Genomic DNA, 114,922 nt, shown 5'->3' on the forward strand with positions numbered 1-114,922 from the left:
CAACCCCACGGGGGCCCTGGTCCTAGCCGGCTTGGGAGTCGCGGCTCGTGGGTTCCAACCGCTGACTGCGGGTCTGTGCCTCAGTTTCCCCTCTGTAGAATGGGGGGTGCGCTATGTGCAGCGCTGGGGGGGCCACAGGGCCACTCTCCCCGCCTCAAGGGACAAGCGGAGCCGTGTTCGGATCGGGACCCCCAGCCCTTCCACCGCCAGGACGTTTCTCCCCAAATTCTGCGCGCGCGCGCTCGCGGGAACAGCGTCCGCGGGGGCCAGGCAGGGGCGGGCCCAAGGGGCAGGGGGCGGGGGAACGGGGGTGCTTGTAGGCAGCGGTGTTGGCCTGGGGCAGTTGGGGCGGGGGGTCAGTTTCAGAATCGATCTCCCCCCGCCCCGCAGCCACCTTCCTTCCCTGCCTCCCTGTCGTAGGAAGATTTATGGGACCCTTGTTATCTGCAGAGCGCGGCCCCGGGGGAGATACCGCGGCAGGTCCCCATCCATCACCCGGGGGGAGGGGGCGTGCTCCTAGCCAGCCTGCCTTGGAAGGGTTAAGTAAATACACTTTATTCCTCCTCTCCGGCTGCGTCCCCCGTCCCCCCCGGCACAGCCTGGAGACCCCGAGCCGAGCCCATCCATCATGGGCCGCCGAGAGCTGGCCGGCCCGGCCGTGTGTAAATAAACCAAGGAAAGGGGCGTGGGGAGTCGAGGAGTGGGGGCGAGGGGAGTGGGACCTAAAACGGAGAATAGAGAGAACCCAGGAGCCCTGGCTCCCCCCCCAGCTCTAACCACTAGCTCCCACTGCCCTCCCAGAGAGAACCCAGGAGTCCTGGCACCCCCCCAGCTCTAACCACTAGCTCCCACTGCCCTCCCAGAGAGAACCCAGGAGTCCTGGCTCCCCCCCCAGCTCTAACCACTAGCTCCCACTGCCCTCCCAGAGAGAACCCAGGAGTCCTGGCTCCCCCCCCAGCTCCACCCACTAGCCCCCACTACCCTCCCGAGCTGGGAACTGCTCTGCCAACTCCCCATTTCACCAGCTCGTTCAATGGTTATAAGCAGAGGTGGAGCCAGGACTCCCGGATTCCCTCCCTGGTTTTGGGAGGGGTGTGGGGCCTAGTGGTGTTAGAGCCCAGAACTCCTGGGATTCCCGAAGAGAGTGGGGACTAGTGGTTAGAGCGGAGGGGGGGGGGAAGTGACCCCGGCAGGGCTCTCCCTGGCTCTGGGAGGGGAGTGGTGTCTACCAGTTAGAGCAGCGGGGCGGGGCAGGGTTGCAAGACTCCTGCGTCCTGCTCCCTCTCCGGCACCGCCTTTCTCTGGCAGGTCCCTTCCCCTTGTGCGCCCTGTGGGGACAACACGCGTGGCCCGTGGGCTTGGCGGTGCCCTGCCCCCCTCGCAACTGCGGGACAGCGGGGGATGGGGAGGTGGGGGGGGGGGGGTAGAAATTGTCCTTGGGGCGAGTTCCAGCCAGAAAGGATTTTTCCATCTGCTCGTTCTCTCCTTCGCCTCCCTGGGCCCGCGGCCAGAGGCTGCACGTACCCGCCGAGCCAGGCCGAGCCGTGCCAGGCCCCGCGCCAGAGTGGGCGGGAGACGTGCCTGCCTGAGGCTGCGGCGACCATACAGACCCTCCCCGCCCCCGCGGCTAAGGAGCCCGGGCCTGGGGCAGCTGGAGGGGGGGGCAGCAGGGGGCGCTCTCCCGCAGGGTCAGCGCTGGCCTCTGCCACCAGGGGGCGCCGTGCTGGGGGCTGGGTGAAGGCTGGGCGCCCCCTGGTATCTGGGGGTGGAGGTTCAGACTTTAACCCCCCACCCTGCGTGGAGGAGACACCCCCCGGAGGAAGGGGCGGGGCTCTTAAGGCATTAAAATGACTGTAAGGAGGCGGCTCAGGTGAAAAGGGGCTGAGGATATAACCCCCCCCCCCAGGACCTTCTGGGATTTGTGGAGGCCTCATTACAGGGAGCTGCAGGCCCAGTTCTCCTCCCCCAGCCCACTGCCCCCCCATCTCTGCCCCCCTCTTTCCTGGGCCGCTCTCCCCTGCTCCCCTGCCCGGGCCTTGGCTGCGGGCTGCTTGCTGGAGCGGCTCGGCGCCGGGAGGAGGTTCCCCGCTTCCCCATTCTTGGGGGGCAGTAATAAGGGCGGGGGGGGGCACGGCTGGGGGCCCGCCAGCGGCTGCTCCAGGGGAGCCGGGGCGGGCTGTTGCCAAGCGAGCCCCCCTCCCGGCATCGAGGCTGGAGCTTCCCCCGCGCCCCCAGTCCGCCTGGCCGGGGAGGAGGGGCTCCCGCGCCGGGCATTTATCTCTCCCCCCCCCCGGGCCCCTCGCCAGCCCCGAGCCGGGCTCCCAGCGCGGCTCCAGGCATTGATCGCGGCCGGGCCCATCCATCACCTGCCCCGGCGGCAGCTCCATTTGTCACCCACCGGCCCCGCGCTAATCAGAGCGGTGCTCGGCTGGGTCTGCGCCCCCCCCCCCCCCGCGCCCGCAGCTCCCAGCGCGGCTCCCCACTGTGCCCCGGCCACACACACCCCTCCCCCAGCTCCAGGAGCCCAGATGCACGGGGATGGGCACGGTACAGATACAGGGGCTGAGCCGCCGTGGGGCCGGCTAGACAGACCGATGGAGGCTGGGGGTGGCACTGGGGCCGAGAGAGGGACGCGGGGGGTGGGGCGGAGAGCTACGAGGGGTGATGGGGAAGGGACGGGTGGATCGAGCTAGAGAGCTACACATGGCGGGGAGTAGACAAGCGGGGAGGAGGTGAGGGTAGGCAGGTGAAGCAAGGGATGGGGCAGTGGGGCGGGAGGGATGCGGTTGAGCGGGGTGACGGAGGGATGGTGCGGTGTGAGGAAGGAGGGGTGTGAGGATGGGGTGTGAGAAAGGAGAGATGGATGGATGGGGTGTGAGGATGGAGGGATGGGGTGTGAGGATGGGGGTGTGAGGATGGGGTGTGAGGAAGGAGAGATGGAGGGATGGGGTGTGAGGATGGGGGTGTGAGGATGGGGTGTGAGGAAGGAGAGATGGAGGGATGGGGTGTGAGGATGGGGGGATGGTGTGTGAGGATGGGGGTGTGAGGATGGAGAGATGGACGGATGGGGTGTGAGGATGGGGGATGGTGTGTGAGGATGGGGGTGTGAGGATGGGGGTGTGAGGAAGGAGAGATGGACGGATGGGGTGTGAGGATGGGGGGATGGGGTGTGAGGATGGGGGTGTGAGGAAGGAGAGATGGACGGATGGGGTGTGAGGATGGGGGGATGGAGTGTGAGGAAGGAGGGGTGTGAGGATGGGGTGTGAGGAAGGAGAGATGGAGGGATGGGGTGTGAGGATGGGGGGATGGGGTATGAGGAAGGAGAGATGGAGGGATGGTGTGTAAGGATGGGGGGATGGGGTGTGAGGATGGCGGGATGGGGTGTGAGGAAGGAGAGATGGAGGGATGGGGTGTGAGGAAGGAGGGGTGTGAGGAAGGAGAGATGGATGGATGGATGGGGTGTGAGGATGGGGGATGGGGTGTGAGGATGGGGTATGAGGAAGGAGAGATGGAGGGATGGTGTGTAAGGATGGGGGGATGGGGTGTGAGGATGGGGGGATGGGGTGTGAGGAAGGAGAGATGGAGGGATGGGGGTGTGAGGATGGGGGTGTGAGGAAGGAGAGATGGATGGATGGATGGATGGATGGGGTGTGAGGATGGGGGGATGGGGTGTGAGGATGGGGTGTGAGGAAGGCAGGGTGGGGCGCTGGGAAGGGGGTGACGCGGGGGGAGGCTGGTGGAAAATGCCATCAGCGAATAGTCTTCGTGGCTGTCTGCGTGGCGCGTGGGCTGGGAGGCCACGGAGCTAGGTCCACCCCAGTCTGTCAGTCTGGCCAAATCCCTTCCCAGCTCCGAGCCTCAGTTTCCCCACTCTGTCTCTCCCCACGCCTAGGCACAGCGGGGGCCCTGTTTGCGTCCCAGCGAGAATTCCCGAGGGCGCATTTCCTAGAACTGGGTCCCGGAGTTGTGGCTGCTCCCTCTCCCCCCCCCCCGAAAAAAATGCAGTTTCAGATTGGCCGAAACAGTTTGCCAAATGGTTTTGCCTGGGGCTGCGGGGCGGGGAGTTTGCAAACAAGCCGGGGGCGGGTCTGGCTGGATGCAGAATGAAACCCGGCTGGTTTTCCTGTTTCCATCCGAGCCCCTCTTCCCGACCCCCCCCCCCCGCTGGGTGACTTAGGGAAACAGGACAAGGGTGAGACCCCCCCCCTCCCCGGAACTAAAAGAAAAGAAGCCAGAACATCAACCCCAGAAAATGAGAGAGGGCAGGGGGGAGGGGGAGGGGAGGAAAGAGACGGGGGAGGGGGAGATGGTTGGGGTCTCATTAAACATTTTGTTTAACTCGCAGTGAAACTTGGGGGGGAGTTTTGTTGGGTCGGGCGAGAAAAAACCCAACGTCCAATGCCGCTGGGGGGGAGGGGCGGTTTGGTTTGGCCTCGGCGCAGGAACTAGTAGCTAGTTCCCGAGAGCTGGATGGACCATGGGTCGGACCCACCGCGGCCCCTCCGCCCCCCTTCCCACCTGCGGGCGGAATACTTGTTCCGTGCACCGGGGCGCGAGCGGGTGGGCACTGCCAGGAGCAGCGCGCGCGGCCGGCTCCTGAACTCGCCCCGGGGGCCGCCCAGGCGCTCAGCTTCCAGGGAAGGCTGGGCCCAGGCGGGGCCTCGCGGGCCTGAGCGACTCCCGGCCCGGATCGGGCCACTCCCCGCCCAAGCACCAGGCCAGAAAACCCTCCGGGGGGGCTCGTCCCCGCTCCCCCCCCCCCCGCAGAGACAAGGCCGCGGGGTCCCATAACTCATGGGCTGCCCCCCCCGCGGCTGGCTCCGCTTTAATTTTCGAGGCTGCCTCCGCTCCCGACTCAAGCGCAAACATTTTTCTTCCCCCTTGTCAGCCCCGGCGGCCGCGCCGCGGTTCGCAGCCCTTTGTTTACGGGCTGGGCCCATTGATCACCGAAATGGCTTTATGCTAACGAAGGCGGCTCCGCGCACATTTGTCTTCGCCCGCCGCTGAGCGCCTCTGACAGGTGCGGCCCGGCCGGGGGGGCCTTAAAGCCGCAGTCGCCTCTGGCGGCTCCGCTGGGGACGCAGGAGTCGCGGCTCTGTCTGCAGTGGGCGCAGCGAGGCCGAGAAGTGCGCAGCGGGGAAGGGGGCTGCCTGGGGCGGGGGCGGGGGATACAGCAGCCTGGGGACGACCGGGGAGAAAGTGGGGGGCAGCCGCTAGCTGGCCCTTGGCTTAGCAACCGCAGGCGGGCGCCCGCCACTAAGCCTCAGAGCCCTTCCCCGGTCCCAGGGTGCGAGGGGCGCCGGGCGCTGCACTGAGATCGGGCCCCCTTCGCGCCAGGCGTAGCACCTAATAGCTGGGCGGTGTACATTTCATAGCTATTAGGTGCATTACGGCAGTGTCAGGCACACCCAGTCACGGCCCAGATGCAAGGCGCTGTACATTTCATAGCTATTAGGTGCATTACGGTAGTGTCAGGCACACCCAGTCACGGCCCAGGTGCTGGGTGCTGTACATTTCATAGCTATTAGGTGCATTACGGCAGTGTCAGGCACACCCAGTCACGGCCCAAGTGCAGGGCGCTGTACATTTCATAGCTATTAGGTGCATTACGGTAGTGTCAGGCACACCCAGTCATGGCCCAGGTGCAGGGCGCTGTACATTTCATAGCTATTAGGTGCATTACGGCAGTGTCAGGCACACCCAGTCACGGCCCAGGTGCAGGGCGCTGTACATTTCATAGCTATTAGGTGCATTACGGCAGTGTCAGGCACACCCAGTCACGGCCCAGGTGCAGGGCGCTGTACATTTCATAGCTATTAGGTGCATTACGGCAGTGTCAGGCACACCCAGTCACGGCCCAGGTGCAGGGCGCTGTACATTTCATAGCTATTAGGTGCATTACGGCAGTGTCAGGAACCCAGGTGCAAAAACACTGCGCAGAAGAGCTGTTAGGTGCCGTCTAGCAAACCTGCCCCCAGCCCGCCCGGGCGCAGCGGGGGCGCTCGGCCCGCCTGGCCCGCGAGCGAGCGGGTCCCGCGCCCCTCGGCCCCGCCCGGTGTGACCAGCCTGACTCCAGCCACGAGCGGTGCTAACGCGGCCGCGGGGTGACCCGAGACCTGGGCGCACGGAGCGCGCGGGGGCGCTCCCGGGGGGCGGGGACGCGCGTCCTGAGCCCCGCGGGGGGTGGTCCCAGGGGGCTGCCTGTGGGTTCGGGCCCCTGCCGGCGGCTGCTGGGCCCCGCCCGGTCCGTGCGCTGCCGACCACCCGCCTTGCTCACCGGGACCCTGCGGCGGACAAAGCCTCATTGAGCAAGGCTGGCGGGCGCGGGGGGGGGCTGCGACCCCACTTTACACCCGTCGCGCCGCGGGCCCAGGCTGGGAAGGGGGCTCGGGTTTCCGGCTGCGTCTCAATGCGGCTGTTTGTCCTGTTCGGCGGGGCTGGTAGGGGGCTGGTAGGGCCGGCCAGGAGCCGGGCCCCCCAGAGCTCGCTCCCATGGCTCCTCGCTTGACCCCCACTTCCTGTGTTTAGGCTGCCCGGCGGGCTCACACCGCAATTACCGCGCTGGCTCCCCGGGGGCCGATGACTTAACCCCCCCGCCCCCCCACTGCCGCAGCGGTAGCCCCCGTCTTCCAGCAGGGTCGCAACGCGATTTGCCCACGTGGGTGCCCTACGGCCAGCACCCGCCCTCTGCCTGGTGAGGCATAACTTCCTCCTTGCGCATAGGGAAACTGAGGCACGGAGAAACAGAACCTGCTCAGGGAGACTGGAACAGGAGCCCGGTACGCTGGTTCCTAGCCCCCTGCTCTAACCACTAAGCCTGCCCTCCCAGAGCTGGCGACAGAACCCAGGAGACCTAGCGCCTAGCCCCCTGGCTCTAACCAGTAGACCCCACTCCCCTCCCAGAGTGAGGGGGCAGAACCCAGGAGTCCTGAGTCCTGTAAGGGGCCATTGTGAGCCAAGCTCGGTGAAACCCGGTAGCGAGGGCGGGGACTTCCTCGCCCATCTGGGGCCCATTAACCCCCCAGCCGCGGAGGTGCGAGGTCAGCCCCTGGTCTGGCAGCAAACTGGGAGGCGCGGCCTTCCCAGCCCCTGGACGGGCCTCCTCCGCGCCCGGCCCGACGTGGCCGATCCCCTGCCCATTGACCTGAGCGGGGAGCGGGGCTGATCCACGGCTCTGCCAGGCCGGGCCGCGTCCGCTCAGCGCTCTGATCCCCAGCTTCCTGGCGGGGAAACTGAGGCACGCGGCGGTCACCGAGCCGGAAAGCCGAACCAATCCAGGGAGACACCCCTCCCCCCCCCGGGCGGGCGGGCGCGCGCCCAGAAGCCGCGACGTGCGGTGCCCCGCCCACACCCCCCGGGTTTGGGGGGCAGCGGGCGGGGATCAGGGGCGGGCGAAAGGTTCACTGGGGGCCGATCTTCCCTGTGCAAACTGGGCGCCGCGGACAGCCGCGCCCAGAGCGACTGGCACCGCCCTGGTGGCGGGGGGTGGTGGGGTGCGAGGGGTTCAGAACAGCCCTGGGGCGGCGCTTACGGACATCGGGCCCCGGTGTGCAGAGGGTGTTTAACGCCAGCTACACACACTTAGACACACTCACACACACACACTCTGTCACACACTCTCACATGCTGTCTCACACACACACACACACTGTCTCTCTCTCACACACACACACACTCTCACACTCTGTGTCTCTCACACACTCACATTCTCACACACACACACTGTCTCTCTCACACACTCACACACTCTCACACTCTGTGTCTCTCACACACTCACACTCTCACACACACACTGTCTCTCTCTCACACACTCACACACACTCTCACACTCTGTCTCTCACACTCTCACACACACACTCTGTCTCTCTCACACACTCACACTGTCTCTCTCACACGCTCACACACACTCTCACACTCTGTGTCTCTCACACACTCACACTCTCACACAAACACACTGTCTCTCTCACACACTCACACACTCTCACACTGTCTCTCACACACACACTCTCACACACACACTCTGTCTCTCTCACACACTCACACTGTCTCTCTCACACACTCACACACACTCTCACACTCTGTCTCTCTCTCACACACACACACACACACACACACACACACACACACACACACACACTCTGTCACACACTCACACACACACACTGTCTCTATCACACACTCACACTCTCACACTCTGTCACACACTCTCACACACTCACACGGTAGCGGATTCACGGGGGCAGCTTTCCCCTCCCCCCATGACAGAGCAGGCCCCGGCCGCCCAGAGAGCCCCGCCCAGAGGCCTGCGGGAGCCCTTTTGGCCACGGGCCATGCCCCGGCCGTGGCCGCAGTCCGCACCCGAAGCCACCAGGGTGTGTGGGGCGCAGGGCTGGAGCCTCCCCCACCCCAAGCTCAGGGATTAAAGGGTTCAGCGTGGGCAGCGGGCTCCCCTTGCCACCCAGCAAAGCCAAGAGCGCTCCGGCCTCTCAGAGGCAGCCCCTCACCGCGGCGTCTGGCTCCCGCGCCCTCTCCCGCTCGGCTTCCAAGGCGCCTTTAGAAGCCGGGACGCAAAGGGCCGCGCTTCCTGCCCGGACCGGGACCGGGGCCGGGACCGGGGCCGTGCCCGCTGCAGGCAGCGCCGCGCGAGGCTCGGGCAGATGAGTTGGGGTTGGGTTGAAATTGGCGTTTGCGCCTGACGCCCCCTTCCCCATTTGTTCCCTGGCCCGACGCCCCACCCCGCGCCCGTGCCGAGCCGGGACAGCCCGGTGAGCTCTGGCCCCTCGGAGCCGGGACCAGGGGGATCAACCCCCTTCACTCCGCGCGCAAAGCTCGCCCGGCTCCCGGCGCAACGGGACCGCCCCCGCGGCCTCGCCCCGCTCCCGAGCCAGCGGGACCCTCCCCTGTCCGCGCTCCCCTTGAAGCTGCTAATCCCCTTCGGAATCGTGTTAGGGGCAGGAAAGGCCAAAGGGCCGAGCGCGGATCCGATGCAACCTCTCCACTCGGTCCCGGGGCGGCTGACGCGTTAGCTGGGGAGCGGACCGGCCGGGGAGCCTCCAACGGGCCGCATCCGGCAGCGGCCACAGTCAGGGAGAGATGCTGGCGAAGGAGGGGGGGTGCCAGGGCGGGGGCGACGGAGCTGAGACGCCCAGGGATGCTCTCACGTGGGCTAGGGGAGCAGCTTGGAGATGGGAACATGAGACGAGCTACGGCGCAAATCGAACGTGGGGGGCAAAAGGGGAGGCTGGGCTAGTGGTTAGAGCAGGAGGCGGCTGGGAGCCGGGATGCCCGGGTTCTAGGCGGGGAGTGGGGGCTAGTGGTTAGAGCAGGAGGCGGCTGGGAGCCGGGATGCCCGGGTTCTAGGCGGGGAATGGGGGCTAGTGGTTAGAGCAGGAGGCGGCTAGGAGCCGGGATGCCCGGGTTCTAGGCGGGGAGTGGGGGCTAGTGGTTAGAGCAGGAGGCGGCTGGGAGCCGGGATGCCCGGGTTCTAGGCGGGGAGTGGGGGCTAGTGGTTAGAGCAGGAGGCGGCTAGGAGCCGGGATGCCCGGGTTCTAGGCGGGGAATGGGGGCTAGTGGTTAGAGCAGCAGGCGGCTAGGAGCCGGGATGCCCGGGTTCTAGGCGGGGAGTGGGGGCTAGTGGTTAGAGCAGGAGGCGGCTGGGAGCCGGGATGCCCGGGTTCTAGGCGGGTGTGACGTAGTGGGGGTACTTGCTGGGCTGTGGTGACCCCTGCTGTCTGGAGCAAGACCCAGCAGGGAAAATCTCGCTAGGCAGAGATAAGGCCAAACTTGTCGAACCAGTGGCCAGACACCCCCCATGGAGAGGAACAAAGGAAGGTGAATGCTGCCCTGGACTGGGGGGCAGGGCTGCAAGGGAATTTAGTTGTTACTGTGGGAGAGCATGGAGGAGACAGCCTAGGGAGAGGAGCTGGAGTTTAGGGGCCCAGTCTCCCCCCAACTCAAGGGGGCCTGAGGCATCCTAGCCCAGTTCTGTGACCAGACTACATCTGTGCTGTGCTGTATCCTGGAGAGGCAATAAACTTCCTCTATTCCACTGGCTGGTGCAGTCTGTTTGTGACATCTCGGGGTGCAGGAGACGGGGAACCCCCAACCCGCCGTCACACTGGTGTCAGAAGTGGGATGCACTGCACCCCGTGGATGGAGCTCCCAGCGGTGAGCGACAAGGCGCTGTAGAAGCAAGAGCCCTGGAGCCAGGCGTGCTGGAGACAGAGCGAAGCGGTTCCTGGGAATCGTGGGGCGCTGCAGCACTAGACTGGTGAGTCTGCACCGAGGGGCCCAGCGGGCAGATGGCCTACGCCCGACTCTTGAAGGCAGAGCTGGTGGGGCTGTGCAGAGAGAGGGGCTTGCCGGTGCGGAAAGCAACCAAGGCCCAGCTGATTACCCAGCTGGAAGAGAATGACCAGCCACGGGGCCAGGATCTTGTCCCCAGGGGAAGCAGCCAGACCCCCCCTGAGAGTGTGTCAGGCTCAGAGAGGGGGAGGAGCGCTGGGACCCACCGGAGAGATGAGACAGCGTCTCCCGGGAGACCTGCAAGCCGTAGCCCATCTAGGGCAGGGGCCAGCCCAGCGGAGCTGCGGCGGCTGGAGATCCAGCTGCGGATGAAGGAATTGGAAGTACAGGACCGAGAGAAGGAGCGCCAGGACCGAGAGAGGCAGCGACAGCATGAGCTGGCCATGGCAGAGCGGAGAACCTGCGGGGCCCCGGCTGCGCCAAGAGTGGATGGGCCCCAGAGTCCCGGGGATGCCAGGCGCTTGGAGAGGCTCATGGTGGCCCAATTGAAGGACGTGGGCGACATAGACGGGTTCCTCAGCTCCTTTGAGAGGGCCTGTGGGCTGCAACAGGTCCCCCCAGCTGACTGGCTGCAGGAGCTCGTCCCCGCACTGAACCAGGAGGCGGCCGGAGTGCTCAGTCAGCTGCAGGACCTACAGCCAGGGGATTACAACCGAGTCAAGGAGGCCCTGCTGCACAAGTTCGGGCTGACCCCCGAGATGTACAGGAAGAAGTTCCGGGGGGTACAGAAAGGGCCACGGGAGACCTATGTGGACCTGGCCTCACGCCTGGCGCAATACTGCCGCAAGTGGGTCTCGGGAGTCGGAGCCCAGACCGCAGAGAAGCTGCTCAAGCTGGTCATGATGGAGCAGTTCTATGAAGCGTGCCCACCCAAACTGAGGCTGTGGCTCAAGGACCGGAGACCAGAGAACCCCCAGGAGGCCGGGAGACTGGCGGATGAGTTCACGGAGAGCCGGTCCGGGGGTGAACGGGAGTCCCGGAGAGAAAGAGAATCGCGCAGAGACCGGTTCTCGGCGGAGCAACGGAGAGAGACACCTCCGAGGCGAGCCCCAGGGACCAGGACCAGTCGTCGATACCCCAGAAAACCAGCCAGGGCCCGGGCAGAGCCGACCCGAATGGGCCCACAGAACCTAACTTGCCATCGCTGTGGGCAACGAGGCCACAAGAGGGCTCAATGCACCAGGCGCAAGAACAGGTCCCATGACCTGGGACGTTCCAGGGTTAACTGGCTGGGGCGGGAGGAAGGGCAGGCTGCCCCAGTGGCAGGGGCTGGCCGGCAAACCTCAGCTCAGAGAGAGGGGAAGGATGCTCAGTGCACCTCCCCTGGGAGGTCTGACCCTCGGGAGACAGATTTATCTGTGCACCGGGTGGGGGCGGGGCGGCCCCTACGGAGGGACTGCCTCGTACCCCTGGAGGTGGACGGCAGGAAGGTGACGGGTTTCTGGGACACGGGGGCGGAGGTGACGCTGGCCCGGCCCGACATAGTGGCCCCAGACCGTATGCTACCCGACACTCAGCTGACACTGAGGGGCATAGGCGGCACCCCCTTTAAGGTACCCGTAGCCAGGGTGCATCTGAAATGGGAGGCCAAGGAGGGCCCCAAGGAAGTGGGGGTGCACCCGCACTTGCCCACCGACGTGCTAATGGGGAGTGACCTAGAGGAGTGGCCAGACGGACCCCACAGGACGCTGGTCACCACCCGTAGCCAGAGCAAGCGAGGGGCTTGCGGCCCGGAACTCGAGGAGGTTCCCCAACAGGGGGCCCAGGGCCCCGTCCCAGCAGACCTAGAGTTGGACTTAGGCAGTGGGGGGAACCACGGCCCTGTCCCAGCCCCAGCCGCTGAATTCCAGGCGGAGGTGCGAGCGGATCTCTCCCTGCAGGCCCTGAGGGACCGGGCTGACCTGGGTGCCACTCAACCCCTAGGAGGAGATTGCCAGGAGAAGTTCCGGTGGGAGAGGGGATTTCTGTACCGGGAATGGCTTTCCCCCGGGACGGTAGGCAAGTGGGGGCTCCAGCGGCAGCTGGTGGTTCCCCAAAGGTATCGCCGCAAGCTGCTACACCTGGCCCATGACATCCCGTTCTCGGGACACCAGGGGATCCGGCGCACGCGGCTGAGGCTGCTCCAAAACTTCTACTGGCCGGGGATGTTTGCAGCTGTCCAGCGGTACTGCCGGTCCTGCGACTCCTGCCAACGAGTGGGGAAGGCCCAAGACAGGAGGAAAGCTGCATTGAGACCCCTGCCCATCATAGAGGAGCCTTTCCAGAAGGTGGCGATGGATATTGTGGGGCCCTTCAGCAGAGCGACCCGGACAGGGAAGAAATACATCCTGGTGGTGGTGGACTTCGCCACCCGCTACCCCGAGGCCGTGGCCCTGCCCTCCATCGAGGCAGACACGGTGGCAGACGCACTGCTGACCATTTTCAGCAGGGTGGGGTTTCCCCAGGAGGTTCTCACGGACCAGGGATCCAACTTCATGTCGGCCCTGCTCCGGTGCTTGTGGGAGAAGAGTGGGGTGCAACACACCTGGGCCTCGGCGTATCACCCCCAGACCAACGGGTTGGTGGAGAGGTTCAATGGGACTCTGAAGCAGATGCTACGGACCTTTATGCACAAACACCCGCAGGACTGGGACAAGTACCTACCCCACCTGCTGTTTGCGTACAGGGAAGTGCCCCAGGAGTCCACGGGGTTCTCGCCGTTCGAGCTGTTATATGGGAGGCGAGTGAGGGGCCCCCTGGACTTATTGAAAGACGAGTGGGAGGGGAAGGTCTCCCCGGAGGGTGAGCCGGTCGTGGAATACGTCCTGACATTCCGGGAAAGACTTGCCGAGCTCATGGGCCTGGCCAGAGAGAACCTGAGCAGGGCCCAGAGGAAGCAGAAGGTCTGGTACGACCGCAATGCACGGGCCCGCGCCTACGCTACCGGGGACCAGGTGATGGTCCTGATCCCCGTGCGGAAGAACAAGCTGCAAGCCGCCTGGGACGGCCCCTTCAAGGTGGTTAAGCAGCTGAACGAGGTGAACTACGTGGTGGAGCTGACGGGCCGGACGCGCGGCCAGCGGGTATATCATGTTAACATGATGAAGCCGTACTGGGACAGGGAGAACTTGGTGCTGGCCGTGTGTAAGCCCTGGGAGGAGCAGGGGGAGGACCCCCTGGTGGGCCTGTTCCCTGGGACCGGAGAGGACTCTTCGCTGGAGTCAATTTCCCTCTCGGACCAGCTCACCCCGGCCCAGCAGGCCGAGATCCGGGAGGTGCTGCGCTCCCACCAGCAGCTGTTCTCCAACAAGCCGGGTCTTACCAACCTGGCTGTCCACCGGGTGCAGACGGGCACTCACCCCCCGGTGCGCTGCTCCCCATTCAGAGTCACAGGGAAAACAGCCCAGGACCTGGAGAGAGAGGTCCAGGACATGTTGGCCCTGGGGGTGATCCAGCCGTCCTCCAGCCCCTGGGCCTCTCCTGTGGTGCTGGTTCCCAAGAAGGACGGGTCGATCCGGTTCTGCGTGGACTACCGGAAGCTCAACGCCATCACGGTGTCCGACGCCTACCCGATGCCAAGGCCCGACGAGCTCCTGGACAAGCTGGGGGGAGCTCGCTACCTCACCACCCTGGACCTCACCAAGGGCTACTGGCAGGTGCCGCTAGACCAGGAGGCCAGACTGAAATCGGCTTTCATCACGCCGCTGGGGCTCTATGAGTTCCTGGTCCTACCCTTTGGCCTCAAAGGGGCGCCGGCCACCTTCCAGCGCCTGGTGGACCAGCTGCTGAGGGGAATGGAGAACTGTGCCCTAGCGTACATCGATGACATCTGCGTCTTCAGCCAGTCCTGGGAGGACCACGTGGCCCAGGTCAGCCAGGTACTGGATCGGCTGAGGGAGGCTGGGCTGACCGTAAAGGCTGGGAAGTGCAAGGTTGGAATGGCCGAAGTGTCCTACCTGGGCCATAAGGTGGGGAGCGGCTGCTTGAAGCCAGAGCCGGCCAAAGTGGAGGCCATCCGGGACTGGCCTGTGCCCCAGACCAAGAAGCAGGTCCAGGCTTTCATTGGGATGGCGGGGTACTACCGGAGGTTTGTGCCCAACTTCAGCTCCATCGCTGCCCCGATCACAGAGCTGTGCAGGAAGGGGAGGCCCGACAGGGTGGTCTGGACAGAGCAGTGCCAGAGGGCTCTCTGTGCACTGAAGGAAGCCCTGGCCAAGGCCCCAGTGCTGGTAAACCCAGACTTCGACAAGCCCTTTATCGTGTTCACTGACGCCTCGGACACTGGGCTGGGGGCAGTGCTGATGCAGGCGGACGAGAAAGGGGAACGTCACCCCATCGTGTACCTGAGCAGGAAGCTGCTGCCCCGGGAGCGGAGCTACGCGACCGTAGAGAGGGAATGCCTGGCCATGGTGTGGGCCCTGCAAAAGCTGCAGCCATACCTGTTTGGCCGGCGTTTCACGGTGTTCACCGACCACTGCCCCTGACCTGGCTACACCAGATGAAAGGGACGAACGCCAAGCTGCTGCGGTGGAGCCTGCTCCTGCAGGACTACGACATGGAAGTGATCCACGTCAAGGGGAGCGCCAACATCATCGCTGACGCGCTGTCCCGTAGCGAGGGGCCCGAACTTCCCCAGGTCACGAGCGGAGTGACCCTGCTCAGTTCGCTCTCGGAGGGGGGAGAACTGTGACGTAGTGGGGGTACTTGCTGGGCTGTGGTGACCCCTGCTGTCTGGAGCAAGACCCAGCAGGGAAAATCTCGCTAGGCAGAGATAAGGCCAAACTTGTCGAACCAGTGGCCAGACACCCCCCATGGAGAGGAACAAAGGAAGGTGAATGCTGCCCTGGACTGGGGGGCAGGGCTGCAAGGGAATTTAGTTGTTACTGTGGGAGAGCATGGAGGAGACAGCCTAGGGAGAGGAGCTGGAGTTTAGGGGCCCAGTCTCCCCCCAACTCAAGGGGGCCTGAGGCATCCTAGCCCAGTTCTGTGACCAGACTACATCTGTGCTGTGCTGTATCCTGGAGAGGCAATAAACTTCCTCTATTCCACTGGCTGGTGCAGTCTGTTTGTGACATCTCGGGGTGCAGGAGACGGGGAACCCCCAACCCGCCGTCACAGCGGGGAATGGGGGCTAGTGGTGCAAATCGGGGACGGGGCTGGAGGCGGGACACCTGGACCTACCCCTGCAGCATTCCGCTCCCCCTCTGCGCCTTGATTTCCCGGTGGGGGGGGGGGGAGCTAATGATACCAACGGCCTTTGGATACGGCGCTGGGATTTGCCGGATTATGGGAGCGCCCCGCGGGGCCCTGCGCACCCAGAGCCGGCGCGCGAGAGACGCCAGGTGCGGCCGGCCACGTGAGCTCGTGCAGGGGGGCGGGGCGGCGCATGCTGCACCGCTAAAGGGGATTTACTGAGGGATTGTACAGAGCTAGCGGAGCGCCCCCTATCGAGCCCCTGCCCCACAGCGCCCCCTAGTGAAACACTGGGGCCAGCCCTCTCCCTTGCTGCGCTCCCTGCCCCACAGCGCCCCCTAGTGAAACACTGGGGCCAGCCCTCTCCCTTGCTGCGCTCCCTGCCCCACAGCGCCCCCTAGTGAAACACTGGGGCCAGCCCTCTCCCTTGCTGCGCTCCCTGCCCCACAGCGCCCCCTAGCGCCGCCCTGGGGTCAGTCCTAACGGGGAGAGGAGAGCGCCCCCTGCTGGGTCCCTCCAGCTTTGACTCTGGCGGTGTGCGACGGGTCTCTTGCCGCAGTAACCGCCCGGCCTCCCAGCGGCTGCAGGGACCGCTCACTATCCCGGCCCCGGCCTTCCTGTTGCAGCTGCGCCACCTGCCGGCAGGAAGAAGAGAACTGGCTGCCCGGTTAGCGAACAGGTTAGCGAACAGCCCCCCCTAGTTATGGGCCGCTGGGACAACGTTGGGGGGGGGGCTCCCCCATAACGTCCCAGGCCTAGAGCTGCAAAGGGCGAGCCATTGGGCAGGGGGCAGGGAGCGGGGAGCCAGGACTCCTGGCTCTGGAGGGCAGCGGGATGAAGTGGTGAGAGCGGGGGCTTGGTTTTCGGTGATGGAGCGGCCTCTAGTGGCCTCCTTTGGTAGCGCCACACTGTGCTTCAGCCTCCCCCCAAAGTCTCTATCTGCCAGTTCCTGGGGCCCTTGGAGGGGGATGGGCACTGGGCTTGGGGTGATCCCGACGGGCAAGGAGGGGCCAGGCGAGCAGGTTAGATGAAAGTGACCAGGGCTGCCCTTGCATGGCTGGAAGGAGTAAAAGCAGCGGACTGAGGCCAGGGGCCCTGATTTTGGGGGGTCAAAGCACAAGTTCTTGCGTCTCTTTCTTTTTTTCTCCAAAATAGATGTATTCATAAAGGCAGCCGTCCGTCCCGGAGGGGGCATGCATGCTTCCCCCCGCGCTTCCTCGGCCCCAGAGACGGTAACAGGCAATACTCAGAGGGGACAGCGACTTGTACAGAAAGAGATCCCGCGGTTCCGAAGGCGACGGACATAATTACTGACAGAGAAGAAAGAGAATAGAAAGGAGGCGCAGGAGACGGCTTCTCTCTCCCCCTGGCCCTGGCTGCCTGGTGCCAGCCTCAACTACAAAATCCATGGTCTGAAAAGTGTCATTGTTGTCCAAAAAGCCGGGATGCGGCGGTAAGAAATCCGGGTTAAACGCCCTGCCTCGCTGCGTGAGGCCCCGGCTCCCCAGCAGCCCAGCCGTGCAGGCATGCTCCACGCCGTGGATCGGAGCGAGGCCTGCTCAGACATTACACAGCGCTTGAAAAGTCCTGGGAATTTTTAAAACGGACACACAGAGAGGCTGGGGGTTTGCATTGGCATCTGGCAGTGGAGCTGCTGGGGGGGGCGATTGTCGTGCGTTTTTCTCCGCAGCGAGAAGGGGAGAAACTTACATTTAAAAAAGACGAACGCCAAGGCTCTGAGCGAAGCCCCCATCCCCTGAGCCAGGGTTTCACAACCCAGCGCCCGTATCAGGAGAGTTGGGGGCAGTGGCTGGCGGTGCCCCCTTCCCCCAGCCATTTTTTGCTCCTGGACTCTGCGAATATTTCATATCAATATTACAAATCGAGGCTGCTGCGAGGAGCTGCCGAAACAATTGCACACCCTGGCCAAAGCCCGGGACGGCGAGGGGGCCACACTTGGGGCTTAAATGTCTCCAACCGGCTCTTCGAGAGAAATTGGGGCTTCCAGCTCACCCAGACTCGGCTGCCTCCTGGCCAAAATGTCCAGATTTGGTTCAACCACCCCCTCCCCAAAACAAAGTTTTCAACCCGAACTGAAAACATTTGCAGTCTGAAACTCCGCCCGGGAGTTGTAGTTCGAGTGACTTTGGGTCCCATGCACTCCTATGGGGGGGGCTCCTGGTGGACTTCGTTTCCCTTGGTGCACTGCAGCCAAGCAGGAAGTGAGGCTTCATGGGAGGTGTAGTCCAGTCCAGCAACCCAGTTCATGGAGGGGCTGGGGTCAGGGCAGAGCAGATGTTACACATCGCAGTTTGCAGCCAAGATATGACAGACGTAGGCGGTTTTCACCCGGAACTCGGCATTCAGGGTGGAAACCGCCTCGGTTCTTGGGCCCTCTGTGATTTGAAGGTATACGGCTTCCACGCAGCCCCCACCAGCGCCTCCGCTGCCCCTCCCGCTGGAAATTGCCAAGTGGCTCTTCCTCACCTGAGCCTTCGCCTTCTTGCCAAGCTCCGGCAGGCAGCCAGCGCCGGGCGCGGGTGCCCTGTGAGCACAGCTGCTCTGCCTTGCCCTGGACGCGGCTGCATCTCAGCGCCAGGCCAAAGAGCCTGGTATAAAAAACCATCTCCCCGCCCCCCCGCCCGCCAGAGCCAATTGGCCTCACACACCAGGGATTGGACCCTGTGTTCCCATTTGCAAAGAGCTCCCATCAATGGCCCAGGCCAGGTTTTTTTTGGGGGGGGGCATCCCTGGGGCCAGACCCCTGGGGTTTGGGGTTAATGCAGTTTGGGACTTTGCTCTTCCCTCTACTCCGCATGGTGAGCGACAAGCTATGTGGCTGGATCATATGCCAGGTGCTGCAAGAAATGACTTCCCCCTACTCCCCCCACCCAGGGGGCCACTCCTGCCCCACACCCAGAAGGACGACACACCATGGCCAAAAGGGATGTGCTGTGGGTGGTGCTGTGAGCCAGGCAGGGCCAGATGCATGACGAGGGGCATGTGGAATGGTGTGTGTGTGTGTGTGTAGTGTTACGTGCAAGTGTGTTCTTGCAGAGTGTATAGTGTGTGTGTGTGTGCAAATGTGAATGGGGTTATGGGGGATGTACAGCATGCATATGAATGTTAGTGCAGTGTGTGCATGTCAGTGTGTGTGCGTGGTATGTGGATCACGGGGTGTGTGCAGTGTACGTGTGAATTTTTGTGCAATGAGCATGTGTACTTGCAGAGTGTGTGTGTGCAGTGTGTGTCTGTGCAGTGTGTCTGCATGCACACGCAGTGTATGTCTATGCAGTGTGTGTCTGTGTACACACGCAATGTGTGTCTGTGTGCATGTGCCGTGTGAGTCTGGGTGCATGTGCAGTGTGTTTCTGGGTGTACATGCAGTGTATGTCTGTGCAGTGTGTGTCGTGTGTCTGTGTGCATGTGGCGTGTGGGTCTGTGTGCAATGTGTGTCTGTGTGCATGTGGCGTGTGGGTCTGTGTGCAATGTGTGTCTGTGTGCATGTGGCGTGTGGGTCTGTGTGCAATGTGTGTCTGTGTGCATGTGGCGTGTGGGTCTGTGTGCAGTGTGTGTCTAGGTGCAGTGTGCATGTGTTGTGTGCGCACCAGGGAGTCACACCAGGCTGAGGAGCAGGGCAGCCGGAGGCGTCAGGCCGTTCGGGGGTGAAACCAGCGTACATCAGGCACACACCACTAGGCTGGCTGACTGACTCCTGCAGCCCCACAGGGGGGCACGGATCTTCCACTGCAGGCCCTGTCCAGCTGCCTGTTCTCACAGAGCTTGGGGGGGGTAGCTCTGCCCCGCCCTACCCCAGATCACCTCCTGCCGACCACCCAGCCCATCCCCAGACCCACGGAGAAGAGCACAACAGAGAACAAAACAGGCTAAATGAAAACGCCATGGGGAGGAAAGTCATGGCAGCCCCCGGCTCCGCCTTCTCAACCTGACTGCCCCGCCCCAATCGCCCCAAAACCTCACTGTCCCAATCCCCCAATCTCACTGTCCCGACCCCCCAAACCTCCCTCCCCGATCCCCCAACCTCATTATCCCAACCCCCCACCTCACCGCCCCATTCCCCCCAGACCTCCCTGCCCCGATCCCCCCAACATCATTCCCCCATTCCCCACCTCACCACCCCAAACCTCCCTGCCCCCGATCCCCAAACCTCTGCAACCCAAAGGGATTGCACTTGCTTCCAAGCACTCCCGATAAGTCGAGGGGGGATGTGCCAAATCCGTTGCTTACAGGGGCCAGCAATGTCAATGGGGTGCTAAGGTCCCCCTCTAATGGCTGCACCCGTGCGAGCGGGGGAGGGCGGCCCCGGTTGCACACAGCCCCGCCCGGGCCCCCGGCGGGATCAGGGCTGGCCCGGCGCCCGGCGGCGTCCGCGGGGGCTCAGAAGCCCCGGATGTGGCAGTAGGCCTCCAGGCTGGAGAAGAGGATGTAGAGGAGCCAGAGGCCCAGGAAGAGGCCGGCGGTGAGGAGTTTGGCCGGCCGGGGCCCGCCCAGCTCGCCCCCGATGTGCGGGCGGCGGCGGTAGAGCAGCACGCTGATGCAGACGAAGGCGAAGATGGTGAAGAGGGTGACGGAGAAGGCCAGGGTGCCCGTCTGCACCTGGAAGGCCTTGCCCTGCGCGGCCCAGTAGATGGCTGCCACCGACCAGGCCACGCCCAGCCCCAGGAAGACGTTTACCGCGTTGCTGCCCGTCACGTTGCCGATGGAGGCGTCGGCGCATTGGTCCTGCAGGGCAGCCACCTTGCTGGCGAAGGTGTCTGGGGGGGGCACAGGGCGTCAGCTCGCAGCGGCCACGCCGTCCCCCCCCCGGCCTGGCGCCACCCAGTGCCCAACGCTGGGCTCCCTGGCCCCACATCCCTGCCAGCCCAGCTCCGTCGCAGGCCCAGCCTGCCGGTGCCCCTCACTCCCCACCCGCAGCCCCGCCCACCCTGGGACCCCCCAGCCCTGCCGGTGCCCCTCACTCCCCACCAGCAGCCCTGCCCACCCTGGGACCCCCCAGCCCTGCCGGTGCCCCTCACTCCCCACTAGCAGCCCCTGCCCACCCTGGGACCCCCCAGCCCTGCCGGTGCCCCTCACTCCCCACTAGCAGCCCCTGCAAACCCTGGGACCCCCCAGCCCTGCCGGTGCCACTCACTCCCCACCCGCAGCCCCTGCAAACCCTGGGACCCCCTAACCCTGCCGGTGCCCCTCACTCCCCACCCGCAGCCCCTGCCAACCCTGGGACTCCCCAAGCCCTGCCGGTGCCCCTCCCCACCCACAGCCCCTGCCAGCCCTGGGACTCCCCAAGCCCTGCCGGTGCCCCTCACTCCCCACCCGCAGCCCTGCCCACCCTGGGACCTCCCAGCCCTGCCGGTGCCCCTCACTCCCCACCCGCAGCCCTGCCCACCCTGGGACCCCCCAGCCCTGCCGGTGCCCCGAACTCCCCACCCGCAGCCTCGCCCACCCTGGGACCCCCCAGCCCTGCCGGTGCCCCTCACTCCCCACCCCCAACCCCTGCCCACCCTGGAACCCCCCAGCCCTGCCGGTGCCCCTCACTCCCCACCTGCAGCCCCAGTGAACCTAGCCCTGGGCTCCCCCCCGCCAGCACTGCTGGTCCTCCAGTTCCTGTGAAATGGCCCATGGCATTTTTAAAGGTGCTGAAGAATGGGACGAAAAAGCCACGTTCCCCTAGCACTGACCTGAGACCAGCCCTGCCTGGGGGGGGGGGGCGCCCCCTGCTGAGCCCCCTGGGTCTATGGGACCAGCCCTGCCTGGGGGGTGTCGCCCCCTGCTGAGCCCCCTGGGTCTATGGGACCAGCCCTGCCTGGGGGGGGCGCCCCCTGCTGAGCCCCCTGGGTCTATGGGACCAGCCCTGCCTGGGGGGGGCGCCCCCTGCTGAGCCCCCTGGGTCTATGGGACCAGCCCTGCCTGGGGGGGGGGTCGCCCCCTGCTGAGCCCCCTGGGTCTATGGGACCAGCCCTGCCTGGGGGGGGGTCGCCCCCTGCTGAGCCCCCTGGGTCTATGGGACCAGCCCTGCTGGGGGGGGGGGTAGCCCCCTGCTGAGCCCCCTGGGTCTATGGGACCAGCCCTGCCTGGGGGGGTGTCGCCCCCTGCTGAGCCCCCTGGGTCCATGGGACCAGCCCTGCCTGGGGGGGGTGCCCCCTGCTGAGCCCCCTGGGTCCATGGGACCAGCCCTGCCTGGGGGGGGTGCCCCCTGCTGAGCCCCCTGGGTCTATGGGACCAGCCCTGCCTGGGGGGGTGTCGCCCCCTGCTGAGCCCCCTGGGTCCATGGGACCAGCCCTGCCTGGGGGGGGCGCCCCCTGCTGAGCCCCCTGGGTCTATGGGACCAGCCCTGCCTGGGGGGGGGGCGCCCCCTGCTGAGCCCCCTGGGTCTATGGGACCAGCCCTGCCTGGGGGGGGTCGCCCCCTGCTGAGCCCCCTGGGTCTATGGGACCAGCCCTGCCTGGGGGGGGGGCGCCCCCTGCTGAGCCCCCTGGGTCTATGGGACCAGCCCTGCCTGGGGGGGGGGGTCACCCCCTGCTGAGCCCCCTGGGTCTATGGGACCAGCCCTGCCTGGGGGGTGTCGCCCCCTGCTGAGCCCCCTGGGTCTATGGGACCAGCCCTGCCTGGGGGGGGGGGTCACCCCCTGCTGAGCCCCCTGGGTCTATGGGACCAGCCCTGCCTGCGGGGGGGGTCGCCCCCTGCTGAGCCCCCTGGGTCTATGGGACCAGCCCTGCCTGGGGGGGGCGCCCCCTGCTGAGCCCCCTGGGTCTATGGGACCAGCCCTGCCTGGGGGGGGGGTCGCCCCCTGCTGAGCCCCCTGGGTCTATGGGACCAGCCCTGCCTGGGGGGGGGTCGCCCCCTGCTGAGCCCCCTGGGTCTATGGGACCAGCCCTGCTGGGGGGGGGTAGCCCCCTGCTGAGCCCCCTGGGTCTATGGGACCAGCCCTGCCTGGGGGGGTGTCGCCCCCTGCTGAGCCCCCTGGGTCCATGGGACCAGCCCTGCCTGGGGGGGGTGCCCCCTGCTGAGCCCCCTGGGTCCATGGGACCAGCCCTGCCTGGGGGGGGCGCCCCCTGCTGAGCCCCCTGGGTCTATGGGACCAGCCCTGCCTGGGGGGGTGTCGCCCCCTGCTGAGCCCCCTGGGTCCATGGGACCAGCCCTGCCTGGGGGGGGCGCCCCCTGCTGAGCCCCCTGGGTCTATGGGACCAGCCCTGCCTGGGGGGGGGGCGCCCCCTGCTGAGCCCCCTGGGTCTATGGGACCAGCCCTGCCTGGGGGGGGTCGCCCCCTGCTGAGCCCCCTGGGTCTATGGGACCAGCCCTGCCTGGGGGGGGGGCGCCCCCTGCTGAGCCCCCTGGGTCTATGGGACCAGCCCTGCCTGGGGGGGGGGGTCACCCCCTGCTGAGCCCTCTGAGTCTATTGGACCAGCCCTGCCTGGGGGGGGGGGTCACCCCCTGCTGAGCCCCCTGGGTCTATGGGACCAGCCCTGCCTGGGGGGGGGGGTCACCCCCTGCTGAGCCCCCTGGGTCTATGGGACCAGCCCTGCCTGCGGGGGGGGTCGCCCCCTGCTGAGCCCCCTGGGTCTATGGGACCAACCCTGCCTGGGGGGGGGTCGCCCCCTGCTGAGCCCCCTGGGTCCATGGGACCAGCCCTGCCTGGGGGGGGCGCCCCCTGCTGAGCCCCCTGGGTCTATGGGACCAGCCCTGCCTGGGGGGGGCGCCCCCTGCTGAGCCCCCTGGGTCTATGGGACCAGCCCTGCCTGGGGGGGGGGGTCGCCCCCTGCTGAGCCCCCTTGGTCTATGGGACCAGCCCTGCCTGGGGGGGGGGGTCGCCCCCTGCTGAGCCCCCTGGGTCTATGGGACCAGCCCTGCTGGGGGGGGGTCGCCCCCTGCTGAGCCCCCTGGGTCTATGGGACCAACCCTGCCTGGGGGGGGGTCGCCCCCTGCTGAGCCCCCTGGGTCCATGGGACCAGCCCTGCTGGGGGGGGGGGTCGCCCCCTGCTGAGCCCCCTGGGTCTATGGGACCAGCCCTGCCTGGGGGGGGCGCCCCCTGCTGAGCCCCCTGGGTCCATGGGACCAGCCCTGCCTGGGGGGGGCGCCCCCTGCTGAGCCCCCTGGGTCTATGGGACCAGCCCTGCCTGGGGGGGGGCGCCCCCTGCTGAGCCCCCTGGGTCTATGGGACCAGCCCTGCTGGGGGGGGGTGTTGCCCCCTGCTGAGCCCCCTTGGTCTATGGGACCAGCCCTGCCTGGGGGGGTGTCGCCCCCTGCTGAGCCCCCTGGGTCTATGGGACCAGCCCTGCCTGGGGGGGGGCGCCCCCTGCTGAGCCCCCTGGGTCCATGGGACCAGCCCTGCCTGGGGGGAGGGGTCGCCCCCTGCTGAGCCCCCTGGGTCCATGGGACCAGCCCTGCCTGGGGGGGTGTCGCCCCCTGCTGAGCCCCCTGGGTCTATGGGACCAGCCCTGCCTGGGGGGGGGTCGCCCCCTGCTGAGCCCCCTGGGTCTATGGGACCAGCCCTGCCTGGGGGGGGGTCGCCCCCTGCTGAGCCCCCTGGGTCCATGGGACCAGCCCTGCCTGGGGGGGTGTCGCCCCCTGCTGAGCCCCCTGGGTCTATGGGACCAGCCCTGCCTGGGGGGGGGGTGTCGCCCCCTGCTGAGCCCCCTGGGTCCATGTGACCAGCCCTGCCTGGGGGGGTCACCCCCTGCTGAGCCCCCTGGGTCTATGGGACCAGCCCTGCTTGGGGGGTGTCGCCCCCTGCTGAGCCCCCTGGGTCCATGGGACCAGCCCTGCCTGGGGGGGGCGCCCCCTGCTGAGCCCCCTGGGTCTATGGGACCAGCCCTGCCTGGGGGGGTGTCGCCCCCTGCTGAGCCCCCTGGGTCTATGGGACCAGCCCTGCCTGGGGGGGGTGTCGCCCCCTGCTGAGCCCCCTGGGTCTATGGGACCAGCCCTGCCTGGGGGGGGTGTCGCCCCCTGCTGAGCCCCCTGGGTCTATGGGACCAGCCCTGCCTGGGGGGGGCGCCCCTTGCTGAGCCCCCTGGGTCCATGGGACCAGCCCTGCCTGGGGGGGGCGCCCCCTGCTGAGCCCCCTGGGTCTATGGGACCAGCCCTGCCTGGGGGGGTGTCGCCCCCTGCTGAGCCCCCTGGGTCTATGGGACCAGCCCTGCCTGGGGGGGTGTCGCCCCCTGCTGAGCCCCCTGGGTCCATGGGACCAGCCCTGCCTGGGGGGGGCGCCCCTCGCTGAGCCCCCTGGGTCTATGGGACCAGCCCTGCCTGGGGGGGGCGCCCCTTGCTGAGCCCCCTGGGTCCATGGGACCAGCCCTGCCTGGGGGGGGCGCCCCTCGCCCCGCCCCTTGCAGCCCAGCCCTCAGGCCCCCGGCCCCGCCACGCACCCGGAATGGAGGTGCCCAAGGCCACGAAGACCACGGCGTTGACGGAGTCCTTGAGGCCCACGGTGCAGCCGAAGTGGGAGGCCAGGTCCCCGATGAGGGCGGTGAGGAGGCCGATCACCATGATGCAGACGCTGAAGCAGGCCCAGCCGTTCCAGTACTCGGTGGGCGGCACGCAGGCGAAGAGAACCTTCCAGAACACCGTCAGGAAGTGCATGACGTAGTCGAAGCAGGACGGCAGCTTCTCCTCCCGCCCGTCCTCCTCCTCCTCCTCGTCGCCTGGCGGGGAGGGGCAGTGTCAGCCAGCGCGTCGCCCCCTCCCCCACTGAGATGCAGCCACCTCTGGGGTGGGACGGGGGCTGTTCATACATGGATCCTCACCCAGCACTAAAATACAGCCAGGTCTAGGGTGGGGCCCGGGGCTGGTTACACAAAGATCTCTGGCCCAGAGCGGAGATGCAGCCACCTCTGGGGTGGGACAGGGGCTGGTTACACAAAGATCTCTGGCCCAGAGCGGAGATGCAGCCACCTCTGGGGTGGGACAGGGGCTGGTTACACAAAGATCTCTGGCCCAGAGCGGAGATGCAGCCAGGTCTAGGGAGGGGCCCGGGGCTGGTTACACAAAGATCTCTGGCCCAGAGCGGAGATGCAGCCAGGTCTAGGGTGGGACAGGGGCTGGTTACACAAAGATCTCTGGCCCAGAGTGGAGATGCAGCCAGGTCTAGGGTGGGGCCCGGGGCTGGTTACACAAAGATCTCTGGCCCAGAGCGGAGATGCAGCCACCTCTGGGGTGGGACAGGGCCTGGTTACACAAAGATCTCTGGCCCAGAGCGGAGATGCAGCCAGCTCTGGGGTGCAGCTGGCTATGCCCGGGGCAGATCTGGCACCCACCTGCACTGACGGTGATAGCGTCCAGGAACTGCTCCCTCCAGGAATGGGTACCGATCACCAGGGCCAGGTTGGTTTTCTTGATCAGCTTGTCCACGGTGTTCTGTCGGGGGTGGGTGCGGTCAGTTTCCAGCGGTAAGGGTGGTACCGAATCGGGGGCGGGGGAGGTGGGGACTGGCCAGGTCTACTCAGTGGCCCCCCCATGTGAGATGAGTTTGTCAGGTCTCAGCTCCATTCCCAGCCTCCTGGCTGGAACGGGCCATGAAGAGTGACTCCCCCTTCCCGGCAGCAGGTCCCTTCGAGGGAACCCCCCAACCCCCACTGCTGCGCCTCCTGAACCCTGCAGCTTGGCTGCCCCAGCCTCCCTCGTGCGCATGCTGGGTGGGCATTGCAGGGAGGGACCCGGGGGCAAAAGTGCCCCAAGTCCCCAGGGAGTGGGTGAAAGAAAGAAGGAAGGAGGAGTCACCACATTGGCACCCAGGCACTCCACAGGCTCAGTTGCTATCCCATACTAGGGTGAGGTCAGTTCTACCCCCTCCTTCTCTGCTCGCCTCTCCTCTGCCATTTGATGCAGCCCTGGGCAGGCAGGAAGGGCTAGGGACGTGCCAGCTCCCATCTGTTCCCTGCAGCCCCCGGACAGGCGTGCCCTGCGCCGGGGGGCTGCTGCAGGGAGCTCTGCTCCCCTTGTGCGCTGGCCGTGTGAACACCTCTGGCTGAGATGGTCTCGGGGGGGAGGATTGTCAGCGTCACGGATTCCTAGGCTGGATCTCGCTGCAGTGACGCCCGCCCTCTGCCTGCCGCACACTCCATTGTTGGGGCTTCGCTTGCAAACGCGCTTGGCAGAAGCAGGCTGGCATTCTAGCCTGGCCGTCGAGCAGGGCGGGCTTCCTACCGTCGGCACCTGGAAGAGGCGGGTGCTCGAGCACGGACATGAAGAGGGGGTGCGTATTTGCACACCAGAATCGCAGGGTGTTCTGGGCTGGCGAGGTAGGACGGGGTGGTGTGCGCGTGGGGCAGTGCCAGTGGCATTGGCATTCTAGCCTGGCAATCTAGACCAGCTTGGCGAGCTAGCTCAGTGATCCAGAATGACCTAGAGCAGTGGTCAATGACCCAGAGCAGTGGCAATCTAACGTGTGCTAAGCAGCGTGGCTCAGCAGTCTGCCATGACAGGGCTGGAGCTATACAGCAGGCAGATCTAGAATGGGCCGGTGTCCGAAGCAGAGGATGGAGATGGGGTTGGTGTTCCAGGGTGGAAATGGCTGGCGTTCTAGAGCAGATGGCCTGGAATGAAGTGGCTGTTGTATATAGTGTGCTACTCAGAATGGGCTGGTGTCCTGGAGGGCTGTTGTTCTAGAACTGTGAGCTCTGGAGGGCCATTCTGGAACTAGCTTGTCTTCTCCAGTAGTGTTCTAGTGTGTTCTAGACTTGGCCGGTGTTCTGGGTGCTACCTCCAGAGCTGGCCAGTGTTCTAGAGTGCTCATTAAACAGTCTAGGCTGGTCTAGACCGGTTTGGGGACTGGCTGGCACTCTGGAATCGACCCGTGTCCCTGGGTTTGTCTGGTGCTCTAGAATCGCCAGGCATTTTAGAGTCTGGAATGGGCTGGTGCTCTAGCATGGTGTTCTCGAAGTGGCTGTGCATCTGGATAAAGGATCCAGGTTTCTCTGGTCATCTAGCACAGGCTAGAAGTCTGGGGGTGATCTGGAATGTGCTGCCAACCTCTGGGTCGATCTAGAACAGCTGCCGCCCTGAGGGCCAGGGGAGTAGGACGCAGCAGAGCACCGAGTGGGAGAGCAGCCCTGCTGCCTGGAGAGTGGGAGGCTAAAGCCTTGGGGGACCCCCGGGGCCGGCAGCGAGGACGCCTGGGGTCTTGGCCCAGCTGGGCCAGGGCTGGCTCGCCCTGGGTTCAGGCACGGGGGGATGGGCGGTCAGGACGCCTGGGTTCTGTGCTGTCCGATGGGAAGGAAGCGTGGCCCAGGAGTTAGAGAACTGGGGCGCAGGACCCCCTTGTTCTGCTGTAACCACTAGACGCTCTCAGGAGTCCCGACTTCCAGCCCCCTACTCCCCGCCGCTCAGCTCACTAGAGCCCAGAGAGTCCTGGCCCCCAGCCCCCTTCTACCTACCACACCCCCTAGCCTAAAATGGAGCTCGCCCCCACTCTAACCACTAGTCCCCCTGCCCCTCCCAGGCTGGGAGCAGCCTGGCTGCGTGGGCTGAGCGGGTGGCTGCGCAGCGGGCGCGGGAGAGCGGAGCCCTTGCCTTGAAGTCATAGGACTCCTCGATGATGACTTCCAGCCGGCAGTTCTCACCCAGCACCGGCTTGCCCATCTCGGCGATGCGCCAGGCCTCCTCCTCCTCGGCCGACAGCTTCCTGTCCCCCTCGGCTGGCGAGAGAGAGTCCGTGAGCCCCGGCTCGCCCCGCGGGAATCGCTGCCCCCTTGAATCTGTCCGGCCCCCTTCAGTGCTCTAACCGCTAGACCCCACCCAGGAGCCCTGGCTCCCTTTAACCCCCCTCTAACCACTGGACCCCACTTCCTTCCCGGAGACCCCTCCTAGAGACCCTGCCACGGCTGCCGGAAAGGGGCGAGCAAACGCCGGGCATTGCCAGCCCCCCGCGCCGCAGGCACCGCGCCACACGCATCCACGTGGCCTTTCACCTTCCCTCTAACCGCGCTCGCCCACACGCGTGGGCCTGTGTCTCTTGCGTGTCTACGAGCTCGGCGTGTGCGTGTCTGTGGGGCCGCGGGCGGACACGGCTGTGCACACGTCGCTGGAGGCGGGCTTTGTGCTGGCGGGTGTGTGTCCATGTGCATCGGGGGGCAGGGCCTGGCCTGCCTACGAGAGCAGGGAGAAGCTGTTCAGTAAGGACCCACTCAAAGAGGGGCTGGAGTCCCCGGGAAGACACAGCCCCGTGCAGGCCCCCGGCTGAGAGGACAAGGCCTCGGGAAGGGCTGGGAAGCCCCGCGACAGCGGAGAGGGAATTGGGGCTGCGTGGAGCCGGGCTTGGCACCGCCAGCAAGGCGGCTGGTTCCACCCACACGCAGCACCGGGCGTTCCCGGGACCGCCGTGCCCAAAGCCCTGGCACCCACTGCGCCCTCCCCTCGTGGCAGAGCCCCATGCTTGGGTTAACCGACCGCGTCGCACCCTTTGTATGTGTGTTACTGTGTGCGTGTGAGTGCACATGTGTGTGCACACGGGGGGGTGTATGTGCATGTGAGTGCACATGTGTGTGCACACGGGGGGTGTATGTGCGTGTGAGTGCACATGTGTGTGCACACGGGGGCGTGTATGTGCATGTGAGTGCACATGTGTGTGCACACGGGGGGGTGTGTATGTGCGTGTGACTGCACATGTGTGTGCACACGGGGGCGTGTATGTGCGTGTGAGTGCACGTGTGTGTGCACACGGGGGGGTGAATGTGTGTGTGAGTGCACATGTGTGTGCACACGGGGGGGTGTATGTGCGTGTGAGTGCACATGTGTGTGCACACGGGGGGGTGTATGTGCGTGTGAGTGCACATGTGTGTGCACACGGGGGGGTGTATGTGCGTGTGAGTGCACATGTGTGCATGTGCGCGCCCTGCACCTGCGCTGCAGAACCAGGAAAACCCATCTGGACAGTTCCCAGGAAGGCAATTAACATCCAGCCATGCGTGGCCTTCGCCACGGGAGACCCCGACAATCTGGTCCCATCTCTAAGCCCAGCTCGGTGGGAACTGGCCCCTCCCGGTAGCCATCGAAGGGGGATACAGTCAAGGACATTTCAGGTCGCTGCTCCCCGCCCCCCTCGGCCAGGCCACGCCCCCTCTCAGCAGGCCCCGCCCCTCTAAACTGGCCCCGACCCTCTCAGCCAGCAGCTCTTCCTTTCCTTTGTCTCTTTGGTGCCATTTCCAAAGACTTGGCTCCTCCCGACACCGCCCAGCCCTGCGCTTATTTGCTAACCCAGGAAGCTGGGGCAGGAGACCAGGGTCCCCCGACCCCATGGCGGCCCCAGGTCTCCACCCTGGAGAAGAGCAGCCGGGGCGTCTTGGCGGGGGGCTGGCTGCTCTGAGGATGTTCTGGCGCTTTGGGACTCCAGGCGGCCTCATGCCCCTTCCCTGCGCCCTGCGTCCCGTTCCCATGACAGCAGCATCTTCCCTGCAGGTCCCCTGTCGTCCGCTTTGCCATCTTCCGGCCGGGCCTCACGCCAGGCCCGTGCGGGGACGCGCTGCCCGCCAGGCCCCCTGCTCAGCTCCCGGAGGGGCCGTGCCGAGCGTCTGGTGTTTGTCAAGTGTCAGCAGCGGGGACCCGGCGGGGAGCACAACCGCCCCCGTAACCTTCCGCCTCGGAGCAGCCGGACTAGGCCGGATTGTGGGCATCTCGCCATGGGCTCCGGCCCTGCACAGAGCCCCACGCATCTCCATCACCCCCCACACAATAACTCACCCTCACAATCCATACACACGCACAATAACTCCTCCCCACGTTACACACACACGCACAATAACTCCTCCCCACGTTACACACACACACGCACACACACACACACACGCACAATAACTCCTCCCCACGTTACACACACACGCACACACACACACACACACACGCACAATAACTCCTCCCCACGTTACACACACACACGCACACACACACACACGCACACGCACAATAACTCCTCCCCACGTTACACACACACGCACAATAACTCCTCCCCACGTTACACACACACGCACAATAACTCCTCCCCACATTATACACACACAAACACACACACAACTCATCCTCACAATCCACACACACACACGTCCCCACCATCCTCACACTCCCATGCTCCTTCCCACACACACACACTCCACCCACTTGCAGTCCAGCTCCCCCCATGGCACCCCGGTTTCAGTCTGGAAAAGAGCAGACTGTGAGTGACAGCAGCTTTCCTGTATCTAACAGGGTGTCACAAGGAGGAGGGAAAATTGTTCCTCTTGGCCTCTGAGGACGGGACAAGCAGCAAGGGGCTGAAACTGCAGCCGGGGGGTTTAGGGTGGACACGAGGGCAAAGGTCCCGCCTGTCCGGGTGGTGAGACACTGGGATAAGTTGCCGAGGGGGGTTGTGGAGGCTCCGTCCCTGGGGATGTTGCAGAGCAGGTTGTGCAGACGCTGCCAGGGATGGTCCGGCTGGTGCTGGGTCCGGCCGGGGGGGCCGGGCTCGCTTCTCGAGGTCCCGTCCAGTCGGAGGGTTCCACACTGCGAGCTCTCCTGGGCAGCCCTCTCCCCTTCCCCCGGGTGTGTTACGGCAGCCAGGCCCCGGTGCCCTCGGGAGCCGGGTTTGGATCTCCGGGGCCGTCGCCTGTCACCTGCCTGCTCAGCCAGTGGGCGCCTCCCGGTGACCTGGGCACACGTGGGAATCGCCCAGCGGCGGCAAAGGCGGGCGTCCGAAGGGCAGCGCGGGAACGCCCCTGCCGACGCACGGAGCCTTTCCAGCTGACCACGGGGTGTTTTGCAGCTCGGGGCCCCTTGGGGGGGAGGGAATTTTGGCCACGTAGGTCACAGCATTTGCAGTTTGCGACTGACGACGTTTGGGCATCTCCTGGGCTGACCACTGGGCAGTTTGGGGACTGGAAGGGGGGCTGAGCCCACTGAAAAGGGTCAGTGGCGGCTGTCGGGGGATCTCCTACGTTCTGCAGGCTTGGCAGGGTGGGCACCCCTGTCTCCGGCACCCGGGAACGTCCGCCCAGGTCTCAGCGGAGGTGCAGGCAGGCTCCCACCTCCCCAGGGCCTGCAAGGGTCCACGCAAGGGTGCACAGGCCCCCCGCCAGGCAGCCGCGGCCACACAAGCGCTGCCATTATCTGGGTTTGGGGCAAGGATTCCTGGGGCGCCTCCCTCCTGGGATTGCTTCACAGTGTGTCCTGGGAGAGCTTGGCAAGTCTCCCCAGGCCCCTTTCCTGGGCCCCTTCTGGGCCCGTCCGGCATGTAGCTGCCCTCAGGGTTCACTTCTAGCTGGTCCAGCTTGTGCCAAACCACGGGGAACATGCGGTAAGTCATGGAGAACATGGTAAGTCATGGAGAACACACATGGTAAGTCATGGAGAACATGGTAAGTCATGGAGGACATGCAGTAAGTCATTGAGAACACACATGGTAAGTCATGGAGAATACACATGGTAAGTCATGCATATGTAGTAAGCCATGGAGAACACACGGTGAGTCTGAACACACGTGTTAAGCCATGGAGGAGACACGGTGAGTCTGAACACACGTGTTAAGCCATGGAGAACACACGGTGAGTCTGAACACACGTGTTAAGCCATGGAGGAGACACGGTGAGTCTGAACACACGTGTTAAGCCATGGAGAACACACGGTGAGTCTGAACACACGTGTTAAGCCATGGAGAACACACGGTGAGTCTGAACACACGTGTTAAGCCATGGAGAACACACGGTGAGTCTGAACACACGTGTTAAGCCATGGAGGACACACGGTGAGTCTGAACACACGTGTTAAGCCATGGAGGACACATGTGAAGCCTTCATTCCAGACAACTGCCCAAGTTGCCCCCTTGCTGTTTCCAAAGGGCCTAAATATCCAGAGTCAATGACAGCTCCTTAGGCTGCCTCACCCGCCGCGCTCCCGCGAAGGCCTGTGGCCAGGAAATGACCCCGCTTCTCCCATGGGCGGCCTGTCCGGCTCGGGAGGCCCCTGCACCCCAGCCCTGGGGACAGACGCCCACCCAGGGCAGGCGGAATGGAGGCAGGGGGCAGAGAACGGCTCTTACCTTGAGTCAGCAGGAGGGCTGCGGAGAGAGGGGAGAGCAGGCAGTGAGGCTGGGGAGAGGCTGAGCGCCACGCCGAGGGGAAGCAGAGGAGAGGGCCGGGAGGGGGCAGGAAGCCCGGCCGGCCGTGGGGGTGGGGGGCAATCAGTCCCGAGCTGGGTTTCCCCGCGGGGCTCCTGCCCACATGGCCCAGGGCCGAGCAATGGCTGACTCGCCCGTTGGCAGGGGGGTTCTCCGGCCCTGCACTGGGAAACGGGGCCCAAGCCACTGGATTCACCAGGGGACAAAGCACAGGGGCAAAGCCTCCAGATTTGGGGGGGGAGTGCGGGCTGCTCCCCGACTGACTGCCCCCCTCGATGGCTCTCACTGCCAGCCGCACCCAGAGGCCTGGCTCATGCTACCCCCGATCTGGACACCGGACCCAATTCCCCGCCCAGGGCCAGGAATACACAGAACCCAGGAGTCCTGGCACCCAGCCCGCTAACCCCTAGGCACCGCTCCCCTCCCAAAGCCGTGGATAGAACCCAGAAGTCCAGGCACTAACCCACCAGACCCACTTCCTCTGCCACAGCCAGGAATGCACAAGCTCTGCCTCCCAGCACCCGCTGCTCTAACCACTAGGCCCCCGCCCCCCCGGAGCTGGGGATGGACCCTAGGAGTCCTGGCTCAAAGTCCCCCACCCCCCTGCTCCACCCACTAGACCCACATTTGCTCCCAGAGCTCGGGATAGACCCGAGTCCTGGCACCCAGCCCTGCATTCTAACCACTAGACCCCACTCCCCTCCCTGCACCAAAGCAGACACCCCGAGCCCTGGCTGCAAAGGCCCACGCTGCCTCTTCCTCCACAGGCCCCGGGAGCCGATGCAGACGGAGCCATCGCGGCTGGAGCCCAGGAGCACGCCGGGCCGGGGAGTGGGGCGAGGAAGGCAGGCGCCCGCCTTACCCGAGATGCCCCGTTTCAGCCAGCGCGGCTGCCCCAGCTCGATGAAGAAGTTGTCCTTCTTCTCGTACTCTTCGTCGTCCACAATCTTCACCTGCAGGCTCTTCCTGCCGAGACACGGAGCAAGAGGCATCGTAGAGCCACAGAACCCTAAAACGGGCCGGGGCCCCCTGCCCTCCCGGCCGGACCCAGCACCGGCTACAGCATCCCTGACAGGTGTGCGTCCAACCTGCTCTTAAACGTCTCCTGTGATGGACACGCCACGGCCTCCCCAGGCAACTCATCCCAGGGTTTCACCTCCCTGACGGGCAGGAAGTTTTTCCTCATGTCCAACCTCAACCTCCCTGGCTGCAGCTTCAGCCCGTTGCTTCTTGTCCTGTCCTCAGAGGCCGAGGGGAGCAAGAGTTCTCCCTCCTGCTTGTGACCCCCTTTTAGATACTTGAACACGGCTCTCATGCCCCCTCCGTCTTCTCTTTTCTAAACTGAACAAGCCCCGTTCCTTCAGCTCATGTTCTCTCCTTTCAGCATTCTCGTTGCTCTTCTCTGGACCCTCTCCAGTTTCTCCACATCTTTCCTGAAGACCTGGACCCAACCCTCCAGCTGAGGCCCAATCATAGACTCCGAGCAGCCACATCCCACCCGCCAGCGCCAGGCTCACCGGCCCCTAGGAGCCTGGTCCAGAGAAGCCAGCCCGCCTGGCGGGAAGCTGCCGGCAATAGCCAGTAGCAGATGCCAAGGGGAGGGGTTTGTCCTAAGCCCCGCCCTGCACCGGGAGTTCTTGGCCATGCTACTGTGGTGGCAGAGCCGCCACCTACTGTGTGGAATCAGAACTGCTCAGCCACATGTCAGGGCCCCTACACTGCCCGGGCGATTCTCCTTGTGCTCCAGCTGGAGCAGGGCAGCCAGGAGGTGGGCTTGATACTGGTCTCCCAAAGCCCCGAACATTGCGTCCCCTGCTCCCCATGGTTCCCTAGCAACCAGGAGAGAGAACAGCCTTGGGAACAGCGAGGGCACCTTGGCAGGCGGCTGGGGTCTGAGGTTGGGGGCCAGGGCAGATGTTCACACAGAGGCTCCTCCTGTGCCCCACTGGGTGCAGTGAGTCAGGCCCGTGCTGTGGGGTGCAGCCAATGGACTCAGCTGGTTTTGCCCACCAATTGGATTACGGGCAGGCGCCTCTCCAGGCAGGGGAGTCTGCGGGCGGAGCGGAGGAGGGAGCCAATTTGCGGAGAAGTAATTTAGTCTGCGGCTCTGAGGGGAGAGTTTTCGGGTTGTTTGTTTTTCCTCCCCAGAAGCCAAAGGTGGCAGGGGAGACCCTCCCCAGGCAAAGCCCTTTCAGCCCCCCCGGAACACCCAGGGCAGGGCAGCTGCAGGGGCAGGGCAGCCGGGGTGGGCTGGTGTGTCCCAGGAGAGCAGGCATCACACAAAGGAGGGGAGAAAACAGACCTGGTTCCGCCGCTGGCCCGGATCGTGACCCCCCCAACCTCCCACGGTGACTCTGCAGAGGAACGAGCCCCCGACACCCTGCCCCCACCTCCGCACACAGCCTGCGGGGGGGCAGATCGGGGCCGTGGCCGGAGCTGTCTGAGCTGTGACTCTGCCCCCCAGGGTCCACAGGGCGGTGGATGGAGAATGGGGGCTGCTCTGATTTACACCGTGGGCACTGCAAGGGCGCCGGAGGCATCTGGCTCCCACCCGCCCTGCGTCTGCCCCGGATGGGGCAGGGACTCAGCCCCCTCTTGCGACCCAGGTTAAAGCTGGTGCCCTCCTAGTTCCCCTCCACACAGGTACCTCAGCGACCCCCGACCAACCCGTGTCCCGGTCACCGTGCGGCCAGCCCTGGCTGTGAGGGGAGCATGGCCCCTACCCCTGCAGCCCTGCACCCCCACAGCCAGCAGCAAGGGGAACACAAAGGCAACGCGACGGCGTTCCTTCCTGGGGCAGGCTAGCGGGTCAGACACCGGGCAGGGACTCCACCTGGCACAAAGCAGAGTCCTTAATCGGAACAGAGTCACTTTTATTCTAGGAGAGTGTCCATGAGGTGTGTGTGTGCAGGGGGTGGTGTGGTGTGTGTGCGGGGGGGGTGTGGTGTGTGTGCAGGGTGTGTGTGTGTATGTGTGTGTGTGTGGTATATGTGTGTGGGAGGTGCAGGGTGTGTGTGTGTATGTGGTGTGTCTGTATGTGTGTGCATGCACTGTGTGTGTGGTGTGTGTGCACAGAATGTATGGGGGGTGTGTGTGTGTGTGCAGGGTGTGTGCGGTGCATGTGTGTGTGTGGTATGTATGTGTGTGTGCAGGGTGTGTGCGGTGCTTGTGCGTGGTGTGTGTGTATGTGTGTGTGGTACGTGTGTGGGTGGATGCAGGGTGTATGTGGTGTATGTATATGTGTGCAGGGTGTGTTCAGTGTACGTGTGTGTGTGCAGGCTGTGTGCGGTGCATGTGCATGGTGTGTGTGTGTCTGTGTGTGTGGTGTGTGATGTGTGTGCGTACAGTGTGCAGGTGTGTACAGGGTGTACGGGTGTGTCTGTGTGTGTGTGTGGTGTGTGTGTGCAGTGTGCGGGTGGGTGCAGGATGTACGAGTGTGTCTGTGTGTGTGTGTGTGGGTGTGTGTGTGTGTGTGTGTGCGCAGTGTGCGAGTGGGTGCAGGAGGTACGGGTGTGTCTGTGTGTGTGTGGTGTGTGTGTGCAGTGTGTGGGTGGGTGGGTGCAGAGCGTACGGGTGTGTCTGTGTGTGTGTGCAGTGTGCGGCTGGGTGCAGGGTGTACAGGTGTGTCTGTGTCTGTGTGTGTGTGTAGTGTGTGGTGTGTGTGCGGGTGGGTGCAGGGTGTATGGGTGTTTGTGTGTGTGTGTGTGGTGTGTGTGCGGGTGGGTGCAGGGTGTCCGGGTGTGTCTGTGTCTGTGTGTGGTGTGTGTGCAGGTGGGTGCAGGGTGTATGGGTGTGTCTGTGTGTGTGTGGTGTGTGTGCAGGCGGGTGCAGGGTGTAAGGGTGTGTCTGTGTGTGTGTGGTGTGTGTGCAGGTGGGTGCAGGGTGTACGGTGTGTCTGTGTGGTGTGTGGTGTGTGTGTGCAGGTGGGTGCACGGTGTACAGTGTGTCTGTGTGTGTGTGTGTGGTGTGTGTGTGCAGGTGGGTGCAGGGTGTACGGTGTGTCTGTGTGGTGTGTGGTGTGTGGTGTGTGTGTGCAGGTGGGTGCAGGGTGTACAGTGTGTCTGTGTGGTGTGTGGTGTGTGTGTGTGTGCAGGTGGGTGCAGGGTGTACGGTGTGTCTGTGTGGTGTGTGTGTGCAGGAGGGTGCAGGGTGTACGGTGTGTCTGTGTGTGTGTGTGCAGGAGGGTGCAGGGTGTACGGTGTGTCTGTGCGGTGTGTGGTGTGTGGTGTGTGGTGTGGGTGCAGGGTGTACGGTGTGTCTGTGTGGTGTGTGTGTGCAGGTGGGTGCAGGGTGTACGGTGTGTCTGTGTGGTGTGTGTGTGCAGGTGGGTGCAGGGTATACGGTGTGTCTGTGTGGTGTGTGGTGTGTGTGTGCAGGTGGGTGCAGGGTGTACGGTGTGTCTGTGTGGTGTGTGTGCAGGTGGGTGCAGGGTGTACGGTGTGTCTGTGTGGTGTGTGTGCGGGTGGTGCAGTGTGTACGGTGTGTCTGTGTGGTGTGTGGTGTGTGGTGTGTGGTGTGTGCGTGCAGGTGGTGCAGGGTGTACGGTGTGTCTGTGTGCTGTGTGTGCAGGTGGGTGCAGGGTGTATGGTGTGTCTGTGTGTGTATGGTGGGTGTGCAGGTGGGTGCAGGGTGTACGGTGTGTCTGTGTGTGTGTGGTGTGTGTGCGGGTGGTGCAGGGTGTACGGTGTGTCAGTGTGTGTGTGGTGTGTGTGCGGGTGGTGCAGGGTGTACGGTGTGTCTGTGTGTGTGTGTGTGTGTGGTGTGTGTGCAGATGGGTGCAAGGTGTACGGTGTGTCTGTGTGTGTGTGGTGTGTGTGCAGGTGGGTGCAGGGTGTACGGTGTGTCTGTGTGTGTGTGGTGTGTGGTGTGTGTGCAGATGGGTGTACGGTGTGTCTGTGTGTGTGTGCAGGTGGTGCAGGGTGTACGGTGTGTCTGTGTGTGTGTGGTGTGTGTGCAGGTGGGTGCAGGGTGTACGGTGTGTCTGTGTGTGTGCAGGTGGGCGCAGGGTGTACGGTGTGTCTGTGTGTGTGTGCGGGTGGTGCAGGGTGTACGGTGTGTCGATGTGTGTGTGCGGGTGGTGCAGGGTGTACGGTGTGTCTGTGTGGTGTGTGTGCGGGTGGTGCAGGGTGTACGGTGTGTCTGTGTGGTGTGTGTGCGGGTGGTGCAGGGTGTACGGTGTGTCTGTGTGTGTGTGCGGGTGGTGCAGGGTGTACGGTGTGTCTGTGTGTGTGTGTGCCGGTGGTGCAGGGTGTACGGTGTGTCTGTGTGGTGTGTGGGTGTACGGGTGTACGGTGTGTCTGTGTGGTGTGTGTGCGGGTGGTGCAGGGTGTACGGTGTGTCTGTGTGGTGTGTGTGCGGGTGGTGCAGGGTGTACGGTGTGTCTGTGTGTGTGTGCAGGTGGTGCAGGGTGTACGGTGTGTCTGTGTGTGTGTGCGGGTGGTGCAGGGTGTACGGTGTGTCTGTGTGTGTGTGCAGGTGGGTGCAGGGTGTACGGTGTGTCTGTGTGGTGTGTGTGCGGGTGGTGCAGGGTGTACGGTGTGTCTGTGTGTGTGTGCAGGTGGTGCAGGGTGTACGGTGTGTCTGTGTGTGTGTGCAGGTGGTGCAGGGTGTACGGTGTGTCTGTGTGTGTGCAGGTGGTGCAGTGTGTACGGTGTGTCTGTGTTTGTGTGCAGGTGGTGCAGGGTGTACGGTGTGTCTGTGTGTGTGCAGGTGGTGCAGGGTGTACGGTGTGTCTGTGTGTGTGCAGGTGGTGCAGGGTGTACGGTGTGTCTGTGTGTGTGTGCGGGTGGTGCAAGGTGTACGGTGTGTCTGTGTGTGTGTGCAGGTGGTGCAGGGTGTACGGTGTGTCTGTGTGTGTGTGCAGGTGGTGCAGGGTGTACGGTGTGTCTGTGTGTGTGTGCGGGTGGTGCAGGGTGTACGGTGTGTCTGTGTGTGTGTGCGGGTGGTGCAGGGTGTACGGTGTGTCTGTGGGGTGTGCGGGTGGTGCAGGGTGTACGGTGTGTCTGTGTGGTGTGCGGGTGGTGCAGGGTGTACGGTGTGTCTGTGTGTGTGTGTGCGGGTGGTGCAGGGTGTACGGTGTGTCTGTGTGTGTGTGCAGGTGGTGCAGGGTGTACGGTGTGTCTGTGTGTGTGCAGGTGGTGCAGGGTGTACGGTGTGTCTGTGTGTGTGCAGGTGGTGCAGGGTGTACGGTGTGTCTGTGTGTGTGTGCGGGTGGTGCAAGGTGTACGGTGTGTCTGTGTGTGTGCAGGTGGTGCAGGGTGTACGGTGTGTCTGTGTGTGTGTGTGTGACGTAGTGGGGGTACCTGGCTGGTTTCTATGCTGCTGGCTCTGGGGGAACCCCCACTGGCTGCTGTGGGTACCACGACCCAGCAAAACAGGATGAGTCACTATGCAAACCAGTGGCCAGACACCCCCCATGGAGAGGAACAAAGGAAGGTGGAATGCTGCCTTGGCTGGGGGGCAGGGCTGGAAGTTAGGGGGTTGGTTGCTGGCTGTCGGAGGGCATGGATGGGACAGCCTAGGGAGAGGAGCTGGAGTTTAGGGGCCCAGTCTCCCCCATCTCAAGGGGGCCTGAGGCATCCTAGCCCAGTTCCTGTGACCAGATTACATCTGTGCTGCGCTGTGCTGGAGGAGCAATAAACCACCCTCAATTCCACTGGCTGGTGCAGTCTGTTTGTGCCATTTCGGGGTGCAGGAGATGGGGAACCCCCAACGTGCCGTCACACTGGTGTCAGGGGTGGGATGCACTGCACCCCGTGGATGAAGCTCCCAGCGGCAAGCGACAAGGCGCAGTAGAAGCAAGAGCCCTGGAGCCAGGCGTGCTGGAGACAGAGCGAAGCGGTTCCTGGGAATCGTGGGGCGCTGCAGCACTAGACCGGTGAGTCTGCACCGAGGGGCCCAGCGGGCAGATGGCCTACGCCCGACTCTTGAAGGCAGAGCTGGTGGGGCTGTGCAGAGAGAGGGGCTTGCCTGTGCGGAAAGCAACCAAGGCCCAGCTGATTACCCAGCTGGAAGAGAATGACCAGCCACAGGGCCAGGATCTTGTCCCCAGGGGAAGCAGCCAGACCCCCCCTGAGAGTGTGTCAGGCTCAGAGAGGGGGAGGAGCGCTGGAACCCAACGGAGAGATGAGACAGCGTCTCCCGGGAGGCCTGCAAGCCGTAGCCCATCTAGGGCAGGGGCCAGCCCAGCGGAGCTGCGGCGGCTGGAGATCCAGCTGCGGATCAGGGAATTGGAAGTAGAGGACCGAGAGAAGGACCGCCAGGACCGAGAGAGGGAGCGCCAAGATCGAGAGAGGCAGCGACAGCATGAGCTGGCCATGGCAGAGCGGAGAACCGGCGGGGCACCGGCTGCGCCAAGTGCGGATGGGCCCCAAGGTCCCAGGGCTGCCAGCCACTTGGAGAGGCTCGTGGTGGCCCAATTGAAGGACATGGGTGACATAGACGGGTTCCTCAGCTCCTTTGAGAGGGCCTGTGGACTGCAACGGGTTCCCCCAGCTGACTGGCTGCAGGAGCTCATCCCCGCACTGAGCCAGGAGGCGGCCGGAGTGCTCAGTCAGCTGGAGGACCTACAGCCAGGGGATTACAACCGAGTCAAGGAGGCCCTGCTGCACAAGTTGGGGCTGACCCCCGAGATGTACAGGAAGAAGTTCCGGGGGGTACAGAAAGGGCCACGGGAGACCTATGTGGACCTGGCCTCCCGCCTGGCGCAATACTGCCGCAAGTGGGTGTCTGGAGTTGGAGCCCAGACCGCAGAGGAGCTGCTCAAGCTGGTCATGATGGAGCAGTTCTATGAAGCGTGCCCACCCAAACTGAGGCTGGGCTCATGGCCCTGGCCCGAGAGACCCCGGCCAGAGATCAAGGCCAGCGGAAGGGTGGGTGTGACCCCCGAGGACAGGCCTGTGCCAGTCACCCTGGAGCGGGGCGGCGAGTGGACAGAGGGAAGCCAATTCATGTGGGGCCTCGCCACGGCCGGCCCGAGTCAAGGGGAGCACCCATGTCCCCAGGGCGGGTTCCCACGCAGAGGACCCGAACTTCCCTAGGTCACGAGCGGAGTGACCCTGCTCAGTTCGCTCTCGGAGGGGGGAGAACTGTGACGTAGTGGGGGTACCTGGCTGGTTTCTATGCTGCTGGCTCTGGGGGAACCCCCACTGGCTGCTGTGGGTACCACGACCCAGCAAAACAGGATGAGTCACTATGCAAACCAGTGGCCAGACACCCCCCATGGAGAGGAACAAAGGAAGGTGGAATGCTGCCTTGGCTGGGGGGCAGGGCTGGAAGTTAGGGGGTTGGTTGCTGGCTGTCGGAGGGCATGGATGGGACAGCCTAGGGAGAGGAGCTGGAGTTTAGGGGCCCAGTCTCCCCCATCTCAAGGGGGCCTGAGGCATCCTAGCCCAGTTCCTGTGACCAGATTACATCTGTGCTGCGCTGTGCTGGAGGAGCAATAAACCACCCTCAATTCCACTGGCTGGTGCAGTCTGTTTGTGCCATTTCGGGGTGCAGGAGATGGGGAACCCCCAACGTGCCGTCACAGTGTGCGGGTGGTGCAGGGTGTACGGTGTGTCTGTGTGTGTGTGCAGGTGGTGCAGGGTGTACGGTGTGTCTGTGTGGTGTGTGTGCGGGTGGTGCAGGGTGTACGGTGTGTCTGTGTGTGTGTGCGGGTGGTGCAGGGTGTACGGTGTGTCTGTGTGTGTGTGCAGGTGGTGCAGGGTGTACGGTGTGTCTGTGTGTGTGTGCAGGTGGTGCAGGGTGTACGGTGTGTCTGTGTGTGTGTGCAGGTGGTGCAGGGTGTACGGTGTGTCTGTGTGTGTGTGCGGGTGGTGCAGGGTGTACGGTGTATCTGTGTGTGTGTGCGGGTGGTGCAGGGTGTACGGTGTGTCTGTGTGTGTGTGCAGGTGGGTGTACGGGTGTACGGTGTGTCTGTGTGATGTGTGTGCGGGTGGTGCAGGGTGTACGGTGTGTCTGTGTGGTGTGTGTGCGGGTGGTGCAGGGTGTACGGTGTGTCTGTGTGGTGTGTGTGCGGGTGGTGCAGGGTGTACGGTGTGTCTGTGTGTGTGTGCAGGTGGTGCAGGGTGTACGGTGTGTCTGTGTGTGTGTGCAGGTGGTGCAGGGTGTACGGTGTGTCTGTGTGTGTGTGCAGGTGGTGCAGGGTGTACGGTGTGTCTGTGTGGTGTGTGTGCGGGTGGTGCAGGGTGTACGGTGTGTCTGTGTGTGTGTGCAGGTGGTGCAGGGTGTACGGTGTGTCTGTGTGTGTGTGCAGGTGGTGCAGGGTGTACGGTGTGTCTGTGTGGTGTGTGTGCGGGTGGTGCAGGGTGTACGGTGTGTCTGTGTGTGTGTGCGGGTGGTGCAGGGTGTACGGTGTGTCTGTGTGGTGTGTGTGCGGGTGGTGCAGGGTGTACGGTGTGTCTGTGTGGTGTGTGTGCAGGTGGTGCAGGGTGTACGGTGTGTCTGTGTGTGTGTGCAGGTGGTGCAGGGTGTACGGTGTGTCTGTGTGTGTGTGCAGGTGGTGCAGGGTGTACGGTGTGTCTGTGTGTGTGTGCAGGTGGTGCAGGGTGTACGGTGTGTCTGTGTGTGTGTGCGGGTGGTGCAGGGTGTACGGTGTGTCTGTGTGGTGTGCGGGTGGTGCAGGGTGTACGGTGTGTCTGTGTGTGTGTGCGGGTGGTGCAGGGTGTACGGTGTGTCTGTGTGTGGGTCTGTGTGCTCTGAACTCGTCCTTTCTCTCAGCCCATCAAGCCCTTAGTGCTGGATTTACCCAGGGCCCAAAGTGCACGGGTGCTGCCGCGCAGGAGCAGGCTGATCCCTCCTTTCCCCCGTCCCCCGTGGCCATTTCCCTCCCTCCCCCAGCCCCTGACTCACCCGCTCGGCGGCTCGGCGGGGCTGCGCGGCGCGGTAATTGCTCACCACTTCCCTCCCACTGCTTGTTATTACAAAAATCCACATCCTCTCCACATCCCTGAGTCATGGGAGCCGGCCTCCTCGCCCCGCTGCCCACCCTTCCCGGAGTGGATGGGGGGGCTAGCAGGAAGGCCAACAGGCTCGGGGTCAGGAGGCCTGGGTTCGACCCTGGTCTGAGACGTTCCCTGTGCGGTGCCTCAGTTTCCCCAACTTTGGACTAGACCGTGAGCTGAGCGTGCCAACCGCCACTGGCCAGCGTTCCATCTCCAGCCTGGCTGGAGTGGGTCAATAACCCCCAGAATGCACCAATGGCGTGTCCTTTCCCTCCGGACCCCTGCGGGAGACGGGCAGCAGGCAGGAGGTTTGGGGCCAGGGAGCGGAAGGGGCGCCTGGGCGCTGGGTGCACACCTGAGAATTCTCCGATTCGTTCCGCCGGCGCCAGGAGCTTGCACGTCTGCATCGCCGGGTTCCAGCTCAGACGCGTGATGCTGACACAGCTCCCGTGCTGGGCTCGGGGGGCGGGGAATTGCTCCCGCGCCCCGGAGACGCCCCGTCCCTTCCCCGTCTGTCTCCCCCGACGCTTCCTGAGCCGCCTCCTCTCCCCAGTTCAGCCGGTCCAAGCCCCGTGTTCTCACTACTGCATATATTACCCAGACCCCGGCCGAGCTCAGGGCCCGTCGGGCCAGGCGCTGCCCAGACCCCAGCCGAGATCAGGGCCCCATTGGACCGGGCGCCCCCAGACCCCGGCCGAGCTCAGGGCCCGTCGGGCCAGGCGCTGCCCAGACCCCAGCCGAGATCAGGGCCCCATTGGACCGGGCGCCCCCAGACCCCGGCCGAGCTCAGGGCCCGTCGGGCCAGGCGCTGCCCAGACCCCAGCCGAGATCAGGGCCCCATCGGACCGGGAGCCCCCAGACCCTGGCCGAGATTAGGGCCCGTCAGGCCGGGCGCCCCCAGACCCCGGCCAAGATCAGGGCCCGTCAGGCCGGGCGCCCCCAGACACTGGCCGAGATCAGGGCCCGTCAGGCCGGGCGCCCCCAGACCCCGGCTGAGATCAGGGCCCGTCAGGCCAGGCGCCCCCAGACTCCGGCCGAGATCAGGGCCCGTCAGGCCGGGCGCCCCCAGACTCCGGCCGAGATCAGGGCCCGTCGGGCCGGGCGCCCCCAGACCCTGGCCGAGATCAGGGCCCATCGGGCCGGGCGCCCCCAGACCCTGGCCGAGATCAGGGCCCATCGGGCCGGGCGCCCCCAGACCCCGGCCGAGATCAGGGCCCGTCAGGCCGGGTGCCCCCAGACTCCGGCCGAGATCAGGGCCCAGCGGGCCAGGCGCCCCCAGACCCTGGCCGAGATCAGGGCCCGTCGGGCCGGGCGCCCCCAGACCCTGGCCGAGATCAGGGCCCGTCAGGCCGGGTGCCCCCAGACCCCAACTGAGGGTCAGTCTCTTATGCGAAGAGCTCACTGGCAGACAAAAGGCAGGAGGGGAAACCGAGGGGACGTGACTTACTCAGGGACTCTCAGGCATCTGGAGCCAGGAAAAGAATCCAGGTCTCTTGACTTGACCCCGGTGCCCACCTTCCCAAAAGGACCCCACAGGCCTGATCCCGCGAGGTGCCGAGCATCTTTATGAACTGGGCGTGTTTGTGTCCACTAGGCCTCTGCTGTCTATGAGGTGGAATCAGAATTGTCCTGTTGGGCGTCATAAGCCCTATACTGCTCGTGGGGATTCTCCTTGCACTCAAGGAGCTGGGGGCTCTTGGAGCAGGTGGATGTAAGTGCTGCCGCTGCTGAGAAGTTCCACCACCTGCCTCCTCCACGGCCTGTGCATCCCTCCACGCCTCCGACACACGAGACGCCCTGCGCTGCTGTGAGTGCGCGAGCGAGCCGGGCTTTTAAGCCACTTGACCCAGACAGTCACTTACAGGGAATCAACAGCCCCTGAGACGCCCGGTGCCTTGAAACTGGAGTCTCCATCAGCCGGGAGCAGTTGCCATGGCAACCTGCATCCCTCCTGGCTGACATTCCCCGCAGATAAATCAAGGGCTGACAGTGGGAGGGGCAGGGTGGGGGCAGGCAATCAAGGCTGTGGGGGGAGGGTGCGGAGCTGAAGGCTGAGGGGGTGGCGAGAGACAGACAGACAGACGGACAGACTGACGGGGTGAATGATTCACCCGGCTGATTCCCCACCCTGAGCTAAGGTGCTGGCATCCCGCAGCCACCTCCCTCTGCTTCCCACGCCCTGCCGCCAGCCTGCCACCCCACACGGCCGGCCCGCTTGAGCGGCTGGGAGTCCGGGCTTCCAGGGGTCCCCGCTTTCAGCAGAAGCCCCCAGCGCGCCCCCCAGCAGCGGAATCCCAGCAGTGCACGAGGCAGCGGCGCAAACGAGACTTTGATACAGGGGCACAGTGGCTCCATTCTTTTTGGGGAGAGCCATGTGGCCACACCCCTTCGGAGGGGGGCTAATTAGCCCCACCCCCTATGGGAGGAGTCAGACAACTCCCCTCTCTTATGTGTCAAAAACCGCTTTGGAGGTGGAGTCATGGAGCTCCACCCCTTTTGCCTTTGGGGGCGGGGCGAGGAGACCCCACTCTTTTATAGGAGCCGCTTGGCCCCACCCCCTTTGTGGGCGTGGCTACACGACCCCGCCCCTGTACTGGCAGCAATAACCACAGACTTTAGGGAGGGTCTTTGGTCCAGGTTGCTTATTATTAGATGCAGTCGTCCGCATCTCAGCTGGGCGCTGGCCACCAGCCAGGGTGGAGGGAGCAGCCGCGGGGGGGCAAGGGGGCCCCTCACGCTGACTGGCTCCCTCGCCCACAAAGACTCCCTTGGCCGGAGGCCAGAGGAACCCATCGAAGGGCTAAACCCACAGCATGTCCCGCTTCCTGCCTGGCTAATTGTGGGGCCCACTGCTTGTCACTCACATGGGGGGGGGTTGTCCCCCGTGGCATCACGGGCTGGGCTCAGCCAAGAGCTTCCCTGCTCCAGGTACCAAAGCGTGCGGGCTGGGGCGTGTCTACCCAGGTGCAGTGTGGACACCCCCTTCTCCACCGCTGGACCCCCAATCAAATCACAGCGTTGCAGGACTGGAAGGGACCTCGGGAGGCCTCAAGACCATCCCTGGCAGGCGTCTGTCCAGCCTGCTCTTCGAGATCTCCAGCGATGGAGATTCCACAATTTGTCCCAGTGTTTCACCCCCCGAACAGGCAGGATGTTTCTCCTCGTGCCCAGCCGAAACCTCCCTGGCTGCAGTTCCAGCCGCTTGCCGCTTGCCTAGCCTCAGAGCTGTTAAGCCAGAAGAGAAGAGCCACGCGGACAGGTCTCTTCAAGTTACAAGGAAGTTTGTTTCCTGCCTCCTCCTTGTAACAACCCTTCACGAACCTGAGAGCGGCTTTCGCGTCCCCTCAGTCTGCTCTTCTCCAGGCCAAACAGGCTCATTTGGTTCCCTCTCCCCAGAGGTTGTTTCCTCGCCCTCTGCTACTCTCTGGGCCGTCTGTCATTTGCCTGACTCTCCTGAACCGGGGGGCCCTGAGCTGGGCCCAAGACCCCGGCGGAGGCCTAAGCAGCTCAGGGCGGCAGAACGGCTGCTTGTGTCTTGCTCAGCGCACTCCTGTGAGCGCAGCCCAGAATCACATTTGCGCTCTGCAACAGGGTCACGCTGCCGACTCCTGTTCAGCCCAAGCGCCGCTCGGACCCCAGCTCCCTTCGTGCAGGAGCCACCGGAGACGTGCAGCGCTACCGACCCGACGTCCCCACGGCCGGCTCCGCTTCGATTTTCGCTCGTTGGCTCTACAGCGAAGGGGGGAATCAATCCACCCACCCTGAGCTGTTTATACTGTTGAATTAGCGAGCTGACAGCCTCCCCACTAGCTGGCATTCTCCGCTCTTCCCTGGCTAATTTTCCAAATCTAAAAACGCCATGTGCAGGCGGGTGTGCTCGCTGGCGCCGTTTGCGTGCAGCTAATCTCTCTCTCCTGCTTTGAGCTTGTCAGCCCGTCTAACTGGCATCGCAGTGCAGTTTTCTCCCCCTCTCGGAAGCTGTGCCGCCATTAATTCCAGTGTGCAGGAAGGCGAGCCCGATGGAACATTATTGCTGGGTTATTTGCTCTGCCACTGAATGGGACCCAAGAGGAGTGGCATGCGGCTGTTGCTGGAAGCGTCCCTAGCATGGGGCAGTGTATGTGAGAGACAGAGAGACCCCGAGGAAAAGAATTGGACATCCAAGTCCCTCTGGAAGTCCAGGAGTTAACAACGGAGCCGTCGGGCGGTAGCCTGGAATTGGGGAAGCATGAGTTCAAATCCTCCCCGTTATGTTGGGAATGTTACTTTTCCTTTGGGGGCGCAGCTGTGAACTAGCTGGATTTGCATATCATGGTGCCTCATGGGAGTTGTAGTTCAGGCCCCCATTCACATCTATGGAATGACCCCCCCAGCTGAACTACACCTCCCATGATGTCTTTGCCTCCTCTCACCATGGGGGGAGTGATGCATCATGGGAGATGTAGTCCTGACATACGGAGAAGCCGAGGTGTATGAGGGACACTAACTACAATGCCCGCGAGGGACCTCCAGCCCTTTCACATCAAAATGTTTTGGTTTGAGACACTGACCAGCAATGTGCCCTCTCAGGTTTTTGCATGTGGTGTGGAATAAATTTTGTCACGTGCACCAAGGCATGTGCAGATGTGCACCACCCATGGAAACACCTGCTGCTGGCTGTGGGCGCTCTGCCAATCAGCTGGGTGGCATTTGAACCAATCCTGGATGGCCGCCCCAGTACTCTGCTCCCAGGGAGCCCTGCTGAGCAGATGTCAGAGGGGCTGAGAGACTGGAGCCACGTGGGGAAACTGAGGCCCTCCAGGAAAGCAGGAACAGAATCCAGGGCCCCCCAAATCCCAGGGCTAACCACACCACCCACCCGAGGGGCCGCTCGGAGCCCACAAGCACCCTTAGCCTGTCGGCGTGGCGCGGTGTCCCACGGAACGAGCCGAACACGCGGTGTCCTCACCAGCCGGCCGGGTTCTGCGGGAAGAGGCGAAGGGGCTTTTCCCGGCACGCCCCAGTCAAGAGAGTTCTTGGCTCGTTCAAGCTGGGGGGGAGCTGGGAATCTCCCCCCCCCCCCCCACTCCCAGATGGTAATTCCCGTTGTCCGGCCAGACAGCTGCTGTCCATGGTGCTGAAGCAGAAACCCAGTTCCCCTCCCTTCTCCACTGCCAAGGGCACCTGCCAGGCCTTCGCCCACACGGCTGGCCACAGACCCGGCCACGGCACCGCTGGGCCTTGGACACGCTGGCCCCAAGGGCCCTGGAGTTGCCAAGGAACAGTGGCTCTGCCTCGCGATGGAGAAAAACACAAAGCTAGTGGGTAAGAGCCGGGAGCCGGGAGGGCAGGACTCCCAGGTTCTGTACTTGGCTCCAGGAGGGCAGTGGGCGCTAGTGGATAGAGCTGGCAGGGGTGGGAGCCAGGACTCCTGGGTTCTCTCCCCATCTCTGAGAGGGCAGTAGGGGCTAGTGGTTAGAGTAGGGGGCTGGGAGCCAAGATGCCTGGATTCTCTCCCCAGCTCAGTGAGAGCAGTAGGAGCTAGTGGTTAGAGCTGGGCTCCAGGACACCTGGGCTCAGGGAGGAGAGGTTCCAACCCAGAAGGAGGCAGAGTGCCTGGGCTCTAGGCTCCAGGCTGGGAAGGAGGGGACCGTGTTCTTAGAGGAGTGTGACCTGGGTATGACCTGGGGTGCAGTGGCAGGGCTCCCCAGAGGGCAGCGACAGAACAAGTCCATGGAGGTGGTGACAACAAGGGAAGTCTTGTTGAGGGGACCCCAACATCCATCCCCGGCCAGGGCTCAGAGGCCCCGCTCCCCGGGCCGTGGCTGACCCGTGGCCACCTGTGAGCACGAGAGCAGCAGGAAGATTCCCCAGGGCTCCGGGCCGGGAATGAGGCCGACGTCTGACGTGCGGCTGCATCAGAAACAAGACGCCAGATGCTGGGATCGAATTGCTGATCCCGCTGCCACTGCCGGCCCCACGTGCAGCCCGTTTGCTGGCGCTGCGGGGGCCGGACACGCAGCTACGCGCAGGCCAGGCTGGGCATACGGTGCTGGGCCTGTTCCCTGACCAAGGTCCATCCAGCCAGTGCCGGGTGTCCCAGAGGGAGGAACAGAACCAGGAATCCTCACCTGATCCCTCCCCTGTCGCCCATTCCCAGACACACAGAGGCCAGGGACACCCTCCCTGCCCAGCCTGGCCGATAGCCATTGATGGAGCCTTAATCGTCTGCACTCTCAGAAGCAGCAATTTCCTGTGGCAAGGAATTCCCCTGCCAATTACACCCCAGAGCCAATTGGAACCTGCCTCCTTGGTCTCCCCTCACAGTGTGTTGTGGGAAAGGGGCGTTCCTCTTCCCCTTCTCTAGCCCCATCATCATTCGCTGGATGGACCCTGCTCTCCCGGCGTTGGGATGTACACGCGTCCCCGGCTTTAATTCACTGGCAACCTTCTCCCGTGCCGGCACCGCCCTCCTTTAGGGTATGTCTGCACTGCAGGTTTTCAGCCATTTTTCCAAAAAAAATGTCACTTCCACACTGCAATCGCCTTCTTTTGGAAAACATGGAAAGGACAGAGGGGTTGTTCTGACGTCGGTAATCCGCCTTCGAAAAGGAAGGAGACTTTTTCCAAAAGAGCTTTCACAACAAGGCGTGTGGATGGGGAGGAGGGAGTTCTTTCAGAAGAAGAGGAAAGAGGAAAACGCGCAGGGGCCCACAGCAGTCGCAGCTGGCATGCGAGGGAGCGTCCATTCGGTGTAGACGCTCTGTGCAAAAGGCAGATGGCTTTCTCCATGTGCTCTGGCGTGTGGATGCTCTCTGTCGGAAGAGGGTTTTCAGAAGATCTCTTCTGGAAAAGCTTCTTCTGAAAGAAGCCTGAAGTCTAGATGTAGCCTTAGAAACCCGCCAGGGCCGGCAAGGCGGCGTCGTTTTAATTTCAAGTTTTATTCCACCTAGTAACAGAGCTTTGAGTCCCCTCTGGTTCCCAGGCCCGTTGTGGTAACTTCGCACAAGGGCCTTCTGCCCGTCCGCCCTCCTTGCAGCGGATTCTGTCCAAGCACCCGCGAGGGGCTGTGACGTAGTGGGGGGTACCTGCTGGGCTGTGGTGACCTCTGCTGTCTGGAGCAAGACCCAGCAGGGAAAACCTCACTATGCAAAGGTGACTCCATACCGGTTGAACCAGCCACCCCCCATGGGGAGAAACAAAGGGAGGTAGATGCTGCCCTGGCTGGGGGCAGGGCTGGAGGAGGGTTAGTTAGTTCCTGTCTGGGAGCATGGAGGAAGCAGCCTCAGCTACAGGCTGGGGGGTTTAGAAGCCGAGACCCCCTTCCATATCTAGGGGGGCTGAGGCATCCTAGGCCTGCCATGTAGCCTGGTGATATCAGTGCTGTATCCAGAAGAAGCAATAAACCACCTCTATTCTACCGGCTGGTGGAGTCTGTTCATGCCATTATGGGGGTGCAGGAGGCGGGGGACCCCAACGCGTCGTCACAGGGGCCCTTTGCAATTGCTTAATTGGATCCCAGCCTCACCAGGGCCCTGGACTTGGAGCAGCGCGAAGAGGTTGGGGGCTCCCCCCAGAACCTTTGCCAAGGCTTGCAGCAGGGAGGTTTCTCTCCCAAAGATGCAGGGAGCATGGCGGGAAAACCAAGACCAGCCTCTTTCCCCAGGTCTTGACTTGTCCTTAGTGACGTCCCGAGACCGAGGGCTGCGGAAGCAGCGACAGTTTCAAACCTCATGTAGCCCATGTGGGAGGCGGAGAGAGCAGGGGTTTAACTGAAACAATAAAATACAACAGGGCCTGCCCAGGCCACACGGGCAGAAAGGGAGTCTGGAGAGAGCCCCATGTTTGGGGGGCATGTGTGACGCGGTGGGGGGCTGTCTGCTTCAGTGGCCCTAGGCCCTCTCTGGTTGGGGACAGGGTAACCGGGAATCAGACACTTGGTTCTAAGTAGGGTCCGACCGCGGCCAGGCACTTAGCAGGCTGCAGGAAATGGCTGGACGTTTACATGGAGGAGGAGAACACCCCACGACAGAACAGGAGATAGTCAGATAGTCAGACGTCAGCGAAAGGCCAAACACCCTCATGCTCCACGGCAGGAGACGAGCTCCCACAATCAAGGGTCAGGAAGGAACATGCCCCGGCCACGTGTTATCCCGTCACTGCCAATAGGGGGCGCCTTGCTCCCACGCAGGTGGTGCAGACCACGAGGGAGCTGGGCTACTTAGTTAGAGGGACTGGTCTGACCCACTATTGTGATGGCTACTTTCTGCCAGCATCTTCCACCAGGAATAAATTCCCCCCCCCCCCCCGAACTAACCTAAAACCAGTGGCTAACCAGTGGTGCCACTACAATGCCCAAGCTGGTTTCCACTGAGTTTGGAAACGCCCGTTCCTGGCATTTCCCGACATGCCTCTCCCCAGGTGTGGAGCGGAACCAGGACTGTGTGGAACCAGCAAGCCCCGACCTTGGACTCAGCACGGTACGGCTCAGGGGACGTCTGCGCTGCACACGGATTTCAAAGGAAGCTGTTCCGGAACTGGTTTCTGAAATAGCTTGTTTCGAAATAGCGCGTCTACGCTGCCGGGAAGCCTCCCAGTGCGTTGGAGGCAGCTCCCCAGTGTGGCCGACCACCTCGGCTCAGAGCCCAGCAGGCCCTGGGGAGGCGCTGTTTCGAAATAGCGGCAGTGGAGCGGCCACACTCCCGCCATTGTGGAAGGGGCGCTAGCCCTCGGGGACTGAGGTTCGCAGAAGTCGGAAGAAGCCGCCCGTGATTTCGAAAGAACGGAATCGCTGTGCAGACGCTCGCACTGTTATTTCGGAATCACGGCCGCTGTTCCGAGAGAACGCTGCCGTGTAGACGCCCCCGCGGGGAGCTGTCCCAGACTGGCCGCACCTCCCCCCTTACTCCGGATTAACCACCCCATGTAAACAAACCCGAGCGCACAAGGATCTCTTGTCTCCCCACATCCCAGCCCCGGGTTCTGCTGGGAGGGAGGCAAAGACTCGAAGTGGGCCTGAAGCTGCTGACTAGCCCCCCGCCCTGGGGTGCTCTCCGGCGCTGCTCTGCCCCCGGGAGGGAGCTGCACTTTGCCAGGATGCGGCGCCACAAAGCCCAGTGCTCAGCGCTTCCCGGGGGGTGGGCGTGTCAGGCAGTGGATATGTGCTGGGGGGGTGGGTGTGTCAGGCAGTGGATATGTGCTGGGGGGGTGGGTGTGTCAGGCAGTGGATATGCCTGGGGGGTGGGGGGGTCAGGCAGTGGATATGTGCTGGGGGGTGGGTGTGTCAGGCAGTGGATATGTGCTGGGGGGTGGGTGTGTCAGGCAGTGGATATGTGCTGGGGGGGTGGGTGTGTCAGGCAGTGGATATGTGCTGGGGGGTGGGTGTGTCAGGCAGTGGATATGTGCTGGGGGGTGGGTGTGTCAGGCAGTGGATATGTGCTGGGGGGTGGGTGTGTCAGGCAGTGGATATGTGCTGGGGGGTGGGTGTGTCAGGCAGTGGATATGTGCTGGGGGGGTGGGTGTGTCAGGCAGTGGATATGTGCTGGGGGGGTGGGCGTGTCAGGCAGTGGATATGGGCTGGGGGGTATGTGTGTCAGGCAGTGGATATGGGCTGGGGGGTGGGTGTGTCAGGCAGTGGATATGCCTGGGGGGGCGGGTGTGTCAGGCAGTGGATATGCCTGGGGGGTGGGCGTGTCAGGCAGTGGATATGGGCTGGGGGGCGGGTGTGTCAGGCAGTGGATATGGGCTGGGGGGTGGGTGTGTCAGGCAGTGGATATGTGCTGGGGGGGTGGGCGTGTCAGGCAGTGGATATGGGCTGGGGGGTGGGTGTGTCAGGCAGTGGATATGCCTGGGGGGGCGGGTGTGTCAGGCAGTGGATATGCCTGGGGGGGTGGGTGTGTCAGGCAGTGGATATGTGCTGGGGGGGTGGGCGTGTCAGGCAGTGGATATGGGCTGGGGGGCGGGTGTGTCAGGCAGTGGATATGGGCTGGGGGGTGGGTGTGTCAGGCAGTGGATATGCGCTGGGGGGGCGGGTGTGTCAGGCAGTGGATATGGGCTGGGGGGTATGTGTGTCAGGCAGTGGATATGGGCTGGGGGGTGGGCGTGTCAGGCAGTGGATATGCCTGGGGGGGCGGGTGTGTCAGGCAGTGGATATGGGCTGGGGGGTGGGTGTGTCAGGCAGTGGATATGCCTGGGGGGGCGGGTGTGTCAGGCAGTGGATATGCCTGGGGGGGCGGGTGTGTCAGGCAGTGGATATGCCTGGGGGGGGCAGGCGCGTGATGAGATCCCCTGGGACAGGGCAGGATCCCGGAGGGCTGGGGGGGTCCCAGACCCCCTCCCCGGTGGGTTTTGCTGGAGGAGGAACGGCGCTGGGAGCCAGGCCGGGGCCGTGCCGAGGGGAAGCGCCTGACCAGGCTGAAACGCGGAGCCACGCGAGCCCCCTCGGTGACCAAACGAGTCCCAGCCTGGCCCCGCGGTGGGAGACGGCGCTGCCCCCGCCCCAGAAGGGAGGGGTCGTCCCGCGTCTGGGAGCAGCCGCCGAGCCTGCCAACCCGCCAGCAAGCTGAGCCCGGGCTGCCCACGCACCATCTGGCCCTTTCCTGCTTCACGCATCCACCGGCCAACACCACATTTCCCAGCCTTCTGGGCAGGGCCCATTGGCAGCCAGCCCCCAGCCCGCTCGCTGGGCGCCGGGGTCTGGTGTTCACAGAGACCCCCCTCCCGCTACCCGGGGGGGCAGCCCCTTCGGGCGTCTTCCGTCGGCCCCCCAGGACTACCAGGGGCTTTGGAAACGCAGACTCCTGTGGGCGTGGCGAGCCTCAGCGTCTCCACTTCCACGCCGGTGGGTAAGCCGGCTGCGAGGAGGCGGGCAGCTCCGTGCGACTGACTAGTTCTGAGGTCTACAACGTGTGTTGATTATCAAGGGAAGTTAATTTAGCTGCCAATTCTCCAGCTCACATGGCGTCTAAAAATTATTAATGTTGTTTCTATTCCTGTAGTGCTCACAGACCCCGGCCGAGATCAGGGCCCGTCGGGCCGGGCGACCCCCAGACCCCGGCCGAGATCAGGGCCCCGTCGGGCCGGGCGCCCCCAGACCTCGGCCGAGATCAGGGCCCATCGGGCCGGGCGCCCCCAGACACCAGCCGAGATCAGGGCCCGTCGGGCCGGGCGCCCCCAGACACCAGCCGAGATCAGGGCCCGTCGGGCCGGGCGCCCCCAGACACCAGCCGAGATCAGGGCCCGTCGGGCCGGGCGCCCCCAGACACCAGCCGAGATCAGGGCCCGTCGGGCCGGGCGCCCCCAGACACCAGCCGAGATCAGGGCCCGTCGGGCCGGGCGCCCCCAGACCCCGGCCGAGATCAGGGCCCCGTCGGGCCGGGCGCCCCCAGACACCAGCCGAGATCAGGGCCCGTCGGGCCGGGCGCCCCCAGACACCAGCCGAGATCAGGGCCCGTCGGGCCGGGCGCCCCCAGACCCCGGACGAGATCAGGGCCCCGTCGGGCCGGGCACCCCCAGACACCAGCCGAGATCAGGGCCCGTCGGGCCGGGCGCCCCCAGACACCAGCCGAGATCAGGGCCCGTCGGGCCGGGCGCCCCCAGACACCAGCCGAGATCAGGGCCCGTCAGGCCGGCACCCCCCAGACACCAGCCGAGATCAGGGCCCGTCGGGCCAGCACCCCCCAGACACCAGCTGAGATCAGGGCCCGTCGGACCGGCACCCCCCAGACACCAGCTGAGATCAGGGCCCGTCGGACCGGCACCCCCCAGACACCAGCTGAGATCAGGGCCCGTCGGACCGGCACCCCCCAGACACCAGCTGAGATCAGGGCCCGTCGGACCGGCACCCCCCAGACACCAGCTGAGATCAGGGCCCGTCGGACTGGCACCCCCCAGACACCAGCCGAGATCAGGGCCCATCGGGCCGGGCGTCCCCAGACTCCAGCCGAGATCAGGGCCCGTCGGGCCGGGCGCCCCCCAGACACCAGCCGAGATCAGGGCCCGTCGGGCCGGGCGCCCCCAGACACCAGCCGAGATCAGGGCCCGTCGGGCCGGCAGCCCCCAGACTCCAGCCGAGATCAGGGCCCGTCGGGCCGGGCGCCCCCAGACACCAGCCGAGATCAGGGCCCGTCGGGCCGGGCGCCCCCAGACACCAGCCGAGATCAGGGCCCGTCAGGCCGGCACCCCCCAGACACCAGCCGAGATCAGGGCCCGTCGGGCCGGCACCCCCCAGACTCCAGCCGAGATCAGGGCCCGTCGGGCCGGCACCCCCCAGACTCCAGCCGAGATCAGGGCCCGTCGGGCCGGCACCCCCCAGACTCCAGCCGAGATCAGGGCCCGTCGGGCCGGGCGTCCCCAGACACCGGCCGGGATCTCAGAATAAATTCCCCAACTCAGAACACATCCCCAAACTCACCTCCAGCTCAGACTGACCCCCCAGCCCTTCGTCCCTCATTCCCTCCCAACCTCCAGACCTTGGCACCGGATCTCAGCTCCGCCCCCAGCCTTCTTGCATCCCAACCCTCGGCTCCGGCCGTCGGAAACGCCTCCCCAGGACTGTCCCAAGGCCGATGCCTGGGCTTTGCGCCCTGCTGCTCGCAGCTCGCCGGCCAGGCCGAGGGGACCCTGGCTGCCCAGCGGCTGGGGGGGCCAGACGGGTTTGGCACCACATTCCTAGTGCGCATGCTTCAGGCCCCTCTCCCCGCCACCCCCTCCTTCCCCGTGCACACCCGGCCGGGCAGACACGCCAGCCCCTGGCCACCCGGCCGGTGCCAAAGGCTGCCTGGCAACCGGCACAGGGGGCTGCGTCACCGTCCATCACAGAGCCAGGCCTGGGGCAGGAGGGGGGACTCTCTCCCGGGATTCAGTAGCCCACGGGCCGGGGGTGGAGCGAAGTGGGAAGGAGCCGTCCAGCCCTGGAGGGCAATTTCTGTACGAGGCTGCAGGGGAGGGAGAGAGGGTGGGCGGGGGGGAGAGGGCAGAAGAGGGAGAGAGGGAAGGGGAAGGAGAGAGGCCGGGAGAGAGAGAGGACAGGTGGGGGGGAAGAGAGGGCGGGGGGGAGAGGGGGCGGGAGGGGGAGAGGGCAGGGGAGAGATAGGGCAGGGGAGGGAGAGAGGGCGGGGGGGAGAAAGGACAGGTGGGGGGGAAGAGAGGGCGGGGGGGAGGGGGCAGCGGAGGGAGAGAGGGTGGGGGAAGAGAGGGCGGGGGGGAGAGGGCGGGGGGGAGAGGGTGGGGGGAGAGAGGGCGGGGGGGGAGAGGGTGGGGGGGAGAGGGCGGGGGGAGAGGACGGGGGAGAGAGAGGACAGGTGGGGGGGAAGAGAGGGCGGGGGGGAGAGGGCGGGGGAGAGAGAGGACAGGTGGGGGAAGAGAGGGTGGGGGGAGAGAGGGCGGGGAGAGAGAGAGGACAGGTGGGGGGGAAGAGAGGGTGGGGGGAGAGAGGGCGGGGGAAGAGAGGACAGGTGGGGGGGAAGAGAGGGTGGGGGGAGAGAGGGCGGGGGAGAGAGAGGACAGGTGGGGGGAAGAGAGGGGGGGGGAAGAGAGGGCGGGGGAGAGAGAGGACAGGTGGGGGGGGAAGAGAGGGTGGGGGGGAGAGAGGGGGGGGGAAGAGAGGGCAGTGGAGGGAGAGAGGGTGGGGGGAAGAGAGGGCGGGGGGGAGAGGGCGGGGGAAGAGAGGGCGGGGGGGAGAGAGGACGGGGGGAAGAGAGGGCGGGGGGGAGAGAGGACGGGGGGAAGAGAGGGCGGGGGGGAGAGAGGACAGGTGGGGGGAGAGAGGGTGGGGGAAGAGAGGGCGGGGGAGAGAGGGACAGGTGGGGGGGAAGAGAGGGCGGGGGGGAGAGGGCGGGGGAAGAGAGGGCGGGGGGAGAGCGGACGGGGGGAAGAGAGGGCGGGGGGAGAGAGGACGGGGGGAAGAGAGAGAGGGGGAGAGAGCGGGGGGAAGAGAGGGGGGGGGGAGAGGGGTGGGGGGAAGAGAGGGCGGGGGGGAGAGCGGACGGGGGGAAGAGAGGGCGGGGGGGAGAGAGGACGGGGGGAAGAGAGGGCGGGGGGGAGAGAGGACGGGGGGAAGAGAGGGCGGGGGGGAGAGAGGGTGGGGGGAAGAGAGGGCGGGGGGGAGAGCGGACGGGGGGAAGAGAGGGCGGGGGGGAGAGAGGACGGGGGGAAGAGAGGGCGGGGGGGAGAGAGGACGGGGGGGGAAGAGAGGGCGGGGGGGGGAGAGAGGACAGGTGGGGGAAGAGAGGGTGGGGGGAAGAGAGGGCGGGGGAGAGAGAGGACAGTGGGGGGGAAGAGAGGGCGGGGGGGAGAGGCGGGGGGAAGAGAGGGCGGGGGGAGAGCGGACGGGGGGAAGAGAGGGCGGGGGAGAGAGGACGGGGGGAAGAGAGCGGGGGGGAGAGGGCAGCGGAGGGAGAGAGGGTGGGGGAAGAGAGGGCGGGGGGGAGAGGGTGGGGGGAGGAGGGGGGGGGGAGAGGGCAGCAAGGGGAGAGCCACCCGCCCAGAATAGCTGGTGTCACAGCAGGGTCCGTGCCGGGCGGGGAGGCCGGTTTCGCGGGGTCTTACGGAGCCAGTGCCCGGCGGGTGGGACTCTCGGTCCATCGGGGCGCGAGGCAGGCTAAGGCCGTACGCCTCACGGCAGGCGCCAGCCCCGCGGGGCGCTGTGGAATAGCCCCTAGGAAAGCCCCTTCCTACCCCGGGCGCCGAGGCTGTGCTAGGCCCTGACGCATGGCGATTGCCGAAAGACGCAGCTGGCTGGTCCCTGCCCCCGCTGCTTTCTCTTTAATAGCAGGAGGAGGATGCTGGGCGAGGGGTTCTCTGCGACTGGGGGGCCTGTTTCCGCTCCTCCCTCGTGTCACGAATCCGGGCAGATTCCTCTGGGCGGCGCCCACTGGCTCCATCGACAGCTTTGAGGAGCAGTGGGCGCTGGCCGGGCTCTCTGCTCGGTGTCCCCATCCGGCTCCCTGATTTTGAACCTCTAGCCGCACTTCTCGATCCTTTCGTCATTATTTGTCCCAAGCAATTAGTTGAACATGGGTCCAGTGTCCCTCCCATAAGGTTGGGGAGGGCCCATGATTTCAAATAGGCCCCACTGCTTTCTCCTGCCGGTGCTGGGAGGGGAGGGGCTGCGGCAAGTCCCAGACCAGCTCTTGGACGCCACGGAGCCTGAGGAAGGAGACGCCAACCAGCCCCGCGAGCCGGGCTCCGAAATGTCAGCGGCTGTGCTGCGTGGATGCCAGGTTTGGCGCCGGGCGCGCTCGCCGCAGTCCCTCCCCAGAGAGGAGTCGTTCCACGCTGAGCGGCGGTGGAGGGCGGGGAGGGGCGGTACCAGCGCCCACGGGGCTACTGGCAATGGACCATCTGGCGGGCGGACATGGCGCCCCGTAGCAGGAATGGGGGGCGAGGGGGCGAGGCCTAGCGGTTAGAGCAAGGACCCGGCCCTGTTGGCCGCTCCAGGGCGCGGGGTCGGGACGCCTGGGCTAGTGCAGACTGAGCCAGGACGCCTGAGTTCGCCTCTCCTGGGATTGGTTTGTCCAGGCACAGGCACAGACCTCTCCTCCCTGTGGGACTCGGCCCGTGGGCCCAGGCTGGGAGCACGTGCCCGGCAGCGCTGGTCGGAAACGGCTGCGCGGGGAGACCTGCCCGCGCCAGCGAGAAGCGTTTCCAAGCAGCAGGTGAAGAGGCAACCCGACCCCGCCGGCAGGGCGCGATTCCCAGGCAGGCCTGGGTTCCTTCGTCTAGCGGAGCAAACGCCACCAGCCGGACGTGAGAACCTGCCCAGTTTCACTAGGCCCGGATCTGCATGCGTCTGGCGGAGCCGGTCACGACGGCGCCTTTCCTGGGGAGGGCCAGCTGACGGAACGGCCTCGCTAGCCAGTGCAGGCCGAGTCGGCCAGGCGGCATGGTGTCTGCCCCAGCTGCGAGAACGAGCCAGCACCATGATTTGAACGGCTGTAGTGTCTGGCGCCGCGCCAGGCGCTGTACGTTTGTATTGCCAATCGGTGACTCACAGCAGCACCTTGGTGCCCTGATCACGGGCCAGCCCCCCTTGCGCAAGGCACTGCCCACCCTGGTCACTCTCATCACCATTTCTTGGGGGAAACCGAGGCACCACGATGGGGAATGAAGGTGAGTGGGAGGGAGGCTGGAAACACAGGCCCATCCGTGCTACCCAGGGCTCCGCAGAGCATGGGGAAAAGTCCTTCGACGCCAGCTTGTCCTAACAAAACGGGCTGCTTGTGCCCCAGGCACCTGTGTTCTCCTGGCGCCACTGGACGTCGCGGAGCCTGCAACCCTGCCACAAACACGCCCGAAATTCCCAAGGTGCCAAGTCAGCGGGGAGGGGGAAATGTTCGGATTTGACCAAAAAACTTTCCTATGGGAGAAAAACGAAAACTCTCGGCTGGCAGCTCTAAGGCTCCCGACTCCCGCCCAGCCCGGCTGGACGGTCACTATGTCTGATTTACCCACCCCTCTCCCACCCAGGAATTAACAGTCGTCCCCCCCACGCTCCCCTGCTCTGTGGGTCGCTAATAGGACCCAGGACAAGGCTGCCGGACTGCGGGGTGCTGGCCCAGTGAGCCCTGGGAACACACCCCAAGGCTGCCAGACGGGCACAGCTCTCGCCCGTGCACACCTGCATCTGGCCACAGACCGGCAGGACCTGAGCGCACAGTGCGCAGTGCCGAGATGCAGCCACCTCTGGGGTGGGATGTGGCAGGCTTGAAACAGCGTCAGGCACCCCCGACCCTGCACCCCCGTCCGCAGCAAGATGTGACTCCACCAGCCAGTCGAACAGGGAGGTTCGTGGCTGCTCCGAGATCCAGCCCGGCCCGGGTTTGAGGTGGACAGCGGAGTGAGGGGCAGGCAGCCTCAGACCCCTTGGGGCTGGGGACAGGCCCCTGAGCCCCCAGTACCCAGCTTAGTCTCTTCTCTTGGTGATTGTCCAGCCAAGACTGCCCGGCCCCCAGCCCGGCCCCCAGCCCTGCCCCCCAGCCAGGTGTCCGTCTCCGCCTCCCTCCCTTTGGCTCTCCCCGGGGAAGAGCCTTGTTACCTGCCAGGCTGGGCCGAGGTGTCTGGGCCAATCCACATGTGGGGGAGTGAGTGGGAATCGCACAGCCCAGCGCTGGGGACCCCGGGCTACAGAGCAGACCCCCCCCCCGCCACACAAAGCCCCAATAGCCTCTCGGCTGCACGCGGGGGGAGACCCTGCAGCACCTTGGAGCGCCGCGGCCGCCTGTGCCGCTGGGGGCCTCCTGTGTTCCTGGGCCGGCGCGACTAGTCGGACTACGGAGCCACCCAGCCCCCGCCCGAGTCCTCCTCCAGCGGGAAACCGACTCGTCAGGTCCCCAGATCTGCCGTCTCCCGACTCCAGCCAAGAGTCCACCCCCGCATGGAGGAAACGCGCTTTTAGGTGGCACCAGACCCCCCCCCGGGCCTGGCGGGGCAGCCGGATTGGGAGGAGCAGCCCCCTTCTGTCTGGAGACCCTCGGGAGCATCCCACCTTCCTGCCCACGCAGCTTAGGGCTCGCCTGCCCCCCGGCGTGTCAGCAGGGCCCGGAGAGGCGGGCACGGGGGCAGGGACGGGACTGGAGCGTCTCCCAAGGCCCTGCCCGTCCGCGGTTCCTGCTGCCAAGTGACGTGCTCTTGGGGGAAGGAGGCTGCGCTGGGTTTCTTGGGTCACGGGGAGCGGAGCGCGACCAGGCGTCCGCACACGAGTGCCCAGCACAGAGCTCACGAGCCGCACGACCGCCTGGACCCTCACACCAGCCGCATGCCCGGAACTTCAGGGCGCGAGTGGGGGTCCAGCCCAGAGACAGCCCTCTTCCAAAAGCCCCGCCCCCAGAGAGTCACCCGTCGCTGTGGCAGTATAGGGTCTATGACACACGCGTGAGCCGTTCTTACTCCCCTCGTGCCCAGAAGGCATCTCAGCCGCAAGGAAGAGGTGACCCTTAACCAGCTAGAAGGCAAAGGGCCTGGCTCCCCATCATGCAGCACCACCTTGTGCCGCGCTGCACAGTGGGAAGTGCCGCCGGCCCGGCATTTACCCCACTTCCACGGCTGGGTGAGGGCCCCTCAGCCCCCCAGGGAATCAACCCGGGCTCTCGGTAAGCACCCGCCGGGCCAGCGTGAGCCAGGCTCCAAGCCAGGGCTGTGACCGACCCTCGTCCTCAGTGGACTGGACTCACGGGCTACAGCAAGCCCACGACCTCGTCGGCATTGACGGGTCACCCCGATTCCTGCTGCTGGCGGCAAACCCGCCTCTGGCTTCCCACGGGCCGGCCACCGACGGGCCACATTTCCCAGGGTTTCTCCCCAGCAGGGAGGGCCAGCACCTTGCTGGCAGGCTAATCCAACACCGGGGGTTGGGGCTTGCAGAGTGCGGGAGTGGACTCCCAGGCCTCGCCAGGCGGCCGGGCAGGGGCCTCTGGGCAGAGCAGGGACCGGCGGGCGGAGCAGGGAACTCTGGGTGGAGCAGGGACCAGCGGGCGGAGCAGGGACCAGCGGGCGGAGCAGGGACCGTCGGGCGGAGCAGGGATCAGCGGGCGGAGCAGGGACCGGTGGGCATAGCAGGGACCAGTGGGCATAGCAGGGACCGGCGGGCGGAGCAGGGACCGGCGGGCGGAGCAGGGAACTCTGGGCAGAGCAGGGACCGGCGGGCGGAGCAGGGACCGTCGGGCAGAGAAGGGACCGGCGGGCGGAGCAGGGACCGGTGGGCGGAGCAGGGACCGGCGGGCATAGCAGGGACCGGCGGGCGGAGCAGGGACCGGTGGGCAGAGCAGGGACCGTTGGGCGGAGCAGGGACCGGCGGGCGGAGCAGGGACCGGCGGGCGGAGCAGGGAACTCTGGGCAGAGCAGGGACCGGCGGGCGGAGCAGGGACCAGCGGACGGAGCAGGGACCGGCGGGCGGAGCAGGGACCGTTGGGCGGAGCAGGGACCAGTGGGCAGAGAAGGGACTGGCGGGCAGAGCAGGGACCGGCGGGTGGAGCAGGGACCGGTGGGCATAGCAGGGACCGGCGGGCGGAGCAGGGACCGTTGGGCGGAGCAGGGACCGGCGGGCAGAGCAGGGACCGGCGGGCAGAGAAGGGACCGGCGGGCAGAGCAGGGACCGGCGGGCTGTACTTACACAGTCTCGTCATCCTTGAACTCCAGCTCCCCGCAGGCATCCTCGTAGTCGATGCCAGCGCCGCGAGCCGTCCCCTCCACCGTGCGGTAGGGGACCATCACCGTGCCCCGTGCCCCCGAGCTGCGCACCACCTTCACCTCCATGGTGCCCTGGCACTCGCTGACCCGCAGCAGCCTGTCCTGGAAGGTGAAGATACCGGCGTGGTCGTCGTCCAGGATGGTGACGGTGGCGATGAGCGGGGCCACCAGCCGCCCCTTGGGGTGGTCGGCCGAGTCGGACTCGAACATGCCCTCGGCGTCCCCCACCCGCAGGTTGAGCAGCCGCACGAAGAAGTGCTCGTCCTCCTCAAAGATGTCGTCGTCGATGATGCCGATCTTGAGCTCCTTCTGCGTCTCGCCCGGCTTGAAGATCAGCGTCCCCTCGCTGTACTCGTAGTCGGAGCCCGCCTTGGCCGAGCCGTCCTCCGTCTTGTAGTCCACGTAGAAGGTGTGGTAGTCCTCCCCGCCCTGCTGGCAGGCCACAGTCAGCGTGACCGAGCCGCAGTTCTCCAGGCAGTGGTACAGGCACGGTTCGAAGAAGATCTTGCTGTAGTTCTCCTCCTCCGCCTCCGACGGCACCTCCAGGAGGTTGGACGACTTCTTGGCGAACTCCGAGACGTGCTTCTTGAGGATGTTCCCGGCCCCGGTCATCATGCGGGTGGCCTGGATGCGGTAGAACGCGCGGCTCTTCTGCTGGTGCAGCAGGGCGTAGTAGTTGGCCATCTCCACCAGCTGTTCCAGCTCCTTGTCCGGGTGCTTCTGCTTGAGGTCCTTGAGGATCTGGATCACCTCCTTGCGGCTCTCGTCCAGCTCCTTCTCCTCCTGGGCGGTGGAGGCCAGGGCCGGGGAGGCGGAGGGCGCCCCGTCCATGAAGGCGCTCTCCCGGTGGTCGTTGGCCAGGAAGCTGCCGTCCATCTCGATGTCCTTGGGGAACTCCCCCTCGGTGCCGATGATGATGCCGCTGCGTGGGTCGGCCCGGTAGCGCTTGTAGACGTACTTGTAGAAGAACAGGCGCTTGTCGGCGATCCAGGCGAAGACCACGCAGACCGGGAAGAAGACCAGTGTCAGCAGGGCCTCCCAGACCTGCACCACGCCCGGGGAGATGACGGCCAGGATGAGGTAGAGCCAGATGTAGGCGAAGATGCTCCAGGACGCCGTGACGAAGAAGACGCGGAGGTGCCGGATCCGGCGGATCTCGCCGGCAGGGATGACGTAGACGCAGATGGCGATCACCACGAACATGTTGAAGGCGGCGCTGCCCACGATGGTGCCGGGGCCCAGCTCCCCGGCCTGGAAGTTGTGCCCGCACACCTCGATGACGGAGAGCAGGATCTCGGGCGCCGAGGAGCCCAGCGCCATCAGGGTCAGGTTGGAGACTGTCTCGTTCCAGATGCGCACAGTGCCGATGCTGGTCTCCCCGTTGGCCTTGGTGATGGTGATCTCCTTCTCCTTGGAGGTGATGACCTCGATGGAGGCCATGAAGCGGTCAGCGATGATGGAGACGCCCAGGAACATATACATCATGGCCACGAAGTAGACGATGGCTCGGGCGGCCTTGTCGCCGAAGGAGGGGTTGTCCGGCTGCCAGACGGGCAGCAGCACCCCAGGATGGCACTGGTTGGACCCTCGGCAAGTCAGGTTGCTCTCCGGCACTGTCTCCAAGGCGCCCGCGTGGGAGACGTTCTCAGCCAGGAGGGCAGACGCCAGCAGCGCCTTGGCGAGGAAGGGGGGCAGGGGGTGCCGTGCCAGCGCCATGGTCTCGGGCGCGTTGGTCCGGCTGCCAGGCCCGGCCGGATCTAGAGGAGAGAAAGACAGAGCGTTGCAATGGCATGGCAGGCGTCCCAACCCACTGGGCCCTCCCAGGGCCAGGAGAGAGCCCAGGAGTCCTGGTGCCCAGCCACGCCCGTAACCACTAGACACCACTCCCCTCCCCAAGCTGAGCTGGATTGCACCCGGCTCCTGCGCTAACCAACCAATGGAGGCTGCCGGGTCCCAGCCTGGCTCCCCCACCCTGCCCTGCCCCAGCTGCCTTCGGAGCGTTCTCTGTTCACTAGCCCCGGCGGGAGGGACCTGCCCCCCAGGATGAACAAGCCTGGCTCTGTGGCTGTGCCCTGGGAACAGCCCGGGCCCAACCCTGCCCTCAGGATGGAGCATCCGATAGAGAAACAGTCCCTGTGACTGTCCCCACCATGTACAGGCCTTCCGCCCCCAGGCAGCTTAACGTGTGACTAAAGGAGAACCTGCTTAGCCAGCAGCAGCAGTAGGCTGTTATCCTCTCTGGGGCCCGGCCGCTAGGGAGGCGAAGACTCAAGCCCACACAGCATGCACGTACACCGGACATGGAGGTGCACAGGCACAGAAGGGGCACATACACACGCGTGCAGTGCAGACACCCGCGCACCTGGGTTTGTATGTACACCCACTATGCGCAAACACATATGCAGTTCATATGCACATGGATCATACACACATGCACATAGAGTATACACATTCACACCCGGGTTTGTACACACCTCCCCTCTGTGCACCCGGAGCTTTGTGTGTATAAACAAAGAGCATGCACACACGCCGTTTTGTGCACACCAGTCCCATACACTGGCACACACAGGCAGCGTGTGCACATCCCCATGCACATATGTGCCTTTGGCTGCCCGCTTAGGAACAATGGGATTAGGCAGGCGAGTGGCACATTCGGACAGGAGCCGGGCCAGCCTCCCGCCCCAGGGAATAGCGGGGAGCCTGGAGAAGCCGCATCTGCCGGGGCGCACCCCTAAGGGGGTTTAGCAAAACGATGTCAAGTCATGTCGGGGAGTGTGACGCAGTGGGGGGTGCTGTAGGGGGTGTGTGTGGGGGGGTGTACCTCAGTCCCCCCCGACCCTCCCCCATTTTGCAGCTCTCTGCATGAGTGGGGAGGCCAGGCACGACTCACTGGGGAATAGTGATAGAAATGTGGCCGTGTGAGTCTGGTCCAGCTGAAACAAAAGGCAGGACCAGGCAGCACTTTACAGACTAACAAGATGGTTTATTAGGTGAGGAGCTTTCGTGGGCCAGACCCACTTCCTCAGATCAAATAGTGGAAGAAAATTGGCCCGACCATCTATACCAACGGGTGTAGTGAACACACATGACATCGACAAATCAGATTTAGAACAGAGGGGGAAGGTTAGTGTCTGTGAGGTAACGACATTAGGGGTGATAACTGGGGAAGCTGGCTTTGTAATGGGTGAGATAATTAGCATCTTTGTTAAGGCCCATATGTAAAGTGTCAAATTTAAGCCTGAATGACAGTTCTGAGGCTTCTCGTTGAGTCTGAAGTTACAATCTCTTTGAAGCAATAGGCATGTTTTACCGTCACTGAGAGACTGGCCAGTCGGTTCAAATGGCAGGCAACAGTTTTCTCTGTGGGAAAAAGCCTGATGTCTGTTTTCTGTGCATTGATTCTTTGGCGTCTGTCCAATGGACATAGCAGACGGACACTTTCGGCACAAGTTATATTTCTGGATGAAGAGAACGCACTGGGACGTGCGTCAGAGTCTTACCTCCTGGGGCCCAGGGGACAAAAGACTCCTTGGGCTAACATGAAGAGAACAGACTAAGCCGAGTGCGGGGGATTCGGGGGCTTGGGTACTGCTGCTCCAAGGGGGTCTGAGGCTGCCTGCCCCTTACTCCGCTGTCCACCTCGAACCCGGGCCGGGCCGTATCTCTGAGAAGCAACGAACCTCCCTGTTCGACTGGCTGGCGGAGTCACATCTGGCTGCTACGGGGGTGCAGGGTCAGGGGTCCCCGAAACACCGTCAGAGGGAGACGCTGGGATTTTAATGCCATTTTCTGTGTGTCCAGCTGCGGCCGGCGAAGAGCCCACATCCAGGTGGGGGGCAGGAAGGCAGAAGACCTCAGATGGCAGCAGGCCGGGGGGGGCTGTCCTTGGGTGAGACGCAAGAGAGCCCGGGATCCCAGGGCTGGCGGGTAGCGGGGGACGCTGGCAGGAGAGCGCACGAGTTTTCAAGCTGCCAAGGGCAGGAGAACGGGGCCCCTGAGAGTCCCAAATCTGAGCAGTGGGGCTCCATCGACAGAGTGCGCCGTGGGGGGGGCTGTCTGCTCTGTGACCCGGGGCCCCCTGCGCTGGGATGGGAGATTCTCACGGACACTCCCGAATGTGGATTAACCCAGACAGCCCGGCTCAGCCTCCTAGGGAGAGACAAAGGGGGGAGGGCGGAGACCAGCACCTGGCTGGGGGGCAGGGACTGGGGGGGAGGCAGCGGCTGTCTGGGAAGCATGGAGAGAAGACGCTAAGCGGGGGCCTAGGGGCGATGAGTCTGAGGCATCCTGGCCCTGGCCCCTGTAGCCACAACCCGCCTGTGCTGGGCTGGACTCTGGGGGAACAATAAGCCCCTCTCTGTGCTACGACGGGTGGAGTCTGTTTGGGCTGCAGGATTTGGGGGACCCCGGCTCGCCGTGACACAGGGCCCCTCTGTGCAGCGGCCGGGCGCCCCCAGTCCTGCAGCTCCGCACAGGCGGGTGTGCCAGGGAGGGCAGCGAAGCGCCCGTGACGGAGGATTCCCGGCCGCTCCGAGGAGCTGACGGAGCCGATTGCTCCAACCTGGGTAAATCCCAGACCGTTAGCAGGGGCGAGAGGGAGATCCCCGGCCGCGCTGAGGAGAGTGCGGGGGCGGCCGGGCTGCTCCTAGCGGGGCCCTGGAATTACCACGAGTCCTGCCAGCCGGGCCAGGGCTGCACCAGGGTCCCTGTGCGGGGCCGGCGGGAGACGTCGGTGCCGATCTGGGCCCCGGGGTGCAGGCCCCGCGCCGGCGCTGATCCAAACGGGAAGACGCGTGGATCACTGGTCAGGACACCCTGGCCCTGCTGCTGGGCGAGAGGCAGCATCGGCTGGACCCTGGCAGGCAGCTCGTCCGTCCTGCAACGAGCAGCACCCCCAGCCTGGGAATAACACGTCACTTCGGTGGGCGGCTTCAGGCTCTCGCCCAGGCCGGAGACCTGAGACCGGCGTTTTGCCAGCTCTGCGGAAGGGACTTAGGTTTCTTTTTCCATGGGAGAGCGGCACATAGCCCGGCGCCGCCCAGACTTCTGAAAGCTGAGCCCGTCCCCAGCAGAGAAACCCCCAGGGCCCTACTGCACGAGGCGCTGCACGAACCCAGACTCGCACGGCACCCAGACCCCCCTGAGATCAGGGCCCATCGGGCCGGGCGCCCCCAGACCCCCCCGAGATCAGGGCCCGTCGGGCCGGGCGCCCCCAGACCCCCCCGAGATCAGGGCCCGTCGGGCCGGGCGCCCCCAGACCCCCCCGAGATCAGGGCCCGTCGGGCCGGGCGCCCCCAGACGCCCCCGAGATCAGGGCCCGTCGGGCCGGGCGCCCCCAGACCCCCCCGAGATCAGGGCCCGTCGGGCCGGGCTGCAGGGACTTGCTGACGCAGTAAGAGGGGCCATGGTCCGGGCCAAGTTCCCAGCCTCCTTAGGCGAACGGCAGGCGGGGACCTGGGCCCGGGCAGGGGAGCGATTTGCTCAGCGGCGGAGTCGGCGCCTGCTGCCCCGTTTTCCGGTCGAGCCCGGGACCCCCCTCCCCGCCCAGCCGGGGGTCCCAGGGCAGGGCTGCCGGGCGGCCATGAGCGGGGACCGAGGAGCCGAGAATCCCGGCCCGGCCGGCCCACGCCCACCCGCCACAGACGCCGCTGCCTCAGTGCCACGCTGGTGGGCGGATGCCAGGCCCCTCCCCTAGCAACGCTGGCGTCTCCATAGCAACCAGAGTCGGGAATGTTTATAAAAAGGTGAAAGAAACCAGGGACGGTGAAAATAGAAACCCGGACGGCTCGTGGGACTGGCTGCCCGCCGGCCCCACCCCGCCCCACGGCCCCCGGCATGGTCCCAGCTGAGCCGGGCGCATCCTCCTGCACCCAACAGGGCCAATCCGCCATAGCTCCATGGCGGTCCATGGGGCCAGAGGGACTAATGGGCTACAACTCCATGGTGGTCCAGGGGCCAATGGGCCATAACTCCATGGCAGTCCATGGGGCCAGCCCCCCAACTGGGGCCAATTGGCCATAATTCCAGGGCGGTCCTTCGGGCCAATGGGCCATAACTCCATGGCGGTCCATGGGGCTAGGCCCCCAGGTGCTGCTCCATTGGAACGGATGGAGCTTTGCCTTCTGACATGAGCCGTGGGGCTGGCCTGGGGCCTCCCCGGCCCGAGGCGGCAGCTCCCGAAGGCTCAGCCGGGGCTGTCCGGTGGTCCCAGGGCTGGGGAGCTGCCCGGGGAAAGGCGCCTGCCACCCAGATCTGCGCTCGGCCGGGAGAGCGGGCGTCTCCGACTCCAGCGGGAACACTCCTGTAATTAATGTAATCGCCTCATTACCGGCGCCAGGGTGAAACAGCAATTAGCCAGCCAGGAGGCGCGGCCCGTGACAATGGCAATTGTGTTCGCTCGCCCCGGATTGGTGCATCCGGCCTGCCCCCCGTGGCTGCTACACAGCGCTGGGACTCACTCAGCAGGGCCCAAGCACGCAGAGCTCTCTGCACCCCGGGCCCTGGGCTCGGCTGGGGGAGGAGGAGCGAGGGGTGGGGGGCTAGAAAGCCCTAGACAGGAGCCATGGGCTGGCTCCAGCTGAGCCGAAATCGAACGACGGGGGTGGAAGTCACTCCGAAATCGGAGACAGGACTCTGGGCTGGACCAGCCCTTGGTCTGACCTATTGGCTGGGCGACCTCAGACTTCACTTCATCTCCTGAGCCTCAGTTTCCCCCATAACCCTTGTCGGTTTCGACTGGAAGCTGCCGGTGGCAGGGGCTGTGTCTCGCCATGTGTCTGTGCAGCGCTTAGTGCGGGTCAGGTTCTGATCTCAGCTGGGGGGGGCGGGGTTAGTTAATAAAAAGCTGGGAAGTAGCTGGGAACCTCCACTTCACTGCGACAGCTGAGACTGGTCAGCTCATCACACAAAGCTGAGACCTGGCAAATCGCAGCCTCCAACTCCTTGCCCAAAGCCTAGCCCCCACCCCCGCCTCACCCCCCCACACTGAGAGCCAACACCTCACTGCACATGGCTGAGAACTAACAATTCGTGGCATGCAACTGGGAGCCACGAGCAGCTGCCCCTCGGAGAGCCGTGGTCTCAGGTACTGCTGGGCCGTGTTTTCAGCCTTTTGGCGGGACCAGCGGGCTAGAAACTTGTGTTTTCTGTAATGACCGTCAAGTGCCGCGGCATGAGACACTAGCACAGTGCGCGCCCAAGAATCCAGCCACGCCTCTGTTGGCCGAGACAGTAGCTCTGATGGGGTGGAGGAACGGTGCAGGGGCGCCTGCCTGAGTTTGCAGAGAGCCTGGACCCAGAGCTGTCTCAGACTGTGGGTGGCCTGGAGCTGGGCCGGGTTGGAAAGCGCCTGGCACATAAAATAAATCCGCACTGGGGCTAAGAATAACCAGCGCGGCTGCTCTGGACGAGTTCGTACGTCTAGTCGGTATCGCCATGGTTACCTTCTCTCTTCCCTAGCAACACAGGGGCAAAGGATCTGCCACACTTGCCGGTGCTGAGAGCCACTTTTCCTCCCCAGCGAGGGCCGAGCGCCTGGATTCAAGCACCAGCGAAGCCCTTGCGCTGGGTGGGTGTGGTAGAATGAGGCCGTAAGAGGCCCCAGGTGCATCATGATAAGGAGCCGGCGGAACTCCTGGCCACCAGGTGCCAGGCATGGCTGTTGATTTCAGGATGCCTTAATTGCTGAGTGACCCGCCCGGGTCTGAAGAGGGTTGTTAGCACCACCTGGAAATCTGGAGTGACTTGTGTTCTAGCCGGAGTCCTCTTGGTAGATTGCCAAGGGGGTGTGCGTCATTGACCCCATTTTAGCAAGGGGGAAACTGAGGCACGCAGCAGGGAACAGACTCGCCCGAGCAGGCCAGTGCTAGAAACAACACCTCCTGCATCCCGGCCCAGCCCGCTAGCCACTCATCTGCCACATGAACCAAATGGCTCAGAATAAGCTGCAGAAAACCCAGCAGTCAGGAGAAAACTAGCCCCCAGCCAGGACAGGTCTCCTTGCCAGGATGGGTTCAGAGCTCAGCCCAGGCCCGGAAGCAGGGGATGTTACAGGCCAGGGGGACATCTTGGCTGGCTTGGCCTTTGCAATATTTCCTGTTCTGGCTCCGGATTCCCTTGTGACCCACACAGAGCTCCAGGCCTCGGCCGCCCCTGCTCCGCTCGTACGGCGCGACTAGGAACAGACACGCTCGGGGGCCAGAGATTCAGACCAGCCTGGAGCTGTGCAGGTGGGAGGGCAGAGCGAAGGCACTGACAGACCCCGGAACGGGGCAGCTGAGTGGCTTTTGTCCCTCTCTGTTTCTAGGATTATTGATGGAGCCACCTGTCCTCCGTCTGCATGGCCAGGGCGAAATCGACGCGCTCCGACGGTGACCAAAGCAAACCCAGTTTTCGGGACTGGTGGTGGCCTGGAGGGTCCCAGAGGTGGTAGAGTCTGGGGCTGCCACCGCCTGTGCGAGAGGCTGTCTCCGGCGTGGACCCCTCCGAGGCCTGGGGTCCTAGCTCAGATGCACAGGCCGTGCAGGACTGGCCCCTCACAGACACAGACCGGGAAGGTCTCAGAGAGGCCGCCGTGTTAGTCTGCAATTTTCAAAACAACGAGCAGTCCCGGTCACCTTAGGGTCGTCTATGCAGAAATGTTCTTTGGAAATAATGTCGACACGCTGTCGAGCGTAGGAGGTCTTGCTCCGACGCCTGTAACCCTCATAGCACGAGGAGGACGGGAGGCTGGAGGAAGAGGGCTCTGTTTCGAAATAAGTGCTGAGCAGATGCTCCCAATTTTGAAAGAAGCTTTGCAAATTGACGTAGGTCAGTTTGTGAAGCTTCTTCCAAGTTAAGCCCAGCTGTGTAGACACACCCTCAGGAGACGTCTACACTGGGCCTATTTCGAAGGAAGCTGTTCCGGAATAGTTCTGAAATAGCTTGTTTTGCAATAGCGCGTCTACGCTGCAGGGAAGCCTCCAAAGGAGCCCGAGGCCGGCTCCCCGAACGTAGACGCGCTCTCTCGATTGAAAGCCACTGGGGAGGGGCTATTTTGAAATAGCAGCAGGGAGCGTCCACACTCGCCTTATTTCGAAACAGCTATTTTGGAAGCGGCGTGATTCCTCGCGGAATGAGGTTTGCAGATTTCGGACGAAGCCGTCCTATTTTCGAATTTATTTGGGAATAGTGGAATGGCTGCGCAGACGCTCGCACTGTTAGTCTGCAATAACGCTGTTCTCCTGAAGAAACGGTGCAGTGTAGACACACCCTTCGAGACTAACGAAAACAGGGAGAGCACCCTGAGCTCCCGGGGGTGAAGCCGCTTCCTCAGCCGAGCTGGAGTGGAGTGAACAGAACCCAAGACACAGACGGGCCATCTGACAGGCGCAGCTGCTGCTCTCTGGGTTCTCTCCCCTCCAGCCCCGCTCCTCCAAGGAAGTGGGTTTTACCCACGGAAGCGCATGACCCTGAATAGTTGTGTTAGAGCCACAGGGCCACTTCCTATCCCTGTGGAGACGGATCAACGCGCTTCCAGCGCGGATCGGGTGACTCCGGGAGCAGAGCGTCCACGGGGGAGCCACGGCGGAGTGGCCCATTTCCCAACGGCTAGTCCAGTTGGGTCCCTGTCGGAACAAAGAATCAGGCCCCTCATGACAAGCGGGAGCAGAGACTCCCAAGCCCCTTCCACCGCCCTCCCCTTGCCTCTTGCCCACCAGGGGCTGCTCTGGGCCAGCCAGGAGCCACAGCTGAGCAAGCCGTTCCGGGGGCGGTTTCCCTAGAGGAGCGCGTCGTGCGCGGGTCTGTCCCCAGTGGCGGGCAGATCCCCCCGGCAGCCAAGTCCCCTCCTGGCTCCACTAACTTGGCAGAGCACTGGCCCCAAGGCCCCCCCGCCCGGCCAGGCCCCGGGACTTGGAAGTCGCTGATGGAGCATTAGCCGCCAATTAAATTCAAGTGTGAAAACATTGCAAGGAACAGGGTGTGTGGGCGGGCGGGTGTCTCTATGGGTGTCTGTGTGTGTGTGTCTCTATGTGTATGTCTGTGAGTCTGTGTGTGTCTCTGTGTGTGTGTCTGTGAGTCTGTGTGTGTCTGTGTGTGTGTCTGTGTGTGTCTCTGTGTGTGTGTCTGTGAGTGTGTGTGTGTCTCTGTGTGTGTGTGTGATACATATCACACATGCAGGGCTGTCAGTGTGTTACCGCCCACACAAAGCCAGCGCTGTATCACCCCCAGTACATTCTATGCATGTGGCTGCACATCCACACACACTGTTCTCCGTGTGCACCAGCCCCTGCCCTCCCCAGTCTCCATTCCCTCGGGCAGGGGCCCACTCAGGAGCCAGGGGAGGGGGAGGACCAGAGCACCAGGGTTTCTAGCCAGCGGTTCCGGCCTTCGCGGGGGTGTCCATCAGACCTCGCACCTCCGAAGTCAGGGCAGAGACCCCGGCCAACGACCTGGCCCTGCGGCTCTAAAGCCCCAACCCTGGCGTGAAGGGAAACCCCTTGAGCCCTGACACCTTGGGGCTCCGTGTGCCCCCTCCCCAGGGCGTGGGGACCTGCCCGGGGAGCACAGCGGAATCTCGCCTCCGTCCCGCCCCACTGGCCGCGCGCCCACCCGGCGTCCCTGAGCAGCTGGCGCGGGATCATGGAGAGGCCACGAGCCCCTTAGCGAGGGGAGAAGGTGGCTCCCCACAGAAAAAGCCACGTGCCCGGGATCCCCACTTCGCCCGGCCCCACGGCAGAAGGGACGTGGCGGCAGGGGAGGGTCTGGCGCAGGGCAATGAAAAACGAGCACGTGGCCGGGAGAGGCTGAGGGATCGGGGCTTGTTCAGTCGGCGGAAGGGGAGAGCGAGGGGGGATTTGCCAGCAGCCGGCAGCTCCCTGCGGGAGGTTCCAGAGAGGCTGGCGAGAGGCTGATCGCAGGGCGGCAGATGGCAGAACCCGGAGCAACGGGCTCAGGTTGCAGCGGGGGAGGCCTGGGATGGATTAGGACAAGGATGTTCCTGGGCGGGTGGGGAAGCGCTGGGATGGGGGGGGGGATCTCCATCCCTAGGGGTGTTTCAGTCCTGGCTGGGCTGATGGAGCCAGGGCTGGTCCTGCTTTGGGTGGGGGGCTGGACTCGGGGGCTCTGCCCCCCTCGGAGTCCATGAGAGATCCAGGACCAGCTTTTGCCCTGGCCCAATTGGGCCCCGCTGCGGCGGCTGCCTGATGTCGCACGGTGTCCAGCGCCCGGGTTACACCTGTGGGGCGCAGCGAGCTGACCCGCGTGGAGCCCCGCTGGGGGAGGGTTACACCTGTGGGGCGCAGCGAGCTGACCCGCGTGGAGCCCCGCTGGGGGAGGGTTACACCTATGGGGCACAGCGAGCTGACCCGCGTGGAGCCCCGCTGGGGGAGGGTTACACCTGTGGGGCGCAGCGAGCTGACCCGCGTGGAGCCCCGCTGGGGGAGGGTTACACCTGTGGGGCGCAGCGAGCTGACCCGCGTGGAGCCCCGCTGGGGGAGGGTTACACCTGTGGGGCGCAGCGAGCTGACCCGCGTGGAGCCCCGCTGGGGGAGGGTTACACCTGTGGGGCGCAGCGAGCTGACCCGCGTGGAGCCCCGCTGGGGGAGGGTTACACCTGTGGGGCGCAGCGAGCTGACCCGCGTGGAGCCCCGCTGGGGGAGGGTCCCGCGGCCCCGTGGCATGGTGCCCAGTTGCACCCGGCCTCCCAGTTCCTGCCTCTTGTGTGCTGGGGCCACCGCTGGCAGCTTCCATCATTCCCCTAGCAACCAGCTCTCGCCTGCGTGGCCGTGGGACAGGCCCCCCACACGCCAAGCTGGGGGCCGTGGCGACTGCGGGGGGCCCCGTCTCTGCACGAGGGGCGTGAGCCCTGTGGCCCCAGCCGCCCAGGCGGAGCTCGGCTGTGAACGCTCAAGGGGAGACCGGGGGGCTGAGGACAGGAGCCCTCGCAAGCCGGGCTGGGTGGGGGTGGGGGTGGGGGGGCTGCTTTCCACTGAGGCATCAGGTGCAAATCCGGGGGCCTTGGGCGGCGCTTGGGCCAGTTATCAGACCTGGCCCCTGCCAGGAGAAACCCCCGGGGGGGGGGGGCACGCAAGGGACCTGGGAACGTGACACCCCAGGGCACAAGGCAGCGGGCACATGGGGCAGCCCCCCACGCGGGGAAGTTTCCACCCAATGCACAAGGAGCAGCCCCCCCACCAATATAAGAGAGAGCTCCCCCCCCACAAGGGGCAGCCCCCCCACCAATATAAGAGAGAGCTTCCCCCCCACAAGGGGCAGCCCCCCCCACCAATATAAGAGAGAGCTTCCCCCCACAAGGAGCAGCCCCCCCCACCAATATAAGAGAGAGCTCCCCCCCCACAAGGGGCAGCCCCCCACCAATATAAGAGAGAGCTCCCCCCCCACAAGGAGCAGCCCCCCCACCAATATAAGAGAGAGCTTCCCCCCCCACAAGGGGCAGCCCCCCCCACCAATATAAGAGAGAGCTTCCCCCCACAAGGAGCAGCCCCCCCCACCAATATAAGAGAGAGCTCCCCCCCCACAAGGGGCAGCCCCCCACCAATATAAGAGAGAGCTCCCCCCCCACAAGGAGCAGCCCCCCCACCAATATAAGAGAGAGCTCCCCCCCCACAAGGAGCAGCCCCCCCACCAATATAAGAGAGAGCTCCCCCCCCACAAGGAGCAGCCCCCCCACCAATATAAGAGAGAGCTCCCCCCCCACAAGGAGCAGCCCCCCCACCAATATAAGAGAGAGCTCCCCCCCCACAAGGAGCAGCCCCCCCACCAATATAAGAGAGAGCTTCCCCCCCACAAGGGGCAGCCCCCCCACCAATATAAGAGAGAGCTCCCCCCCCACAAGGGGCAGCCCCCCCCACCAATATAAGAGAGAGCTCCCCCCCCCACAAGGAGCAGCCCCCCCACCAATATAAGAGAGAGCTTCCCCCCCACAAGGGGCAGCCCCCCCACCAATATAAGAGAGAGCTCCCCCCCCACAAGGGGCAGCCCCCCCCACCAATATAAGAGAAAGCTTCCCCCCCACAAGGGGCAGCCCCCCCACCAATATAAGAGAGAGCTTCCCCCCCACAAGGGGCAGCCCCCCCACCAATATAAGAGAGAGCTCCCCCCCCACAAGGGGCAGCCCCCCACCAATATAAGAGAGAGCTCCCCCCCCACAAGGGGCAGCCCCCCCCACAACACAAAATGGGCAGCCCCCCCAATCACACAGGGAGCAGCTCCCCCCAACCACACACGGGGCAGCTCCCCCCAACCACACACGGGGCAGCCCCCCCCCACACGGGGCAGCTCCCGGACACCTGCCGCCCCCAGGCCCCCCCGCTCCTACCTGGCGTCGGCGCCTCTCGCCTCGGCGGCTGCAGCGCGAGAAGCAGCGACGGGGGGGGGGCTGCGTGCGCGGGGGGAGCCGCCCCAGCCCGGCGCGTGCAGAGAAACCCCCGGGCCCCCCCCAGCCCGGGCCCGCCCCGCGGGAGGGGCGGGGCGCGGGGCGGGCCCTGGGCAGGGGCGGGGGGCGAGCGGCGGGGGGGGCGGGGCCCGGGGGGCAGAAGGGGGCGGGGCTCAGCATCGGGGAGCTCCCAGGTCTGGGGGGAGGCGGCGGGGAGGAGACGCAGCGCTCCCCTGCGTTCAGCACCTCGCGTGCAGGACAGCTCCCCCCCCAGCTCCCAGCCCCCCTCCCCCGGACAGCTCCCAGCCCTCCCCACGGGCAGCTCCCCCTCACCTGGACAGCTCCCAGCCCCCCCCCACGGGCAGCTCCCCCCCCCCCCCCTGGACAGCTCCCAGCCCTCCCCACGGGCAGCTCCCCCCTCCCCCCGGACAGCTCCCAGCCCCCCCACGGGCAGCTCCCCCCTCACCTGGACAGCTCCCAGCCCCCCCCCCCACGGGCAGCTTCCCCCCCCTCCCCCTGGACAGCTCCCAGCCCCTCCCCACGGGCAGCTCCCCCTCCCCCCCCGGACAGCTCCCAGCCCTCCCCACGGGCAGCTCCCCCTCACCTGGACAGCTCCCAGCCCCCCCCACGGGCAGCTCCCCCCTCACCTGGACAGCTCCCAGCCCCCCCCCCCCACGGACAGCTTCCCCCCCCTCCCCCGGACAGCTCCCAGCCCCCCTCCCCCCACGAGCAGCTCCCCCCCCGGACAGCTCCCAGCTCCCAGCCCCCCCCCCACGGGCAGCTTCCCCCCCCCCCTCCCCCTGGACAGCTCCCAGCCCTCCCCCCCACGGGCAGCTCCCCCCCTCCCCCCGGACAGCTCCCAGCCCTCCCCACGAGCAGCTCCCCCCCCCCAGCTCCCAGCTCCCAGCCCCCCCCCCACGGGCAGCTTCCCCCCCCCCCCCCTGGACAGCTCCCAGCCCTCCCCACGGGCAGCTCCCCCAGCTCCCCCCCCCCCCCGGACAGCTCCCAGCCCTCCCCACGAGCAGCCCCCCCCCCCGGACAGCTCCCAGCCCCCCCCCACGGGCAGCTACCCCCGCCCGGACAGCTCCCAGCCCCCCCCCCACAGGCAGCTACCCCCCGCCCGGACAGCTCCCAGCCCCCCCCCCCACAGGCAGCTACCCCCCCGCCCGGACAGCTCCCAGCCCCCCCCACAGGCAGCTACCCCCCCCCACCTGGACAGCGGGGGAGCTCCCAGCTCCCCCCACCAAGGCAGCTCCCAGCCCCCCCCATGGTCAACTCCCCCCCCCAGCCCCCTCCCCAGCCCAGACAGCTCCCAAGGCCCCCCACCTGGACAGCTCCCCCCCATGGGCAGCTCCCAGCTCCCCCCCACCAAGGCAACTCCCCCCCTCCCCAGCCCAGACAGCTCCCCTCCCAGACGGGCAGCTCCCAACCCCCCCCCCACCAGGGCAGCTCCCCCCCCATCCCAGCCTAGACAGCTCCCAGCCCCCCTCCCCAGCCTTGACAGCCCCTGCAGCCACACAGGGCAGCTCCGGGCCTGGCACTCCCAGCCACACCACCACCCCCGGCAGAAGTCTGGCCCGGTCCCTGGCCGGGCCGCAAGCAGGAGGGAAGCCCGGCTCCCCCTCCCGGGGCTGACCCCAGGGGCAGGGCGCCCAGTGCCAGGCAGCCGGGGCTGGGAGCAGAAGGGGCCAGGCTCACCCCTTTGCCCTGCGGCCCAGCTGGCGTCGGGCCGGCCGGGGAACAAGGCAGCCCCTGGCTGAGCGCAAACAGGCACAGGGAGGGCTGGGGGCCTGACCCATGGGGGGGGGGGAAGAGGGACTTGCCCTAGACCCAGCTCGCCAGGCCAGTGCTCTACTCACTAGGCCACACTGCTTCGCGCCCCATGTGGTTCAGGGCCGGGCCGAGGGGCCCACGCCCCGTTGCTTGTGTCCTGCCGGGACTGGGGCGCTGCTGCTCTCTCCAGAGGCAATTCCTGGGGAAAATGCTCCAGCCCCCCCCCCCATTCCCTTTGGCTTCCCTGCCACTCCCTGCCCCCCCTGGGGGAATATTCCAGGCGCCCAGAGTGGATCGGTTCCGGGCCCTGCCTGTGTGGGACCGGGGGGGGGGGGGGGGGGGGCTGGAGCCACTGGCTCTGAGCAAACCGGGCATTGATTGTGCTCCGGGGCGATCGAGACACCGGCCAGGCCGCCTGGGCCAAGGGCCTGAGTCCATGTGACTGTAGGAACCGGGGGAGAGAAGTTCCCTGCGAACCACCCTGCTTGATTTATTTTTAGCGCAGCTTTCTGCACCGGCGCCGGGCTGCCTTGGGGAGAGAACCAAGCTCCCGCCCCGCTCGCTAAGGGCAGCTGCCCTTCCCCCGCCAGATGCACCACCAAACTCTTCCGGCTGGGGGGGGGAGGGGGGGGATGATTCTGTGCTAGAAGAGTCGCCGACCAAGAGCAACCTCATCCGCATTCGCTAGCTCAGGCCAGGCCTGTGCCCAGAGCGAGAGCGGGGCCTGGCACTCGCAGTCTAGCTCCAGGGGAGAAGCAAGGAGGGGGAACTGATCCTGTTTCACAGATGGGAAAACTGAGGCCCAGAGGGGCTAAATGGCTGATCGGGCTCACACAGGGCATCCATCTCAAGCCAAGGGCGGCGCCGCTGTGGGCAAGCGGAGGTGGATAAACACCCTTGCAGGGGTTTAGCGATTCATTATTGGTGGTTTCCGAACCCTGGCTCCTAGGCCACTGCCAGGCCCCGAAAAGAGGCGAGTCCGCCCTCAGCCAGGCAGCGTTCAAACAGCGCCCGCCCCCCCAGGAACGACGGGGGCACTGAAAGGCCCCCCGGCCCGGCTGCAGCCCTCGCTCCACAGCAGGAGCTGGACACGGAGCGGTGCAGGGCGCTCGGGGAAATCCAGCCGCGCGTTCAGACTGAGCCCTTGTGCCAGCTTGGGGGCCAGGTTCTGCGTGCGAGGGAGCCCCGGGGCATCGGCGCACGCTGCACAAAGCTCCCACGGGCCCCGGCGGCTGGCTGGCGCTGGCCGGGGTACCGCCGGTTCCTCTGCCGGGGCAGCCTGCCGATCACACCAGCTGTGGAGACCACGCGCCGGGGATCAGAGCAGAGGGCAGCCCAGGCCAGAACTCACGTTTCACCCTTTATTTGTACGACACGGCGCCTCCGCGGGCAGCAGACACGCGCGGGAGCAGACAGGCCCCCCAAGCCAGGCCGAGGCACCGCGAGGGGCCATGTGCCCCCAAGGCAAATGGGAACCCCCCGCCCCCCACGCTCGCTGGGCAGAGGGGCACTAAGGTAAACGTCCGTCCGAGGCAGCTGGGCCCTTGGTGTCAAACCTGCCCCCTGGCGCCGAGCGGGTGGAGGGGCTGGCGCAGCGCTCGGCCCTCCGGCACCAGCACACGTCGCATGGAACCAGCACGGCTTCCCGGCCGGCTGCTCCTCTCTTCCGGCTGAGCGGGGGAGAAGGTCCATTGGGGCCAGATCCTCCGTCCTGCCCTGATCTCCCCCTGAACTGATCAATGCGCCACGGGCACCGGAGAGCCAGCCCTTCCCAGGCCCTGCGGAGGGAAGGAGCCCAGAACGAGACTGGCCAGAAATGCCTGTGGCGAGGGGAGGGCCTGCCCAGCTACTCCTCTGCCACCTCCCCGGCCGTGCTAGCGTCCGGCAGCCGCTGGGGGACAGGGCTGCGGCTCGCCCGCCGGGCCACCTCCTGCCGAAGCCTCTCCAGCAGGCACTGGGCCGTCTGCGTCAGGCTGTGCTGTGGGGGAGGAGAGGAGATTTCACCCCAAAGATCGCAAAGAACTAAAGCCACAAACACAAAGATCAATTCACCTCCCCCGGCCACAAGCCACCTCTGGGGGGGACGCAGCAGCTGTGCACACAGGGAGGGCTCCCCCCCCGGCCACGCAGCCACCTCTGGGGTGGGACGCAGCAGCTGTGCACACAGGGAGGGCTCCCCCCCCGGCCACGCAGCCACCTCTGGGGTGGGACGCAGCAGCTGTGCACACAGGGAGGGCTCCCTGCCCCGGCCACGCAGCCACCTCTGGGGTGGGACGCAGCAGCTGTGCACACAGGGAGGGCTCCCTGCCCCGGCCACGAGCCACCTCTGGGGTGGGACGCAGCAGCTGTGCACACAGGGAGGGCTCCCCCCCCGGCCACGCAGCCACCTCTGGGGGGGGACGCAGCAGCTGTGCACACAGGGAGGGCTCCCTGCCCCGGCCACGAGCCACCTCTGGGGGGGGACGCAGCAGCTGTGCACACAGGGAGGGCTCCCTCCCCCGGCCACGCAGCCACCTCTGGGGGGGGACGCAGCAGCTGTGCACACAGGGAGGGCTCCCCCCCCGGCCACGCAGCCACCTCTGGGGGGGGACGCAGCAGCTGTGCACACAGGGAGGGCTCCCTGCCCCGGCCACGAGCCACCTCTGGGGGGGGACGCAGCAGCTGTGCACACAGGGAGGGCTCCCTGCCCCGGCCACGCAGCCACCTCTGGGGGGGGGGACGCAGCAGCTGTGCACACAGGGAGGGCTCCCTGCCCCGGCCACGCAGCCACCACTGGGGTGGGACGCAGCAGCTGTGCACACAGGGACGGCTCCCTCCCCCGGCCACGCAGCCACCTCTGGGGGGGGCCCCGGGGGGGGGACGCAGCAGCTGTGCACACAGGGAGGGCTCCCTGCCCCGGCCACGCAGCCACCACTGGGGTGGGACGCAGCAGCTGTGCACACAGGGACGGCTCCCTCCCCCGGCCACGCAGCCACCTCTGGGGTGGGACGCAGCAGCTGTGCACACAGGGACGGCTCCCGGCCCCGGCCACGCAGCCACCTCTGGGGGGGGGACGCAGCAGCTGTGCACACAGGGACGGCTCCCTCCCCCGGCCACGCAGCCACCTCTGGGGGGGACGCAGCAGCTGTGCACACAGGGAGGGCTCCCTGCCCTGGCCACGCAGCCACCACTGGGGTGGGACGCAGCAGCTGTCTCATGAGGACAGCAATCCCTCGCCCAGCTAGGCCAGGAAGCGAAGCAGGGTTTGCAGCCAGGCAGGCCGCGGGGGCTGGCGCCGGAGCCCATGGAGAGCCGCGGGGGCTGGCGCCGGAGCCCATGGAGAGCCGCGGGGGCTGGCGCCGGAGCCCATGGAGAGCCGCGGGGGCTGGCGCCGGAGCCCATGGAGAGCTGCGGGGGCTGGCGCCGGAGCCCATGGAGAGCCGCGGGGGCTGGCGCCGGAGCCCATGGAGAGCCGCGGGGCCACTCACCTGCAGAACATGCAGCCCCTTCAGACACACCACGGCCAGCTCGCAGAGCCCGTCGCCGGTCAGGTCCACGTACTCCATGGACAGCAGGGGGCTGGGGAAACTCCGCCTCCAGAGCAGCTGGAACCCCCCCGCCGAGGCTTCGCCAGCACCCGGGGCTCCCGCCTCCTCGTACTTGTAGCACAGCAGCTCCTGCAGCGGGGAGGGGGGGGGGGGATGCTGGGAGCAGGCAGACAGAGGGGCCGGGCCAGGCTGCAGAGGGCGGCATAGCCAGCGGGGGGGGGGGTAACTGTGTTCGGTAACTTCCCCCTCTGGCCCCCGAGCCATCCCTGAGCCAGGGGCCCGGATCCGGGCACACGGCAGCGGGGGGGCCGGCTCGCGGGGGCCCCTGCCTACCTGCCCGTAGGTGCCCAGGAGGATCTCAGGCGCGCCGTCGAAGTCCACGTCGGTCACCAGGGCGCAGAGCACGCTGTCATACTGGTCGCTGCACGGCAGGATGAGCTGGTCGGCCAGTCCCTGGCTCAGGACGTCCCTGGGGCCGGAGGGGGAAGTTACCCGACACAGGCCGGGCTCTGCCCAGGCGAGGCCGAGGGAGGCTCCCCGGGGAGGAGGCTGGCTGGGTGTCAACGCGGTCGGAGGAACGTTCCGCTCCCGGCCACAGCCCCTTCGCCAGCGGAAGCTGAGGGGTGCAGGGGCCGTGCGCTCCCCTGGAGGGGCCCTGCCGGGCCAGGCTGTGGCGAGCTGGTCAGCGCCTGAGCCCTTGGCCCCCCGCCCGGAGAGGGTCCCACTGCGAGAGCCCCCAGCCCCGGCACTGACCTGTACACCACCGACAGCTCCAGGGTGCTGGTGACAAGGACGCTGTAGCCCTGCTCGCCGGCAGGCCCTGGGGGAGCAGACACAGCAGCCGTGACGTGGAGACCCCCCAGCCATGGCAGAGCTCGGGGCTGGCTCCCCCCACGCCCCGGCTGCCGCCCTGCAGCCCACTCCACGCGGGCCCCTCGGGGCCCAAGGCGCAGGGCATGGAGCCGCGCCCGTTAGCTCCCCCTCAGGCAGCCTCCAGACGTGTGACGGGTGCGAGGGAGGGGCTGTGTGGGGGGGACATGCCCCAGTCGGTTTGTGCCCCGCGCCACGAGGGCACCGCACATCCCGCCCCCAGCGAGTCCCACGCCAGCCTGCGCCATCCCTCCCGCCCCCAGCGCCTCTCCCTTACCGCTCGGAGCAGGGGGCCCCTCCAGGCAGGACGGGAGCCGGAAGACCAGGACCCTGGAGATGGGGCCGTCCTGCTGGATGCTCCAGGTCTGCAGCACCTCTGCGAGGGAGCAGACGGGGCTCAGGGCCAGGCGGGCGGAGCAAAGGCCCGGCCCACATGGCGGCTGGGCGGGAGTGTGGGGACAGGCCTAGCTCGGACCCATTCCCGGATCTGCAATCGAGAGCCGAACGGGCCCCGGCTCCCAACTCTCCAAGGCCCCGTGGGGCCACGACGTGCGGCAGGCCGGAGCCGGGGCAGACCCACGCCTGGGCCGTGGAAACGCCACCCAGCAGAGACCTGGTCGGCTGAGAGCAGGGCAGGGTCAACCCAGTGCCTCCACTCCCCCACCCCCAGCCTGCTGTCCCCCAGCCGCGCGGAGCCTCGCTTCGGCCGAGTCCCCTGCAGCCCCAGCGTCCGCCTCGGAGGGGAGGGGCTCTCAGCGGCCCAGGCAGGTGCAGCGCGGGGGGCTCAGCCTAGCCCCATGGGGCGGGGGCACCGGCTCGGCCCAGCCGATCCCAGGTCCGAGTCCCGGCCCGGTCCCTGCCCTGCGTGGCCTTGGAGGGGCAGCCCCGGCTCACCTCTGCTGGCCTGATCCACCTGGGCCACGCGCAGGTCACCGCTCTGGCACCCGAAGGCCGTGAGGCGCCGGCCGGAGCCGGGCATGTTGCAGATGTCCAGCCAGAGCACACTGCGGGGACAGGAGACGCGGGCTGGGTGCCTGGTGGGGGGAGGGGAGCAGGGAAAGGAGGCAGGAGGCGCAGGGACGGGAGCAGAGTCCCCGGGGTGCCCGACCGCCCTTCCCAGGGGCTGAGGGGGGAAGGAGGCCCCAGGTAGGCCCGGCGTGGGATGCTGGGGAGAGGCCAGGCACTGGAGCAAACAGCTGTCTGGACTCCCGCAGGGCATTGATGGGGGCCTGACCCCGTTTGGGATAATGAGCCCCTCCCCCCCCTGCTGCTCCGCCCCTGTACTGCCCCCCCCACACTGCTGATTCACCCCAGCACCGCCCCTCCCCCGCACTGCCCTTCTCCCCAGGGGACATGTCGCTAACAAACCGTTTCTCCTACTTGCTGGGCAGGTCCTGCAGCTCCGGGAAGAGGTTCTGCACCGGCTGCTCCTCGAACTGGTGCAAGCCTTCGTTCTGCCCGGGGGAGGCGGGCATGTTAGCGCGGGAGCTGGACCAGGCCCAGCTCGGAGACACTGGGCCAGTCCCAGTTATTCCCGTTGACACCAGTGGAGCTACGGGTGGAACCGGCCCCAGCGTGTCTTTGAGGCAGCGTGGCCTAGTGGTTGGAACAGTCTAAGGAGACCCGGGATCTATTCTTGGCCCTGCCACCGGCCTGCTGGGTGACCAGGGCAGGTCATTTCTCCTGCCCTGTGCCTCAGTTTCCCCATCTCGAGAGGTGTGACGAGACTTGCCCGTGTGCAGTGCCGGGAGAGCGGCAGCGCTCGCATTCCCACCGTGCACTGGGAGCTCTCCGGGCGCTGCAGGGCTCTTGGCGTGAGAAGCAATGAAGGGCCCCGGCGGATTCTCCTGCGAAGAGCTTGGTGCTAGCTCAGCAAACGCGGGGCTGGGGGCAGAGGGACGGAGGGGCAGGCAGGGCAGCACAGCCCCCCACTGCCCGTCCCACGGGATGGCTGGGGAAGCGCCGGCGACCTCCCCGGTGGGGGCTCCATTGCACACCAGGGCACGATGCTGCCGACTCCCCCCGAGGCGGCTGCACGTCGGCCCTGCGCAAGGGACCCTCCCGCGGCGCTGCGTTGGCACGGGGCCCCGGCGCCCTCACCTCTTTGTACAGGTGGATGCAGGGGTCGTTCCCACTCAGCAGGAAGACGGTCTCCGGCTGGTTTCCGGCGTGGACCCTGCAAGAGCAGAACGGGAGCACAGTGAGCCGGGCGGGGCCGTTCCACGAGGTGCCGCGGCGGGAAGAAGCAGCGTGGCTGCGGAGGGACCCCCGAGGGCCGGATTAGTCTGGAACGGCGCTGAGCGTGTCACAATCCCGCGCGCAGTCCCCGCCCCCCGCCACGCAGCCGCCTGCGGCGAGGGACACGGCAGCTCTTTGCCAACGGAGGCGAGACCAGGCGGAGACATGAAGTTGCCAGGGGGTTTAAGGAAAGCGGAGCCGTTTCCCTGGGTGGAACGGGAGCCGGGGCCCACCGGGGGCTGGTGCGCCTAACTGGAGAAAACTGAAAGGGCGCGAACAGTCCTGGCACAGGACTACACCGAAAAGCTTAAGCTGCTGCAAGCTGCTTTGCAAGCGGCTGCATCTCCGTTTGCCTCCCGCCGACAGACACCCTGTGCTGGTGATGCCGTCGTGAAAGCCGACCCGACGCAGGGGGAGCGGAGACACTATGCCCCTCTCACTTTTGCCATCCCTGTGTGGAATAAATGTTGTGCTGTGCACCGAGGCATGTGCACAACCAGGAGGAATACATGCCGGCACTCTGCTAATCAGCTGGGTGGCATTTCAATCTCCTGGGTGGCCGCCCAAGCAGCCAGCTTACAGGAAACACGACTGTTCTCCCAAACTGCTCTGTTCCCTGCTCAGTGACCGCTCTGTCACCACTATCAATGCCAAGGGCCATGGAGACTGGAAGCCCCCTCAGGCGGTTCTGAAACGTCTTTCCCAGATCACCCCCGTGGCAGTGCCCAACGGCCCCACCGACCCCGCCCGCTGGACACGCCTGGTCTCCGAACGCTGCACTGGCAAACCCCTCGGTCTTCAACGTCCGTTTTACTGCTACTGTTTAACGCCGGGAGGGGCTGGGTGGTCGTGGCACGCGGCGCGGGTTTGCTCGCGGGCGGCCAGGTGCGAGTGTGGGCGAGCAGTGTACGTACTCGGCATGGTAGAGCTGGAATGGGGTAAACTGCAGCTCCAGGTTCAGGCAGCTTTCTGGAGGGGAAGAGCAGAGACAGGTGAGCAGGTAATTTGCACCCACAGTCGGTGGGGAATTCGAACACCACGAGCCCACAAATCGCACCGCTGGCTCTCAGCGAGTTAGGGGTCCGCTCTGTAGCTTGGCGTCTCTAACTGAGGCTTTGACCCCACCTCCAAGGGAGGCAGTCGGGATCCAGGAGAGCGGCACTCGCGTCCCACCACTGGCACCGGCTCGCTTTGTGAGCCTGGCATGGCACACGTCAGTCTCCAAGCCAGGAGCGCCAGGTCGCCAGTGAAGGCAACAGCCAGTTTTCTGTTTCAAAGGGCCTCTGAAAGCTGCCGGGCAAACTCAGATTGCCTCCGAATGGGGTGCACCTCATGGGGGCGCAGGGTAGGGTCTAGTGACCATACTGGGGATGAGACAAAGGGGTTCCTAAGATACAGACACCCTCTCTCCCCACCCCCAAAACTGCTTTTCTGAAGGGCACAGATTTACCAGGATTTTCACACAGTGGCAGGAAGGGCCCTACCAAGTTCAGTCTATTTTGGTCAACTTCATGGTCACAGGATTTAAAAAATTGTGTATGTCATGATTTCAGCTCTTTAAATCTGAAATTTCACAGCCCTGCCATTGCAGGGATCCTATCCAAAGAGGATTTGGGGAGGGGAGGACACAGGGGTTACTGTAGGGGGGTTGCGGCGCTGCTATCCTTACTGCTGTGCTCCTGCAGAAGCCAGCAGCAGTGCAGAAGTAAGAGTGACAATATCACCCCATGTCCCCTTTAATCCATGCAGCTGTCTGTGGAGCTGGGCCCTCGGCCAGCAGCTGCCGCTCTCCGGAACTTTGTGACAACAATGTCATTAGCCAGGACTCCAGGGATCACAGCCCGAGCTCTAGGGAAAGCGCCAGGGGTCCTTCTGCAACCCGTAATGGGCCAGATCTCAGTTATGGCTTCTCTGAAAGAGGGACCATGGCAGGGGAGAGCACCCACTCGTCAGAGCACAAGCAGCTGAGTCACACCGGAACCTCTCTCCACAGCACCCAGCTTTCTCTAGAGGTCCCCCGGCTAAGTAAAGAGCCAGGCTGAAACGGCTTAGCTTGTGAGATGTGACAAAACCGCAGGCTTTGGGACGGCTGCCGGAGGCCAATTCTATTGCTCTCTGCTGCCATCGACAACAGCGCCAGGGCCGGAGGTCAGAGGTTAGCTCGCTTCCTTACGTGCGATGGAGTCCAGGTTATACTCCGATCCAGGCTCATAGTCACAATAAATGTTCAGAAATGGGCTAGCTTTGTCTCCAGAGTCCTACAGAGAGACAGAGGAGAAGAGGAATCCACCTGATTCTCACCAGACATGTGAGGAAACAGAACCTCTGGGGTTCATTTCAAAGCACAGCACTTTAGACAGGAAAAGTTATCATCCTATTTTTGTAAAGGGACGCTCGGTTCCGGGGAGCAGCAATGGAGATTCAATCCTGCACCTGGACTATTATTTATTGTCTAGGAGCCTGAGTCATGGACCAGGCCCACACAGGGCGAGGCAGAAACAGTCCCCGTCCCTTGGAGCCGACGGTGGAATTATCAGACAAGAGCTGGACGGAGAGACAGAGGGTCCCAAGGGAACGATGCTGGACAGGACCACAGGCAGCTAATCAGGGCCTCAAAGTTATCACTGCCCTGGAATGGTTCCGTGGCCTGTGGAACATTCAGCCCTTTCCACCGGCTGCGCACGACAACGTCGGAATCATTACTTCCTTGTACCAGTGGCACAGAGCAGGTCTCAGCCATTGGCACGCCGACTGTCTCAGCGAAGAAGCCTAAGAACTTGAGCTGAGTTTCTTCATAGGAGCCTAAGGGACTTAGGCACCCAAATTCTATTGAAACTTAGTGGCAATTGGGCATCTAAGTCATTAAACCTCTTTGGGTCTCCACTGCCGACCTGTATAAGGACAACAGCATGGACTAACTGACTAATCAAATAGTGGATAGAACTGTGAGGTATTCAGACATGACAGTAACTGGGGTCACATATGGTAACTAGATCAAACAACTGGGCTCCAAGTTCAACAGATTAGATCTTCACTCAGGACACATGGCAGAACTGGACACACAGAGCAGAATCTGCCCTGCAGCTGACTGGGTCACTGCTAGTTACTCCCTCTCAGATGTTACTACAGCCCCTTCCACAGAGCTACATGCATTTTTTAAATGACAACAAATGCCATCTGCTGAAGGAAGTGGAGGCAGGAAAGCAAAAGCACATACCTTAATGAAAGTTATTCCCACCACAAGACCCCTTTTTGGGGGCGACTTGCTGAAAGTATCAATCGAGACAATTTCAGCATCAACTGCCAAGAAAAAAATAAATCATGTAAGAACTGGTTATTATTATTCACACTGGAGATCAGGTCTCACGGTGCTAGCGTTGCACACGCACAGACTAACAGAACAGCCTTGCAGAGTTTACAATTTTAGATTAACAGTTTAGATTTTTGCCAAAGATCACAAAGTTGAATGTAATAGCAATAAACTTTACACAATACTGGACTCCTGTTTGCAGGCCTTATACAAACACAGGGTATTTTCCCATAACCTCTCACGTGCCTTTAAAAACAACGGCTACAGTGCATCAGAGGGTCTCAAACCACTTTACAAACGCAGTCCCGTTACCCTCCCTGAGCCACAGGCAGCAGGCCAGACAAAGAATCAGCAGGAGGGCTGGGAGGAGAATCCAGGAGTCCCCGTTCTAACCTCTAGGCCCCTCCCCATTCCCAAACCCAGGGCTCCTTATTCCCAGCCCCCTGCTTCTATCCCAGCTGTGGTGGCCCCCTGCAGGGCTGCAGAAGAGGCGCACGCCAGGAGGAGCCGCTGAGACCGGTTCCTTCAGCAGCAGGGCCAGGGTAAGAAGGGCCGTAGGGGCCGCAGCCCGTCAAGCTCCAGGCCCGTCCTGTGGGGGGAAGGGAGCTGAGCCACCCTAAGGCCCCTGCCTTGGCCTGGAGCTCCACCCACGCAGCCCCCATTGGCCACGATTCCCAGCCAATGGGGCCGCAGGGGCGGTGCTTGCAGGTGAACATGCAGGGGGTGGGGCGGGGCCAGCTCTTCCCCCTGGATAAGGCCCCGCCCCCCAACCCGCAGCCCCCTCCGCCCAGCCCCATTCTAGGGCCCGCCCCCTAGTCCCCAACCCCCCCCTGCGCCCCTGTGTGCCCCCTGGCCCCTCCCCGTGACCTCTGACCCCAGCGACCCTTCACCCAGGTTGCAGAGAACTGCAGCGCCCTGGCCCCTCCCCCGTGACCTCTGACCCCAGTGACCCTTCACCCAGGTTGCAGAGAACTACAGCTCCCTGGCCCCTCCCCCGTGACCTCTGACCCCAGTGACCCTTCACCCAGGTTGCAGAGAACTGCAGCTCCCTGGCCCCGCCCCCCGTGACCCCTGACCCCGGATGCAGATGGCCTGCGGGCCCACCCCGTGACCCCTGACCCCTCACCCGGGATGTAGGTGAACTGCAGCTCCCTGGCCACGGGCCGCAGCTTGGGGCGCAGCGCCTGGTACCGGAAGTGCGTCACCTGCCCCTTGAGCGTGGCCGCCAGCAGCCCGCGCGCGCCCGCCCCGCCCAGCGCCGCCAGCCCGTAGACGTTGCTCTGCGAGGCCAGGCGGCTGCAGCTGTCCTCGCGCAGCGGGCACCCGCGCCGCGCGCCCGCCGCCATCTTCCCGGCAGGCAGCGCGGGCAGCCCCGGGGTCCTCGCGCGCCGCCCGCGACAGCGGCGCGCCCCGTGACGTCACGCGAGAGCGGCGCGCGCGCGGTGACGTCACGGCCCGGCTCCAAAATGGCGCCCCGGGCGGAAGCGGCCGCGTCTGTTCTATGGGGGGGGGGGGTGCCAGCCTGCCCCCCCCACACGGGGCAGAGGCGGGAGGAGTCCGGGCTGCCCCTCACACGCGGGGGGGGGGGGTCTGACGGGAGCGCCCGCACGGCGGGGGGGGGGCACGTCCAGGCTGCAGCCGCGGGGCCCCCCCGCCGGGACTCGCTTTAGAGCAGCCCCCCCCCCCCACAGACTGGGGGGGGCAAGAACAGGCCCTTCCGTGCCAGGGGACATGGCGCTGGGCGCAGCGGGACTCCGCGCTGAGGCAGGGCGGCTGGGCAGGGCCTGGGCTGGCCCCCCCCCCGGCTGTTGGGTGTTCAGCAGCTGCGGTACCCAACCCCCCCCCGGCTGCCAGGGAAAACGTTGTAAGAATTAGCAGCAGCTTTTTCCAGGCCTTTACACTTTAGAGCAGAGCTGGGTTTGTCGCTGCTACGCCTGTTTGAAGATGGGGTCACAGAACAGAAACAGCTGCTGTCTCATCACTGGAACAACTGCAGGAAAAGCCCCATGCAACGTAGAAGGCTCCTTGGACCTTTAAAAACATGGCTGCAGGAGGGGCTGTTCTCAGCCAGGCACCCTGGTCCTGGGCCAGCTTACTCTACCTAACAATCAGCCTGTGCTTGTTTATGTCATGCCAACCAGTCTCCACAGCTGCTTCAGCGTATTCCTGAACCAACCCAGCTCGAGCAACCCTGCCTCTAGAGTCCAAAGAGCTAGGCCTGTTAATGAACAGTTGGAACGCTTTAAGGCAGAATGTGATCCAAGGACAGGAAATACACACACAAGGTGGGCATCAGACCAACAAAAACACCAGATTAGAAAAAAGGTAAAAGCTCAGAGCTGTTAATTCCCATCGAGCAGATGTGCCCATGGATGACTGGACAGGCAGCTGGACTGCTAAAGGGGTGATTCGGCGATGATTCTGCACCCAAGGTGAAAAATATTATCCTCTTAAACAATTCTACAGAGTCTCACTATTTGTAACTGTGAAAGATGCTAATTTTATTCTAAGTAGTGACCATCTGTGGAGGCAGCCACAATTTTTATCTTTATCTCAAGTGATGAATCAAGCTTTGACAGGGAACGAAGCGGTACTGCTAATTTCCAGCCTTACCCCCGAGCCTGTCTTCTTTGTTCCAATGCCAAGACAAAATATTTGTGCTTGAATTTACTGAACTCAGCTGACACATTGCCAGCTCAGCTTGGGCTCTCTGGTGCTGACAGGACTGGATCTAACCAATGCCTCAATAACCAGAGCAGATTTAGAAAGTGATTTTGTTTTGTTTGCTCTGCAGCCAGTGCTCAGAACAGGCTCCTGCTGTAAAGGGACTGCACGGGAACGGGAGAATTCAGTGGCAGCAAGAGGCACTGCTCCAGCATGCCAGGCCACAGGGAAGCATTGTGACTTTAGCTGCAGAGTTATGAAAATCTGCTTTTGCTCATGCAAAGTTTTATTTTTCTTGTGCAATTGGTCACTACACTCAGCAAGAGTCGCTTTCTGATGACATTAAAACATGCAGCAAGACTTCCTGTTTCTTCCAACAAACAATACAGAAGTGGAGATTACTACATGGTAAACCTGGAACTGCCTTGCCCCTCAGACTAGGTTTCAAAATCAAGAGAATGGTCCAGAAATAAAAACCTTTATGGCCACAAGTACTGTATGCACACAATACTGAATGGGAGTTCGGTTCCCTTCCAACCAGGTGCCATGCCCCCCACAGCAGGGGGCCTGCTGCCTCGGCTGGGAAGAGATTAAATTAGAGTCATCAAGGAAGGGTTTGCTAAGGTTATTAACGTACCAGAAGCACAGAACTATTTGGCTACCCACGCAGCATGGGAACGACCAGCCAGTCCAGTTCTCCCCTCTTGGGGCCCCACGTGAAGGATGCAGCGCTCCCCCCCCGGTAGAGCAGCACTACAGCCACCCAGTCGGGAAAGAAAAGAGGTGTATTTCTCATGTCAGCAGGTGTGACTGACAGTGAGAAGGGGGAAGGAGAGAACAGACAGTGAAGTGACTCAAGGAGCCTTGGGGAGCGAGAGGATGCCTGGGGAAGTATCTGCAGCCAAGATGCTAGGCACAGCCCTTGACTGAAATAAGCAGGAGCTGGGGAACTCCAGTTTGTGCTTCCCTCACATCCCAGCTCTCGGGTGGCTAGGAGAGGAAGCCACTACGTGTCACTTCCCAGCCTGAAGCCAGGCTCTCGGCTTGAGCGAAGTACTCAGAGCTCTGACAGTGGAGCGCCTACAAGGGTACGCTTGCAGGCTGGGGAGGGGGCACTCCTGTCCCCACACCTGGTAGTGAGTCTGAAATCAGTGCTGGGGGAGGACAGAGAGGGGCCTGTTCTAAACCGCAGGAAGTGAGAAAAACCAATTTTGTGCTGTTTTCTGGAAGCAGCAAGAAGGGAGTCAAGGCTAAAGCCAGTTTAAGATAGTCAGTCGTACAGACGACTGTATATCGGCAGAGGGAACCCGGGCAGCAGGTTAGGGTGTTGGAGGATCACATCTGGGAGGAGTCTGCCGCCAAGCCGGGCACCTCTGCAGAGCAGAAAGTGATGTGTTTGGCCCAGGGGAAACAGCTCAGGGCACTAGAGCAGCTGCGTCAGGTGGTTAGGTTCACAGGCCCCTTTGGGTTGTGAGGCAAAAGGGTTATGAGATACGGGGTAATACATCACTGAGTCAGAACCCTTCTCCTGCGGGCCCACCCCCCTCCCATCCCCAAAGAGATCCGTGCAGATGCTGCGGAGGAAAGTCAACAGTGACTGGGAAGGAGGGGTGGGGTTTAACGCAGATCCTCCTCTTCGCCCTGGATGGTTTTCTTGATCCGGAGCAGCATGGTGGTGAGCCACTGGTCCAGCCGCGAGATGGAGTCGTACTCCTTTACCTGCACGGTGGGGGAGAGCGCGACTGGCATGAGCGACACGCCACACGGCTGTGCTCTGCGGCTGGCCAGGCCCCATGCAGCAGGTCATCGCATTTTGGGATTCAGTCCCCTCACAGCGAAAGCCAGCGTCTCCGCCCCCGCACCTGGGTCTGTAGCGTCACGGAGCTCTAGGCACGTGTCTAGGCTCCATGTTTTTAACCCAACTGGCGTTTTGTCAATTTAACACAGCCACATGCAGCCTGCTGTGCACGGATCTGCAGAAGGGCCGAGCTCCCCCGGTCCCCGAGGAAGCCAACAGGAGCTGCAGCCTGCGCAGACACAGACATCTAGACAAGGAAGTCAGGGGCAGTAACAGCCCAGGGAAGTCAGGCAGAATCTGCCGGACACAGTGGGGCATCTCCGGGGCACCCTGACCCTTCACGTTTCACACCCACGTTCGCCCAGCTGCGCTCACCGAGTCGGTGTAGTTGTCGATGTTCTGTTCCTCGTGAGCTTCCAGCAGCTTCTGAGAGGGGAAGAGAGGAACAAGGCTCGTTTCCATACATGGCAGGGTCTCCCAAAGTCCTGCTGCCCCTTCGGTGCCAAACCCAGATCACAGGAGCAAGCAGAGACCCTGCCGCTAGCGCGGTGTTTTAAGAAAGGCGAAACTCGCCGGGCTGGCGGGCAGCCCCAGCCAACCAGCGCCCTGGATCTGGCGCTACTGGAGGCAACAGATTTAACGCACAAGTCGCAGGAGGGGCGGAGCCGCCCTGGCGGGTCACTGCAGTCCAGCACCCTCTCTGCACGAGTCCCTGTTGGGGAGCACCCAGCCCCCCGCGCTCCCCCGGTGACGGATCACTCGTCCAAGTGCACCAGCACCCTCCCACCTTGCTGCTTAGCAACACTGCAGCACAAGAGGCTTCCTGCACACCAGCTCGGTGCTCGGGGGATGGGTTCTCCAGAGCCAGACGGGGCCGGTGGCTCCTCATGCAGCTACGGGAGGAGGGGAGTCTGGTACGGAAGAGCTGGGGATTCAGGACGACTGGGCCCAGGGAAGAGCTGGTCTGCAAGTGCCCACCAGGGGCCAGCCAAGCAGGGCTGGCATTAGACTCATTGGGGCCCCACTGGGCAGGGCCGAAGCCCAGGGCCCTGCTGCACCAGGCCGAAGTCTGAGCAACTCTGAGGCAGGGGGTCCCTGCTGGCCCATCCCCAATGCTGGCCCTGGCCTTTCAACGCAGACAGCTGGGGCCCCGGTGGGTTTACAGGAGCTCAGGAAGGCGGCGGCCGAGAGCCCCCTGCCTCAGACCACGACAAGAGCCCTGCAAACGTCGGCGGTGGAGTCACGTCTCTGGGGATTCGCAGTGCGTTGGCTCTGAAACGTCCCCACCCAGCCATTTCTCCCACTGGCCCCTCTCCTGCCCCGAGGGGTCGGGGGCAGGCAGAGCAGGGTAGAATGCCAGCGTCACTCACTTTCACCAGTTTGCACTCCCTGGAGTCGGAGAAGGCTGGGAACATCTCTTCATATTTCTGCATGGCCAGCTGGAAAGACAGAGGAGTGAGTCCCAACAGGAGCAGCCTAGACGGGAGGCTCCCTGGGACAGAGCCTTTGCTGGGTGTTTCTACCGGGTTCGGCCCGGGGCGCCCAGGCGCTGCCAGGGTTACAGGTCACAGCGTCCTCGGCCAGGCTGCTCTGCAGGCCCGTGGGCTGCCCTCGCTGGAGGGGCTTGCGAGGGGTGTTTCCAGGCCCTGCCCCGGAGCACCGGACCCACCTTGGCGTTGAGCATGTCGATGCAGAAGTGGCAGAGGGCCGCCTTGAAGAAATACTCCTTGGCGCTGTACTTCAGCAGGGGGCTGTCCATCGCACTGGTGCCCACCTGGAAGGCAGCGAAGAACCAAGAGGTGAGCGCCCGTCCGGGGCATGGAGCGGGGCACCCCCTCTGGATCCTCCTCCTCCACAGCAGGACAGGAGCAGTTGGCCCACCCACAGCCCAGCCACGGCCACTGCCAGGAGCTTCCGATGGGCCATCCCTCCCCTAACCGAGGGAGGCATCTACACAGCCCCGCTGAAAGCGCCTCAAAGCGAGCTGGGCCCCACAGGCCAGGCTGCCCTTGGCTCTCCCCGGGGAAGGGAGGCATCTGTGGGAGGACGACAGCTGAGACAGAGCCCCCACCTGCTCATAGATCTCGATGGCTTTCTGGTACTGCTCCAGCTGGGCGGCGTACGTGGCCACTTTCAGCAGACACTTGTTGGCAGAGCTGCAAAGAAACAGGTGCCAAGGAGCAGGCTGCTGGCGCCCACTGAAGCTGCTCTCCCGGCTGGCCCCTCAGGGGGGCGTGAAGCGCGCTCTCCCCTGCTTCGGGCTCCCTCAGATACACCCAGCCCCCCCAGCTGCCATGTGGTTTTCTGGTCCCCGGCAGCAAGAGCGCCCAGGATCCCCGCCTTGGGCGCGCCCCCTCCTGCTCCAATGCACACCGGGCGGAAGGGGCTTCCCCCACAGGGCCAGGCAGCCTCGCAGTGTGTTCTGTGAGCTGCCCCTGGGCCCAGAGGCACACGGGTTTGCCCGGGATCACTACGCCCATCAATAGCGGGGGACACGAGCGGGCTCCACACGGACCCTTCGGAGCGATACCACCACAGCCTAGACCCTGCACTGCACGGAGAAGGCAAGGGAGCAGGGGAAGCCACCGGCGCCAACGGGGCTCTTCCTCACCCTCCGGAGGCGGACGCGGAGCACGGGGAAAGCCAGGACGGGGACCCAGTTCCCAATGACCCTGCTGGCCTGGCCGGCACTCGCCCGCAGAGCGCCTGGCTGCGGAGGCAGGAAAGCAGCGAGGCTTACCTGTTGGACTCTTCCCCTTTGTAGTAATCAGCTGCTTGCTCGTAATGGGCTATGGCCTGGAGAGAAAGCAACAGCCCGTGAGCGCTCCCGGGGCACAGAGACCAGGACCAACGTCTCCCGGGGCAGCCCCGCACGGCACAGCTGTGGAGAGAACCCCACCCACAGCCCACTCGCACGGCCAACGCCAGACTGCCGGGCCTGTGCGGAGAGCAACGCAGCCGGGGGCCTAGAGCTTCCAGCCCCCGTCACACAACGGCAGCCCCGACTGAGATGGGCACTGCGTGAACTCCGAGTCCCTGACCAAGAGCGGTTACGCGCTCCTCCCCCGCGCCCCCAAAGGGGAACCAGAGATTCACTGGCTCTGGGCAGGTGCGCAGGCTGGAACCCTGCTCTCCTCGGTCATGGCCGTAGCTACAAGGCCACCCTGCCCCACCTCACGCGACAACGCAGCCGCTACCCACACAAAGCTGGTTTGTAGCCGTCTCCGAGTCGGCCCTGAGGAGCTGTTGTGGGACCACAGCCACCGGCCCCAGCAGGAAGCGTTTTCCTCCCACCAGCTCCCTAGCAGAACTTCACAAGAGACCTGCCCGGCCCCGGCTTCGCCAGCGTTGTGCCGGGCTAACCTAGGGAGTGATTTAAGCCGGGAACAAAGGCTCCTGGACACGGCCCCTCGCACGGGAGGCTTTGCCTTAGCTTACGGCAACGCAGAACAGGTGTGAGCTAGAGAGAAAAAAGCCACCATTGCCAGTTGGCCGCAGCACCAGCCTGCATATGGGCAGCCCCGGGGCAGCAGCCGATGCTTCAGCCCCCATTTCTCCTGGCTAGCGTCTGGTGAGTCATTTTCTCTTCCAGGAGAGGTGGGGGTCTCGTGAGCCAGGAGCGCGTCTAACAGGATTCAGCCCTAGGCCTCCCAGGCCACGAGCGCCAGCCACGGCAACGCTCCAGGCCAGCGTGCGCTGACCCTGTCTCCAGCTGAAAGCGCCACGAGACAAGCCGATTCATTCCCCTCCCCCGCAGCCTCAGGCCTCACCTTTTCGATGTCCACCAGCTCCGTCTCGTAGATCTCCGCTATGGAGATGTGGTGCTTGGCGGCGATGGTGAATCGGCCCTGGAAGAGGAGACTCATGAACGTGCGCCCCCCAACACAGCCACTGCTGCCCTGGGACATCTTCTGAGCACGGCACCCGCGGTGGGGAGGGCGCAGCCGCGAACCCAGGCTGCCAAGGCTCACTGCCCCCTGGGCACCACAGTGGGCATCAGCGCACCCGGCGTGGCAGCAGATTGCGGAGCCACTCCAAAGCCTCGAACACAATTCTGGATTCAGGCCGCCCTGCTCCGGTCAATCCCCAGGCCGAATTCTCTCCCTTGTGCCTAGTCACCGTGGCACCCGTTAGGCTGGTAGGGAAGGGCCAATCAAGAGACGCAATTCCAGCTACATTCATTATGTAGCTGGAGTCGATGTGTCCCTGCTATCCTCCCAACAGGAGGCCAATGGGCTCCCTTATTCCTCGGGGCTGCCCTCTGAGTTTGATTTAGTGGGTCTTTACTAGACCCGCTAAATCAAACTCTGGAAGATGGATCGTGGCAGCATCCTGTCCTCGGCTTCTGCCTCAACGTGGCCAAGAGCATGGTGGCTGCATCACTGATGCTCACAAGAAGTTTCATGGCACTTTTTGGGAGGGACTCGATTTGGCTGACAGCACTCTCAGCAGTGCCACAGGGCTGGGAACCCAGGGAAGATCACCCAACCGTTCCGTGGCAGCCCACAAAGAGAAAGCGAGGCAGTTACATGGACATTGCGGGACAGACTCACCATGTCTGTGTAGATCTCGATAGCTCTGATCAAACAGTTAATGGCCTCTGTTTAAAAAAAAGAAGAAAAAAATTAGCACAGGCGTGTAGGGAAATAAAGCCACTCGGTAGCTCTTCTGACCTGCCTGGGAAGGATGTACCCATGTGTTTCTTTAGAGCCAACCCCTCCACAAAGTCAGGAGCCACCTAAGAGCAGCTGCTGAAGCGGACTTCAGGGAGCCGAGAGCTGGCGAGAGGCGGTACCTAGGCAGCTGGGCCCGTCAAGGAGCTAGTCAGGCGAAGGTGGGTTTATCGGATCCCCTACAGCTCCACAAGGCCACAGGGCGCAGTCCAGCCCCGCCTGGCCGCAGGGAGCAGAGCAGGAGGCTGCAAGGAGTGAGGGGCGCACGAAACAGCCCCTCACTCCTTGGCAAGGAGGAAGTGCTGTCCCAGGAGCTGTAGCGCTTGTTTTGGGTACAAAACGGTCCTTCTGCCTGGCTTAGGGCGTCCCAGCCAGCAGCCCACCTCTGGAAGGGAGCTCCACTACTGGCGAGGAGAGCAGAAAAAATAATCCCACTAATGAGAGGAAAAATACCACGAACCCCACTGGGACAGGAGCAAATCCCTCCCCCACCATCTCCCCCCCTTGCAGAAACACCGGCAGCTCTGTGGAGAGCCACGTGGCTGGGTAATCGGAACAAGCCGCTGGAAGATTAGGCAAATCCCCCGAGGATTACGTGTGTCGTCTCCTCGGGTTACTTCCTTATCTCTTCTCCCAAGCGGCTCTCGCTGTGCACTCGGCCTATGCTGGCGCCCACCAGGCCAAGGGGCACGGAGGCAGCACGCGAGGCCTACAGAGCACTCCCAGGCCTGCCTGTCAGCTGACGCCCCTTCCACAGCACCAAGAAGCATTAGGTCCAAGAACCCCTCCAGTTCTCGGCTGCACAGAGCAACTCAGCTCCGAGAAGCTCAAGGAGGAGATGTCACCGTTTGCCGCATGGCCAGCCCCAGCGCCGCTCTGCAGGCTGCCCAGGCTAGCTCGTTTCAGCGGCTCTCCTGCTCCGCGTCACACCGAGCACGTCGGGGGAAGAGGGACGCTCCCAGGGGGCAGGGCTGGGCCGGGGTTACTGAGGCCCCGTTCCGAGCGGGAGGGTGCCTGCTGCGTCGTAGCCACCCCAGAGCAGGGCAGTGGCTCAGGCCGGACTGCAAAGCAGCCAAGCCAGGATGGAAAATCCCGTTGAACTGGTTATAGGCAGCGTTTAGCTGCTTAACTGATTGGGGGAGGGGGGTGCAGGCCCCTGTGTGGCGTGGGAGCAGCCCTTCGCCCAGTGGGCTGCTCCTGGGTACGGAGCAACCAGTTACGCAGTCACGGCCCGACTTCACTCCCGCCCAGAATTCCAGCTGCCGTCCGGCGAGACAGCCGCCAGCGCTCCGCCAGGGCAGCCGGCCCGGAAGCTCGCACAGCGTCCCAGTAACGGGTGTATCCCGGCGCGATGCAATTGTGCGTTGCACGGACCGCGAGCGGGGTGGCTCTCCGGCAGCTCTCCCAGCACGGCAGACAGCTCCTCCGGCTGCACAAGGGTTGCCACGAACTAGGGACCTCAGCGTGTCATGTGACAGGCCCACGGCCCAGCGGGGTCAACTCCCCCAGGCTGCAAGTCACCCAAGAGCGGCCAGATTGGGCAAGATGGACCTTTGCTCTGCCCCAGCAGCCTGTCTGCTCGCAGGGGCCAGTGCCAGGTGCTCCAGAGGGAGGGAACAGAACCGGGAATCCTCCAGCGATCCCACCTGTCGCCCATTCCCAGCCTCTGACACACAGAGGTAGGGACCCCATCCCTGCCCATCCTGGCTAACAGCCATCGATGGACCCAACCTCCATGAATTCATTTAGTTCTTTTTTGAACCCTGCTAAAGTCCTGGGCTTCTCAACATCCTCTGGCGAGGAGTTCCACAGGTTGACTGTGTGCTGCGTGAGGAAATCCTTCCGTTTGTTCGTTTTAAAACCTGCTGCCTGTTTACTCCTTCCCATAGCACAGGAACTGGGAATGAATAACTCTTCCTTATTTACGTCCATGCTGGCAAGCGCAGTGATCGGCTTCCAGTGGCGAAGGGTGCAAATCAGGGAAAGAATTTTTCCAAAAGGGGTCTGCAGTCCCTCTCTACCCCTCTCCGTAGGGATCTAGTGGCCACGACAGACCTAGAGCTGGATGCTGCGGCTCCAACTCAACATGCACGTTAGGTAGCCCCAGCTGACGGTGCAGTAAACCCTCAGCCAGGAGGCCAGGAACAGACCCGGGGGAGTTACTCCGTCCCAGCAGCCTGCCGGAGTGTGGCTCAGCTTCTGAAAGGACTCTCCCCGCCCCCCGTGGCTCAGCCCTCGCCTCCAGCCGGGACGTGACCCCAGAAGTCCCGACTTCCAGCTCCTGCGGGGCAGCCCCGGCAGAGCCGTTCCCGGCTAGCGCCTTACCTTGCGGGTCAGCTTTCTTGAAGGCGTTGCCAGCGTCCACGAAGCTGGTGGCTGCGTCGTGCTTGCTCTGCAGCTGCAGGTGGAGCTGGGCTGCCTGGCAGAAGGCATTCCCTGCAGCTGGAAAGGAAGCCACCAGGGTGAGGAGCGGGGCTTCCCGGAAGCGGAGCGCTTGGGCGGCCACTCAGGGGAGACCCCAATGCTGCCCAGCTGATTAGCAGGGACCTCCCCCAGCTAGGTTCTGTGGTGGTGCACATGCACACGTGCCTCAGTGCACAAGTGAAAATCATTCCGCACCGGGATGGAAAAGATTAGCGGGAGCACGGGTGAGGCCGTTTGCAACGCAGCCGGTCAGAGGGACACCCAGGGGTTATTTTGCAGGTGCAGCTTCCTCGTCCTGCAGAGCGAAGGAAGCCGACACGGAGGTGGCGCTGCCCGGCGGTGTCTGGCCACACGGCGGGGCTGTGTCCCACTCCGGCTCTGGGCATGCAGGGCAGCAGCAGCTGCTTCCTCTGACTGCGCGGTGCCTAGCCCCCACCCCGGGGCTCACTAGCAGGCTCGCGGCCTGGCTTTCAGAGCCACCCATCCCTTGCAGGACTCGGCACGCTGGGCAGAGACCAAGTTGCAGAGCCCCAGAGCCAACGGTTGCAGCTCGGTCCTGCTGGGGGACCCGCCCCAGAGCAGCCTACGTACCGCTCCAGTTCTTGACCATTTTGAACATGTTTGCCGCGCGGGCGTAGAGATCGCATGCTTCTTCTATCCTGGAGGAGCCCCTGCAAACAGACCAGCCGGCACCTCGTCAACTCACCGCCCTGGAGACCCGCACCCGCCATTCCAAGCCCCGGAAACGCCACGCCAGGGGACCATCTCTCCCCTCGTGGCCACAGGCCTCGGCCTACGATAACAGCTCCCCCACGGACACGGGCCAGAGTGAGCCTTTACCTCCCCAGATGCCGCTTCTAGCTGGCCTGCCACCCGCGCCCCCACAAAGACAGGAAGCCGTCACTGGAAGCCCAGAAGAAACAGGCGCCACTAGGCCACTGGTCACCAACCAGGAGATCAGGATCCACTGGTAGATCTTGGGGCCTCTAGCAGGGGATCCAGACTGGTTTGGCCTAGAGGCTCCCTCCCCCCCCGCTGCACATCTCCTGCCCTTCGCCTTGGAACTGCCCCACCCCGCTTGCAGGGCAGGGGAAGAAGAGGAGGCTGCGGATGTCAAGGTGCCTGTATCCTCTCTCCACTGAGCAGGGAGGGGGCACCAGGGCCGGGGATGGAGTTTCCTGGCTGCTTTGGGAGTGGTGCCTGGCCAGGGCAGGGGGGAGCCCCACGGCTCCCACCCGAGGTAAGTCCAGAAGAGCAGGGAGTAACGGGGCGTCACTCACACCAGTGAGGCAGGGTCACCGGCTCAGGGGCTCAGCCAGGAGAAACACGTTCTGAACGGAGCTATCAGCTCCCGCCCGCTAATCCCCTCCCGTAACTGCGCTCAGCTGCTAATCGGGCAAAACAGCTGCTGGCGTGGGGGGGCCATGAAAGCCACAGGCCTTCGGGCTGGGGGGCCCCTAGAAATAGCACATTCCCCGGTGCAGGGCACTCGGCTGCCAGCCCATGCCCGCCAGGACCCAGCAGCGACAGTCGGTCTGCCCAGCAAGCCCAGAGGAGAAGTTCCCAAGCTGGGTCAGAGGCAGCCGGCTAAGACAAACAGGTCCAGTCAGACACTGCGGCAAGAAGGCACAGCCCCCAGCTGTGCTAATGAACACCCCCCACCTACTGAAATAATCCATCCCGACTCAACACACGGGGCCGAGGGGACTGGCAAGCCAAGCTGCGTGGTGACGGTGGGGTATTTCAATCAGGAGCGCTGAGTGTTCATGCTGCACTTTCCCCTCCATTCAGAACTCTGCTAAATTAGTGGCGGCAAGAGACGGAGACACCGGTAGCAGGGAGCGGTTTGCCGGTGCCTCAAGCAAGCCCTGCAGAATAAACCCTTCTATTGCCCTCCTCCAGGACTCTCAGGCACCCCGTGATCACTCAAAGTGCCACCTCTTTTACAGGTGGCTGAAACAGAGGCAAAGTAACTTGGTCTAATATTGCAAGACAGTGTGAGTGCCACAACTAGAACCCACGTACCCCACAGCCCAGCTCCTCTGTACCCCAATACGTGACTAACACCAGGGTGCTGCAGAAGAATTTCGACTTTATCTTCGAGACCATTTATACCCTGGAATCCAGACTGCCAGCTGGCTTAGTGCCAGGTGCGTTTGTTTGCAATAAACACGCTACTTTTACCTGACAAGCAACTATTCCCATGTCTCCCCCCCGACAGGCGTTTTCGTTCCATTCGAAAATTGTTTGCACATGAGACAGACCTCGCCAAACAGCTTGTTGAGTCAGCGAGTTTTTCCAGTGGCTCGGATCAGCTTGCGGGACAAAGTTATCCCTCAGCCTCACGGTGGTTTCCAAAAAGGGGCCAAAGCTGGAGTCTCCATGGTTGCCGCCGCATGCGTTAACTGAACGTGCCGCTGCCCTGGGCGGCGCGTACACCACAGACCACCACTAACTGCAGCGGGACTGCATGAGCACCAGCGCTAAGCCAACTGAAGTCACAAGGGGCAGGACCATGGAAACTCTGGCCAATGGTTCCTCGCAAAAGCAGGAAAGAGACTAACAAGCTAAATACCCCGAGCTGAAAGGACTAACCCGGAAATGAGGCTGCCTGAGGAACTGGCTATTTGGAAAACAGCGAAGCAGCCCACTGCAGAGGTACGTCGTGCACCCAGCTCACGCCACTCCCCTGCAATCCAGCATCTCAACCCCAGCAGGCAGCCGGGCCCTCTGTGGGGTCCAGCTGGATCAAGGAAGTTCCATGCCACTCCGTGAGCCCTTACCCACCCGGGCCACCTGCTGCTGTGCGGATGCTGGAGTGCTGCAGTGTCCCCTGGGCTCCTTGGTCGAGTTGTTCCCCAAGGCTGGCCTTGCAGCTCTGCCCCACCCTTCCAGCTGAGAAGCAGCCACGGAGCGGCCCGACCGCTGCAGATTTCAGCAGCATCCAGCATGCTCTGCCACGAGGCGTTCGAACGTGAGAGATCAGCGCGGGAAGCCGATTATTCCACTGAAATATTGCAGCACACAATGTTCTACCCTATGTTCCCTCTTTATGTTGGTGCCACAAACTCGTAAGTACCAGGGTGCGAAAAGCAGAGAAACTGGACACTGCTCAGAGCGGAAGCGTGACCTGGTGGTTAAGGTGCTGGGCTCCAAACCCAGCTCTGAAACAGAGTTACCTGGTCCTCTGCATCGCACCTATGACAGAGAGCAATCGTTCCCTATTTCACAGGGCGAGGCACTCACACGACAGAGAGAACGGACCTTGCAGGTAGCAACATCCAGCATCTGACAAGGAAACTAGTATTGCTAGTTATGTCTGCAAAGCAGACTGCCGCAACTCACTACGGAGAAAGGCAAAATTCAGACTGAGGTTCCAGATCAGCGTCTGCGTCTTATTTACAGGTGCAAGTTTTAAGCATTTGACTTATGGAAGGCCAACATGTTAAACCTGAACAAAATGTATGTGGTAAGCGGTGAGATTTTGGGGGGAAGTATCCCTTGTTCAGACAAGCTGCTGCCAGTTAGCATTTCGCACAATGGGATCCGGTATTACATACCCACCACTTGTTTAACAGGAGTTGAAATCATCTCATTTGTGATGCGCTGAACACATCACTAGAGAATTCTGGTTGCTAAAAAATGTCCTAAAAGGTTTTCAGGGGAAAGATTTTAGCCCAAATCCCGGTGACTTAACAGGGCTTGCTCCCCTGGATTCCTTGGCTTTATTTAAAAATTCCCTTCAACGATGTCTCTTAAAAATAGAAGCTGTGCACGTGTACACCCACACTATACATATATACAAACAAGCTCAGCAGAAAACATTTCCCTCGCGCATTACAGGGCCACCTCTCTGTTCTGCTGCTTGTCCAAACTGCTGTTGGAGCACATACTTGGGAAGAGCAGAGCCGCACAGAACAGTACTACTGTGTCGCATGCCAGCGGGAAATCCAGGTGCCTAGAGCCAGGACACACCGGCCTGGAACGATCAGCTGGCAGCGTGTGCTGCATTCTCACTTGTTACAGGCAAAGAATGTTAGGAGGCAAAATTAACAGCCTCTTCTGGGGGAGTTTTCAGTTTCCTATTTTATTATTAATCACACTCCAGACATCAGCCACTTCCTCTCTGCCCTGGAGACCTGCCTGCCAGCCCACCCCGCAGCCTTTTTTTTGCGCTGGCGGAGAAACCCTTCTCTGTGGCAGCTCTCAAGGCCCAGAGCAGGGAAGCTAGTGACCCAGATGGGAGAACACAGCCTGAGTCATAAGAAGCTCATCCTTTGCTCCCCCACCCCTACTCCTCTGGTTGCTACTGCTGCTTCACTGAGAACCCCGCTGCAGCAGAACGAGATGCACAGCTGACAAGCTGCAGAGAAACAGTCCCCATGTAGGGCCCAGATTAAAGCCAAAAACGGTGCTGGCTTCCCACTCACCCCATCTGCCCCGATGAAACAGCATTTTAACCACCCGCCCGTGCGCACACATGATGCATCCTTTTCGATGGGCAGCCTCCGGCCTCGTCGCCGCCACTCACAGCGCTCACTGCCAATCCCATTCACCAATAATGCAGGCCTGCTCCTCACAGAGCATCCCAAGCACCCTGCACAGCAGGGGTTGGGAACCTTTTTGGGGTCGAGGGCCACTGACCTGTACAAAGAGCAGTCAGGGGCTGCACACAAGTGAGAAGCGGGGGGACTGGAGCACCAGCACAGGCTCCCCAATACTGGAGGGAGGACCCTGAGCCTTGGGGGCCGGAATCAGGCAAGCCGGGGGCTGCATCTGGCCCTGGGCTTTAGGTTCCCCACCCCTGCGGTACAGTTTCTAGAATCCCAAGCAAAGGTATTTCTGCAAAAATCGACCCCCTTGCCAACTAGCTTTCCCTGCAATTTCTCCTATATTCAGCCCCCCCCCCCCCTTTTCCATTCAGTCCTACCCATTACCTCTGTATGCTACTGTCGGATGCTTGCACCTGCCCATTGTTTGTAGACGGGACACCAAGCATGTTCAATTTAGATTAATCAACTAATCGAGTAGTCGATTATTTGCATCGACTATTCACCCAGTCGATCAGGGCGCCTCCACCTTTGACATGTAGCAACTGCCCCGCCAGCTCTCGCTGCATCTCCAAGGTGGACGCGTAGCGAGGAGCACGACCAGCCGGGGACTCAAGCAGGGCCCCGCACTCCCTGCTTTTGAAATGTACAGGAGTCCGGGGAGGCCTCTGGTAAATTTCAAAAGCAAACGGAGGCGGGGCCAGCGGGGGGCTGTTTGAGTCCCCTGCTCGGCCCAGGCTCCCCGCAGCGCGTCTGCTTTCGAAACGTTGCAAGAAGGCGGAAGCACCGCCAGTTCCCCGCTGCATCCCTGCCCCTTCTCCGCACAGAGGCGGTGCTGAGGGGAACCAGCTTTTACACCAGCTCCCCCAGCACCGGCTCCGCCTCCCTTGCTGCCTCTCTCTGATAGAGGCGGGGGCGGGGGGGGAGCTCCCTTGCTGCCTCTCTCTGATAGAGGCGGGGGCGGGGGGGGAGCTCCCTTGCTGCCTCTCTCTGATAGAGGCAGAAGGGGGGAGCAGCTAGTCAACTAGCATGCCAACTACCTGCTCCCATCCCCTACTTCTCCCGTCGCTTGCTGGCTCCCCAGAACACGGCCCCCAAAATCTGCATCGGCTTTTCTCTAGCAGCCCTAGGGCTTGGTAAGCGCCTCGCTAATGTGACGCTCATGGTCACCCTCAAGCTGTTGGCCACTACCTCCTCCTCTGGCGAGGGAAGCCACGGAGCACTCACCACAGAACGTGCCTTTCGCTCCATTACGAAGGATCCGAAGGCCTAGTGGTGTTGATACCAGAGCTTAGGCTGGCTCAGCGGCCCCTCGCGAGGTGTGAATCTCTCACCCCCCGATGGACAGTCCCTCAACCCATGTTTCAGGTCGACACCAGGCCTAAGTGACAGTCGAGACATTGGCAGATACACCGGGGACTGGACAGGAAACCGACAGCGCACAAGAGCGAGCGGTGACGTTCTGAGCGAGACACCCAGGCGGTGACGGACTCTCACCCTCCACAGCCCAGACACACACACCTAGTTCTGCCAGGCCCACCTCTACATGCAGGGGTCTCCACTTTTTGAATTGAAGTGCAATGCAAGATCCACCTCAAACCCAAACACGCTTTCCCCGCCTCCTTCCCACCCCTTCTGAGCCCCCCACCCCCTCACTCGGTCCTCTCTCCTCCACTCACTTTTATCAGGCTGGGGTGCAGGGGAGGGGGACGCGAACTCTGATCTTGGGCTAAAGGATTTGGAGTGTGGGAGGGGTTCTGAACTGAGCATGGGACAGGGAGCTGATGTGCAGGGGGGGGCAGGCTCTGGGAGGGTGTTTGGGTGCCTCAGGGCTAGGGCAAGGATTTGGGGAGCAGGAGGGGTTCTGGACTGGGGCCGGGGTTCGGAATGCAGCCTCCAGTTGGGCACCGCTCACTGCAGGTGGCTTCTGGGAGGTGGTGCAGGGGACTAAGGCAGGTTCACCCCGCCCCTGGTCCTGCACCAGTCCCAAAAGCAGCCAGCAAACTCTCCCCATTCCTGCGCCTTTCTGCTCTGTGGAGATGGGGTACAGAGTGGGGGGAGGGGAACCCTGACATCAGCACTCCCCTCCCCCCCATCTTCTTCCCCTGCCGACACAGCAAGCAAGAGGCTCCCGGGGGTGCAAGGCAGCTCCACGGCAGAGGGCAGGAGCAGCAGTGCTGAGAGGAGCAGATGAAGCGCCGGCACGGTCAGAGGCTCCAAGTTCTACCAGCAGATCCCGATGGACTGGTCGGTGACCAGGCCTCCGCTGCTCACGCCCCACGGGGTTAACCTCAGCAGATGGGGCTGTGCCCGCCCCAGTGCAAGCTAACCCAGGTGTCAGCCGCAATTAACGCTGCACCAGGGCAAGCGCACATCTTGATTCACTGCAGCCTCTCTCCCGGCCGTGCCCTCCCGCCGCCCAGCAGGAAAGGACTGTCCCCCGCCCCACAGCGCCTCCAAGCCGAGCAGCAGGGGGGCTGGTGTGTTCCTGTGATTAGACCAGGCCTCGCCGCCTTCCCTGTGCCTCGCCTGGGCTTCTGCAGCCAGGCAGCTGGCGGAGCTACAGGGTGAGCCACCTGGCAAGGCTGGATTCTCCCCCCCCCCCCAGGGCTCACCCGGCCAGGGACCCCCCCCCGACTATCCTCCCAGGGCAGAGGCCACAGGGTAGACAGAGATTGTACCCCCCATCACTAGCCCCCCCCCGCACTAGAACAGCCCTCGGGGGTGGGGGGAGGGGCAAACCCAGGCTGGGCGGGGGGGGGGGGGGGGGGGACCGGGCCCGGGGAGGGGGGGGGGGGAGGATCGGTCGGGCCGGGGGGGGGGGGGGCCCGGGGGGGGGGGGGGGGGGGGACCCGGGGGGGGGGGGGGGTCGGACAGGCCCGGGGGGGGGGGGGTCGGTCGGTCGGGCCCGGGGGGGGGGGTCGGTCAGGCCCGGGGGGGGGGGGGGGGGGGGGGGGTGGTCAGGCCCGGGGGGGGGGGGGGTCGGAGGCAGGCCCGGGGGGGGGGGGTCGGTCGGGGCCCGGGGGGGGGTCTGGCCCGGGGGGGGGGGGGGGGGGGGGGGGCCCCGCTCACCCGAAGAGGCCGGCGAGGAAGGACTGGGCGCCGCGCACCTTGCGCTCGGCCTCGGCCAGCAGCTGCAGCGCCTCCTTCTCCTTCCCGGCCGGGTCCATGGCGGGGGGGGGGGCTGCCGCGAGCGCCGCGTCACGTGACCGCGCCCGGCCCGGCGCCCGCCCTTTTGTCACGGGACGGGGCCCTCCCGCGCCACGTGACCGCAGAGGGGGCGGTGCCTGGAGCACGTGACGCGGGCGCTCGGTTCCCCCCGCCGGAAGTGCCCTGGCTAGAGCGCCCCCGCCTGGGCAGGGGGCCCCTAGAGAGCGGCAGCGTGACGTGCCCCCTCGGTTGCTATGGAGACAAGCCCGAGAGAGCCCTATGGCGCCCCCTGCTGGCAGGCTCCTGTGGCAGGCCCAGTGCGCAGCGGGGTGACCTTGGCCTGCCATGGAACCGCCCGGCGACCCAGCTGGGTTCCACGCGTGGCCGGCGCAATGTCGGTTCCTGTGGCCACGTGCCGCCGACTCCCCTCTCGTTTTTTTCCTACCGATATTACTAACGTGACGCACTGAAAACAGGGCCCATGCAGCGAGGGGCCTGCTGACTGCACACAACCAGTCAGAGCGCTGCTACGCTGCCATCCGGCGGCCCGTCCGGATAGGCCAACGGGGCAGTCGCCTACGGTGCCAAGTTAAACGGGGCGCCAAGTGGTGGTGCAATATCATTGAGGGGCTTGGGGCGCCAGTGGCTAGCAGCTAGTCTGGGGCCGCCCCTGACTGCAATCAGCACACCCCGCAAAATCTAGATACACAAGCACAATGAGCAATACTACCCTATCCTGGGGCACTGTCCTGGTTATGATAATCTTGCAGCCCACTGCAATGGACCACAGTCCAGCCCACTCACTAGCAGAGGTCGCTCATCACTGACTTGTAAGATTGAGCGATTCTTTAGGCCTCTCAGCAGAGAAACCCCAGCAGAGGCTTAGATTCTCATGGAGAGGGAGTGACGAAAGATCCTATGGAGATACATCTAATACCTTTATTCCCTCTGATGTATTTGCAAACATTCATGTTAATGTTTTCAGTGCAGCAGGGTTTTTGTATTTTGTTTTTGCTTATTTTAATATCCTCTGCCATTTTCCAGCTGCTACAGATTTCTCTGTTGCAGTGAAGATCCCATTTGCATGACTGCATGCTTTCAGTCCCTCAGTTTAGCACTGTAGAGGTCAAAGAAACCTTGCCTTGGGAATACTGTAGCTAGGTAGGCCATCATTTCTGACAAGGGAAAGAGTATAAAAGAAATGCAGTTATTAAAAAAACATCCTGACAGAAATTCACAATGACTAAACATTACTGTGCAATGCCTGGGTAAATCTAAAAGGAACACCAAGTGAATTCTTTAAAGATGTATAGTACTGTATTAATAAGGATTGTACAGCAGCAGCAAACAGAAACTATGGGGATGAGCTCTTTCATTCTACATTTTTGGTCCTCTGCTGTTGTATTAAATGTTGCTGCCCAGCTTTCCAGCCCATTGTTATTTGTATTAGAGTGGCACTTATAGGCTTCAACCAAGATTAGGACCCCGTCATGCCAGGTGTTGCACAGACACAAAATAAGAATCAGTCCCTGCCCCCAAAAGTTTATAATCTAGAGGCTTATAACCTCCTATCACACATGGGCATCTGAGGCCTAGAATGCAAAGTGACATTGGGAGTGGGCTGCAGAATCAACAATGGAACTAGATCTGAGTCCCAAGTCAGATCCCTTCTCACCAGAAATCTCACATCTTGGGGCTATTGTGCATCACTACGTTGAACGTCTAATTCCAAATCCTTTGGCACTGGAGCTGCAGGCAGAAAACGGAGCTTCTATTCATTCTAATATTATTAGACCATGTCCCCATCAGGCTGACTTCTGCTTAAAAAGCAAAATCATGATGCAGCCTGTTATTTTTTATATGCATCATGAATGTACAATGCCACACTGTGCTCTTGTACTATGCACTGCCTGACCCCTTCTGATAGGACTGCAGGTTGCTTTTTTTTTTTTTTAATGCACACAGCTGCAGGAAAGATTATCCCTAAATACCCTGCAGAGAGCTGGGCGCGATCAGTTCTCAGTGATGACACTGTGAGTTGCAGTCACTTGGCAACTCCCATTCTTCAGTTGCTGTATTATTTGATTGATATAACAGGTTGGACCGCACTCCTACAATTGGGTTGACACCACAAAAGCCTAAGGAATTATTGCACTTACAGGACACACCATGGATTTGATGGGACTTTGCACGGTCTCAGTGATCCTGCCTTTAAGTCTTGAGCCTTGCCCAGTGGACCACAGCTGCATAAAGGGATATTTAATTAAAGTAGCATGTGCTGAATTAATTAGCTAAAGCCAAATTCTGGGTTTCAGAGACTCACAGATTTTAAGAAGGGACCTTTTGATCATCTAGTCCAACTTCCTGAATAACACAGGCCACAGATTTTGATGCAGCTATTCCTGTACTGAGCCCACAAATATGTGTTTGGCTAAAGCCTCTCTTCCAGAAAAGTCATCAAGTGTGGATGTGAAGACTTCACAAGATGGAGAACATGGAGGTTACTGACCCGTAACTGGCAGTCCTTTGAGATGTGTGGTATCTATCTATATTCCACATGATCTGCATGAGACAGATTTCTAGTAATTAGTGACTGTTGGACTTCCACAGTTCTCCTCCTCATGCTCTGACCGGACGGCATAAGGAGCAGTGCAGACTGACACCTCTCCAATTCCCCTTCTTACTGCAACTTGGGACAAGCCAAAGAAGAGGGATAGGAGGGCAGGTCGTGAAATACAGATAGGGTCCACACAGCTTGAAGAAACTCTCATTATAGGTAAGTTCCATTTCTTCTTCGAGTGCTGGTCCCTATGGGTGCGTCTACACCGCACCCTTAGCTCGAAATAAGCTATGCAATTTGCTCTACATGAATTGCATAGCTTATTTAGAGTGTATTTCAAAATAGCTTATTTTGTAATTTGGTACTGTCTACACAGTGCCAAATTTCAAAATAAACTGCTATTCCGAAATGTCCCTTAATCCTCATGGAAAGAGGCTTACAAGGACATCGGAATAGCGCGCCCGTTATTTTGAAACTAATTTGAAATATCAGGTGCACTGTCAAGACGTGGAATAGCTATTTCGGGATACCGGAAGTATCCCGAAATAGCGCTGCAGTGTAGATGTACCCTTTGTGTATTCCACACGTGGATGACTGGTAAGCGGTACTCGAACACAATGGAGGTGTTAGGAATAGACATGTGTAATGCTGCTGTCCCAACTGCAGCGGAGGCCTGGACCAATGCAGAATGCAGGGGAGGAATATGTGGCAACTGCTAACAAAGAATGATGCAGCCAGAAATCCACTTAACTAGTGTCACTGACCAGATGTCTGTCCTTGCAATCACTCCACTATAGCAACAAATCACCCAGGTAATGTCCTAATCAGCTTTGTTCTTTGCAGATAAAATGCCCAAACCTGTCTGACATCAAGAGAATGAAGTCTCTCCTCTCCTCGTTGGAGGCATGAAAATTTGGAAAGAATACGTTGATTCATATGACATTCAAAAATTAGCTTGGGGATGAATTTCAGGTGCAGCTGAGGAGAACCCCTTCTTGTGAAAAATGATGGTGGGTAAGCCACGAGGGCCTGCTGGCTCTGGCTGACAGGGATGGTAATCTACATGGAGAGGCAGGACACTGAATACATAGCTAGTGGTTTAACGGCTGATCTAGAGTGTACAGAGAGTATGAAGTTGCGTCCTATTGTGATGTAGGTTTCGTCACCACTAGGAATGTCCCAACGAGACCTTTGAGGGATCCAGTGGTTGGTGGGTTTGTAAAATGCAGTAGTCTTCTATTGCTGCTATGGACTCGCAGTGACCTAACAGAAAGTCCTGATGTCTTCAGGGTCAAGAGATAGTCTGAAATAGCAGGGATTCCTGTTCATGAGTCCTTGGACTTAGCAGCTCTGGCCTTTGCCCGAGCTTGTGCCTTGCTCATCAATGGAGGCTATTGTATGGCAGGGAAAGGGCGGGCGGGTCACCCTGACTTGGGTCCAACTGAGGTCTCCATAAAGTATTTCTTCAGTCAGAATTCTTATCCATGGCAGGCTTGGGAGGGAGAAGGGAGAGAGCATCAGAGGTACAGAGCAGAGATGCGACCTCTTCAAGGCAACAGAAGCTGTGCTCCCGGAGGAGCAGGGACAGGAGATATAAGATAGGTTCTTATACCCCAGGACTTTGGACACAGTCTTTGTCGGTGGGGAGAAGACTAAGCCATACTAACTATGCTATAATGATAAAGCTCTAACAACACTAATACCAAAAACTGTGTACAATTACATTTACAGCTTCTGAAGACAACGACACAGGCAGTTCTAGGCTCAGAGGATTCCATCCCAGACTATGTGGCGATAAGAAGGACCTGGAGAGGTGCTGATCCCCTAATTACCTTAGTTCAAGGAGGACAAGTGCACAGGTGCGGAGCAACGGACACATTAACTTGCTCGAACTCTCCGGTTTCGGGGTCATGATGTGCACAGGTGATTCGTGGCAGCACCCAGGAGGTGCACTGCCGTCCCGTGCCCCTGCCAAAATGTTGATTGATAAATAGGGTGCTCCCTCATGTCTCCTCCCTGCTCCTCTGGGTAGCCCTCCCTGTACCCCGTTCCCGCCTAGGCACGCATTATGGCATGCATGTGTACTCCCGTGTCAAATATACCTAGGGACCTGCATTTGAAGAAGCACCACTTCTCCATTTGGAAGTTTTTTTCCCCCAATGGCTAATTATCCACACGTTAAAATTTGTGTCTTATTAACTAGCTAGCCAAGGACAGAATTTTATTCCTTGATGTTGAAATCATTGATGATTAATTGGATTATTTTATACATTGAAGATGCAGAGGTATTATTATAAATATGAACCATAAGACCCCCCCCACCCTGTTTGTACACAAGCATAAGTTTGTATGCATCTGTGCTCCGATGTGCCTGCAGCTTCATTGCCATCAAAGACTACATCCATTTAAGTTCAGATCACTTTTCATCCCAGTGTGAACTTTTGAGAGGAGCCCTAAATGAATTACTTCCAGATGAAAGGTTAGGTATCCCATTTCACTGCACAGAGCTCAGAGACTGCAAACAACCCACCAGCCCGTATTATGCCCATGGTAACAAAGCAGTGAGTATACACTATCATATGCCTGCTTGTTTCTTCATTTGTCTAAGTCTTGTTTCACTCTATGCACTCTAGGGTATTTTTCTGTGCTGAACACAATACCTAAAATTTACAAGTGTTTTAAAGCAGGGGAGGTAAAACAGTGATTCTTATAGCAAATTAATCTTGAGATTATTTTCCAGGCAGGGCTTCTTTGACCACAGCCTCTGCATATGACCAGCTGGAGGTTTTTAAAAGTGACGTCACCACTTTGGTTATTTCCACGGTCATCCAGCGCTCCTTTAACAATACAACGCGACTCTCGATGCATTGTGCAGCACCTTCCGTGCAAACGGCATGTCCTCCCCTCCTCGTAAGGCTTTGCAGAGTTAAATGAGGCAATTGCAGTAATGAATAGCAGCAGAGGGCAGGAAGAAACGAGGAGGCATTAGCATAAGAGATAAGCCTGGCTTGGACTTTTAAAAGACTCTCATGTCAAGCATGCTGAAACAGGTGCAAACCATGCAGAGACTGCAATTTTCGTTTGAAAATATGTCTTGCTCCCTTTGCTTCTTGCTGTCAAAGATGACCTAGCTAGCTTAGGTTTTTATATAGCCTCCATCACCATGGTATCTAATGTCGTCAAGAGATCTCGTGATTATAAAATAATAAATAGGTATTTCTAGCCACCCAGGAAATGCCACATCATTTGACATACAGCTTTCCTGTGAAATCTTCTGCACTATTTGGAGTGCATGTATCCAAGCGTTTTATAGGTGACACCGTAGAGTCCTGATTGCAGAGCTTTCTGTCCAAATAATATTTACATTCATGATTTATGATGCCTTCGAGGCTTGTTGGTCTTTGCCAGATGGCCCCTCCTCCTTGCTTGGAACGCTGCAGTGCAGTTGTAGATATCAGCTGCGTAAAAGATCACCTGTTAAAATAAGCTGCTTCTGTAAGCATCCCTTCTGATACTGACATAGGCAGAATGCTGGGCTTAGCTTTTGAATATGACGGAAGGAGGGAGGTAAAGGAGATTTAGAAGTCAGTACTTCACAGTGCACTATTCAGTGCTAGGAAATCAGAATCCTTTGCCAATGCAGGAAACCCTGCCCAACGGTCAGATCTCTTACAGAGGTTTTCCTTGGACACACCCATGTCTAGCCCTGCTATGCACCTGTTTATAGGACTGTTCCATTTTCTTGGGTTCACGGAGATATGGGAGCACCTACACAGAACAGACTGCATAAGGGAGAGCAATTTCCTCCACTGCAGGAATTACTGGGCGAAACTCCATGCCCTGTGCTATGCAGTAGCTCCAGCTAGATGAGTGCAGTGACCTGGAGATCTACAAATACACTGGCGGAAATGTTTACTGTACAACGGAGGCAATATTGACTTGCTTTGCAAATTCATGGCTGCCGGGGGCTACGTTAGCACTAATTATTACCATAGGAGAGAAGGACCGGGGCCAGATACTGATCTCACTTACAGCACTGTAAATCCTGTGGAGCCAAGAACAGAATCTGGCCCCCGCGCCAGCCACCCGCTTACTTGCCTAAGGCAGCACTGAAGGGCCCTGTCCCTTGTCGTTCTAATGATTGATCATTGTGTTTCCCCCCTTAAGAGCGAAATGGCAGATGTAAACTCCAAGAGGGCAGCTCAGTTCTTGCAGAAATGTATTAAGCCGGAGGACAGCGGAGGGGACGCACAGCCCAAAGAGGAGATAATAGAAGAGCCGCCTATGCCTGTCATCACTCAGACATACCCTCAGACAGTGCAAGGTACGTGCATTTCGCTGGCCTCTTTGTGATAATTAATTATACAGCAATGCCATTAGGTTGTTATCTGCCTCAGGCTTGGCTATGAAGAGCCAGGTCCCCGTGTATGGAGCTGTATAAATAATGGTCACACTTCACAGGAAGGGAACATTTTAAAGTAGTTTCCAAAAGATGAATAGATGTTATAATAGTTGATTAACCATTTGTTAAAGAGTCTCACAAGCCAACAGGTTATTCATAACCACCTCTATATGTTAGGAGCCATTCATGTCTGTGGCATGCTTTTAACATCAATGAAACCGGTATAAAGTATTTATAAATGCATCCCCGTTATATAAAGTGGGACCCAAATGGTACTATTAGAGCTTCATAACTAAAACCAAACATGTACAACTAATTTCTGCATGCTGCTGGGCAGTATGCTGAGCAGACCAACTTTCAGGAGGAACTTAGTTCCACATGGCACCAAGAAGCTCGGGAAGGTTGGCTGAACCAGACAGCTTCCACACCAACTCCTGAACTTACACACGTACTACTGGTCTCCCAGCATGCTCAATATTGATCCCTTTCCTACAGCTCTACCGTCCCTGTCCCTTATTTGTGTTCCTCGGCAGCTTGAGGCATGGTTTGCCTGCTGAGATCAACTGGACACATCTCACTTTATCAATTCCCTACTTTTGCATGAGGCTCTGGTGTTGATGGCACCCTGGGCTCTCATGTTCTCTGCCTGTGGCACAGTTTTAAGGCCGGAAGATGAAACGCTTTGTTCTAATTGAAGTAACTGGTCTCAACACAGGGGTATTTGGGTGACATTTATAGTCTGTGATGTAAAGGAGATCAGAGTAGGCAGCTCCTTCTGGCCTGACTCTCTATGCAGTCATGAAATGACCGTGCTTTCAGAGGTTGGGAGGGGGCTAGTACAAGTTTTTGGATTATATTAATAGCGACTTTGGCTTTTCTCCTCCCCCCAGAGGAAATATCAATGGTGTTCAACACCTACAGCGTGGCAACCAATCTCGGCCCTGCCGCCAGGAGGAAGAGAGAGAAAGGTGCGAATCACGACGGCACAAACACCTCCCTTTACGTGGACCGCCGCAAGTCCAAGGTGTGGAACTACTACACCAAGCTGGGAGATGCCTATGTCGAGTGCAACGTGTGCAAGAAGCAGCTCTCCTTCCACAACAGCACCACCACCATGCGGGAGCACTTGGTGAGAAAGCACAGCATTCGTGACACTTTGCTGTCGCAGCTGAAGGATGACCAGGCTTCTGAGTCTGACTACGTGGCTCAGGAGAACATGATAAAGAGGTCCCGGCAGATGACACCAGAAAACTACATGTACCATGCTGCATCCTGCTCGGAACCGAGGACTGATGTGATTCTGGAATTGGTGCTTGAAATGATATTCCGTGACCTCCACCCTCTTTCTGTGGTGAAAGACAAGGGGTTTGGCCTCCTCATTGGGTATCTAGAGCCTAATTTTACCCTCCCATCTCCTATTCAGCTCTCCAGCATGCTGTGGCATAGATACAATGTGGTGAAGCAGCACCTGGAGCGCTATTTGCAAACAGCCCAATCCATAGTCATCTGTGTGGAGTTCTGGGTGTCCCAGCCCAACCAGACATACTTGACAATCACGGCCAACTTCATTGATGGAGAGTGGCGCCGGGCAAGATGTACCCTGGAAACCCTGCTAGTGCACGAGACTAAAGGAGAGGGTGATTTAGGAGAGAAGCTCTACAGCATCCTGTCCGAGTTTGGGCTATCAAATAAGTCCATTTTCTGTGTGATGCATGACACCCTGCAGAACACAATGATGAATTCGCAGCAGCTCAAGAGGGTTTATGGCTGGACCAGCCTTTGCTGTGCTGCCCACATACTGCACTTGTGCATCAAGGCAGGGCTGGAGATTGAACAGGTGCAAGAGACTCTGACTGCAGCCCGGGGCATTGTGAGCTACTTCCAACAGGACGCAAAAGCCACCTGCTCGCTGAACAGCAAGTTGGAAGCGA

At 63.0% G+C, this 114,922-nt stretch overlaps 4 protein-coding genes across 6 annotated transcripts in view; 1 reads left to right on the forward strand and 3 right to left on the reverse strand.

Annotated features, from left to right (window-relative positions):
• Positions 1–19,636: 19,636 nt before the first annotated feature.
• On the reverse strand, positions 19,637–75,077 carry SLC8A2 (solute carrier family 8 member A2). Its single transcript, XM_075917977.2, has 8 exons — positions 74,996–75,077; positions 61,601–63,434; positions 33,432–33,535; positions 32,492–32,509; positions 28,000–28,124; positions 25,746–25,845; positions 24,858–25,133; positions 19,637–20,252 (listed from the first exon to the last, which is right to left on the reverse strand). Exons 2-8 carry the CDS (start codon positions 63,391–63,393, stop codon positions 19,876–19,878), a joined length of 2,793 nt encoding a protein of 930 aa, XP_075774092.2. The 5' UTR covers positions 63,394–63,434; positions 74,996–75,077; the 3' UTR covers positions 19,637–19,875.
• Positions 75,078–78,172: 3,095 nt separating this feature from the next.
• Positions 78,173–88,158, reverse strand: KPTN (kaptin, actin binding protein). 2 transcript variants are annotated; one of them, XM_089769862.1, is made up of 12 exons: positions 87,897–88,158; positions 86,678–86,760; positions 85,634–85,718; positions 84,375–84,429; positions 83,323–83,398; positions 82,603–82,676; positions 82,117–82,226; positions 81,500–81,598; positions 81,106–81,172; positions 80,686–80,821; positions 80,293–80,541; positions 78,173–78,803 (listed from the first exon to the last, which is right to left on the reverse strand). In XM_089769862.1, the coding sequence occupies exons 1-12, from the start codon at positions 88,114–88,116 to the stop codon at positions 78,672–78,674; spliced, it is 1,386 nt and encodes a 461-aa protein (XP_089625988.1). In that variant the 5' UTR covers positions 88,117–88,158; the 3' UTR covers positions 78,173–78,671. The 2 variants fall into 2 exon arrangements, with proteins under 2 accessions (XP_089625988.1, XP_075774103.2); XM_075917988.2 differs by having other exon boundaries at positions 80,293–80,481; positions 87,897–88,156.
• Positions 88,159–89,702: 1,544 nt separating this feature from the next.
• NAPA (NSF attachment protein alpha) lies at positions 89,703–106,110 on the reverse strand. The gene is made up of 11 exons (XM_075917989.2): positions 105,952–106,110; positions 98,921–99,000; positions 98,231–98,347; positions 95,786–95,832; positions 95,003–95,080; positions 93,973–94,028; positions 93,304–93,388; positions 92,902–93,006; positions 92,603–92,671; positions 91,608–91,658; positions 89,703–91,153 (listed from the first exon to the last, which is right to left on the reverse strand). Exons 1-11 carry the CDS (start codon positions 106,047–106,049, stop codon positions 91,052–91,054), a joined length of 888 nt encoding a protein of 295 aa, XP_075774104.1. The 5' UTR covers positions 106,050–106,110; the 3' UTR covers positions 89,703–91,051.
• Positions 106,111–109,467: 3,357 nt separating this feature from the next.
• LOC102457710 (E3 SUMO-protein ligase ZBED1-like) overlaps positions 109,468–114,922 on the forward strand; it is a 6,710-nt gene continuing 1,255 nt past the window's right edge. Inside the window, exons 1-4 of one of the 2 annotated variants that reach the window (XM_075917955.2) lie at positions 109,468–109,599; positions 110,321–110,448; positions 112,757–112,913; positions 113,882–114,922. The exon at positions 113,882–114,922 is cut by the window's right edge and continues 1,255 nt beyond it. In XM_075917955.2, coding sequence (XP_075774070.1) covers positions 112,763–112,913; positions 113,882–114,922 — 1,192 coding nt within the window. In that variant the 5' untranslated portion in view covers positions 109,468–109,599; positions 110,321–110,448; positions 112,757–112,762. Of the gene's footprint in view, positions 109,600–110,320; positions 110,449–111,036; positions 111,151–112,756; positions 112,914–113,881 lie in introns of those variants that run through there. The other variant, XM_075917954.1, reaches the window with a different exon arrangement.

This window comes from Pelodiscus sinensis, chromosome 18 (genome assembly GCF_052426305.1).
Source record: "Pelodiscus sinensis isolate ZL-2025 chromosome 18, ASM5242630v1, whole genome shotgun sequence".
Taxonomy (NCBI): domain Eukaryota; kingdom Metazoa; phylum Chordata; order Testudines; family Trionychidae; genus Pelodiscus; species Pelodiscus sinensis.

Excerpts from the sequence above, each read along its gene's own strand:
- SLC8A2 (XM_075917977.2), bottom strand. The coding sequence starts at position 63,393 with ATGGCGCTGGCACGGCACCCCCTGCCCCCCTTCCTCGCCAAGGCGCTG. Across the intron at positions 33,536-61,600 it reads TTCAAGGATGACGAGACTGT|GAAGAGCCTGCAGGTGAAGA; the intron begins GTAAGTACAGCC and ends GTGTCTCGGCAG. Across the intron at positions 25,134-25,745 it reads CGCTATCACCGTCAGTGCAG|GCGACGAGGAGGAGGAGGAG; the intron begins GTGGGTGCCAGA and ends CCTCCCCGCCAG.
- NAPA (XM_075917989.2), bottom strand. The coding sequence starts at position 106,049 with ATGGACCCGGCCGGGAAGGAGAAGGAGGCGCTGCAGCTGCTGGCCGAG. Across the intron at positions 93,389-93,972 it reads AAAGGGGAAGAGTCCAACAG|CTCTGCCAACAAGTGTCTGC; the intron begins GTAAGCCTCGCT and ends GTTTCTTTGCAG. Across the intron at positions 92,672-92,901 it reads TCGACATGCTCAACGCCAAG|CTGGCCATGCAGAAATATGA; the intron begins GTGGGTCCGGTG and ends CTGTCTTTCCAG.
- KPTN (XM_089769862.1), bottom strand. The coding sequence starts at position 88,116 with ATGGCGGCGGGCGCGCGGCGCGGGTGCCCGCTGCGCGAGGACAGCTGC. Across the intron at positions 82,227-82,602 it reads CTGCAGGACCTGCCCAGCAA|TGTGCTCTGGCTGGACATCT; the intron begins GTAGGAGAAACG and ends CTGTCCCCGCAG. Across the intron at positions 81,599-82,116 it reads GGTGGATCAGGCCAGCAGAG|AGGTGCTGCAGACCTGGAGC; the intron begins GTGAGCCGGGGC and ends GCTCCCTCGCAG.